The sequence below is a fragment of the Macaca nemestrina genome, chromosome 4, assembly GCF_043159975.1.
Source record: "Macaca nemestrina isolate mMacNem1 chromosome 4, mMacNem.hap1, whole genome shotgun sequence".
NCBI lineage: Eukaryota > Metazoa > Chordata > Mammalia > Primates > Cercopithecidae > Macaca > Macaca nemestrina.
This window is the reverse complement of record NC_092128.1, coordinates 106,167,486-106,311,664: the sequence shown is the minus strand read 5'-3', so window position 1 is coordinate 106,311,664 and position 144,179 is coordinate 106,167,486. Positions and strand designations below refer to the sequence as shown.

The 144,179-nt window shown below is 40.2% G+C and overlaps 1 protein-coding gene, 1 long non-coding RNA gene and 1 pseudogene across 8 annotated transcripts; 1 reads left to right on the top strand and 2 right to left on the bottom strand.

Moving 5' to 3' along the window:
* Positions 1–2,204: 2,204 nt before the first annotated feature.
* On the bottom strand, positions 2,205–6,483 carry LOC105475864 (uncharacterized). Its single transcript, XR_983701.3, has 2 exons — positions 5,121–6,483; positions 2,205–2,896 (listed from the first exon to the last, which is right to left on the bottom strand). It is a non-coding gene; the product is annotated as an uncharacterized lncRNA (long non-coding RNA).
* A 20,959-nt stretch (positions 6,484–27,442) lies between these two features.
* Positions 27,443–125,057, top strand: LOC105475862 (HERPUD family member 2). Of its 7 annotated transcripts, none has more exons than XR_011622286.1 (15): positions 27,443–27,876; positions 28,050–28,493; positions 31,059–31,091; positions 49,551–49,628; positions 52,347–52,460; positions 55,066–55,220; positions 78,666–78,788; positions 81,728–82,051; positions 82,750–82,867; positions 83,330–99,050; positions 105,221–105,308; positions 119,708–119,868; positions 120,946–121,100; positions 121,561–124,162; positions 124,940–125,057. XR_011622286.1 is itself a non-coding variant. In XM_011731412.2 (9 exons), exons 2-9 carry the CDS (start codon positions 28,347–28,349, stop codon positions 83,489–83,491), a joined length of 1,221 nt encoding a protein of 406 aa, XP_011729714.2. In that variant the 5' UTR covers positions 27,451–27,876; positions 28,050–28,346; the 3' UTR covers positions 83,492–84,527. The 7 variants fall into 7 exon arrangements, 2 of the variants coding, with proteins under 2 accessions (XP_011729714.2, XP_024646685.2); XR_011622285.1 differs by having other exon boundaries at positions 119,708–121,100; positions 121,561–121,612; positions 123,300–124,162; XR_011622288.1 differs by having other exon boundaries at positions 119,708–121,100; positions 123,300–124,162.
* Positions 102,356–102,572, bottom strand: LOC112425537 (guanine nucleotide-binding protein G(I)/G(S)/G(O) subunit gamma-5 pseudogene; annotated as a pseudogene).
* Positions 125,058–144,179: the final 19,122 nt, after the last annotated feature.

Below are 144,179 nucleotides of genomic sequence, written 5' to 3'. Positions count from 1 at the left end.
CACCTTAAAGGGGGAAGAGGAAGAAAAGCTCGACAAGCAGGAAGAAAGAGGGAGAAACGTAAAGAAAGAGAAAGAAAAAGAAAGGGAGAAAAGAAATAGAAAAAGAAGAGAAAAGAGGAAATAGAAGCAAGGGAATAAAAAGAACGTTGTAATAAAATTTGGTTCTATAGGTTTTGAGAGGTTTTTGTCAAGGTCATTTGTAAGGTTCCTCCAGGGGAAAGGAACAACAATTTTCTGCACCTTTAAAAAATGTAGATGAACTAATTGGTCAGTGTTTATACGGCTTCCACTGTCCACACCCTTGGAAGAACAATTTTTGGCCTGCCTGTGTGACAGATATCTTGGCCCTCCAGGTTTGGAGATGTAGCACTCGGTCGAATTTTAGCAGTAAGATTTAGACTGGTGAATGACTGTCCCACTTTCTCCTTCCTCAAATACATGGATGGGGAAGACCTTCCCTGTGCTGGGGGATTCCATCTGGCCCACCCGTTGCTTGCCTGGGATTGAGACTCTGCAAGCTGCTGTCTCTACAGGGCTTGGGTCCTGATAGAAGCCAACTGAGAGACAGTGGCATTTAGGACTATACATGTGGGCATATGAAGGACACAGAGAATGACTGAGAGAGATATCTTTAACTCCCTTCCTGTCTTCTTTAGGTTCCCATCCAGCAAGAATATACCCTTCCAGGTTTTTATAGTTTGGGAGTAGAGAATGAAATTTTTTAATTAGTTCAATCCGTATTTATTGAGCATATACTATGTTACAGGCAATGTGGATACAGATAGGCATTGCAGAAAATATCAAAGTTCCTGCCTCCTTGAGTCTGCAGTCAGGAAGGCAATAAATATCCCTTATTTGGACAGTTTTGTACTCCTCCAATATGTGACCAAATATGGGCACATCTTCCAAAACACAGACTGACCCCTGTCCCCTTTGTGTAAATAAAGAGAGAAATCTGTGATGACCAGGAAATAAATAATCTGAAAGGCAACTGTTCATGTTCTTATTTGTAAGAAGACTTTTAAGGGGTTGGGTGTGGTGGCACATGCCTGTGATGCCAGCCCTTTGGGAGGCTGAGGCAGGAGGATTGGGAGCCCAGGTGTTCAAAACCAGCCTGGGCAACACAGTGAGACCCTGTCTCTACCGATCAGGAAAAAACAAACAAACAAACTTAAAATATCTTATTTAAAAAATAACCCTTAAACATTATTTCGCCTTAACTCAACCCTCATGCAGTCAAAGCAAAACAAAACAGAAAATTTGCTAACCTTTAAACCCAGGAAAGGATCTTTTACAAGGACAGCCCTTGCAACCTCCTGGGAGAAAGTTCATTCTCTGGGTTTCGGCTATAGCAGCCTCTCTCCCTTGTTTCTTACTTAGTTCTAAGTTCCCGCACCAGTGTGGCATGCTGGACCCATTGACCTCGTGGTGTGGAATCAGAAGCAAGTTCTAAAAGTGTGTTCCTTCTGGTCGTTCTGGTTGCTGTGGAGCCTTTCCATCTTCATCACCTTCTGAGCTGGCCTGAAGCTTCACCATGGCTCCTTGGGGAGGAGTTGCCTATTAATCACCCCATCTCTGCTCTTACTCACCAGCAGAGCACTGATTATGTTCAGGCATAACAACCCCCACCCCCATTCTCCTCCATCTAAGAATAATGGCAATCTCTCCCTCCTGGCCAAGTGATCCACTTAAAGAGGTGTTTGTGACTTGTTCTACAATTAAGTAAGTGGGTCAAGAGACTGGCAGAAAGGCCTGCAGGTGTTTCCTTCCCCTTAAAATGACACTTATGAAAAGAGATACGTTTTGTGTCTGCATACTTTTTGCATTTGCATTTTGCATGGCATGATAGCAGCCACCTTGCAGCTACCTTTGAGCCAGCTGGAGGACGAAACTGATAGGCTGAGGATGGCAGGGTAGAAAGTGGGAAAGAATTTGGGCCTTTGATTATGAATCAAGCTGCTGAATTAACTGACTCTAGGACTACCCTACTCAAGATGTCTCATTATATAATACTCTGTATTTTCCTTTGCTTATATCAGTTGAGTCAGTATCTTCCATTATGCATAACTGGAGGCCTCCTGATTCACCTGCCTATGTCCACTAATATGGGCACCAAAGAGTCTCAGATGATGGTCATGGGTAGGTTTCTGTTTGGCTATTCTGCAATTTCAGGAAGAAAATGACAGGATAAGAAATTCATGCTGTTACTTGTTAATTAATTGTTAATTAAATTTTTATTTTGAGATAACTGTAGATTCACATGCAGTTGTAAGAAATAAGACAGAGATATCCTGTGTGTGCTTCAAGCATTTTCCCCCAGTGGTAACATCTTGCAAAGCTATAGTACAGTATCACAATGTTGATTTCTACCCCTCTACCTCACTTCAGAGCATATCCATGTATATACATTTTATATTTTAGGCTTCATAAGTTCCTAGTTTAAAAACAAACAAAAAAGAGCAGAACTGGTAACCTATAGTAAATACATCTTTGATATTCAAGTTATGTTACTTGGATTGAGCTTTGTACCTTTCCAAGGCACTTTCTAGTCCACTATCTCTCTTAAGGCTTAAGACAGCTCTGATTAAGTGAACAAACAGATGAACAAATGAAACAAACATCTATACAATCAGAAGTTAAGGGAGGTTCAAAATAGGCACTGCCACAGAGTAACTGTTAGAGAAGGAGTTCCATGGTAAAAACTCTGCACTCTCCATCTGGGAATGGTGGCAGAGTCCTTGAAGTGTTTTCCCTCTCCAGCCGGTCCCCACCAGAATTAAATTCTTCTTGTCAAAGGACAGGATTGGTTCTGGAACAGGTGATTTCAGCATTGTGGTGAGTAGTATTGTGGAAGATGGCAAGCACTGTATAAGATGGATCCTTTTATGATCATCACCTGTCACGCAAAAAGGTTTGTTATTTTGTGATGATTTCCATGAAATCTCATGGACTCTATTGGGGGAAAATGACAAAGCAAGAATTAACAAATAAAGATAAGAGATGGGCCAAAGTTATCTGTTGGACACACCATGGGTGGACATTCCTTGTCCCCTTGCTGCTCTCCTTCTTATAGGGCAAGAGTGAGAACAACCTAGTGAGTGGGAGGATAATCAGACTTCTTGAGTAACATCGGTGTGGGGTTAGACACTGGCTCTCTGAGTTGCCTGGGAAAGTCAACTGTTCAGCACCTGAAGGCACTGGGATCCGTGGAAGGGAGAAACTGGTCTCATGAGCAGTTTAGGCGAACCCCTCCTGTGGGGACAAGGTTGGGGGCCTCAGGTGCCAATGGGCTTATTATGCAGGCAATGCAGGTGAGCCACCTAGGTCAGTTGTTGCCAATCCTAGGTCAGTTGTTGCCAATCCTGATTGTGGCAGTGTACGTTTTATTCATCTTCAGATCCCCAGCTCTTAGCACACAGCCTGGCATACGATAGGTACATGAGCAATGTCTGATAATGTAATGATTGAATGTGCTTTTGTGCCAATTAAAAATAAGTAATTTTGGTTTTGCTCATGGAAGGACAGGAGGGCTAATAATAGACATTGGTGCCTATGTTTCTTGAATCCCTGAAAGACAGTATGCACATTCTGCCCCTACTTTGGTAAAACCTCTCTGAAGAGTCCACAACTCTACGAAGAGGCTTCCTGGTTCAAGCAATATTTTTATTGAATGTTTACTATTTCCTCGCACCACTGGCCAATAAAGTCAGTGTCTGGGATTTGTTATACTGGCACTGAGACACTCTGTAAAGGAAGGCTCTGCTGGTGACAGCAACTGTGGAATTTCCCACAACCACTCTAACAATCTTTTTGAATCTTCAGTACTTTTATTGAATTAGATATATAGTACAGTGGGACACTAGCCACTGTTTGTAAATTTTTCATAAAAACAATTTGGAAAATGACACCCCTTAAACAATTTAATTTATTTATTTATTTATTTATTTATTTATTTATCTTTGAGATGCAGTTTTGCTTCTGTTGCCCAGGCTGGAGTGCAATGGTGTGATCTTGGCTCACTGCAACCTCTGCCTCCCGGGTTCAAGTGATTCTCCTGCCTCAGCCTCCCAAGTAGCCGGGATTACAGGCATGCACCATCATGCCCGGCTAATTTTTTTTTCTTTTTTTGTATTTAGTAAACACAGGGTTTCACCATGTTGGCCAAGCTGGTCTCGAACTCCTGACCTCAGGTGATCCACCCTCCTCGGCCTCCCAGAGTGCTGGGATTACAGACATGAGCCACTGAGCCCAGCCAACAATTTTCTTTAGAGCAGTGTTTCTTATCACTGCTGAAAAGTCCTTTTAAGACTATTTCCTCCACAGAATCCTGTTCTGAAAGATTTTGTTTATAAATACATATTACATATTTTTGTTAAATAATAATCTTCCCAAGAGGAAATCAAGGAGTCAAGAATTTTTTTTTTAACTAAAAGTATCCTTGAGGTTGTATTTTAAGTAAACAAACAATTATCTTTAAGTTTCCTAAAACTTAAAGTTTCAGTTTCAGTAAAAACTGAAAATAACTAGAAGAATTCTCATCCTCTTTCTACCCTTGCTTCCCTCCCCACCCTCGCCCCCAGACACTGGTTATTACTTTCCTCAGCTGTTGGGATTCTGGGTATTCTAAGTTTGAAACTAGAGTTCCAGAAACACCAGGCAGATAGGGTAAAATTAACAAAGGCCTGTGGATTCTCCTAGGTTTTTTGCTATCCATTTACCCTCCTTACTGTTAATGGGTCTTTTACTGTGGCAGTTATCCCTGCCTCAAAGTCTCCCAAACTAGGGAAGATTCACCCCAGCTTTTTGCTAAGATAACATCAAAAGAGGCCATAAGCAAGCTGGCATAGCCAACACCTCTCACCTTAAGGAACTGTCTCCTGAGATGTAGAATAAGTCACTTGTCCTCTTTAAATCTCTTCACCATGGTTTTGCTTGATTCCCCCATCCTGAAGTTGCTGCTTTAAGATGGGGGGAAATGTTCTCGAGCAAAAGTATAACAAAACAGCAAGTAACAGCAATTTTTTTTTTTTAACAGAAAAAGGATTATTTTTATTACTTTCATACATTGCCACAGCACTGTTTGGGAAAGATTAGAATCAATAGGAGTTTGGAAATCTGACCTTGGCTGGTGGAAGAATAGAAAGAATCTGGTTCTTCTTAATTTCCCATTCAGGTTCTCAGTGTTCCAGGAAGCAGTTTGCTCAAGTTTTTTTTCTCCATTTAGCTCTCCTGAATGCCCGGCTTCAGTGCCTGGGCATTGCTGCCAAGGATCCCGCTGGTGCATTCAGTTGCCATTCAAGGAAACAGTCCTCCACACTGCCTCGCACTTGGAAGTTTGTCTTACAGCATAAAACAGGTGGAAGGACATTCTGCCTTTAGAGTTCTGCTGGCATGTCTTACCACTTCTGCTGTCCAATGCCAAGAATGACAAAAATCTTTTGTGTATGTTTGGGGGTGGGAAAGACCAGATATAACTGGGAACAGCAGTTAACTTGTTGTTCAGACAAGATTCCCAGGGCAGCTGTTATAACTCAGGCAGCAATAACTCTAACACTTGGCTCTGCTGCTAGGATGGATTGATGGAAACTTTGGACAAATCATCAACAGAAATTATGTTCTCATGAGACTATTGAATATACTATGGATCAATTTAAAGATAATCACATATTCACTAGACTTACAACAAGGAAATACAATAAGCATATTAATCAACCGGGGTTGTGTTTACACTTTCATTTCTAAACATCTGCTTTCAGTGAAGTAATTAGTATCTGTTGGCAAAAATTTGAATTGACACAGGACTTGCAATCTGTAGCTACAATTGAGACAGGATTACCTTTTTATGTGCTGACACTCACAATCTTCTTTAAACTAACAATTTAGTCAACTTCATGATGGAATTCTAAGTTCTAATTTGTGAACTTGCCAACTGTTTGTCCTTTGCCAAAGACCTTTACCCCGTGCTTAATTTTTAGTCTTGACACGTATGTGTACACACACATAAACAATCTTTTTGTATTTTTTATACAAAGAAAAAGATTATGTTACTATTCAAATGGTAGTTATTTACACTAAATTAAGTTTACACTTCAGTAGAAGATAAAAATGTAACTAATTGAAATAAATAATTCCTGGAAAGAGAATTCTCAACATAAAGTTACATGAATCTCAACACTGTTAAATCGCAAGACTTTCTAAATCTTATTAATGTGCATCGATTTAAAAAAGTAGTTCCAGCTGGGCGTGGTGGCTCACGCCTATAATTCCAACACTTTGGGATGCCGAGGCAGGCGGATCACCTGAGGTCAGGAGATCAAGACCATCTTGGCCAACATGATAAAACCCCATCTCTACTAAAAATACAAAAATTAGCAGGACGTGGCAGCACGTACCTGTAATCCCAGCTACTCGGGAGGCTGAGGCAGAAGAATTGCTTGAACCCAGGAGGTGGAGGCTGCAGTGAGCCGAGATCTCACCACTGTACTCCAGCCTGGGCGACAGAGTGAGACTCCATCAAAAAAAAAAAAAAAAAAAAAAAAAAAAAAAAAAAGTTCCTTGGTTGTGCCTTCTTCCTTTCCATTTTGTTAAACATAACCAGACCAAAATTACAATTGCCCCCATTGTAGAATGAGTTGAATGTGGGCATTATTGATACAGTTAATGATTCTGTGTCACCAGCAAAGCATAGGATTAAAATTGACCTTGGCTTAAGTTGACTTAAACATTTTAATTTGGCCATTAAATTGATGCTGGAAAGTCGGGACACACCGCATGGTTAACAGCCATCTGGCCTGCCTGTCTCCTATCCTGACAACTACCTTGGCTTACCTACTGGTCTCATCTTTTCTCTCTCATCATTGCCTCCACCAGGATTCCTAAGTCAAAGCCCAGCATGGCCCTCTGCTGTTGTACTGGCCAATCTGGTCTATGCTCTACAGCTGCCAGTCTTCTTTGTCACTCCTGGTGCCTCAACAGGCCCAGCAGCCTCTGCCAGTTCTGCAGTTCACTTCCTAACTGACGCCTCAGCAACTCTTGTGGTGTCTTCTGCCATCATATTTCACTTCCATTAAGGCCCTAAATCTCTGACACATCTGCTTTCTGCCTCTCTTGACAGTTCTCAGCTCAGCTGCTAGCACTTCCATATACCCACATAAAGCCAAACCACAAGGTAAACTCATGGCCCTACCACACTGACTTTGGTTATTTCTCTGACCCCTTGGACATGGCACTGATACTTGATCTTGCTGGGACTCTTCCTTAGAGAATTTTCCCCCTTGCTACCTTGAGGTAGGGAGCACCCACCTCATTTCTGCTCTCGGAATGGACAGTGATGGGGCTGCCTCCTGCCTCCTGTTGCCTTCTCTTACCACCTCTGAGTCAGGCCAGCCCAGCAGGTTCCCTGGTTCAGATTCACTAGAATGCTTTTATTACCACCTGCTTATCTGTCCTCCACAATCGCAGCACTTTTTTTTTTTTTTTTTTTGACAGGTTGACAATGTTTCCTTTGCTGGGTTTTAGGTGAAAAATGCCCACAGATCAGAGTAGATGTGATTAATGTAAGTGGGGAAATAAAACTTACTGTGGAGCAAGAGGTATGGGAAAGATCAGATGAGAGAATCTAAATGGAGATATTAGTAGGAGTAAGTAAGAATGAATAGAAGTGAAATGAAAGACTTCGGGGGGATGGGAATATGTAAGAATGAGATTGTGAATATTAAGAGATTATCCTTGATCGTGAAATCCAACCTACTCAGAACCTTGACATTTGACTGGTTACATGCCTTACACACTTAACATAATTTAACAACCCATTTTATTTAATAGATAAATGTCCTAGAAAAATTAATGAGAATAAAATTAAGGAAGGAAGTTTTCTAATTCCTTAAATATAATTAGTGAAGTCCATGGAGGTAAGGCTGATATGTAGATCAGAAAAGAAAAAAAAACCTATAGCTTTAACATGAATTTTAAACATAATTTTATCACATCCCAAAGACATGATACAATTGGTGTCTATGAGTGCAAACATCTTGAGTAACAGTGTGCTAAAATGTTACATGCTAGGATGGTTTTTCACAAAAGTAGATTGTTTCTTTTTGAAATAAGACAGTATACCACAACTCCCCCAGCAATAAATTAGGATTATTCCCTCCATGACAAAGAAGGGGAAATGGGTTATTCACAGGCAAATCATTATAAATAATCCATTATTCATATAAATTTATGTTTTTAGAAAGGGAATATTGGTTAAAAAAAGATATTAAATGACTGGGCAATCACCAAAATTTATTTTATAGCTCTAGCACATGTGTTGTCTATATCCCTGATCACACTTTTAAATTGGCTTCAATGTAAATGATGGCTTAAAAAGAATTTTAGGCCGTCTCTTTTGAAATTGTGGACCAGGGTTGGTAATAGTGGGAGGATGAGGGAGGTGGGTTGGGTGTGGCATCCTTTGTGCTACTATAAAGCTCTCAATGTTATAAGGGACATTATATTTTTTATTACACTTAACTACTTTCCAGACCACTAATTATTTGTATCTGTGATCAGGAATTTAAAAAACCTCTACAATTCAATTGTTGTTGTTGTTTTTCTGACGAAGATTGAGGAGGTTCCCATTCCAGCAGGAGTAGCTTAAAAAAATAAAAGCTAAAAAAATTAAAAGATTGAGGAGGATTCTGCAGCTTGCAGCTTTAGTAAAGGGCCCTATCCTTATAACAGAAGGATCCAGGAATAATTTTTAAAACTGCCAAATAATCTGCAGGTGATTCTAACACAGTATGCCTACATCAGTAGTCCTTATCGTTCACCTACATAGAGAAGTTTCTACAATGTGCTCCTGAATCTCCATGGCACAGATCATGGAAGTGGATCCTATTTCACCCCAAAAGCAATATCATAATCAGGGGAGGGGCCTATCAGCAAGGACTCAGAAGTAAATAAATTATAGATGTGAACAAAGTGTGCAATGTAGGCAAAATTACATGGCTATATAAGCTAAATAGTTAAATATACTCTATGTCCTGAGAAATGGGTACTCATACACGATGTACTTTTTTCACCAACATATCATAGTGAAAATTTGTTTCATACAGAAAATGAAAGCATGTGAGCTAGAATAAATTTTTGGTCTTTATAGTTTTTATTGTATGAGGTCACAGATCGTTGAAAATTAGCATCAAGGACATCTGGTCCAACCGATTTATTTTATTTTATTTTATTTATTGAGACAGATTCTCACTCTGTTGCCAGGCTGGAGTGCAGTGGCGTGATCCTGGCTCACTGCAACTTCCGCTTCCTACGTTCGAGCGATTCTCCTGTCTCAGCCTCCTGAGTAGCTGGGATTACAGGCGCATGCCACCACGCCCGGCTAATTTTTGTAGTTTTGGTTGAGATGGGGTTTCACCATGTTGGCCAGGCTGGTCTTGATCTCCTGACCTTAGGTGATCCACCTCCCGCTCGGACTCCCAAAGTGCTGGGATTAAAGACGTTAGCCACTGAGCCCGGCCAACTGATTAATGTTATAGATGAGAAAATTGAGAGCCCAAAGAAGTTAAATAAACTGTGACAGCAGAGTCAGGACTAGACTACAGGACCACTAAATCCTAGCAACAAACCTCTCTCTCTCTCACCCTTATCTCAGCCTAACTGCTTAGTAATGCATTTACTGGTCTTCATAACATATGGAAGAACTTTTGGGTCATTACTTGAATAGCTTAGATTATTTCTATTTTGCTTTTTTTTTAAACTTATATTTTAGGTTCAGGGATACATGTGCAAGTTTGTTGTCTAGGTAGACTGTATGTCACGGGGGGTTTTTGTACAAATAATTTTGTCACTTGGGTAATAAACATAGTACCTGATCAGTATTCTTTTGTGATTCTCTCCCTCCTCCCCACTTCCCCGTCAAGTAGGCCCCAGTGTCTGTTGTTCCCTTCCTAGTATCCATGTGTTCTTATTGTTTAGCTCCCACTTATAAGTGGGAACACTGTGTATTTGGCGTTTTGTTCTGTGTTAGTTTACTTAAGATAATGGCCTCCAGCTCCATCCATATCCTTGCAAAAGATATGATCTCATTCTTTTTTATGGCTGCATAGGATTCCATAGTGTATATGTACCACATTTTATTTATCGAGTCTACTGTTGATGGGCATTTAGGTTGATTCCGTGTCTTTGCTATTGTGAATAGTGTTGCGATGAACATAAACATACATATGTCTTTATTTTTCAAAACTATATAATACATTCTGAAAATATGCCTTTTTTCGTAATCTGTTTCTTCATGCTAAACAGATGAGATTAAAATCATAGCTGCATTTCAAGAAATTGTCTGCAATCCTTCATTTTCTCCAGTAGATGTAAATTTTTATGTGGCCAGACTGTCCAGTGAACAAGCAAAAGTAGGGAAAACTGAGCTTCGGGTCTAAATTAAAGCGAATGAAAACTGATGGTAAATGTAGCATTACTAGATTTTAAAAAATAAATGTAGCATTTAATCTTAAAAACAAAATGTTAGGTAAAAATAGCAAATTGCAGAAGGCTATGTAGGGTTTTGTGTGGATCTGTATTCACTTGGTAGAAGATAGCTGAGATCCACTCTCTTCCTGATCACCTAGGGGATTCCTTAATCCTTTCCCCTTCTGCAGAGAACTCTGCGAATTAAGTACGTGATATGAAATTAATGTCAAATCTCGGATCCATAATCTTATATTACTTATTCCTTCTCATTTATTTGACTATTTAAAACAGTGTATTCTTTAACTCATGACTATATGTTTTCCTGATAAGGTGAACTTGATATTTAAATTCTACTTTCCGACTTGAAGTTCTGTCACCTACACCAAGTTCTGTGTTTAGTTACTCTATTTGTAGTTTGTAGAATCAAAAATATGTCCTCTCTAATTTCGCTGCTGTTTGAATTCAAAGTTTTTTCTTCTGATTCCACCTTTCATTAGTTTCCTTAAGCAGATAAGTAAATCAGTTATATAGCTAATTTATTATATCACAGTGAATACTAGCTGAAGTATGCAATTGTATTTGTGTTTAGGGAGCATCTTAAACTTTGAACAATTTATATTAAATTTCTAGAATTCCTCTCTTCTGATGGAATGATTTGGGGCTAAGGTAGGATTTTTTAAAAACAATGACTTTCATTCAAAAGAGTTATCTACTCAACCAAGCAAACGAAAAGGGGCAGCAAAGAAAAGATAAAAGTGAGAATGGTAGATGGCAGAAGAAACTGAGAACACAGAAGAAAGCAGTAGGTTTGGAGTGGAAAAATTAAACTAAAAGAAGTCAAGATGAAGAAAAAAATATACCCTAAATGAACAAATTGCAAATTTAATGGCATCTAGAAATATAAACTAAGGTTAAGTTTCTAAATTATAGTCAGTCCCAAGGTTTAGATCTGCAATCCCAGGAAGGGTTAGCTTTTTTTTTTTTTTTTTTTTGAGACAAGCTTTGTCGCTCAGGCTGGTGTGCAGTGGCATGATCACTGCAACTTCAACCTCTTGGGCTCAAGCAATTCTCCCACCTCAGCCTCTTGAATAGCTGGGACTATAGGTGTGCACCACCGCACCTGGCTCATTTTTGTATTTTTAGTAGAGATGGGGTTTCACATGTTGCCCAGGCTGGTCTGGAACTCCTGAGCTCAAGTTATCTGCACACCTCAGCCTCCCAAAATGTTGGGATTACAGGCATGAGTCACCCTGCCTGGTGGAGAGTTAACTTTAAAGATTACCTACCCAGAGGCCAGTTCTACTACTCTGTAGCTGATTCCTGTCTTTTTCTTCTATTCGCTAGCCCTTTTGGGACACAGTGACATTTCTCAGAGGTAGAAAGCTACCAGCAATGTAGTTTCCTACTTTTCCAAAAGGAAAACATACCATATTCCTGTCTAGTGGTAAATTTTCTTGGTTTTACTGAAGTTATTTCATTACAGAACTCTGAAAATGGTAGCTATGAAAATAGCCAAGATGTCACAAATGAAGAATTTTTGTTTCCTTTAATTTTTAAAGGAAAAATTGGAATAGGAAATGATAGGATCTTAAGAAAAATAATAAATGTTTCCCTTCCTCTCCTTGGCAAATCAAATGCTCAGTTATCAAAGAACGCAAGAAAATATTGCCTACACGAGCAGAAATGTTTCTAAATAAAATGTCTGGCATGTAAATGCTGCATCAGTTCCTAATTAAGAATTCTGTAAATAAAGCTTTGCTCTTCATCTCCTGTTTTCGTTGGAAACTTCCATCAGAGATAGTGACTGGTGTGAAGCAGTGGAGACACCCAGTGGCTACTGTGGTTAATCACAGCAATGGTACATTTCACGCTGCGTTTCCTCCGTTTCCTGTTTTAGATGTATCTATTTCCTTTTGAAAATATGGCGCTAAGTACCTCTAAATAGAAATTTAATAATGTAATAGTAATTGTGAAATTAATGACTTGAATATTACTCACAAATTAGGCCTTAATCTAAAGGATGGAAGGATTTGTGAATAAGCAACATTTAAAAATACAATAAAAGAAAAATATTCAATCTTGCCTAACTTATTTTTAAAAATCATAATTTTTCAAAACATAAAGGTAGATCCCTTTTATTGAAGAACAAATTTTGATTTAGGAAAGGATTTTATATAGAAATTAACACTTGAAACTTGAAATTTAAACTTGAAAATGTTTCCCTGACTTCACCCAAGACTTGCTACTGAATGAAGGAATAAATGAACTTAAAATTTCTTTTAAATCGCTTTTTTCTTATCAAAATAGCAAAATGAGTTCACTTAGAAAAAGTAGAAAATATAAACAAAAGGAAATAAAATGCCCACTACAATTCACTCCATACTTTGGTTTATAGTTCTAGAAATTTATAGTTATATAGTTCTAGAAATTCTTCTTAATGCACGCAAAATACATATATATATATATATATATGTATTTTTTTTTTTTTGAGATGGAGTTTTGCTCTTGTTGCCCAGGCTGGAGTGCAATGGTGTGATCATGGCTCACCGCAACCTCCACCTCCTGGCTTCAAGTGATTCTCCTGCCTCGGCCTCCTGAGTAGCTGGGATTACAGGCATGCACCACCATGCCCGGCTAATTTTGTATTTTTAGTAGAGACAGGGTTTCTCCATGTTGGTCAGGCTGGTCTTGAACTCCCGACCTCAGGTGATCCACCCACCTCGGCCTTCCAAAGCCGTGGGATTACAGGCGTAAGCCACAGTGCATGGCCGATTGTATAATTTTTTAAGTAAAATATCTTACTGAACAGAGTTTGTGCAATTTGTTTTTCCCCTTTGTGCTATGAACAGCCTGTATCTCAGCATATATTTATCTATATGTCATTTAAAAAAAGATGCATAGTATTCTATCATCTGGATATGCTATGGTTTATTTAACCAAACCCTTGCTGTTGTATTTGCTATTATAATCAATGCTTTGAAATAGCCACTTACACTCTTTTTAAATGTAGGAAGAATTATTTAAAGTGAATAACCATATGTACATTTTAAAATAATTCTTGAATTGTGAAATACAACATAACATACAGAAAAGTACATAGAACTTACATATATGCTTTTTAACAGTTATAACGCGAAAAACCATGTAGCCACCATGTCAAGAAACAGAACATTATTGGTACTCCAGAATGCATCCCATCCCTTCTTATTACAGTCCTCTTTTAGGAGTTTGATATGTCTATCAAATTATTCCCCAGAAATGTATTCATTTACATTCCTGCAAGCACTACATAGCTGACTTTATTTTATTTCTTATTTATTTATTTATTTATTTATTTGAGATGGAGTTTTGCTCTTGTTGCCCAGGCTGGAGTGCCATGGCATGATCTCAGCTCACTGCAACCTCCGCCTCCTGGGTTCAAGTGATTCTCCTTCCTCAGCCTCTCAAGCAGCTGGGATTACATGCATGTGCCACCACAACTGGCTAATTTTGTATTTTTAGTAGAGATGGGGTTTCTCCATGTTGGTTAGGCTGGACTCAAACTCCCAACCTCAGGTGATCCGCTGGCCTTGGCCTCCCAAAGTGCTGGGATTACAAGTGTGAGCCACTGCACCCGGCCCATAGCTGATTTTTAAAAGCCTATAAAACAGTCATCTAAAAATGGTTTTTGTTTTTGTTCATGATAAGTAAAAATGAGATTATGTATAAAAAATGGAGATTTCTAAAGGAAATATGAAAAGACCGGAAACTAGGCTGGGTGTGGTGGCTTATGCCTATAACCCAGCATTTTGTGGTCTGAGGTGGGTGGATGGCTTGAGCCCAGGAGTTCAAGACCAGCCTTGGCAACAGGACAAAACCCCATCTCTACAAAAAATTCAAAAAATACAAAAAAATTAGCTGGGCGTGGGGGCATGTGCCTGTAGTCCCAGCTACTCAGGAGGCTGAGGTGGGAGGATCACTTGAGCCCAGAAGGATGAGGCTGCAGTAAGCTGTGATCACGACACTGCACTCCAGCCTGGGTGACAGAATGAGACTCCATCTCACAAAAGAAACAAAACAAAACAAAATGAGAAGAGTGAAAGGGAAAAAGAAACTAATATATATAAATGGTGGGAATCAAAAAGTGTCATCTCTCAGATAAATCTGAGCAAAATTGAGTCTCAAGTTAAGCTGAGACTTTTTTTCTTTCTTTAAGCTTATTTACCACCATTGATTCCCTGGCATCCTTAGAAATTTAGGTGGTTTATAAAGAGGATGCCTCAACATTTTCCCTTCCTGAAGTATGCTATGAACTGTAATTTTGGGTGAAAGTGAATAAAAGATGGTTATGTTAACCAAAGAATGACTTTCATAGACACAAGAGAAAAGCTACAAATATATAATAATTATAGGAGATTTTAGTCATATGTGCAACAACAACTAATACATTAAAATACTTAGTTTGGCGGAAAAGGAGTTAGCAGGAAAATGGCCTCTGGTACGGCCAATCATTAAATGAGAGAGGAATGTGTACAAGAGATAAGACAGGTACAATGCTGAAATTCCTATGGGTTTTCTCTGTTTTGCTGAGTAGATAACAAACAAGTTTATCAGGGATGCTGCTTTTAGCTGCATGAGATTCCTAACAGATGTGTAAAGACCGATGTCCCCCCCATCACTTCTAAACTTTGTATCCATGATGCTTCTGTGGCTTTTTCCTTAACTCTTTTTGCCAAATCTCCTCAATGTGGCTCAGACTCTCCCAGACTTACTACTATTATTGCTCACAAGATAGAGGATGTGACCGCACAAAATCCTACAGAACTGCAGCTAGGATGGTGTTAAATAGAAACACTGCCAATAAAAGTCAAGGGCAGCCGGGTGCGGTAGCTTATACGTCTGTAATCCCAGCACTTCGGGAGGCCAAGGCAGGTGGACTGCTTGAGGCCAGGAGTTTGAGACCAGCTGGCCAAATGGTGAAACCCCATCTCTACTAAAATTACAAAAAAAAAAAAAAAAAAAGCCAGGCGTGGTGGTGCACAGCTGTGATGGGAGGCTGAGACACAAGAATTGCTTGAACCCGGGAGGCGGAGTTGAAATGAGCTGAGATCGCGCCACTGCACTCCAGCCTGGGTGAGAGAGGGAGACCTTGTCTCAAAAAAAAAAAAAAAAAAAAAAAAAAAAAGAAAAAAGAAAAAAAAAAGAAAGAAAAAGTCAAGGGCTTTTGTATCAACAGCTCTATCGATTACTAACTGGAGAACTTAGGCAGATAACTTCCCTATAGCTTATTTCCCTCTGCAAAATAAGTATTATAATTTAGTCCATAATATTTACTGTTACTCTGCAAAAAGGATTGTGCTAGGCAACAATGATGTTGAAATGGCTGAGGCACAATATCTAGCCTCAGGGAGCACATAGTCTAGTGAGGGAGACAGATTTAAGTCATTACAAGCCAGGTGTGGTGGCTCACCCCTGTAATCCCAGCACTTTGGGAGGCCAAGGCAGGCAGATCACCTGAGATCAGGGGTTTGAGACTAGCCTGGCCAAAATGGCAAAACCGTATCTCTAAAAAAAATACAAAAAGTAGCTGGGTGTGGTGGCACATGCCTATAGTCCCAGCTACTTGGGAGACTGAGGCAGGAGAATCGCTTGAACCCGGGAGGTGGAGGTTGCAGTGAGCCGAGATCATGCCACTGCACTCCAACCTGGGCAAGAGAGCAAGACTCAATCTCGAAAAAAAAAAAAGTCATTAAAATATAGTAAATGCATTATTAGATTTCACACGGAAGCACAGAGACAGTGTCTAAGGACAGAATAGGACAAGTTTGAAAGTGGTGGCTCAGAGCTTATCTTAAAGGAATTCAAAGAGATCATCATAAAACACCTAGCACACTCCACATCTGTAATAGGAACTCCACTAATGTTAAGTTGTTTTATCCTAATTACACATTCTTGCAACAGAACTGAGCATTTTTACTACTGGACAATATCAAAGTTGTAAAACATAAATCCCTTCAGGGAGATAAACTCCTGCATTCTTTAAAAATGAATGTTACCAACATTATACTCAGGAAGCTGTCCCATTACTTTCTAAAGCCTGAAATTTAACAAGTTTTCTTAGTCAAAGCTAGCTTGCTTTTTCAAAGATTCAACCTACTTTACAAACCCTAGGGAGTCATGAAGGGAAATACACAAAAAAACTAAGATGGAGAAAAAATGCGAACTCAGCCAAGATTTTTCTCAAGAACTTTGACCTTTTCTCTTGACCAGTTATGTAACTATTTAAAATGTGTTATGCATGTTTTTGGAAATTTTTCAAGATAAGACAGGAAGTATAAAAGTTTGTAACTCTGGAGTGCTAAATCCTTAGAATGAATGAATGAAACGGGTTTCTAGCATGTAGTATTTGAAGTACTTGACTTAGCTGTCATTCCCTATTCCTTACCCTTGTCAGTCAAATTAACCAGTTATTCTGCTGATCCTAGATCTGGTCTCAGAACTTTAACAAAATTAATTAGGAAGGCACTACCAACTTAAAGAAGTTGCTGTAGATACTGGAAGTGACATGGGAGGAGACAGTGCAGAGTGTGATGAAAAAGAATGAGCTTGTTGTTAATAATGGCAGTGGGGACACAGACATTGATATGGGGGAGGTAGATATGTACGCCTGGTCATATGGGGTCCATCTTATTTCCTGGGGCACAGCTGGGTCTCTTTTCCCAGTGGCCAAACTGAAGGAGTCTCAGCTGGGCCTGAGGAAGGGCAGTAGATGAGGTTTTGGCCAGGTGTGGTGGCTCACGCCTGTAATCCCAGCACTTTTGGGGGCCAAGGCAGGCGGATCATGAGGTCAGGAGTTCAAGACCAGCCTGACCAACATAGTGAAACCCTGTCTTTACTAAAAATACAAAAAAAAAAAAAAAAAAATTAGCCAGGTGTGGTGGCGGGCACCTGTAATCCAAGCTACTTGGGAGGCTGAGGGAAGGAGACACTTGAACCTGGGAGGCAGAGGTTACAGTGAGCCGAGATAGCGCCACTGCACTCCAGCCTGGGCAACAGTGCAAGATTCCATCTCAAAAAAAAAAAAAAAAAAAGTAGATGAGGTTTTTAAGGAAGGCATACTCTGGGAAAATGTGAGGAAAAGTTGGAAAAGACTGAGGAAAGGAAGAATCTTGTACACCCTTTCCTTACTTCCCTCTTCCACTTTTGGCTGAGACATAAGGTGGCTGATGTACACAAGGGCCTGGGATACCTCCTTTACTCTATTTTGTTTTATAGTCACTTGCATGTGTGTCTTATTTTCTCCTACTAGATTGCAAACTCGTTGAAGGCAAGTATATCTCGCTATCCTTCGTGTCCTCTATAATAGTGACTGAGACAAATATTAATGTAAATAATGGACATTAAAAATTTTTGCAGTCGAGCTTGAATCTGCACGCCTCTCTGTATACAATGGTCTTGAATTCAAAGAATATACTTCATCCTGTAAAACATATCCCCAGCCTTCCATAAAGCTGTCTCTCAAGTGGCACAACTAGGAGGTTCATTTAAATGGCATCCCTATACCCCACCTGGTCTACAAAGGGCAACCACAGAGCTTTACAAAAATTCAGGTGCTCCCCCTTACTAATGGCCCTCTCAATACCTTAGTGAAGAGAGTGTCTTATGGGCCTTCTCATGGAATGGTGGAGGGGGAAGGGTGTGCTGGTAGCACATGATACAGTTTAACATTCCTATCTCCCTAAGTCCTTGGATTGCTTTCTCCACATGATGCCAGGAAAGCTCTGGCATCTCAGCTGTATTAAATGTAGGCTGTCTTTGAGTCCAAGTTTCAGTCAATACACCAATAAATTGTAAGAGCCACCTTCAGCTGCATGAGCTAACACATGAAATCTGGAATCTCTAGCAAGTACAAGCATAGGAAGCTGGCTCTATATTTTACCCTCCTTGGTCTAACACCCTTAGGATACACTCTCACACATATTCCCCGGATTTCTGCCAATATATATTAGCAAAGTCTTACAATTCTTTTGGAGTGTCAGCTAGTTCTTCCTGGGTCAGAGTGTGTACCTGTCCCTGTGGGGCATGCTGAGATGTAGCTGTAGTTATAGGTCTAGCGGCGATAGCGAGTGGTTATGATAGGTCTTGAGAAGGAACATCCTCTTTTAAGGACTCTGCCCCAAGTGAGGTTATCACAGAGTTTTCAGGTAAAGAAAGGTTAGTCTCCAGAGGGCAAGCTACTTTCACGAATAGGCAAAGCTTAGAGTGACTTGGAGTTTCAAGATTGTTAGCATCATCTGGGCCTAAGGAGATAGCCCCATTCCAATTTTCAGGTCTCCATTCTTTTCCAATCAGTGACTTATAATATATATACACATATGTGTATACGTGTATATTACATATACATATACACATACATAGTGATGTGACTGTGAATTTAACTGTTACTATAATTCAGCAACCCTTAAAATGAAATTCGGTGCTTGATTTTCAACAGTATCACCCCTATGCTTGCAAGAACTAAAAGGTTCTTTGTAGTGCTGGTCGTAGTCTGTGACTTGAGCTGAGAGTTGAAAGACATTTCATTTTCTATCTACAAGTGCTTAAGGGCACTCAGAAGGATCTATCCCATATCACTGTCCTTATTATCATCTTCATTGCCCTAATTGTGAAATGCATCAACTGCTGAGGCAGTCACTTGCTTCAGTTGGCATGTCATCACAATCAACCACAGATGGTAGTCTGATCAATTGTAATGCCCCTGCATGCCATGGATTTCTAGCATCTAATTTCCCTCTGAGGAAGAGCTCAGCCAAAGGGAATGACCAAACCAATTCTTAAATTTTATCTTCATTGTCCATCTCCTGGGACCACCTCTGATACCAATGCTGTATCAACCAGGGTCCAACTAAGAGAGAGAAAAGAGAAACCACACCACGTTTTGAACATGGAAGGTTAAGTATAAAGAATTATCACTTACAGGCTGGGCGCAGTGGCTTATGCTTGTAATCCCAGCGCTTTGGGATGCTGAGGCAGGTGGATCACTTGAGGTCAGGAGTTTGAGACAGCCTGGCCAACATGGTGAAACCACGTCTCTATTAAAAAATACAAAAGTTAGCCAGGCATGGTGGCATGTGCCTATAATCCCAGCTACCCGGAGGCTGAGGCAGGAGAATCGCTGGAGCCTGGAAGGCAGAGGCTGCAGTGAGCCGAGATCATGCCACTGCACTCCAGCCTGGGGGTGACAGGACTCCGTCTCAAAAAAAAAAAAAAAAAAAAAAAGAATTATCACATAACAGAGAACACAGTAATAAGGAGGAGATGGCTAGTGAGAAGGAAAGCAAATTCTAAAGAACATAGGAATAGCAGATATAGGGATCAGCCACTGCCCTTAGGGATGAGAGGCTGTCATTGGCAAAGTTCAGTGATTCAGGCTCATTGAATGTCAGAGAATTTGCTGAGGATGCAAAGCTGGCCAAGGAGTGTGAGGGGAAGCCATTCAATGGAGGGTGTTATACCAGTGGTACTAGTGGTACTAGTGGAACTCCACTGCAAAGCCACTTGAAGGGTGCCAAGGGAAAGCTCTTCATAGCAGTTGCCTGAAAAGTTACCTGAGAGGGTTCCTGGAGCAGTTGTTCATGGGAGGTGCTACACACTGTTGGCCACTGGTCTCTGCTGGAACTGGGTGCTACAGAAGCCACATGCACTGTAAGAACCTGCCTAAAGAAGCACACTACACTGTACAGATAGAGAAATTCCTTTTTCTAGCGTCCCCTCAAATGTTCTCTACTAACAAAGCTTAATGTCATGCCTGCCAGAAAAGAATTTTTTATGACTTATCTATATTATCACAAAGCAGACAATGATGGGTATATTTGGAGCCTTGAGGGCATAATCTGGTAATTGGCTCATGTAATACATTTCCTTTAACTGGAAAAACCTCACAGTGAGGACTGAATTTCATTGGGGTTCTGAAAGGCATTACGAATGGCCTCTTTGAGAAGCTGATAAAAGCTATGGGCTCTCCTTTAGATCAATGCCATGTGTACACATGCACACAGTACTATAGACAGTACAGGGGTATACACATGTTGGCCATCTATCTCTGAACCCAGATGAAGAACCCCTGGGGTAGGCCAATGACTCTTCTCCAGGTTCATTTCAATTTAGTGATATTTTCTTAACTTTATTTGAATGTAGTAGGAAATGTTTTTCCAAACTGTTAAACTATATTTCCTTTTTAGCAATAACAACAAACATGTGAGAAATATGGAATAATGTTAAGATAGTTCTAAATTTGGAGGAGGAAATTGGTGAAACGCCTTTAGAAAGAGAGAGGCTGAATGCCAGTGGATGGGCCAGCAGATGGGAAACAATCGCAACACTGGTATTGGGATTTGGAATTGGATAGTAGTATATAGAAGGAAAGAGATATCTATTAGACCTGCCATGCTTTGATAAAGTACATTTGGTTAGTTGGCCTCCAATATGAGACTAATAGTCCTTATCTCCAAGTATTCATGCCCATATTTACTCTCCTCCCACACTGACTCAGGGCTGGTCTATGTGACTAAAGAACACAATGCAGGTGACAGTATTCATGTAATTTCCAAGATTAAGTCATGAAAAGCATTGGTCTTTTGGCTCTCTCATTCTGGGGGAATCCAGCTGCCATGTTTTGAGGATGCTCAGGCAGTTCTACAGAGAGGCCCACATGGGGAGGAACTGAGACTTCACACTAGTAACCAGCACCAGCATGCCAGCCTTATGAGTGAGACATCTGGAAAGTAGATCTTCCAGTCCCAATCAAGTCTTCAGATGACTGAATGCCACCTGAAATCTTGACTGCAATGCCATGAGAGCCTCAAACCAGAACTCCCAGTTAAGCTGCTCCCAAATTTCTGACCCACAGTTTTGGAGGCAATTTGTTTTACAGCAATAGACAACTAACACATACACTTAGGTAAAAATTCTCAAAGGGTGAACAATGTAAATGATTTTCCCTCTTTCCCCTACTACTTCTCTGGTCACCTAAAAGAGCCTCAGTGAGATGGTATTTAGCTACAATATTCTCCAATTTTTATCCTAAATAAGTCATTAGACTGAATCATCAGAGAAACAAGAGGTTTCTCCCTTAGCCAAATGTTCACTGTAAATACTGACTAGACATAGAGTTCCTGAAAAGCAGGAAACTCAACTGCTAAACCAGATTAGGTAGATTTCTATTAACAAACTAATAGAAATATAGATGTGTCTTTATGAAGACTATTACAGAGAAATCACAATATGTATGAACTACTGTGCTTACTGTGTTCATAATTTATGGGGGAATTTACAAACTAGTATGTTCAAAGGTGAGTCACTATTCTGAGAGATCTGGAAACTAAAGAATTGTTGAAGGATCTAAGGCTATTTAGTCTGCAGAAGATATAAAGAGCATTTTATGGTTGTCTATTTGAAGGGCTGGTATGTGGAATAAGAGTAAACACATTTTGGATTGATCATTGTAGGCCCAATGACAAATTATAGGAATGCCAATTTCAATTCAGTTATAATTACCATGGCTGTTTAAAACCTGTCATGTTGCAGTAAAAACTATGGTGATCCATCTCTCTAGAAAGAGCTAAGTCAATTGGCTAATCACCCTTCAGAGATGTGGTAAGACTGATTCATTCTGGAGGTACCTAGAAGACTGATCTAGGTAACCTCTAAGATGTTCCTGAAAGCCTTTTCCTCCTGAATATGTCTTGTTACCCATGATTATCTTTAAGTAATAAAGTTCAGTGTAGTGGAAAGCGTGTGCATTACAGTGGAGACAGAACTCTATTTGGAACTTACTGTGTGATTTTGGGCAGGATACTTACCCTTTCTGAGCTTCAGTGTCCTCACTATCTCTCAAGACTGTTCTAAGAATTCATTAGATGACATATAATTCAAAACACCCATTTGGCATTTAATGAATGGTTTTGTTTCATTTCCTACAAGATGGCTTGTGATCAAACATCTGGGACCATTTATGATTTTTAAAGTGGAGTGTTGAAATGAGCTAATTTTCTTAGGCTTCCAGTGTAGGTTTTCATTTTTTAAAAACAATAAACTTGATTAAGATTTGATTAGATGCTTTGTGACACAGTCTTTTTAAAATATGACAAGTATGGTGAAAGTAGAAATGAATGGAATCAGAAGCCAGATGGCCAACATCATCTCTGAAACTTGAAACTGCAAGATCATCACTTGAAGTCTTTCCTTCCAAGAGAGCTATCAAACAAACTCAAACTATGCTACTCAACATCATAAAAGTATTTTAGCTTCCTGGAAGGCTCTCCAAATTTCAGTAAGAAAAGCTCAGTGACAAGCACTTTCTTTGAATTTTTAAAGGAACCTGTAATCTCACTGAATGAATCAATGTGTGTGTGTTTTTTATTCCCCCCAAGACGGAGGTGTCACTCTGTCACTCAAGCTGGAGTACAGTGGTGTGATCTTGGCTCACTGCCACATCTGCCTCTTGGGTTCAAGCGATTCTCCTGCCTCAGCCTCCTGAATAGCTGGGACTACAGGTGCGTGCCACCATGCCCAGCTAACTTTTGTATTTTTAGTAGTGATGGGGTTTCATCATGTTGGCCAGGCTGGTCTCGAACTCCTGACCTCAGGTGATCTGCTCACCTCAGCCTCCCAAAGTGCTAGGATTACAGGTGTGAGCCACCATGCCCAGCCACAATATGTGTTTTCTAGCTGTTCTCTTTTACACCTCAAAGAAGTGGAAGTAAACAAACATCCCATTAATTCACAGAAATCCATTATTATTATTTACAAATAACTTTCTTCAAATTTATATTTTATTTGTTAACAAAGAGAGCTACCCAACAGTCAGAAATCACTGAATTGCTAAGCTTACTTACGTGTGCTGAATAGTTAATATGGCTAAAGCAGAGAAGTACTATACTTATTTTTTAATTTTTAATTTCCATAGTTTTTTGGGGAACAGGTGGTATTTAGTTACATAAGTTCTTCGGTGATTTGTAAGATTTTGGTGCACCCATCACCTGAGGAGTATACACTGAACCCAATTTGTAGTCTTTTATCCCTTACACCCTTCTCACCCTTTCCCTGCAAGTCCCCAAAGTCCATTGTATCATTCTTATGCCTTTGCATCCTCATAGCTTAGGGACGTATGAGAACGTATGATGTTTAGTTTTCCATTCCTCAGTTGAAGTAGAAGTATTCTATTTATTATTAAGGATCATGACTGTTTTATTATCTATTACCATATTATATTACCATGGTACTCTTGAGAGTTCTCATTACGGGCTTTTTTTTTTTTTTTTTTTTTTTTTTTTTTTTGAGGCTGAGTCTTGCTTTGTCGACCAGGCTGGAGTGCAGTGGCACAATCTCAGCTCACTGCAACCTCTGCCTCCCGGGTTCAAGCAATTCTCCTGCCTCAGTCTCCCTAGTGGCTGGGATTACAGGAATGCACCACCACACCTAGCTCAGTTTTTGTATTTTTAGTAGAGACGGGGTTTCACCATGTTGGCCAGGCTGGTCTCAAATTTCTGACCTCAGGTGATCCACTCGCCTCAGCCTCCCAAAGGGTTGGGATTACAGGTGTGAGCCATCGCACCTGGCTGGGGCTATCTTTAGTAACAGATGGTAACTGAGCTGGCAATTATTCTTTGACATTTCCAGTTCTTATCTGCTAAAATGGACAGTGATTTAAATCAGCAGCTCCATGGACGGCCTCTCCCTAACTGCTGCTATCTTGTATCTCCTCATTGGTAATTATTTTTCCTAGCCCAAATTCCACATTAAACACTATCAATATTCTGGGAACCACCCTTTCATACACTGCTCTGGACACATACCTGTTTATACATATTTTAACAACAGTGGGATATTTACATACTGTTATCATGGCCAAGCTCAACAGCATCAAAAGCATTTTTAGCAACTTAATTCAAGTGGCTATAAAGTTAAAAAAAAAGTCATTTTTTCTGATACTATAACATCTTTGTACCCATATATTTCAATTTCTTCAATGTTCATTACAATTTTATTTTTACTTTTTATTCTTTTTTGAGACAAGAGTCTCACTCTATGACCCAGGCTGGATGCAGTCTCAGCTCACTGCAACCTCTGCCTTCTGGGTTCAAGCAATCCTCCCACCTCAGCCTTCAGAGTAGCTGGGAACACAGGCGTGCACCACCACACCCGGCTGATTTTTGAATTTTTTGTAGAGATGGGGTTTCTCCATGTTGCTCAGGCTGGTCCTGAAGTCCTGAGCTCAAGCAATCTACCTGCCTTGGCCTCCCGAAGTTCTGGGATTAGAGGCAAGCCATTGCGCCCAGCCTTTATTACAATTTTAAATGTTTTTCTCTGTGTTAGCAAACCGCTGATGGACTCTGTTTTAGAGTGTTAAAGAGTATTTGAATCACTGTGAAATGCACATTCTGTCTTAATATTTATTAGGGTAGCTTCATTAATAATGTACATTGCATAATGCCAAACGAGATCACCACATCACTTCTAAAGGATTCCTGGAAGTCTGAGTCACAAGCATGAGACAACAGCTGCAGGAATGGGTGGTGAAGGTTGTGAAAACTTTCTGGCTTAAACAGGAATTTGACCCAAAACAAGAAGTCTTAGGGAAGATAGCCTAGGGCTTGTCTGGTGGCACAACAATGGCATTAAATGCCCAGCCTCTTTACACTTTTCCGCTCTGCCATCCTTGGCATGCAGGCCATTGTTTGTTGTTTCATGAGTGAACTATCAGTGCTGTAGCTCTTCAAGACAGGTATAGGGCAAAGATGAGCTCTGATTCGCAGAGCCCTTCCATCTAAGCGCTTTCCTAGAAGCCTCAGCAGTAAGTTCAACATTCAACTCACTGGCTAGAAGTGTGTCAAATGGCTGCGCCTTGCTTCAAGAGAGTCTGAGAAAATAACTTTAGCTAGAATTAAAGTTCCATTAGAGTGCCTGGGTAGATAAAGAAGAGTCTGCTACAGAAGGCCAGTATCATAGCAAGTTGTTGCTCCATGACTGGAAACAAAGGAGACTTCACTATTTACTTCAGATGTGCAATTGATAGAGTACAGCTAAGATACGGTATGTGTTCTACCGTGAAGAGCAAGGTGAGGGAGTGTAGGGTGTAAGAGATCCTGGTGCATTAGCTGTTGAGAGGAAGAATCTCCCCCTGGTCACTGTGTTACTGGGAGGTCCTTGCTCCCCGAGTTCCCAAGATGGTGGTGGGCCTCTTCCAAGATGGCCACAGGCCACTTCCAAGGTGGCAAGTCTTGTGTTCTCTGACCTGGAGCTCTTGGCCTCACAGATTCCAAGGAATGGAATCTTCGACCATGTGGTGAGAGTTATAGCTCTATTAGAAGCTGTGAGTCATGGAAGAGAACCATGGAACCCAGTGACTAGTGTTTAGCTCAATTAGGACGAACCTGGGCACTTAGCTGTGCAGGAACAATGGCAAGCCTTTAGCCTGATCAGGAGCGGCAATGGGTGCCTTGCTGTATCAGGAGCACAGTGGACGCCCTGCTGGATCCAGAGGGATGGCAGTCAGCTGCTGGTCTGCGACAGCAGCAAACAGCAGTGGTGGAGGGCGAGCGAAAGCTCAGCTTGAGCGGTAACAAACACTGACCAGAAGTGTGTGCAGTTGCAAGATTTAAGAATGAAAACAGAGCTCCCTTACAAAGGGAGGGGACCCAAAGAGGGTAGCTGTTGCTCGTTCGAATGCCTATAGGTTTATATCCTGATCATTGTCCCTCCTGTTGTGCTCTCAGGCGACAGATGATTGGCTATTTCTTTACCTCCTGTTTTTGCCTAATTAGCATTTTAGTGAGCTCTCTTTACTACCTGATTGGTCGGGTGTAAGCTAAGTTGCAAGCTCCGTGTTTAAAGGTGGATGCGCTCATCTTCCCGGCTAGGCTTAGGCATTCTTAGTCAGCCTAGGAAATCCAACTAGTCCTGGCTCTCAGTCCCCTCTCTCAACAGGAAAACCCAAGTGCTGTTAGGGAGGTTTGACCACTGGTCTAACTGCTTCCTGCTCAGTTGGGGCATAGTAGGGGTTGTGCAATTGAGATTTCCTCAGGAGGGGTACCTTGTCTCTCAACTAATTCAGTGGTGGCTACCTCGAAGCCCTTCTGAAAGTGAGAGGGAAAGAAGCCAGCTCGCAAAGTCCCCTGTATTATCTATTCTTAAGTGGAAGTCGGGAGCTGTGAAAATGCACTTCCAACAACCCTTAACTTACTATACCGACTCCTAAACCACAGCAGAAAATGAAGACAAGGTTGGCTATGGGCAATAGACTCAACTTTTTGTTCCTATGTCTAACGTATAAAAATAGAAAAATAATACAGTCATCCCTCATCTCCCACCATACTGAACACGCATTAGGTGCTCAATGAATACTTGTGGATTTTAGTGAAGATTAAGAGGAACGAGACGGAAACTGACGCTTGAGAGGCTGGCACACGCTAGAATTGCACCACAGTTTGCTCTCATAGCTCAGTTACTCAGCTTGCGGTCAGGTAGGCATTACCGTCCCCATTAGAGAAGTCAAGGGAGGCCCAGCAAGGACGGCCAGGGTCCCCCAGAAAGTAGAGGAGAACTTCGGGTTTTACCAAAAGCCTGTACTCTTTATGCATGTACCCCACGGCTTCTCCGCCAAAGCTCCTGGCACCTTGCTTTGCAGACAGACGGCGCTCAACAGATTTTGAGCAGAAGTGTGGTTCAGCACCAGGAAGGACATTAGCTTTTGCAGAGACGACTCTTGGGATGGAGAAAGACTTCCTAAATCTTCAGGGTGCGGTCAAGACAGGGTAGGCTAGCGCCAGCCGAGTTAGTGGGTAGGCCTCAGAGCAGCTGGGGCCGAGTCCGAGCAAAGGGCCAGGAGGGAGAGGCTCCGAGGAGCCTGACCTGCCGCTCGGCGACGCGAAACCTGGCAGCTAGAATCCCGGGCAGCCCGAGCGCGGCCAGCGGGCGACAGCGGGACGGTTGGCAGGGCGGGCGGCGACGGAGGAGGGCCATGTGCAGGGGCGTGCCGCCGGTGACGCACTTCCTCCCTGCCTGTTCCGGCTTAAAGGGGCCCCAGACTATCCTCACAATAACAACAAAACCAGCGCGCCTGAGGCCGGCCCAACGGCTCTTGTCCCCGCCCTCCTGCCACCTGCAGTCGCCTGGGCCGTCCGCGGCCCTGCCCTGCCTTGCGCCACCCTGAGCTGTCCAGACTGAAGGGTCAGGCGGAAAGCCGGGCCGCGCCCTTGGGTCAACTTCTCTCCCTGCCACCCGCGCCTCCTCGCGAGACCCGGGGCTGGGCCGTGCCCGCCGCCGCGCAGCAGGAAGGGAGCGGCTGCCGCGGAGAACGCCCCGCCGGACGGTGTGGCTGGCGGCCCTGTCTGGGCGCGGAGGGCGGCGGTGGCGGGCCCCGCGGCCTTCTCTCAGGTACCCCATTCCCGGCTGACCGCCCTGAGCGGCCCAGCCCCTTCCCCAACCCGCACCGCGGGGCCGTGGCGTAGGGGCCTTGTTGCGTTTCAGCTTGGGGGTCGCGGTGGGGCGGGGCAGTGACACCTGGCCGGCCGTCGTGCCCTCATCCCTCCCACCCTTCCTTCTTATAGCTTCCTCTCTCCTCGCGACTGCCTTCACAGTCTGGAGCCCGGCGGAGCCCGGACCTGGCGGGGAGAGGTGCATCCACGGCCCAGCACCCAGACCCCACCGTCGCCGTCGCCACCACCTCAGTCCATCCTTGGTACCGGCAATGGCCTTCGTATCGCCCAGTGCACTTGTAACTAACTTGGACACGGAATATTAAGAACTCACTTCTGGCCGCATCCCAGTCGCGCCGGCGGTGACCACCTCGGCTCTTTTGGGGTTAACTGCTGCTCCTCTTGACTTTGTCTGACTTTGGGGGCACCATGGACCAAAGTGGGATGGAGATTCCTGTGACCCTCATCATTAAAGCACCGAATCAGAAATACAGTGACCAGACTATTAGCTGCTTCTTGAACTGGACCGTGGGGAAACTAAAAACGCATCTATCTAACGTTTACCCTAGCAAACCAGTAAGTGTGTAAAAGCTGGGGGCAGCTGCTCTGACCAGCAGCTTTTCGTGCCGTGTACCCTCCTTTTCCTGCTCCTCCCCTCCAGTCTTGAATCAAATAGGTCTCTTTTGGTAGACCGCGAGATATTTTGAGTTCTGAGGTTGTGTCTCCTGAGTGTTCGAACCATCATTAATATTTTCCTGATTAGATTCAGTTAATTAGTAAGAGAAAGCAGAAATGTCAAGGGACTTAAGAATTGGAAGGCAAGGCCGGGCGCGGTGGCTCACGCCTGTAATGCCAGCACTTTGGGAGGCCGAGGCTGGCGGATCACGAGGTCAGGATCACGAGACCAGACTTACCAACATGGTGAAACCCCATCTCTACTAAAAATTAAAAAATTAGCCGGGTGTGGTGGCTTGCACCTGTCATCCCAGCTTTTCAGGAGGCTGAGGCAGGAGAATCGCTTGAACCCGGGAGGCAGAGGTTGCAGTGAGCCAAGATCGGGCCACTGCACTCCAGCCTGAGTGACAGAGTGAGACTCTGTCTCAAAAAAAAAAAAGAAAAAAAAAAAAAAAAAAAAGACTTGGCACACCTGGAAAAGGGACCTCTTTCTTTGGACTTAGAGTCATCAACCTAATATGGGAGTGAGAGATAGATCCTTTCTTAAAAAAAAAAAAAAAAAGATAAAAGCACTACAACCCGTATCAGAGCTTTTATTGCTTCTTAGACTAACATTCCTTTTTACTTTCAACACTTGACCCAGAAATTTAAACAGAAATTGAAGATTTTTTTTTTCTTAGAAATAAGTGGCCGGGCGCGGTGGCTCACGCCTGTAATCCCAGCACTTTGGGAGGCCGAGGCGGGCGGATCACGAGGTCAGGAGATCGAGACCATCCTGGCTAACACGGTGAAACCCCGTCTCTACTAAAAAAAAAAAAAATGCAAAAAATTAGCCGGGCGAGGCGGCGGGCGCCTGTAGTCCCAGCTACTCGGGAGGCTGAGGCAGGAGAATGGCGTGAACCCGGGAGGCGGAGCTTGCAGTGAGCCGAGATCGCGCTATTGCACTCCAGCCTGGGCGACTAAGCGAGACTCTGTCTCAAAAAAAAAAAAAAAAAAAAAAAAGAAATAAGTATATGACCCCTATGAAAATTATACTTTCAAGTTTACTATATATATTTCAAGGACCAAAGAATTATAAGTAGATTCATTTTCACCACCACCCCTTTCAACATTTTTCTCCTGTAGAGGATACATGGACATTAATTTTAAAGAGAACTGCCCTCCACCCCACCACCATTTGGTGCATTCTTCTCATATGACTTTTCTGTTCTGTGTTCCATTCTGAATCATGTCTGGATATTGCAAAGATAATAAATAAAATACAGTACAGCTCCATCTGTCCCCAAAGTCAGTTTTGAAAGGACGTAGTTGGTAATCAAGGAGTCTTGGAATAGTTTAGAAAAGAAGTGAGTGTACTGTCATGTAGAGTACTGTATATGAAAGTGAGGCTTTCACATTCTCCATTGTATACATTTTTTAATTCTTGAATAAGTAGTGTTTATTAAAACTTTTGTTTAATGAAAAGGATTGGATTTTAGGGTGGGAAATACTTTTGGAATCAGGCACGTTTAAGCATGGATCCGTTGAAAGGCGACTATGCTTTCTATGCTTAACACTTGTTTTATGCACCTAAGTTAAGGAAGACACTTGATCTATATTATATTAATGAATTATGACCGTTTCAGTGTTGTATTAAGTTTAGTTAGGCTTTTAGGCTTGCAGAAGAACCACAGAAATGGGGCGGTTACTGCAAAAACAGGAGGTTTAGAAAAACAACTCTTAGTTGGCGTTAGCTGTGTTTATCAGTACTTTGTGATACAAATATTTTTAGCAGGAGGAGAAAAAAAACCCTGAGGAATTTAAGTACTTGAAACAAACTAGTTAGAGCCCCTGTTTATTCACATCTTTTGTTTGAAAGTTAAGATTTACACAGGGAGTAACAATTTGTTTGAAAATATCTTGATTACAAAAGATTTCCTGTTGCATATGATTAGTTTTACACATTTTTGAAGTGGAAAATAGGTTTTTAGGATAGTCAATTGAAAGTCATAGACTTCCACAATACTGTTCATAACAAATATATGCTCTGGTATGTACTTAGGCAAGATCTTTATTTACATTGTACTATTAAACCAAAGGAGACTTAGTCTGCAGTTTATAGACCAATTTATCACTTTTCTAAAACTTTGTTTTTTAAAAAAGTACCTGAGGCGGGAGTGGGACGCCTGTCTGCCTTATCTACCCCTGAAGAGGTCTGCTTTTGGTAGGAGGTGTGTCTGTGCAGCACTGATCACTAGTGGAGGATGTCAGTGCCGCTGTGCATTAGTTAGCTGTCTGAGGATGAGATCTGTTGCAGAACTTCTCTTCTCCTTCACAACCTGCCTGCCTCTTATAGCCACACTGGAGGCACTTTTGGAGGCTAAACCAAATACTATGCAGCCTATTAATGATTAACATGGCAAACCTTTTTTTCTCCTTTGACAAGTTTTCTTTAAGTGAATTGTAATGGCTAACTTTCATTTCTAGGTTGAGAGTGGGTGGAGCTCTGGAGCAGCGCGGGTATGTGTGCTTATCGTCATAGAATTTCACTGAAAACTTTGTATAGTTACTAGATGTAGTAAGTTTACATTCTTATCACAAGAGAATTGATTTGAAGCATCACAGTTATTGAGCAGCAGTTTAATGGTATCGCAAAGCCATAGGTAGTCCTCAACATAGGAGTTGGAGTCCTAAAAGTTTACTTTGTAAGGTCATTTTTTAGAATTCAGAACAGTTTGCTGTTAAGTAATATTATAAAGGAAGTTTAGGTTTTTCTGACCACCTGCCATGACTAAACATTGATTCTGTGTTTTAAGTGCTGTTATGTTTAACAGAGATAATTTCTTGTGCATCTTCCTTGCAAATATGCCTACTTTCGTTATCAGTGTGTGGACTTAGCGGAGTAGAGCTGCAGTGTTTTGTAGGAACAGGAGTGTGCCAGTAAGTAAAAAGTTGATGGCTGTCATTAACATTGCTCTAATTGGATCTGATGGGTCAGGGGTAGGTGGAGGGCCTTTGTGCCTGTGGGCAGTGGCTTCTAGGAAAATAAATTGGTGCTGCTAGAGGGGAAAGAATGAAAATTTGAGATTGTCCTTTTAGGATCCTGCAAGGATAGGTCATATGTCTATATGCTGTTAATGGAATTCTGGCTGAACTCTGTGAAGTCGTAAAATCCTAGGATCCTAGTTTCATGGTCAGATACTGATTTGACTAATCACAGTCTCCATATGGATATGTTAAATGCGCTTCTTCCTCCCCTAGTAAACTTAGAACAAATGTACCCCTCCCCCTCAAAGCACATTTTTTTTGTCTTCATTTATTTATTTAACTAGGATTTTATTGGCCTAGCATTTGAATATTTATGCTAAGTGTGAAGATGATGGTAAGAGTCCTTTGCTTTTATGAAGCTCAGATCCAGTGACATGTAAGTAAATAACCATAATAGCATGTGACTAGTGTTATACAGGAGGGGTGTTCTGTGTGCTGCATAGGAGCACAGGAAGGGAATGGTTGTGTCTGGAGTAGGGGTTAGGGGAATGTGTAGCTGTTTCAAGAAAAGATTCACAGGGACATTTACATTTTCTTCAAGAGTTGCTTACAGTTTTAAGCAGACAAGAATCACACTCTGATAGCTTCGTTTTTTAAACTATTCTTTTTTTTTTTTTTTGAGACGGAGTTTCGCTTTTGTTGCCCAGGCTGGAGTGCAATGGCGCCATCTCGGCTCGCTGCAAGTTCTGCCTCCCGCGTTCAAGCAGTTCTCCTGCCTCAGCCTCCCCAGTCGCTGGGATTACAGGCATGTGACACCACGCCCGGCTAATTTTGTATTTTTAGTAGAGATGGGGTTTCACCATGTTGGTCAGGCTGGTATGAAACTCCTGACCTCAGATGATCCACCTACCTCGGCCTCACAAAGTGCTGGGATTACAGGCATGAGCCACCACTCCTGGCCTTAACTATTCTTTTGGAGTTAATGTTTGCACTGATGACTTTGTTTTATATTAGTATGTTACTTAGTAATACAGTATTAGGTAAAAAGATTATAGATCCTTAATGATCTATGAAGGGAAAGGTGTTTTCTAGTTAGGAATTTAGGCAGTTGCCATACAAAGTCATAATTAAAAACCTCGGATGTGGAGTTTTCAGCTCTTTTGGAGTTAACTTTGAATGATATTGATAATTGCTTTAGGACTTGGTTTAGGAAATGGGAAGTGCACTAGTTTATATTAATAGAATATATAGATAATTGTGAGTTGTATTGTAATATGACATTTGACATCACTTCATGACTAGCTTTTCAGATCCTGAAATTGGCCTGCACTGTGAAATAATTCTAAAATTTAGGTAATTGCTGTTTGGTGATAAAGATACTTGGCAAGAAGACCACTTTTACTTGAATTTCAGACTTAAATCTGAGTTTAGACTTAGTTGTTAGAGATGTAAATATCAAAATGGTTGATAATAGATGGATCATCCTAGAGAAAATTTTAAAAATATCAATCTCTAAGTCCCATTAGGTACCTTTCTCGTTCTCTTACTGTATCTGTTCTTGTGAACAAGCAGTCACCAAGGTGGACCTAATTCACTCTGAATTCAATTTTGAAGGCAAACCTTTTTGGGGCTTGCATGACTTGGCTCTCCATTTTTCAGTCTTGGGGTCAAAATACCTCTTGATTGTGTCCCTCAGTTCTGGATAGTTTTCCTCTGTCTTTGCCATTCATGCTGTTAAACTAAGCAGTCATTTTCTTATCTACCTCTCCTGATCAGCTAGGCAGGTTTGTGCTGTTTTTTCAAACTGTTCCTTTACTCTCAGATTCTATTAGAATTAAAGAAGCAAGAATAGAACCAATTGTATATATAGGTTCTATTGTGAGATTATAACACTCCATAACCAAATTGCCTGCAATCAGAAGTCTTACTTTTATTATAGGTAGAAATAGCTTATATCATTTGAAATTTTATCTTTCTTAGTTTTGTAATTTCCTATTACCTTACTTAGGTCATTTAAAAAAGTCTACTTGTTTAACCACTTTGGAATTGTTGATTTAATCCATAAACAAAACAATCCATAAACAAAACAATTTTTGTTTTATAAAACTATTGTCTTAGAAGATTTTAATACATTTAAGAGGGTTTCATGTCACCGGGAAATATGGTTCAAGATTTTAAAACCTCTTTTGAACAAAGGGTACTATCAAATTGAATGTTAAAGTTGATGAAAACCAGACTAAAAGTTTTGAATGACTGCTCACTAAAATTTTACTGCTTAATGTTATTTGTAGCCTTATGTCTTTTTGGAAAATATAATAACATTATTATCAAGGTAATGTTTAATCATTTATCAATACTTTCCAGATAGGATTTTTGTAGAACTTTTAGCTTAAGTTACTTTTTTTAACATAATAAATTCTGCTTTGATTGTCTAGAATGCTTTTATTTAACTGCTCTGACTTTACCATTTACTAAGTGTTTGCCATGTGTGCCAGGCATTATAATAAGCATTTGATATGCTTTATTACATAGACTTCTTATGATGTAAGGTTTATAATTAGCTCTACTTTATAGATGAAGAAACCGAGGCTTGGTGATTTTTTTTTTTGCTTAGGTCAGACTCTAAGGAGTAGAATTAGAATTGAACTCAGGTTGGACTTACTGTACACATTATATATGATGGTTGTATATAATAAAATGAAGAAAGGCATTAGGGACTCGGCCATCTCAGGTATATACTTGTAAACTAAAAAGAACCAGTTGAGCTATAAAAAGAGATGTATATGTTTGGCAGGTTTGTTGTCTAAAGGCTGCAGATAAATGGATAACAGCCTTACTGTTGTGCTAACACTTAGCTTAATGTGTGGTTATTTCTCTTTATTCTGAGAAATTATAGGAAAGATTGGATGCATAATATCTGAAGACTGCAGTGCACGTATCTTTGTCCTATCTTCACAGTCTACCAGTTTGTGTGATCCATAGTCATATACTTTGACATGCTCTATTGTACATCAGAGGTGTACATCACTTGCTGTGTGAATATCATATATCTCCACCCATGAGTGGAAGCAGTTAAACTGGGAATGTCTCTTTGGAGTTCCAGAGAACATTACTCTGTAATATTCTGTATGTACAGTTTTGCTTACTGTTACTGCGAGGAGATAAGGGGTAGAGGCAGTTTGGGTGACTGTGCCTCTATTTATAGTGTTTCTGAATTTTCAGGGGTTTTAGATTGGATGCTTTTAGTGGAAAATGGGAAGGAGATGTGTTCTAGTACAATTTTACAGAATTCATTTCCCACAGAAATGATATTTTGTGCACTTCCTGGGACCCAGCTCTTTAAAGCTATTTGATATTTGTGACTGAACTCTATGTAAGTACTTAATAGTTATTGCTTTTAAAGGACTAGATTATAGTTCATTGAACTAACCTGTAAGTTGAAGATTGATTTACTGAACTATTAAGATGATAGGTATTTAAAAAATTTTTAATTAATATTTTTAAATTAGCATATGAAGTTTGATTATGCTGAAGTTGGATATACTAGGAACATGATTTTTAAGCCATACACAATTGAAAGACCCATTTAATCCTTGACATAAAAAATTTAATCATTTGATACTAAGTGACGTTCTTGAAATATAGAATTGTTGGCTTTAAACTCATTTATCAGACTGCAGGAGATAATTTAAATGTGTTAGAGATGTATGATATTTGATCTGTTTCTGATATTTAGTTAAACATTAAAGGGTCAGACACTTTCAATAATGGCATATACACGAACCTTTTAGAAACAACAAAAAAGTCCAGGTTAGGACTTATTTTCACCTGTTATACCAGCAAGTGAGCTTTCCTCACCTTGGTTTTTAGCAATGTCTGTTAAGTGGGTAGCAGAGGTTTTTTTGGCCAGTTGTTAAGCAGCTGGTTATTTGGAGTGGGTTATTTCTGTTTCTGGGCCAGATATATCAGGATGTTTCCAGCTTGTTCTTTGTCTTATTATTTGGCTGATTCTGCACTGCCATATGTGACTAGGCTTCATCTAGGGTGAAGTATTGGTGGTGAAAGTAGTGAACCTGATAGAATTTGCTGACTGTCGGATGTAGGGGTGAGTACCAAGAAGAATAGTGGTGGTGTTAATGGAGAGGCCAATTATATTTATATATTACTCTGTGGAGCCAGTATCTTATCAGTAGAATCTTTAAATTGACAATTTAACTAGTACTTTTAGATTTGTCAATGCTGAGCCTTCTGAATTCTTATTTTAAAAGGGTACCATGCAATGTTTTTTAAATTGAGAAACGAAGTTTTATTGTGTTAAGCTACTGAGATCTTGGGATTTGTCGTAGCAACTATCATTACCCTAACTAATATAGAAACGGGTTTGTTTTGGTTTGTTTTTTTTGAGACAGAGTCTCACACTGTCTTCCGGGCTGGAGTGCAGTGGGGCGATCTCAGCTTACTGCAACCTCTGCCTTCTGTATTCAAGCGATTGTCCTGCCTCAGCCTCCTGAGTAGCTGGGATTACAGGCGCCTGCCACCATGCCCAGCTAATTTTTTGTATTTTCAGTGGAGATGGGGGTTTCAGCATGTTAGCCAGGCTCGTCTTGAACTCCTGACCTTGTGATTCGCCCCCCTTGGCCTCCCAAAGTGCTGAAATTACAGGCGTGAGCCACCGCCCCAGCCCAGAAATGGGTTTTTGATCAAGCCAAAAGATAATGTTTTTAGCAGGGCTGGGTAAATAATATTATATTACTTTTTACAAGTCAAATTGAATTGACATCTCAAAATCTGTGCTTTTCCTAATGCTGTAGCTTACAATACCAAAATAACTAGTTGAAAATTCAGTTGATTATTGTCATTTGTTATTAGGTCTAACACATGATTTTCCTGATATTTAAATTATTTATTTATTTATTATTTATTTATTTATTTATTTTGAGACAGAGTCTCGCTCTGTTGTCCAGGCTGGAGTGCAGTGGTGCAATCTTGCCTCACTGCAACCTCCGCCTCCCAGGTTCAAGTGATTCTCCAGCCTCAGCCTTCCACACCTGCCACCACACCTGCTGCTGCCACGTATTTTTAGTGGAGATGAGATTTCCACCATGTTGGCCAGACTGGTCTCGAACTCCTGACCTCAAGTGATCCGCCTGCCTGGGCCTCCCAAAGTGCTGGGATTACAGGCATGAGCCACCGCTCCTCCCAGCCCTGATATTTAAATTAAATTCATTGGTATTTAAACTGAAGAGGCAGTTTTTTTTTAATGGCATAAAAAATATCCGGCCAGGCACAGGGGCTCATACCAGTTATCCCAGCACTTTGGGAGGCTGAGGCAGGCAGATCACCTGAGGTCAGGAGTTCGAGACCAGCCTGGTCAACATGGTGAAACCCTGTCTCTACTAAAAATACAAAAAAATTTGCTGGGTGTAGTGTAATCGCAGCTACTCAGGAGGCTGAGGCACGAGAATTGCTTAAGCCTGGGAGATGGAGGTTGCTGTGAGCCGAGATCATGCTGTACTCCAGCCTGGGTGACAGAGCAAGATTCTCAAAAAAAAAAAAAAAAAAAATTCCAAGTGTTACTTTTTACCTAGTTTAGGCACATGAAAAAATTAGTAAGTTAATCTTTCTGTTTTCTTTTCTTTGTTGTTGTTGTTTTTTTTTTTTTTTGAGACAGTCTCTCCCTCTGTTGCCAGGTTGGAGGACAGTGGAATGACCTTGGCTCACCTCTTTGCCTCTTGGGCTAAAGTGATCCTCCTACCCCAGCCTACTAAGTAGCTGGGACTACAGGCATGCACAACCATGCCCAACTAACTTTAGTATATTTTGTAGAGACAGGGTCTCACTATGTTGCCCAGGCTGGTCTTGAACTCCTGGGCTCTAGCAATTCATCTGCCTTGGCCTCCCAAAGTGCTGGGATTATAGGTGTGAGAAACCATGCCTGGCCAGTTTTTCTGTTTTCAATTACTGTAAAATTAAAGAATACCTTTCCTTTCCTTTTACTTTACTTTATTTTTATTTCCATAGGTTATTGGGTAACAGGTGGTGTTTGGTTACATGAATAAGTTCTTTAGTGGTGATTTGTGAGATTTTGGTGCACCCATCACCCGGGCAGTAAACACTGCACCCTATTTGTGATCTTTTATCCCTCACCCCCTTCCCACCCTTTCTCCCTGAGTCCTAAAGTCCATCGTGTCATTCTAATGCCTTTGTATCCTCATAGCTTTAGCTCCTACTTATGAGTGAGAACATACAATGTTTGGTTTTCCATTTCTGAGTACTTCACTTAGAATAATAGTCTCCAGTCTCATCCAGGTTGCTGCAAATGCCATTAATTCATTCTTGTTTATGGCTGAGTAGTATTCCATCATAGAGATAGATAGATAGATATAGATATATAGATAGATACAGATATCTCACAGTTTCTTTATCTATTTGTTGATTGATAGGCATTTGGGTTGATTCCACGTTTTTGCAGTTGCAAATTGTGCTGCTATAAACGTGTGTGCAAGTATCTTTTTATTTTATTTTTTTTGAGATGGAGTCTCGCTCCATCGCCCAGGCTGGAGTGCAGTGGCATGATCTCGGCTCATTGCAAGCTCTGCCTCCTGGGTTCACGCCATTCTCCTGCCTCAGGCCTCCCGAGTAGCTGGGACTACAGGTGCCCACCACCAAGCCCAGCTAATTTTGTTTTTGTATTTTTAGTAGAGACAGGGTTTCACCGTGTTAGCCAGGATGGTCTTGATCTCCTGACCTCATGATCCACCCACTTTGGCCTCCCAAAATGCTGGGATTACAGGCGTGAGCCACTACACCTGGCCGCAAGTATCTTTTTTCGTATAATGACTTCTTTTCATCTGGGTAGATACCCAGTAGTGGGATTGCTGGATCAAATGGTAGTTTTACTTTTAGTTCTTTAAGGAATCTCCACACTATTTTCCATAGTGGTTGTACTAGTTTATATTCCCACCAGCAGTGTACAAGTGTTCCCTGCTCACCGCAGCCACACCAACATCTACTATTTTTTGATTTTTTTGATTATGGCCATTCATGCAGGAGTAAGGTGGTATTGCATTGTAGTTTTGATTTGCATTTCCTTGATCATTAGTAATGTTGAGCATCTTTTCATATGTTTATTGGCCATTTGTATATCTTCTTTTGAGAACTGTCATGTCCTTAGCCCACTTTTTGATGGGATTTTTTGTTTTTTTTCTTGCTGATTTGAGTTCCTTGTAGGTACTGGTTATTAGTCCTTTGTCAGATGATTAGATTATGAAGATTTTTTCCCACTCTGTGGGTTGTCTGTTTACTCTGCTGACTGTTCCTTTTGCCTTGCAGAAGTTCTTTAGTTTAATTAAGTCCCAACAATTGATCTTTGCTTTTATTGCATTTGCTTTTGGGTTCTTGGTCGTGAAATCCTTGCCTAAGACAGTATCTAGAAGGGTTTTTCCAATATTATCATCTATAATTTTTATAGCTTCAGGTCTTAGATTTAAGTCCTTAATCCATCTTGAGTTGATTTTTGTATAAGGTGAAATATGAGGATCCAGTTTCATTCTTCCACATGTGTCTAGCCAATTATCTCAGCACCATTTGTGTAAAAGGATATCCTTTCCCCATTTCTTGTTTTTGTTTGCTTTGTCAAAGGTCAGTTGGCTGTAAGTATTTGGGTTTATTTTTGGGTTCTCTATTCCTTCCATTGGTCTGTGTGCCTGTGTTTATATCAGTACCATGCTGTTTTGGTGACTATGGCCTTACAGTATGGTTTGAAACCAGGTAATGTGATGCCTCCAGATTTGTTCTTTTTGCTTAGTCTTCCTTTGACTCTGTGGGCTCTTTTTTGGTTCCATATGCATTTTAGAATTTTTTTTTCTAAATCTGTGAAGAATGATAGTGGTATTTTGATGGGAATTACGTTGAATTTGTAGATTGCTTTTGGTAGTAGGGTCATTTTTACAATATTGATTCTACTCATCCATGAGCATGGGATGTGTTTCTATTTGTTTGTGTTGTCTGTGATTTATTTCAGCAGTGCTTTGTAGTTTTCCTTATAGAGGTCTTTTGCCTCCGTGGTTAGGTATATTCCTAAGTATTTTATTTTTTTTGCAGCTATTGTAAAAGGGGTTGAGTTCTTATTTTGATTCTCTGCTTGGTTGCTGTTGGTATATAAAAGTGCTACTGATTTGTGTACATTAATTTTGTATCCGGAAATTTTCTGAATTCTTTTATTAGTTCTAGGAACTTTCTTTCTGGAGGAGTCTTTTGGATTTTCTAGGTAAATGATCATATAATCATCAAACAGCGACAGTTTGACTTCCTGTTTACCAATTTGGATGCCCTTTATTTCTTTCTCTTGTCTGATTCGTCTGGCTAGGATTTCGAGTACTATGTTGAAAAGGAGTGGTGAGAATGGACATCCTTGTCTTGTTCCAGTTCTCAGAGGGAGTGTTTTCAACTTTTCCCCATTCAGGATTATGTTGGCTGTGGATTTGTCATGGATGGCTTTTGTTACATTGAGGTATGTCCCTTGTATGCTGATTTTGCTGAGAGTTTTAATCATAAAGCGATGCTGGATTTTGTCAAATGATTTTTCTGCATCTATTAAGATGATCATGTGATCATCTTATTTTTAATTCGGTTTATGTGGTGTATCAGATTTATTAATTTGGGTTTGTTAAACCACGCCTGCATCCCTGGTATGAAACCTACTTGATCATGGTAGATTATCTTTTTGATATATTATTGGATTTGGTTAGCTAGTATTTTGTTAAGAATATCTTTCCTTTTAAAACTTCATTGTGGTTGGTCATGGTGACTCATACCTGTAATCCTAGTACTTTGGGAGGCTGAGACTAGTGGATCACTGGAGCCGGGGAGTTTTAGACCAACTGGGGCAGCATGGCAAAACCCTGTCTTTACCAAAAAAAAATATATATATATATATATATACACACACACACATACACACACACACACACGTATATATACACATATATACATACACACATATGTATATATACATACACATGCAAAAATTAGCCAGGTGTGATAGCACATGCCTGTAGTCCCAGCTACTCAGGAGGCTGGGGTAAGAGGATCACTTGAGCCTCAGGAGGCAGAGGTTGCAGTGAGCTGATACCATGCCACTGTACTCCAGCCTGGGCTACAAAAAACCAAAAACTTCAGATTATTTGAAGGCATTTGAATATTCAGTTGAAAGTAACAGTTTTTCTTAATGCAGATATAATTCACATACTGCAAAATTTGCCCTTTTAAAGTATATGACCCAATGGTTTTTAGTACTTCACAAAGTTGTGCTGTCATAATCACTATCTAATTCTAGAATATTTTCATCACCCCAGAAACTCCATACCTATTGGCAGTCACTCCCCATTGTTTTTTCTTCCATCTGCTAATCTACTTTCTGTTTCTTTTTTTTTCTACTCTGTTTCTATGAATTTGCATAGTCTAGACATTTCATATAAATAGAATCATAGTTATATGGATTTTTGTGCCTGCTATCTTTAACTTGGCATAATGTTTACAAGGCTCATCTACATTATAGCATGTGTCAGTATTTCATTCCTTTTTGTGGCTGAATAATATTCCGTGTGTGCATATATTTATATACACCATATTTTGTTTATCCATTTGTCAGCTGATAGACATTTGGGTTGTTTCTACTTTTTTTTGACTATTATGAATAATGATGCTATGAACATTCTTGTACAAGTTTTTATGTGCACATATGTTTTCCATCATTTTTGGTACGTACCTAGCAATGGAACTGGGCATATATTGTGTCATAGGGCAACTGTATGTTTAACTCTCTGAGACACTGCCAAACTTTTTTCCACAGTGGCTGCACCCTTTTACATTCCTACCAGCAACATATGAAGGGTCTAGTTTCTCTGCATCCTTGCCCATATTTGTTTTTGCTTTATGTATTTTGGGGGATACTATGTAATTTTGTTACATTTTTATGTTCTACATTTCTGAAAATTGATGTGACCTTGCTGTGGAAAGATAAAACCATTTTTTCAAAGTTGACTACTAATTTAAAGAAAAAAATACTACAATACTAATATATGATTGCTTCTTTATCATAATTTGCTAATATCAGTATCATTTGTAGAAATGAATCAGATGAATTTAGCACCAGCAAGTGTTTTAAGTTAGTGTTGTAATTCATAGACTGAATATTTCATTTCTGTTTTTCCTGATTACATGTAAAATAACTTATTTAACAAACTTCAGATTAGGTGGTTTCTCCAAGTCTGTGTAAGCAGTTTTGGACTCATGACACCTCATAAATCTACACTTAGCATGTACTCTGTGAGGCACAGTAGTGGGCTATGGGAACACAGTGACAGCAAGATGGCTATGGACCCTTTGTTCTTGGCACTTTTATTTAAGGGAAAAAAAAACACATGTTGGCATAATTAGAGGTTGTGGTTTGTGTTACGAAGGATATAAACAGGATGTGTGAGAGGGAATACTATACTGTAGATTTATAAGTCAAGGAAGACCTCGCTGAGGGAGTGATTTTAAAACTAAAATCTAAAAGGTGATTAAGAGTCAGGTATGTAAGAGCTAGGGGAGAATACAGCAGGCAGGGTGTCTGAATTGGAAAAGAGCTTGGGATCTAAGTGAATGTCAATTTGGCTCATAAGGAGGAAAGAATACTACTGGGGAGTTTGGAGAGAGACAGAAGCCAGATCTGGCCATGGAAAGGAATTTGAATTAAATCCATTGTAGTGGGACTCCATCAGAGAGTGACAGGATTGATCTAAGTTTTTTTGTTTTGTTTTGTTTTGTTTTTGTTTTTTTGAGACAGGGTCTTCCTCTGTCACCCAGGCTGGAGTGCAGTGGGAGTGATCATAGCTCACTGTAGCCTTGAACTACTGGGCTCAAGTGATCCTCTCACCTCATCCTCCCAAGCAGCTGGAACTACAAGCATGCCCTACCACACCTGGCTACATGTAAAAATTTTTTTGAGGAGATGGAGTCTTACTATGTTGCTCAGGCTGGTCTTGAACTCCTGGGCTCCAGCAGTCCTTCTGCCTCAGCCTCCCAAAGTGCTGGGATTACAGATGTGAACCACCATGCCTGGCTGATTTAAGTTGTTAAAAGATCACTAGAGCTGCTGACTGTAGAATGGAAGCAAGAAAACCAATTAAAAGGTTATTGCAGATGACCAGGCAAGAAATGATGGTTTAGATTAGGGTAATGGCAGTGTAGGTGGAAAGAAGTAGACTGATCTGAGAGGGACTTACGGAGATAGAGTCTATAGGATTTGACAGTGGTTAGATATGGGAGGCAAGGCAAGAGAAAGAAAAGTTGAGGATGATGCCCAGGTTTTTGGCTTAAACAGTTGGTCACAGGTTGTTACAGGACAGGGAAGAAATAAGAGGAAAGATTTGGGGAATTGGGAATTGAAGTGCATTGTAGAATTTGAGTTGCCTATTAAAATATATGAAGATGTCAAATCTCTTAACAGTTGGGTATATGAATCTGGGTCTGAGAGGGTGAGGCCTTGGACAGAGAGACAAATTTGCGACTTGTCTGAAGAACCCTAACGTTTAGAATTGGATGAGAAATTTAGCAAAGACTCTGGCAGGGCAAAAACCAGTGATATGAATGAAATGTACATATGCCTACTAATGGTTTTTCTAAACCTTGATTCCTTTTCTAGAGAAGCAAATGATAAAGACTGTGGTGTCTTTCTTTCTCCTTGCAAAAGTCAGAAACTTTTGCTGGGTGCTATTGCATCTTTTCCTCCTACTGCTGACGGACTTGCTTAGCTATTGCCTAACCTTTCTGTTTAGTAGGTGTAGGTGGTTTTAAAAAAGAAGGACTTGGAGATAAGGGATTACCAGTCTCTTTCTGGGATACTAGTCATACTACTTTAGTTAGCTATATTTTGGGTTAAATACAATATGTGCCTAGCTTTTAAATTTAATAATTATTTGTATGTGTGCGACCCATAGTTCCAGGACTAGGAATTCTCAAAATCTTTTGAGTTTTTATCTTGATAAAAAATTAATATTATCAATAATCTGGATAATCACTTTATAGCTATCATGAGATTTCAGTACCTCTACTTTTAACTAAATGGTTTTCCTAAATTTATTTAACTTGTATTGCATTGCAAAGTTTTCCAAGCTTTGGCTTTTGAAGTCTCTGACTGAAAATGACCTATTGTTTCTGTGAAAAATTTGTTTTAAACCTGTCTACTAACAAATTATGGGAGTAAACATTTTAAGTAGGACTGTCAGTGTGCGCCATTTATGTATATTTTGTTCAGTAGTCCCAAATACTGAGTTTTCCAGAATATTTTTTCCCTATCTTGCTTAGAAGTGATGCTTGTGATAAAATATCTGACAAATTCCATTACTATTACAGTTTAATAGGAAAATGGAGATTATCCATGTAGAAAGCAGATAATATATTAACATCTTGAAGTAGTTGGTAAATACTACATTCTTTCACTAAAAATAAAAAAGCGTAAGTTAGATAACTTATGTTTTGGACATGGACTTCTTTTGACTAATATGAAAGTATTTTTTCTCGTAGAGAAGGTAAAATTAATTAAAAGATTTCCTTTTGTTGTTTATAGATGTCATTTTAAACTGAGACTTTAGGCTGGGCATGGTGGCTCACGCCTGTAATCCCAGCACTTTAGAATACTGAGGTGGGCGGATTACTTGAGGCCAGGAGTTTGAGACCAGCCTGGCCAACATGGTGAAACCCTGTCTCTACTAAAAATACAAAAATTAGCAGGGTGTGGTGGTGCATGCTTGTAATCCCAGCTCCTCGGAAGGCTGAGGCAGGAGAATTGTTTGAACCTGGGAGGTGGAGGTTGCAGTGAGCCAAGATCGTGCCACTGCGCTCCAGCCTGGGTGACAGAGCGAGACTCTGTCTCAAAACAAAAAAACAAAAACAAAAAAAACAACAAAAAAACTGAGACTTCAAAGTTCTAATGTGAATTGGGACTTTGTTTTTTTTTTTAAATCACATGAAGTGACAGTCATTGCAACTTTAACCCAACCTGTTTTAGCAGCATCCAAATCATGTTCTTATGCATAATGAACATACACAGCCTGCTGTTAGTCATTCAACTTTTCGGTACTTTTCCATAATCTCATTAGAGCCTCATGAAACTGCATGATGTGGGAGGAGCAGGTACTAGAAATTAGCACCTAATGTTAATTGAATACTCAGTAGGCATTGTGTTCTGTTCTAGTTTATGTGCATTTCCATTGTTACGAAAATTAAGCCCTGTGAGATACAAACTATTATTGCCCTTATATTACAGACAAGGAAATCGAGGCACAGAGTGCTGGTGATGGGATATTGTATAAGTTTCTTATCATCTCTTTACCTACATCTGTCATATTGTGCTGTAAGTCCAACTCCTCTGCACAAGACCCCCATCCCTTATTAGCTACTGAAGGACATTGCTCTTGAAACTGTTTTTCTCTCTTGCATCATCAGTTTTTTCCTTTCTACTGAATTACTCCTATTGGCATACAAACACGTTATTTCTCTCTTGAATAAACAAAAGCACAAAAGAATAAAACAAACCAAAAGCAAGACCCTCTCTTGATCCCATTTCCCTTCTAGCTGTTGTCCTGTTTCTTCCTTTAAGTGCAAAACTGTTTATAAGTTGTATATATTTGCTGTCTTTATGTGTCTCTCCTTTTCTCTTGAATCAATTCCAGTTAGGTTTTTATTCTGCTACACCACCAAGATTACCTTTATCAATGTCATTAATGATCTCCTTGTTGCAGGATGCTGTGGGAAGATATAGAGATAAATAGAATAATATGAAGGGAGGACACTGTGCATAATAACGAAAGCCTAGAAACGCTCAAATATCCATTAACAAACTATAGTCCTTTCATATAATGGAGCATTGTGCGTTTGTTAAAAAGAACGGGGAAATATTTTTATGCTGCTAAGCAGTAATCTCCCTGGCTTATTAAGTGAGAAAACAAGATGCAATAGAGTAAGTGTATTGTACTACTTTTTATGTAAGAAAAGGAGGAAAATAGGAGTATGTGTGTATTCAGCTTTGTTGTTAAGTGTTGTAAGGGCAATCCAAAATCATAGAGGGGACAAGGACAGAACTAAAGCCTCTTTGAATGCACCTTGTTTATAGTTTTTACCTTATTGCCATTTTTTGTTATATATAATTATAAAAAAATAGAGAAATCTCTAAATGAAAACACAAGAATTAAAAAACGTCAGGATGGTGACACAGTTACAAGAATTATTATTTCAAGTAACTTTGAAACACTGTATTTTGCCTAGTGATCTATATCCTAAGGACAGAGAAGATCAATAAGAAATCTTAAACTTTGTTCAATATTGTTAGTAACAATCTTGTTATTGTTATTTTGAGATTACATATAGTAGGATAAAACAAATAAGTACATTTGCTAATGGCATGTATTTATTAATGTCATTAGCAAGAAAGATTTTCAGGGTGAGAAGATACAAATAAAATGAGTGAATACTATTTAATTGGAAATGTCGGTGAACTCAGGATTTAAGTTTCTCTTTATAAAAATACATTATTTTCTAGCTCTGCTTACTGAAGAAGTAATGACAAGTAAAAATCAGTATTCGTAGCTCCTAGATTTTGGTCTTTAGATACCATTTCCCATTAAAATGAATCATGAATCCTGGAGCAATGGCTGATTCCAGGTCTGGGGCATGGAATGTGTAAGATGAACTTCTGGGGCATTTTGTGCCTGAGAGCAAGGAAACTACTATTAGAGATGACAGAGGTCATGTTAAAATGCAGGAGCCACCTTGTAGGGACTCCTACTGGTAAAAAATGGTGCAATTTGAGGTCCCCCTTGTCAAAAGTCCTCTTGTCATACAAAAAGGAATTGGAATCTGATCAGCCCTCTAGATCTAACTACATTGTACAGGAACTACAGGAACATGCTGAGCAATACCAGGAGGATACAGTTTGCCTAATCAGACTGGAAAGTTCTATGAGACGAACAATTTCTTCAACACGTAAATAGCCTGGGAAAAATTTTTTAAAAATAGAAACTGTTAAAAGATTAAAAGAGGCATAACAGCCAAATTTTGTGTGTGAACCTTATTTGGATTCCGATTCAAATCATCTTTAAAAAACATTTTTCGGCAAGTGGGAAGAGTTGAACTGCACTGGATATTACATATTAAGGAATTATTTGTTGAATGTAGTAACATTATGGTTATTATAAAACTTACTGAATTTGTACAGGTGAAAAGAAATGATGTGTCGTATTGCTTTAAAATACAGTACTCAGCTGGGTACAGTGGCATATATCTGGAGTCCCAGCTATTCCAGAAGCTGAGGTGGGAGGATTACTTGAGCCCAGGAGTTCGGGGCTGTAGTGTGTACCATGATCGCACCTGTGAATAGCCACTGCACTTCAGCCTGGAAAACAGAGTGAGGCCCTGTCTCTCTCTCTCTCTTTTTTTTTTTTTTTTTTTTTTTAAAAGATTAAAATGCAGTATTCTCTTTGAAGAAAAAAAAAAGAAATGAGGGATGGATGAGACAAGAATAGCAGAATTTGGTAATTGTTGAAGCTGGGTACTTGAGAGTTCTTGAAGATGGTACCTGGGGGTTCATTTTATTCCCTCAACTGTATGTATGTTTGAGAATTTTTATAAAAAAAAAAAAATTCACAAAAAGACACCGATGTCCTTTATGCAGAGTGATGATATGACATAAAAGTATCTATCTATTAAATGTTTGGTCTGGTAAAAAAGTGATAGTTTATGATGACTGTAATACTTATTGAAGAAACTTCTTTAGGTTCCAATTGTAATAAGTACATTATAAAGATTTATAAAGCATTGCATAATTCATTTTGGGCAGGAATTAAATCATTGAGTGTATATTTAGCATTCAACTTATGGTCATATAGTTGGCCATTCAGTGCCTATAAGGATATAGGAAAAAACAAACTCAGTTTCTCTTATGCTCTCACAACACTCAATACAGAATTCTTCTGTAATGTCTGGTCACCAAAATGTGTGGGGATTTCTCTCCAACAATAAGGAGTTCTGCAGAAAATTCTCCGGAGGACACCAGCTGAATGTCCTTTAATTCAGTTTACTTCTGACACTATCTACCTGGAGATAGATTCCACAGGTTGAGGGCTCAATCCCACAAGACTGCCCCCCTTCATATGTGGTCCCAAGCACAGGTTGTGGCCTGTGTTTTTGACCAGCTGTTTATAAATAGGGGTTCCCATGACCCCCTCCTGGGGTTCAATTAATTTGTTAGTGCAGCTCACGGAACTCAAGGAAACATGTTACTTACATTTGCTCACTTATAAAGGATATTATTACAAAGGATACAAATGGAAGAGAGATGCATAGCACAAGGTCTGGGAGAAAGGGCTCAGAGCTTTCATGCCCTTTCTGGGCCCATCCACTCTTGAGGAACTTCGACTCATTCTCCTATGCTGGAGCTCTCAGAACTCTCCTTTTGGGTTTTTATGGAAGCTTCGTTAGGTAGGCATGATTGATTAAATCATTGGCCGTTGGTTTATCAACTCAACCTTAAGCCACTCTCCCTTTCTGGAGGTTGGGGGTGGGGGTGGGAAAAAGTTTGAAAGATTTGAAAGTTGCAAACTTCTAATCACTTGGTTGTTCCCCTGGCAACCAGCCCCCATCCTGAGGCAGTGTGGGGTCCCCCAGCCACCAGTTGTCTTATTAGCACACTAAAGATACTCATCTTTCTGAAGATTCCAAGGATTTTAGGAGCTATTTGGCAGAAAACAGCATGAAAACCAAATATATTTTACAATACCACAGTGCTCCTCTCTCTCTCTCTGTCTCTCTCTATATAAACAGAAACCTTTATATATAAATAATAAACCTTTATATATATATAAAGGTTGTAAGACTTATGATTTTAAAACCTGTGCATTGTATTTGATTGTTTATATATAGGAGTTTGTACATGTGCATTTGAGGAATGGTACGCTCCAAAATGCTTCCAGGAGAAACTGGAATATGTGTAATGGTTAAGTATCTTGGAAGGATAGCTATACCTTTGGTGTGTAAGGATGCCTGAACCACAGATCTTAGTATGATAATTTCTATTATGGCTAGTTTTAATATAAGAAGACCCTTTTGTAGTAGCTATGTTGAATACATAATCTTAAAAATTGTTATAGTTGTGGCTTGGATTTGGCATATTTAAGAATTACTGATATGGCTAGTATTTGTTTTGATAAAATGCAAAGAACATTCACCTGTTTTGCAGTTATTAAATAGGCCTTATGTGGAGTATATACAGATGCTTTAATTTTACATAATTTCATATTTTGGTTGCATATAGAGATGGCAACTGACTCTCCATGCACTTGTGTTGATTTTTCTTTAGTCTTGTGTTTTTGAAAAGCTTAACAAAGGTATTTGTGAGAGTGGTAGGAATAATAATTAGAATAGTAAGTAAATTTATAACTAAATCTAAATGGCTCTTGAATTAAAACCAATAAATTGTTCTGCACAATATTAGTAAGGAAGAAAATAAGTCATATATTATCTTAGATGAAAAATTGACAAAATAAGGCAAAATGATTCTGGTGACCTCGAAATTTTATCCTACTGTTGACTATTAATATAAGGCCAACCCCTTTCTCATTTATATAGTCTTGAAGATTTTTTAATGATAGTCATATATGCATTGCATTATAGTTGAAAAGACAGACTTCCAATTTACCTACCCCCTACCCCGCCAGGATAGTATTATCTGTACTTTATTATAGCTGCAATAGATAAATTACCATTTGCTGAACTCTTAAATGTTTTTTCTTAAGTAGAATTTGGAAAAACAAAAGTTCTTAAATTGTGTCAGTTTTCTGCTTACTTGTGCCTAAAGGGAGTTTTATTTTACCCATAATTAGGCATGTTATTCCCAGCCTTCAATTTGCATAATTAGAAAAGTTGAATTCTTTTCTTTGTCCCATTTCTTAGTTGACGAAGGATCAGAGATTGGTGTATTCGGGCAGACTGCTTCCCGATCATCTGCAGCTGAAAGACATTCTCAGAAAAGTAAGCTTTTCTATCACTATTTGATACCAGATACATTCAGAATGTGAGAGGAGATATGTTCTGAAATTGTATTCAACCAGTTCAGTTTTTAGATACTTAAAATCAATCCCTTTGGGTAGCATAACAAGTAAAGATAAATTAGAAAGTAACATGATAGTTTCTTGCTAGTTTAGGTAACGGTTCTGTATATTCATCTGATAGTTAAATCTAAAGTAGGATTATGTATTTGTGTTCAGGTATTTGTCATTTTTTGTAAGAAAATGCTATTGACGTCAGTAGTGCAGAAGTAGAATGTTCAGTAGTGGTGACGGATTTTCATTGATAACAATCTTTCCTCTAAATCTCCTTTTTGCCAGCTGCATGATATTTTTATACAAATTGCTTGAGTTGGGAGTTTAATTTCAGGAGGAAGTTAACTGGTCCATCAGTTAGCAAACTTTGTGGGTGCTCAGAGCTAAAATATATTTCAATACATTTTTATATTTCAATATTTTCAATAAAGTCAGCTTGAAGGCTAGTTATTTTAGTAGTAGCTTTTAGCTCATGTTCTTTTGTGGAATTTATACTTATAGAGTTTTTCAGCATTTGAAATGTTGCTTTTTGTTGGTGAGTATAGCAAAATTGAATTTCTTCTATGTTTTGCCTTAGCTCTTTGACTTAAACTGTTGTTGTAGATATTGCTTATCTAATTTAGAAGATCTGTGTCTTCTCCTGTATGTTTATGATCACCTGTGGGAAACTTTAAAAAAAAAATTAGTATATTCCTTCTGCTTAGACAGTTGACATTTTAGCTTTGCCAGTGTGACTTCTTGCTGTTATTGGAATTATGTAGTTTCAAATTGCTAACATGGTGCAATACCCACTCCCTCAAAAATAGCGGATTTTGCAGCAGGTTTTTTGTCTTTTTTCTTTCTTTCTTCTTTTTTTTTTAAAGACATACATTATTACCCAAAGCCTGTAGTTTATGTTTAGGGTGCACTCTTGTGTTGCACATTCTATGAGTTTTGGCAAATATATAATGACTCCACCAGTATAGTATCATTTAGAATAGCCCTGAAAACCTCTGTGTTCTGGCTGTCCTTTTTTTTTTTTTTTTTTTTTTTCTTGTTTTTATGCTGGTACTCAGAAATAAAATATATTTCAATATAGTCCTTTCTGCCATCTGCTCTTTGAAATACAGATATATTAATTATTTTACCCCAAGGATAGCTTAAATCTGCACATGAAGACTTTTTAAAACATTTTTGCTGCCAGAAATGGTTTCAGGCCAGACAACTTAAAATAAAAACTGCTTCAGTCAAAGAACTCTTGTGCCCCTATATAAAACATGTTGAGTAATATGTTTGTATTTTAAATAGTTCTTTCAACTGTTTTTGTTAAAGTCAATGTACCCCTTTACTTTTTTCAGTTTAAATGCTGCCATTAGCTTTACCTATTTAGTCACAAAATGTTTTATGGAAACATTCCCGAGATAAATAAATTCTGTGAATTAATTGTGATTAATAATGACCTTTTGGAACTATGTTTCTAAGAATCAACATCTTATACTTGTATGCTTGTTAATATTCTGTATTAAGAAGCTAAGGGGGGCATTGAAAATTAGGAGTGTCTTCAACCTCCTTTGCCAGGCATACCTTCTGTCGTGCTGTCTCTGAAGCCTTTCTTTAGCATTCTAACCCTTAGTAACTTCTTCCTCCAAACTCCTAAAGTAATTAAGGTTGGACTTCTCAGTTTCATGCAAAAAAGACTGTTCTCTGTTTCTGTAATTGTGCTGTAGTGCACAAGTCTACTCTCTTAATAATGTCATGAGCCTCTTTAAGGAAGGGCCTGTTATACCCTTTCTTGGATTTGCCTCCAAATTAAGCACAATTATAGGTTCGTGGTAGGCAAGTGATACATTCTTAGTTTCTAGTAACTTTGTTTCCCTTTCTCATCATTTGGGTATCTTTCTTTCTGCTCCTTTTTCTTTGTCATTCTGTTCTTTTCTTTTTTAAAAACTTGCTGACTCATCCCTCATTGTTCTCTGTCCTCCTTTATTCCTTCTTTCCTTTCCCCATCTTATTTGCTAGCTTTATGTCTAAGTATAAATAAATATGCTCATGATCTCACTAAGCTAAAATGCCAACCGTAATCGTTATTTGTAACATTTTTCTTCAGTCATATTTGTAGGTTTATGGAAAAACATGGGATATTTTCAGAATATAGTTTAAATGTATGCTTTATATCTGCGTATAGGTGTTATAGATGAAAATAGTTTTTGACTCCAAAAAGAGTAAGAAAATCACCTTGCTAAAATTAAGGCAAACGTGATTATGATGAAGTTATTTGAGTTTCTTTTATGGTTGCTAAGCCTCAAGTGATGGAAATATATAAACTGTAAAAAGTTTAAGGTGCTAGATGTTTTCATGCTGAAATGATAGATTGTGCTGATACAACTTTCACAACATTGTTTGCTTTAAGACTGCTTTGTATGCAAAATAATTTTTTAATACAGCAATTAGAGTATTTAGATCATTTTCCAAGTATGGAGAAGATACTGAATTCAAAAGGATCCCAAATAAAATGACAGATTTACCTTCAAATGATAACAGTTTATCAGTAATAGAATGGCTAGGCGGTAAAGGGATCTAAGTTTTAAGTATTTCAGTTTAGCTACTGACTTTTTGAACTGTACATTTTGTAGTACTACCCTTTAAATGTAATCTTCTTTAATTTTAGCAAGATGAGTATCATATGGTTCATCTAGTATGTACTTCTCGGACTCCTCCCAGTTCTCCAAAATCCAGCACCAATAGAGAAAGTCGTGAAGCATTGGCATCCAGCAGCAATTCTGTGAGTTGTTTTGGGAGGAGTAAACATTGAACTTTTCTTCTTCTTCATCTTCTTCTTATTTTTTGCCTCTAAAAACTAAATGAAAAACAACAATTGGAGCTTGTGGATTTTGAGATTGCGTTTTGAACTAAAGTTAGACATTTTGTAAAGTTTACGATTTTGAAAGGTCTAATATGCAGTGTTATCCCTTGAAGTCTATTCACCATGAGTTATAATTTGCTGTATGGCAGGTCAGTAATAGGTTTCATCTTCAAAGGTTTAATTATTGGAATACTTAGAAAACGGAATTATGTTATGGTTATATAATATAAATTCTTAGGCCAATGATGTTTCAGAATATGCCAGGTATTTAAAATAGTATATTTGATTCAAGGTAGATTAAATTGTTTAAAATTTAAGTACCCTAAATCTTCTTGAAGTAGATGACTTGGTCAAGGATTTTGTTTTTTAAAAATGACTGGATTTGGGTGTACCTTCCACCTGCTTGGGGAGGTAATACTTAATGTGCTAATTTTTTTCAGACTTGGGTATTCATTCCTCCATCCTTATTTTTCCATCTGCCTGAAATTGTTTTGGAAATGTTTTGTAATAGTTGACTTTCTCAATTTAGACATTTTCTATAAATTTCAAAGACATTGTCTCCAGTCCTCTTATGTTATTTTTGATTTCCCATAAAGGCTTTCTATGACACCTTTGCAGGTAAGAGGACTGGATGAGTGGAAGCTTGCTTTCAACTTCTTGAGCAGGCAGGGAACTTGTATACTGCTAAGTATGCTTTCCTTGTCAAGAATCCAGCCAAAGCTCGAAAGAGAGCGCAAATGACAGGGGTGGGAACTAGTTGAAAGCTCTCTCAATAGATACTAGTTAACTGCTGCTTTAAGAAACTAGCTTCTCCAGTTGCTGTATTTAATTAGTATTCTCTTAATGGTAAGTATTTCCTAGTACCAGCCATGGGAATTTAGCTTACATTAAACTAAATATAATATGCCTTGTCAAAACACCCAAGGGTCTTTATATGTTTCCTGCCTTGGCATGGAAAGGCACAGACATTGGCATTGGCATAGAGTTTTTTTTTGTAGTTGTCGGACGCAGTTGCATTGCTCCAATTTTTGTTCAGAAACAACCCTCTGACTTTGACTTGTCCAGTGGGTTGCTCAGCCATGATTTTGTATCTTTAGTGTGTATATTTGTTTTTTTCAGAGTGTTATGAAAGCCTGAAAAGTATCAAAGGAATGTTAAGTTGAATTCACCTTAATTTTTCATGGTTCAGAAATTTCAAGGGAGTTGAAAATGTTTTAAAGATCTAATCATAAAATAATTACCTAATAAGGTCAGAAATCATTAGTTCTAGAGAAATTAGGTTGTGCTGCCAAATGACTAGGCTTTTCTTCTAATAATTGTATTAATGAACACCATATTATGATGGCCCATTTAATGAGAAATCTTACTGAGAAAGCAGCCTTTCCCAGTTTATGTTCCTAAGAATCCAGACTCCTTAGTAAGATATTTGATATCTAATGTGTGTGAAGTAACATTTTAAAGTAAGTTTTTGTTAGTCTTGCAAAAGACTGGTGTGGGCTGTTTTGCAAAAGACTGCTTTGGACCTTTCACATGGCAGGACTTAGCATGGGAGTCATGCAAAAAGACATCCTGTCAATAGGAAGGCAGTACGTGTAAAATACAATTTAATAAACTTGTTAAAGGAAGGATGTTAAAGTAATACTGTACCTAGCTTTTTAAAGTGGAAGAACTGTAATTTATGTAAAATGTAATTGTGTTTTAAATGTACATGAAACACTTGACAAACTATTTTTAAACAAATTGGGATGGTCTTCAGGGAGTTATATTGTTTATGGTTACTGAATCCATGAGCACGAGAATAAAAAAATTTGAGCATGAGAATAAAAAAATCCCGATTAACATTTTGATCCTCATAGTTCATTTTGTAAAAAAGTAATATTTGTTGGTGATTTCTATAAACTAATAGAATTTTAGAACTGAAAGGAATCTTGAAAATTTAGTCCAATCTCATTTTCTGTAGGAAAGTGGAGACTCTGAGAGGTTAAGTGAACCTTTAAGGTTATACTTCTTGTTAATGTCAGAGATAACACTAGATTTTAGATCTTTTGATTTCTAGCCTGTTTCTCATTACTTTAAACCAATGTGTTACCAATAGGATGTTGTACAGTACTTGGCACATAGTAACTATTTAAATGACTCAGTAATTAGTACCATTTATTGAACACTTTATATGTGTTAGGCATCATGAAAGGAGCTTTGCATTAATTTAATCATGTGAAAAGAGCTTTTTAATGCATTAACTTAATCTTCAGAATTTAATATGCTGATTTTGTGTATTATTCTGCTCCTCAGCCATTTCTAGTTGAAAAAATGGAATATTTTAATTTAATTAAGCAGTTTTGATAAGTTTTGACTTATCAAAATTAAAGTACTTATACTGGACACAAGATTTAAAACAGTAAATTTCTGAAATTTCGTTGTTTTGTGGAGGGATTTCATGAATGCATTTTTAGTAATGTGCGTGTAATTTTATGATTGTAAAGAACTAAATCTCCTTTTAAAGATTACACATTTTTGTTTGTAGAGTTCAGATCATTCAGGATCAACAACTCCATCATCTAGTCAAGAAATGTTGTCTTTAGCTGCGGGTTCTTCCTCGGAAGGATTGAGGCAGCGTACCCTTCCACAAGCACAAACTGACCAAACACAGAGTCACCAGTTTCCATATGTAATGCAAGGGTAAGTGAAATTGTGGTAGCTGTGGAGAGTGATTGGGGCCCCCTAAAAATGAATTCCTTTTGATTTTTACCATAGCCTCTTTGCAGCAATTAAAGTACATTTTAAATTTATTCATATACTTGATTTTATATTTTGAGAACTAGAGGGTTAAGAAGAGCACTGCTTTTGAAACCTGACTGCACATCAGAATCATGTAGGGCAGCGCTTTCAATCTTGAATGTTTGTCCTAATCACTGGGAGACCTTGCTGAGCTTCAGGTTTATATTCAATAGGTATGATGGGGCCTGAGAATCTGCATTTCTGACAAGCTCCCAGATGATGCTGATGCTTCTGATGTTTAGACCACACTTTGAATAGCAAGGATCTATGTAACTAATTTTTTTTTTTACTCAGTCTCATTATAGATCTACTCAATTTAGTCTTCAGGGGAATGTGGTTGAGTGAAGGTATATTTGGAAGAGTACAGATCCCAGCAATCTGTTTTTAAAAGTTTTTAAAAGTTCCACAAGTGTTTCTGATCAACTTGGTAACAGCTGTGCTAGAGTAAAACCATGATGTATTACAGGGATATGCTAACCGCTGCATGTTTTCCAGGATCTTTGTTGTATTGATAGTTTTATAAAGCAGTTTTCTTAAGAAGCTTGCCACAGTCACCCTATATTTAGCAATTACAGCAGGCCCTTTGGGTTAGGCACTTCTAGAGGAAATGCAGCCACAGGTAAAGCAGATCAGAGAGTAGGATCTTGGAGAACATGGTTTGGACCAGGGTTGTGTCGAAAGCAGACTGTTTTACTGGGGTATTATTGTTTGTCATTTTTGAGCTAAAGGAAGCTTGAGTAACAGGTAGTGATAATTTCTGTGTTGCATATCAATCCATGGGGCTGCAGTGTGTGTCACTGGTCTGGATCCATGATGATGGAGCAGGAAATGAGAATATGGCTAGGACCTCAGAATTGTAATGTAGGTGATGTAGCCAAGGAGTAGCTATTGACTGCTGTGCTAATAAACAGGATAGCATAAACACTCAGGTACTTTTTAGTTAGAACTTTTAACTTAATTCAGTTATTAATATAGAAAAACAAAGCTGAATATATAGCAAATAGAAGAGAACTAATTTGTCTAAGATTTCTTGAATGTGAAGCCTTTTCTTTCAAAATAAGTGTTTAGATGAGGCTGGTTGTAGACTTTCATAAAGTACCTGTGAAACTATTTTTGTTTTCAGAAAGTAATTACTATTAATATAAACCAAGATTTATTTGTAAAAAGCAGTGTTCTCAGGGTTTATATTATGGAACAGTAGCTTAAAATACTTCCTATCTTATGACAGTAATTCATTTCCTTTCTTTTTTACAGAGTAAGTTCCTCTCAGTTTTTATAGAGTGATTTTACTTACTTTATTTGGTGGTAGTGGTGGAAGGTGGGATTATAAATAAGCCTGGAAGAGTATATAGTGCCACGTTAATAGTGGTTATCTCTGGATAAAATTTTTAACTCTTTCTCATACTTGTAGTGAATATATTTTGTAATAAACAAATCAAGCTTATAAGATTACAGGTCTTCAGAATAAGACCATAGATACATTGGTAAAAGATTAATAATTTCTCTAAACTAGGCTATTGAGAAAATTAATAAACATAAAAGACAAAAGCATTCAGCTCTTCGAAATATATTAAGCAGATTAGAAAAATCTGAAATAGTGTTTATTTTGCCAAAAGTGAATGTTAAAGTACTGAACAACAAAGATATTTGAGGTTTACTTAGGGAATCTATTACTAGATGAATAATATTTTATTTTAAATAATGAAGGCAGTATCGCTTAATGATTGTACAGATTCTCAAGCCAGCCTGTCTGGGTTTGAATCTTGTGAATCTGGGTCTGAATTTAGTGACTAGTTTGGACAAGTCTCTTCTCTACTGTGCTTCAGTTTTCTCATTATTTGAGGGATAATGGAACTCTTACAGGATTTCTATGTGGTTTAAAAGAGTTAGTGTATATAAAGTGATTAAAACAGTAACTGGCACATAGTGATGTATTAGCAATTACTTATAAATTCTTTCATCCTCATAAGTGAATGTTATACATTCAGCAGACAAATTTATAAGCATATCTGTGTATGGTACACTAAAACAGTCGAATGAATGCTTGTGTTAGGTGCCAGAAAATAAGGCTTTATATTTGGAGAGAGTATTTTGTGATTTATGAAGCAATTGATGTGACAGTTCAGTAATTAGGTTATTCAGTTCAACAATGAACATGATTTAACTTATTCTCATAGTTGTCATTTTGTACTAATGAAGACTTTATACTTGTCTTTAAGTAAATTTTATTTAACATAGTCTTAGCCTTAAAATGTGCAAGAGCAGTAATTGAGTGACCTTGAAGAATTCGCTATCAAAATAAAAAAGCTCTGCTCTTTATTTTCAAACTTCAGTATAGCTTATATTTAGCTAGTCTGCATGTGTTGTTTACCACCATGTAGGTTAGTATTCTCAATATTTAGTGAGTGTATTAAAACTGAAAATTGCTCATTTCTGGTCCCTGCTTCCTGAGGTTTTGAATCACTAGTTTTGAGATGGCGTTCAGAAGTCTGCCAATCTAACAATATCCTGGGAACCTCACTTTGGGAAATCCTGATGTAGTTGATTGTTTGCCTACCTAGCTCTTGAGAAAACATGAGAAGGACAAAGCAATACATCACCTACCACACTGTCTGTTCATTTACAAAGTTCCATTTATAAGTCTTGACGGTTTTTAGACTCAGTCTGTTGTGCTGTTTATTTACTCTAACAATTACTGGCTGGTTTATAAAACACCCAGTTTTGTACATTCAGTTTTTCCTGCTGAAATATTAACAGCCTTGTTTTATAACAAATCTGAAAAGTTACTTATTGTACCCATCTATATTGTCTGTTTTGTTAGAATTTATTTTTTAAATTGTTATTCGCACATATTTATGGAGTTCATGTGATGATCATTACACATGCATAGAATGTGTAATGATTAAGTCAGGGCATTTATGGTATCCATCATCTGGAGTATTTATCATTTCTGTGTGTTGGTAACATTTCAAATCTGCCCTTCTAGCTGTTTTGAAATTTACAACATTGTTGCTAACTGTAGTCAGCCTACTCTGCTATATTTATACCCATTAACCAACTTCTCATCTTCCCTTCATCACCTCACCCCCACCACTCCCAGCACCCTTCCTAGCCCCTTGTGTCTATCAGTCTACTCTCTACCTCCAGGAGATGAATTTATTTAGCTTCCATATATGAGTGAGAATATGAAATATTTGTTTTTCTGGCCTAGGTTATTTCACATAACATAATGACCTCCAGTGCCATTTGTGTTGCTGCAAATGACAGGATTTCATTCTCTTTTATGGTGAAATAGTATTCTATTGTGTATATGTAGCACATTTTATTTATCCATTTGCCCATTAACGAACACTTAGATTGATTCCATCTTTGCTATTCTAAACAGTGCTGTAGTAAACATGGGAGTGCAGGTATCTTTGACATACTTTTCCTTTGGATAAATAGCCAGCCAGTAGTGGGATTGCTGGATCATATGGCAGTTTTATGTGTAGTATGTTTTTTTTTTTTTTTTTTTTGAGAGAAAGTCTTGCTCTGTTGCCCAGGCTGTAGTGCAGCAGTATGATCATACTCCTGGGCTCAAGCAGTTCTCCCACTTCGGCCTCCCAAAGTACTGGAATTACAGGTATGAGCTACCACACCCAAACTGTGTTTAGTTTTTTGATAAATCTCCATACTGTTTTTCCATAGTGGCTGTACTAATTTACATTCCCACCAACAGTGTATGAGGTCCTTTTTCTCCCCATCCTAGCCAGCATCTATTGTTTTTTGTCTTTTTAATAATAGCCATTCTAACAGGGGTAAAATTAAATTTCATTGTGGTTTTGATTTGCGTTTCCCTACTGAGTCATGTTGAGCATTTTTTTTCAGATACCTGTTGGCCATTGTATGTCTTCCTTGAGAAAGAGCTATTCATGTCCTTTGCCTACTTTTTAATGGGATTATTTGTTTTATTAACTGTAAGAAAAGTTGTATGAGTTCTTTATATATTCTACATATTAGTTCCTTGTCAGCTGAATAGTTTGCAGGTATTTTCACCCATTCAGCAGTTGCCTCTTCACTCTGTTGATTGCTTCCTTTGCTATGCTTTTATGCTTTTTAGTTTAATACAGTTTCATTTGTCTAGTTTTGTTTCTGTCATCTGTGTTCTAGATGTCTTAGCCATAAAATCTTTGATGAGACCTATATCCTGAAGTGTTTCCCCTGTTTTCTTTCAGTAGTTTCATATTTCAGGTCTTAAGTTTAAGTCTTTAATCTGTCTTGAGTTGAATTTTTTATATGGTGAGAGAAAGTAGTTCAGTTTTATTCTTTCACATATGGCTAGCCAATTTTTCCAGCACCATTTATCAAAGGGAGGGTGTTCTTTCCCCACTGTATGTTCTTGACACCTTTGTTGAAAATTGGTTGGCTTTTTGAGAAACATTTAGAAAAAAGAAAAAAGGAACTACATGGATTTATTTCTGGCTTCTCTGTTATGTTCCTTTGGTCTTCTGTGTCTATTTTTATACCAATACCATGCTATTTTGGTTACTATAGCCTTGTAATATATTTTCAAGCCGAATAGTGTGGTGCCTCCAGCTTTGTTCTTTTGTTCAGGATTACTTTCACTGTTCAGGCTCCTTTTTTGTTCTTTATGAATTTTAGGATTTTTTTTCTAATTCTGTGAAAAATGACATTGGTATTTTCATTGAATTTATAGATTGCTTTGAGCAATATGGTAATTTTAGTGATAGGAGCTCTTCTGATTCATGAGCATAGGGTGTCTTTCCATTTGCTTATATCCTCTTCAATTTCTTTCATTAGTGTTTTATAGTTTTCCTTATAGATGTCTTTAACCTACTTGGTTAAATTTATTCCTAAGTATTTTATTATTATTATTATTATTATTTTTTGTAGCTATTGTAAGTGGGATTGTCTTCTCGATTTTTTTTCTTTCTTTCTTTTTTTATTTTTATTTTTTCGAGATGAAGTTTTGCTCTTGTTGCCCAGTCTGGAGTGCAGTGGCACAATCTCAGCTCACTGCAACCTCTCTCTCTCTGGTTCAAGCAATTCTTCTGCCTCAGCCTCCTAAGTAAGTGGGATTACAGGTGTCTGCCATCGTGCTGGGCTAATTTTTTGTATTTTTAGTAGAGATGGAGTTTCACCATTATGACCAGGCTGGTCTCGATCTCCTGACTTCAGGTGATCTGCCTGCCTTGGCCTCCCAAAGTGCCAGGATTTACAGGCGTGAACCACCACACCCGGCTCGATTTCTTTCTTAACTAGTTTGTTTTTGGTGTGTAGAAATGTTACTGATTTTTGTATTTTGATTTTGTGTCCTGTAACTTTCCAAATCTAAGAGTTTATTGGTGGAGTCTTTATCTACAAAGAGGGATGGTTTGACTTCCTCTTTTCCAATTGGGCTGCGTTTTCTTACTTTCTCTGGCCTGATGGCTCTGGCTAGGACTCCCAGTACTGTGTTGAAAAAGACTGGTGAAAGTGGGGATCTTTGTCTTTTTCCAGCTCTTAGAGAAAAGGCTTTCAGATTTACTTATTCAGTATGATGTTAGCTGTGGGTTTGTTATATATGGCCTTTTTTATGTTGAGATGTTCTGTCTATGCCTAGGTTTGTTGAGAGCTTTTATTATGAAGGGATGTTGAGATGATCATATGGTTTTAGTCCTTCATTCTGTTAATGTGATGTATCATGTTTGTTGATTTGCATATATTGAATCATTCTTGCATCCCTGGGGTAAATCCCATTTGATTATGATGTATTCCCTTTTTGATGTGCTGTTGGATTTGGTTTGCTGTATTTTGTTGAGAATTTTTGTGTCTGTGTTCATGGCTGACCTGTAGTTTTTTGTTGTTTTTGTTGTGTTCTTCTCTGGTTTTGGTATCAGGGTAATGCCTTGTAGAATTCCCTCCTCTTCAGTGTTATGGAATGGTTTGAGGAGAATTGGTGTTCTTCTTTATAAGATTGGTCAAGGCTGGGCACAGTGGCTTATGCCTGTAATCTCAGCACATTGGGAGGCTGAGGTGGGTGGATCGCTTGAGGCCAGAAGTTTTGAGACCAGCCTTGCCAACATTGTGAAACCCTGTCTCTACTAATGCAAAAATTAGCTGGGCGTCATGGTGCATGCCTATAATCCCAGCTACTCGGGAGGCTGAGGCAGGAGAATCGCTTGAACCCAGGAGGTGGAGATTGCAGTGAGCTGAGATTGTGTCACTGCACTTCAGCCTGGGCAACAGAATGAGACTCTGTCTCAAATAAATAAATACATAAATAAATAAATAAATAAATAATAACCACAAAAATTAGCTGGGCATGGTGGTGTATGCCTGTAATCCCAGCTGTTCAGGTAGCTGAAGCATGAGAATCACTTGGACCCAGGAGGTGGAGGTTGCAGTCAGCCAAGATTGCGCCACTGCACTCCAGCCTGGGCAACAGAGCATGACTCTGTCTTAAAACAAAAAACAAACAAACAAAAAAACAGTTTTGCTCAAATTTGGCAGTGAAGCCATCCAATCCTGGGCTTTTCTTTGTTGGGAGATTTTCTTTTTATTATTACTGATTCAATCTCATTACTCATTATTGGTCTGTTCAGGTTTTTCTGTTTCTTCCTGATTCAGTCTTGGCAGGCTGTGTGTGTCTAAGAATTTATCCATTTTCTCTAGATTTTCTAGTGTATTAGTGTGCAGTTGTGCATAATAGCTTGATTATTTCTCTTTTGTATTTCTGTGGTATCAATTGTAATATTTCATTTTTCGTATCTGACTTTATTTATATGGGTCTTTTTGTTTTCTTGGTTACCTAGATAGTGGTTTATTGATTTTATCTTTTAAAAAAACCAAGTTTTTATTTTGTTGATCTTTTGTATTTTTTTTTCAGTCTATCCTGATTTTTATTATTTCTTTCCCTCTACTAATTTTGGGTTAGGTTGTTCTTGCTTTTCTAGTTCTTTGAGGTGTATTGTTGGATTGTTTATTTGAAATCTTTCTACTTTTTTGGTGTGAGCATTTATTACTATAAACATCTCTCTTTGTCGTATTCCATAGGTTTTGGTATATTGTTTTTAGACTTTCATTTGTTTCAAGAACTTTTTGTTGTTTTAGAGATGGTCTCACTTTGTTGACCAGGCTGGAGTGTGGTGGTGTGATCCTAGCTCACTGCAGAACTCCTGGGCTGAAACAATCCTTCTGCCTCAGCTTCCTGAGTAGCTGGGATTACAGGCACATGCCACTACACACCACAAACATTTTTTATCTCCTCCTTAATTTCTTCCTTGGCCCAATGATCATTTAGGAGCATATTGTTTAATTTTAATGTATTTCGTACAGTTTCCAAAGTTTCTCTTGTTACTGATTTCTAGTGTTATTCCATTGTGGTCATAAGAGATACTTGATATGATTTTGATTTTTAAAAATTTGTTGAGACTTGTTTTGTGGCCTAACATACGGTCTGTTCTAGAGAATGGTCCATGGGCTGATGAGAAGAGTGTATTCTGTACCTGTTGGATGAAATGTTCTGTAAATGTCTGTTATACCCATTTGGTCTAAAGTGCAGTTTGAATCCAGTGTTTCTTTGTTAATTTTCTGTCTAGATGATCTGTGTAATGCTGAGAGTCAGGTGTTGATGTCCTTAGCACTTATTGTATTGGATTCTGTCCCTCCCTTTAGGTCTGATCATGTTTTCTTGATAGAGCTGAGTGCTCTGTTGTTGGGTTCATATATGTTTAGAATCGTTACATCTTTTTGTTGAATTGATCCCTTTATCATTATACAATGACCTTCTTTGTTGTTACTGTTTTTAAATTAAAGTCTGTTTTATCTGTTATAAAGATAGATGTTCTTGTTTTTGATTTTTGTTCACTTAGAATATCTTTTTGCATCCCTTACTTTCAGTCTGTGTCTTTACAGATGAGATGAATTTCTTGTAGGCAGCATATGGTTGGATCATTTTAAAAAATTCTTCAGCCCCTCTGTATCTTTTAAGTGGAAAGTTTAATTCATTTATATTCAGAATTATTATTGATATGACAGGGCTTATTCCTGTCATTTTAGTAATTGATTTCTGGTTTTTGTGTAGCATTTATTCCTTTCTTTCTCTAATATTGTTTTTCATTGTAGTTGGTGGTTTTCTGTAGTGATGACATTTAAATTATTTCTCTTTTTTATTTGTGTATTTGCTCTACCAGTCGGTTTTATATTTTGATGTATTTCCTTCCAGGTATAGGGCTCCCTTGGTTATTTCTTGGAGGGCCGGCGTAGTGGTGATGGGTTCCTTCAGCTTTTACTTGTCTGGGAAAGACTTTATTTCTCCTTCATTTATGAATGATAACTTTGCTGGGAATAGTATCCTTGGCAGAGAGGTTCCTTCTTTTCCTTCCTTTTCTCCCTTCTCTGCTTTCCCTTCCCCTCCCTCCTTCTCTTCCCTCTCTTCCTCCCTCCCTCTGCTTCCTTTTCTTTCTTTCCTTCCTTTCTTTCCTTCCTGCCTTTCTTTCCTTTTTTCCTTTCTTTTTCTCTCTTTCTTTCTTCACTTCAAATATATCTGCTTATTCTCTCCTGGCCTGTAAGGTTACTGCTGAGAAATCTGCTGGTAGTCTGCTGGGGGTTCTAAGTATTAAGTGACTGGATGCTTTTCTCTTGCTATTTTCAGAATTCTCTCTTTGACTTTGACAGTTTTACTATAATGTGCTGTGGAGAAGACCTTTTTGAATTGTATCTATTTGAGGATTGTTGGGTGAGGTGTCAGAGCCCTGGCACCAGGAAGTGGTCAACTCACAGGTTGGTTAAAAGAATTTACTGACAACAGTACAGGTTTGAAAAAGGAAACTTTATTAGAAAGGAAGGATGCTGCAAAATGGTGCAGCGGGGTGCCTCAGTGAGAGGACTGAGCGCACCGTGGTGGATTTTCCTTAGGAGCATTTATAGACTTTAAGACAGTAGCTTAGGGTTGTAAAATTAGTTTCAGCATGGCATTCCAGAGATGTATAGAAATTTTAGTTACTTATAAAAATTGAAAGAAGCCTGGAATCAGATGCTGACTTTAGATACTAGGGAGGTTTGATTACCTCTAAATTCCCCAGATAAGGAGTCTTGCCTCTGGATGGCCTGTTTAATGGTCACCAGGTAGTCTTTGCTCCCTTCTAAATTGCTCAGATAAGAAGTTTTTATCTCCGGGCCTGTTCAGTGGTCACCAGGTGATTTTCACTCCTCAGGTACTTTTTAATGATATCAGTGTCTTTGCTAAATTTCTCATTTATATCCTGAATTATTTTTCAGATTAAATATTATTTATCTGAATTCTCTTGTATTGTGCTTCTTTAATATCATTATTCTGAATTCATTTTCTGGATTTCACAATTTTATTTTCACTGGAATCAATTGCTGGAGAATTACGTTCTTTTGGAAGTGTCATATCTCCTTGCTTTTTCATGTTTCTTCTATCCTTATGTTGATATTTGTGCATGTGGTATAACAGTCCCTTCTTCAGTTTTTTGAATTTGCTTTTGTAGGGGGGACACATTTTCCTAAAGATGTGTCTATGCTGTTGTTTGGTAGGCCACTTTGGCTTTGATTCTGTATATATACCATAGTATAGTCTCTGTATGAATTTTGTCAGGAACAGTCAGTAGTGTCTGATTTCCTCAGTGTCTCAGGGTGCAGTTTTTAGTGGAGGCTGTGGTGAAGTTTTGCTGGGGACAGGGGTGTCAGGTGGGCCAATCTTTAGGTCCTAGCGATGGCAGTGGTAGGCTGAGTATGCCTGTCCTTAGGCCCCAGTGTGGCATACGCTGACACCAGTGTGAGATGGTCCAGGTGGGCCAATTCTTGGGGGGCCTCCAGCCAGTTTGTTTGGATGCCATCAGTGACAGTGGTGAGCTGGGCAGTTTGGCATGTCGTCAGGCCCCTAGGCAGTGGATATGCCATGGATTATGGCAGTAGTAGTGGTGGGACAAACCTCTGGCTCCCAAGCGGTCTATAGTGGTGTTGGTGATGATTGCAATGGGTTGGATGGGCCAGTTCCCAAGCCCACAGATAGTGCATGCATATGGGTGTCTGCTGTGGTAATAGTGGCAGGTTGGGTCCTCAGGCCTCTGGGAGGAGTACTCAGGTGCCAACAGTTGCGGATGGGGTAATCCACAGGCCCCTGGATGGCACGCTTAGTCACTGGAGGTGGGTGGAACTGGGCCAAGCTGGCTTGACTTCAGGCCCCCTGTTGGTTTGTGCAGCTGCTGGTTCTGGTAGGCGAGGATGGCATGATCCCCAGACTTCCAGCACAGTGCTCGGGAGATGTACTGTAGCCTGTTACTGGGAGGGCTGGCTTGCTTTCAGTGACAACAGTCATAAATTGGTGGGGGGTACACTTTGGTCTCAGATGGCAGCTGCAAGCTTGTAGCCTGTCCTCAGGGTACATGTAAATGCTCAGTAGCACCATTCACGGGTATGGGGTTGCTGACAATGTCTTGCACTTTGGCCCAAGATACATCAGTTAGCAGCACCACCTGGGAGTGCACAGGGGATCTCAGTGAGGCTCCAGGGATGTGAGATTCAGGGGTTCTTGGGCCCCAGGGCAGGATGCAGCCCGATGGGGGTTGGACTCTGAAAATGATACCTTGCTGTAGCTATTTAGGACTTAGGAGGTGTGTGGGACCCATTGTGAACTCCTCTTGAGCAGCGCCTTCGCGTGGTCTCCTGTTAGTCTCGGGGCCGTGTGTGTTAAGGGTCTCTCTTGTGGCTAGGATTACAGGAGTCTGCAGTGGGAATGTAGACTGCTGGGGGTCCCCACTTAACCTTTCCCTGCCCTGGGGAGCCTTTCCAGCCTCCCAGCCCATCCAGTGCAGCAGGCTGCCTTGCTTCTCTCTCCTTCCTTGCCTTAGGTGTTTCCTGTCACTTCTCTATTGAATTCCAGCTTTCTGGTGATCTACTGGAAGTGTAATTATCTACTCAGTATTTTTGTTCTTTTTTGTGGAGGAAGTGAGTATCAGATGCCTCTAGTTAGCCATCTTGAAGCCCCTCTTAGAATCCCTATTGTCTGAAATTTTAAAAGTAAAAATTTCTTATAGCCTAACACTCAGAAATAACCGTATAGACCCAAAATAAAATTCTCAAGTCCCCCAGCCATCTGAGTGGATCTCTCCTCTTAGCCCAGGCACTCCAGAGTGAACCTGAAAAACTGGTTCAGGCCATGATGGGAAGGGAGGGTTGGACATCCCTCATTATACCCTCTTCCTTTTTGGAATTCAGGAAAAGCTGACCAACATTTAACATCAACACAGACCTTAAGTCTAATAAGAAACATTTACAATCTATTCTCTCTGAAGACTGCTACCTGGAGCTTCATCTATATGATAAAACTTTGGTCTCTACAACCCCTTATCATAACTCAGACATTCCTTTCTATTGATAATAATTTTTTCACCCAATTGCCAATAATATTTTTAAAAAATCTACCTATAACCTAGAAGCCCCTGCTTTGAGTTATCCTGCCTTTCTGGACCAAACCAATGTATATTTCACATGTATTTGATGTGTCATGTCACCCTAAAATGTATAAAACTAGGGTATCCCCTGACCACCTTGGGCACGTGTTCTCAGGATCTCCTGAGGGCTATGTCACAGACCATCAGTCACTCCTATTTGGCTCAGAATAAATCTCTTCAAATATTTCACACCATTTGACACTTTTTGTTGACAACCATTACTAACATTTTAGTAACTATCCTTCTAAACACTTTTCTACGTATACTTTTAAAATAGAAACATCATACTGTTTATTTTGTTTTGTAAACTTAAAAAAAAAAAGTAATATAGCTTGGACATATTTCCAGGTCAAATATAAATCCACAACTTTTTTTTTTTTTTTTTCTGGGATGGAGTCTCGCTCTGTCACCCAGGCTGGAGTGCAGTGACAAGATCTCAGCTCACTGCAAGCTCCACCTCCCGGGTTCATGCCATTCTCCTGCCTCAGCCTCCTGAGTAGCTGGGACTACAGGCACCCGCCACCACGCCCGATTAATTTTTTGTGTTTTTAGTAGAGATGGCGTTTCACCGTGTTAGCCAGGATGGTCTTGATCTCCTGACCTCGTGATCCGCCCATCTCGGCCTCCCAAAGTGCTGGGATTACAGGCATGAGCCACTGCACCTGGCCGTAAATCTACAACATTTAAAGTCTGTATGATTTTTCTTTATGTAGATTTACTAATTTGTTCACACATATATTGATGGAGAATGTATTAGTTTTGCTGCATGATAACCTCAGAATCTCAGTGGCTTACAATACATTTTATTTTTCTTGCTCACAGATCTTTTAGTCACTGGTACAGCTCTTCCTTGGGTTGTAGATTGAGTTCAGATCTGTTTCAAGTTTCTCATTCTCTGTAGATCAGTCATTTCCTAGCACACATTCTTCTCATGGCAAATGACAGGAAAACAAGAGGGCAAGCTAATGTCTGAGCACATTTGAAGTCTTCTGCCTGTCACATTTACTAATACTACATTGGCCAAAGCAATCACGTGACCACTCTCAACAGCTCAGCTGCGTTTAGAGGGGGAAGTATTGCAAAATTACATCCGGTGCTGTGCTGGTAAATGCTTACCAGCTGGCTTTGGGGGGTGAGGGAAATAAAGCACTAGATTTGTAGCATTTGCTGATTTCTATGGTGTAAATACTCCCATCATGGCTCAGCAGTGTGCTGTTATGAGCTAGATGAGCCAGCGTAAACCAGTTTTGCCACTGTGTGGCAGATAGTATGCATGTATAATCCTGTTATAGAAGACTGAAGAATTGGGGCAATCTTTTACCATAAACATTTGGGTCAGTCTTTTTTCCCACGAAATATTACCATAATCAGCATTCTTAAATATGTGTGCTTACATATTAGCAGTTATTATTTTAGGATAAATTGTGAGAAGGGGAATTCCTGAGTGTTCTGCTACTGTGAACTTAGGCAAGCTGCATAACCTTTAAGTCTTCTTAAGTGTTCAAAGTGTTCTTAAGACTTTTTGAGGCCCTTAAAGACTTTTGCAAAATTGCAGTAAAGTTGTACTAGTTTACTTTCTCAGTAATGTTAAAGATCCTGAGTATCTTTACTTGTACAGATACGTACTTGCTAAAGTGATAAGTTGGAATGTCCATGTTTTAATTTGAGACATGATAAAGAGGCATTCTTTATGTTTTATTTGTGAGTTTCTTATTTGTTGGTGTGGTGGTATCTTTAAAAATTCATTTACCACACTTTATCCAAAAGGATATTAATAACTAATACTTATTGAGCATTAGCAGAAGTTAGGCATTGTATTAAGCACCTATATGTGCCTTACTTCACCATATTTTATACAAACTCTGGTCTCAGCACTGTTATCTGCTGCTTATGGATGAGGAGAATGAGACTTAAAGGTTATGCAGCTTGCCTAAGTTCACAGTAGCAGAACTAGAATTCAAATCCATTTTTAACTTGGAGGCCTATATTCTTAACAGCATTGCCGAAGTGACTATTTTGTCTATCATTTGTTTCACTATTTTTTCCTAGGTTATCATTTGTATTTTAACTTTATTCGTAATGGTGGTGTCCCACCTCCAACCACAATTCAAAACTTTTTTCTTGTCAGATCTACCAGTCAGATTTTAAGTATTAGTGACTGTGTGAGCAAATCTATTTGCATGAAGACCCTGTGACTTCATTCAGTAAATATTTACTTTAGAATCTGCTTTGTGCTAGGCACTCAGGAGAGGAAAATGAATTCTGTACTTTCTCACTGGAAGTAGGTCAGATAGGCAAATGAATTACCATCTGCTGATGGGCTGTCATGGCCTTGAAAAAAATGCTGGGGGAGCCTGGAGGAGGGAGGGACTATCTCTGCTTGGAGGAGTTGGAAGGGCTTCAGAGGTGATAACGTTTGAGCTGTCTTTAAGGGTGTTAATAGGGAGAACAAAGCAAGTGCAGAGTCTTGAAAAGGAGGCTTCTGGGAACACAGTGGGATTCCATGAGGTTGCTGCTTGGTCGCTTGTATGGAGTGGTGGGGGAAGCAAGGATAATTTGATGAGTTTCCTATGAAAGTTTGTTCCTGAAGTTTCCAGTTCCTTTAATCTCCTCTCCTCTGTAATTTTAACTTTTTAAAACCTACAAAGAGTGTCTTTTGGTATAGCTTTCAAGTATATAATTGCGAATAACAGTCTTTCCACTTCTTGTTTATTCTTTATAATTTCTATAGTACTCCACCAGTTTTATGGGTTTCAGTGAATTTGCCTTGCTCCTTTTTTTGTGTTTAGTTATTATCCTACAGTGCTAACTAGTATAGCCTATCTGAAAAGAAAAAAAAAAGCTGTCAGAACTTCTGGCACCAGCTGTGATTTCCTCCAGCTTGTTTATTTCAGCTATTTCCTCACTGTGACTTTCCTAGGGGCAGAGGGAGAAACCAGGTTATCATCTTACTTTTCCTTGCATAAAGAATATGACATTTTCTATGGGGACAGGCATATTACACATTCCAAATAGTTATTTTCCCCATGTTTCTGCTATTTTATTTTGCTTTTTGCCAAAAAAAGAAGACAATTAATTTAACATTTTGTGTTTTCTTCCAGTATCCTTTCTTTGTTTCTTTCTTTTTCTTTTCTTAAATAGATGGGGTTTCGCTCTGTCGCCTAGGCTGGAGTGTGGTGGTGCCATCATAGCTCACTGCAGCCTTGAGCTTCTGGGCTCAAGTGATCCTCCCGCGTCAGCTTCCTGAGTAGCTGGGACTACAGACATGTGTCACCATGCCCAGCTAATTGAAATTTTTTTTTTTTAGAGATAGGGTCTTGTTATGTTGCTTAGGCTGGTCTCAAACTCCTGGCTTCAAGCAGTCCTCCCATCTCAGCCTCCCAAGTAGCTAGGATTATAGGCTTGAACCACTATGCCCAGCTCAGTATCCTTTACTTTGTAAATGTTTTTATTTAATATAGTTGAAATTTTTACTGTGTTGGTAACCTTACATGTTTTCATTTAATGTTGAATAATTAAGTTGAATTTACAAATTACTAGATTAAATAGTTGCTTATAATCAGTATTTTATTTTCAATATTTTCGTAATGCTCATATGAAGTTGTTCAATACATATTTATTGTGGTAGATGCTAGAGATATAGTAATAATGTATAAAGCCCATTCCCTGTTCTTAGGAACACAGAGACTGGTCAGAGAGACAGTAGATTATTTTTTAAATAGTAGGTAATTTATTTTTAAAATTATTTTCTAAGAGGTAATATATGTGATGAGTAGTACCATCTTCAAAACAAAATGAAACAAAAGTATGTAAGAGTTTCATTTCTATGTCTTATACCACTTGCCCTCCTTAGAGGCAACCATTATTAGCTGTTTCCCCTGTATTATTCTAGAGATAAAATGTGCTTACACAAGTATATGTGTATGTGCGTGCATGTGTACGTGTGTTTAACACATAATAGCATACTTTCTATATAAGAAGTCCTCACTTAACATCATGATAGGGTCTTGGAAACTGCAACTTTAAGTGAAACAATATTAGCAAAACCAACTTTTTTTTCATTAATGTTATAACAAAATGACATTATTCAAGGACCTGTTATACATCGTTTTGTTTAAAGTCACAGTTTCTCAGAACCTACTGACAATGAAAGTGAGGACTTACTGTACACACTAGCCAATATCTTGTTTTTTCACTAAGTATATTAACAACTGCACCACATTAATACACAAGAGCTGTACCATTCTTTGTTTATATAATATATATTTTTTAGTTTTTATTTTAATTTTGTTAGAGATGGGGTCTCACTGTGTTGCCCAGACTTCCATGAACTCCCGGGCTCAAGCAGTCCTCCTGCCTCAGCCTCCTGAGTAGCTGTGACCACAGGGTAGCCCAGCTGTCTCATTCTTTATTAATTGCACAGCATTCTATTATACAGATTACTATACTTTAATGAACCAGTCCTTGCTGATGGATATTTAAGTTAAACAGTCAGTATTTTTATATACTGCTTTTTTATTTTTAAAGACTTTATTATACTTTTTAAACATTCAGAAAGTACAGAAGATACTGTAATGAACCCCAGTGTACCTAATACCTAACTTCAACAATCAACAAACCACCATTGTTCATCTAGTTCCTCTTCTGTTTCCTTTTTTATCCTTGGGCTGGAGTTTAAAACAAAACCTAGACCTTATAATTGTATCTTTAAACAGTGTGTATTTGTAACAGATATGGTAGCTATGGGCTTTAAAAAAATCTTAATCACAATACCATTAGAAAACTCAACAAAATAAATCTTCAATATCATCTAGTATTCAGTTTGTGTTCAGATTGAATCAATATTTGAAGAGAGTGGCATGGTGTATTTGGTTGATGTTTCCTTTTTTGTTGTTGTTGTTGAGACAGAGCCTCGCTGTGTCCCCCAGGTTAGAGTGCAGGCGTGCGATCTTGGCTCACTGGAACCTCTGCCTCCTGGATTCAAGTGATTCTCCTATCTCAGCCTCCTGAGTAGCTGGGACTACAGGCACACATCTCCACGCTGGCTAATTTTTGTATTTTTAGTAGAAATGGGATTTCACCATGTTGGCCAGGCTGGTCTCAAACTCCTGACCTCAAGCGATCCACCTGCCTCAGGCTCCCAAAGTTCTGGGATTACAGGCATGAGCCACTGCGCCTGGCAGGTTGATGTTTCTTAAAGCTTTTCTAATCTAATTCCCTTTCCTTCCTTTTCTTACTTCATACTCTTTCTGTAGTTGTTCTGTGTTATTTTCCACAGTGGTCTAAATATAGCTGACTAAGTTCTCATGGTGTCATTTAGCATTTTTCTTTATCCTATATTGCCTGTAAACTGGTAGTTAGATCTAGGGCCTGATTAAATTCAATTAAGGTTCATCTTTTTTGTTCTTTTTTTTTTTAAAAGGAATTCTCCCATGGGTGGGTGGTGCTATGTATGTTTTAGAAAAAAGGAAAAAAAAAATCTTGAGTTCATACCGATATTTCAAATTTAGGTTAAAAGTTAAAAGAGTTTTCTTTTTTCTTTTTTTTTTTTTGGAGACGGAGTCTCGCTCTGTCGCCCAGGCTGGAGTGCAGTGGCCGGATCTCGGCTCACTGCAAGCTCCGCCTCCCGGGTTTACGCCATTCTCCTGCCTCAGCCTCCCGAGTAGCTGGGACTACAGGCGCCCGCCACCTCGCCCGGCTAGTTTTTTGTATTTTTTAGTAGAGACGGGGTTTCACTGTGTTAGCCAGGATGGTCTGGATCTCCTGACCTCGTGATCCGCCCATCTCGGCCTCCCAAAGTGCTGGGATTACAGGCTTGAGCCACCGCCCCCGGCCAAAAGTTAAAGAGTTTTCACAAATCATCTTGGGTATGTGTATTTATATATCTTCTGTGCTAAAACATCCTAGTCCCTAATGAATTAGCATAATTACTTATTTGCTTTATCTGTATGTATATATGCATATGTTTTTCAAATAGTTTTAAAATAGCAATACTATTTCCACTTTTGTAAGATCACTGAGTGTGATTTAAAACTTTTATTGTTCTTTTTGTATTTAGTATTTACCTTACTAGGGATAGTTAAAATATTATTTTGAAGTCAGTAGAATAATTATCTGTATGGTTGTACTATTAAACTTGAAACTTCTTTAGTTTTTTTTTTTCCAGCTTTCTATTTTTTTCTTTTTAGTTTTGTTTTTTTTTAATTACATAAAACATTATTAATGTTCCAGTGTCAAAACAAGATACATTCAGAGAGACTTATTTTCATTTTCTTCACTCCTCTTTTTCTCTTCCTTTCCATAATAATTATTTTATTTTTATTATATATATTTTTTCCATTGGTTTCTTTGTGGAAAATTCATGAAAATGTGTGTGTGTGTTTGTGTGTGTACACACACATGTATATATACACACATAAAAATATATCCTCATTCTTATACAAATATTATACATATTCTTCTTAACATTGTTTTTCAACAAAATTTCATGTAAATGTCTAAGAAGTCACTCCATAGGAGTAGAGAGAGATCTTCATTCCTTTTTATAGCTGCATACTAATTCATTCAGTGCGTAAACTGTGACATCCAACCTCATATTGACAAATATTTGAGTTATTTACAATCTTTGCTGTTATAAATAGTGTTGTGATGAATAGTTTTGTGGAAACATCCCTTCATGTTTTTGTTATGTTTTGGCCTTACTGTATTTAGGGTAGATTTCTGTCTTAAAGTAGGAATGGGCCAAAGTGGATAGGTCAGAGAGTAAATGCCTACATAGGTATGCAGTTAAAAAGGCAACTTCAATGTGGTGGTAAGTGCTATAACATTCTCTATTTTTTAAAAAATTAATGAACTATTGTCCCTGTCTCCAGTTTCTCTCTATTACTAGAGGACAGCGGGCTGGAAGTGGGAGTATGTATAAAGGTTTTATTAAAGGGCAGAGATGTGAAGTTTTTTTCCTTATTTCATAGTTCTATATAAGCTAATTTTCAAAAGCAGAATTATTTGGGCAGTTGGGCATAAGAGCAAAGCTTTTTAAAAAACTTTTAGGTTCATGGATACATGTTCAGGTTTGTTACATAGGTAAACTTGTGTCATGGAGGTTTGTTTTACAGATTATTTTGTCACCCAGGTACTAAGCCTGGTACCCAGTAATTTTTTTTGATTCTCTCCCTCTTCCCACCCGCCACTCTCAGTAGGCCCAAGTGTCTGTTGTTCTCCTTTTTGTGTCCATGTGTTCTCATCGTTTAGCTCCCACTAATAAGTGAGAACATGCGGTATTTGGTTTTCTGTTCGTGTGTTAGTTTCCTGAGGATAATGGCCTCCAGCTCCACCCATGTTCCCGCAGAAGACATGATCTCATTCTCTTTTATGGCGGTGTAGTGTTCCATGGTGCATATGTACTTTTTCTTTATCCAGTCTGTCATTGATGAGCATTTAGGTTGATTCTATGTCTTTGCTATTGTGAATCGTGCTGCATGAACATTCACGTGCATATGTCTTTATGGTAGAATGATTTATATGTCTTTGGGTGTATACCCAGTAATGGAATTGCTGGGTCATATTGTAGTTCTGTTTTTAGCTCTTTGAGGAATCACCACTCTGCTTTCCACAATGGTTGAACTAATTTACACTCCCGCCAACAGTGTAGAAGTGTTCCCTTTTCTCTGCAACCTTGCCAGCATCTGTTATTTTTTAACTTTTTTATCGTAGTCATTCTGACTGGTGTGATATGGTATCTCATTATGGTTTTGATTTGCATTTCTGTAATGATCAGTGTTGTTGAGCTTTTTTCCATTTACTTGTTGGCCACATGTATATCTTCTTTTGAAAAGTGTGTGTTTGTGTCCTTTGTCCACTTTTTAAATGTTTTTCTTGTCTTTTAAAATTGTTTAAGTTCTTTATAGATGCTAGATATTAGACCTTTGTGTGATGTATAGTTTGCAAATATTTTCTTCCATTCTGTAGGGTGTTTGTTTAAATGCAGAAGCTCTTAAGTTTAATTAGATCCCACTTGTCAGTTTTTGCTTTTGTTGCAATTGCTTTTGGCATCTTTGTCATGAAATCTTTGCCCATTGCCTAGGTTGTCTTACAGGATTTTTATAGTTTTCAGTTTTACATGTAAGTCTTTAAACCACCTTGAGTTGATTTTTGTCTATGATGTAAGGAAGGTGGGTCCAGTTTCAGTCTTCTGCATATGGCTAGCCAGTTATCCTAGCACCATTTATTGAATAGTTTTCCCATTGCTTATTTTTGTCAGCTTTATAAAAGATCAAACAGTTGTAGGTGTGCAGCCTTATTTCTGGGCTCTCTATTTTGTTCCATTGGTCTGTGTGTCTGTTTTTGTACCAGTTACAGTGCTGGTTTGGTAGCCGTGCAGTAGTTGGAAGTCGGGTAACATCATGCCTCCATCTTTGTTCCTTTTGTCTGGGATTGCCTTGGCTCTTCAGGCTCTTTTTTGGTTCCACATGGATTTTAAAATAGTTTTTCCTAGTTCTGTGAAAAATGTCAATGGTAGTTTCATTGGGATTGCATTGAATCTACAAATTACTTTGGATAGTATGGCCGTTTTAATGATATTGATTCTTCTTATCCATGAGCTAGAATTTTTTTTTTCCATAGAGCAAAAGATTTTTAAAGGTCTTTAATTTTGTAATTGTGTTTTAAAGGCTTATTCCAATTTATACTGCCACTAGCAATCAAAGAGTTAGGTTTTACTTGTACCTCTTGCCAATAATGGATATTTTTATTTAATCGTTTCTACCTTGGCAAATAAACTTAAAAATGCTATCTTTGCTTTAATTAGTATTTGATATCCTAATGATTATTCTGTTTCTATCAGTTCTTTATATAGAAAAGATATTAACTACAATTTATTGGCCATTTCTTAGCCATTTCTCTCTAAATTTTGTTGTCAAATAGATTGATTTTTTTTCTCTCTAAGAAATGTAAAACTACATTTCTTAGCCATTTCTCTCTAAATTTTGTTGTCAAATAGGTTGATTTTTTTTTTTTTCTGCTTTCTTCTATTACTTAAGTTAGGAAAATCCTTCCTCCAAAGGGTTGGTAAATAATTCTAGTTTCTTCTAGGCTATCTGTGGTTATACTCTTAATACTTTATTTCATCTCTCTTATTTGAATATATAGAATGAGATGAAGCTTTTTAAACTCCCTTCTCCCACAAATTTGGTAATCTTTTTTCCTAGCACTAAATAACAATTCTCTTTAACTTGTTGTTTAATGATGCATCCTCTAAAATATATTAAATTCTTAAGTAATGTGTTTCATTGTATCTATTCCTATATATTTTATTAATAACTTTATAATTTAGCATCAGATCTTTTATTCCTTGTTTCTGGAGCATACCATCTTGTCTGAGGGTAATGAACACAACTGAAAATTATAATGTGTCATCTTGGGTCTGGGATGTATTTGGCAATTATATTGTCCAGTGGTTTTCTAACTTATTAGGGAAAACAGGAAGAATACTTTGGGCAGGTTGTTTATTTTGGCAACGTATTTTCAGTAATCACCTTATATTCTCCATATGTTTTGGGCAGCATGCAGGAGGGTGAGGTGGGAAACTATGACTTTTTAAAAAAGTAATTGTTAGTGTCTTCTTTTTCTTCCTTGAGCTTTAAAAACAGTGACAAAGTCCGGCCTTCCCATTTTACAGTTGAAGTAACAGACTTGTTTGACATTCTTACTAATGATAGTGATTGGTGGAGATTTACTTTCAAGGGGATGGATTTTTTCATAATGGGGAATACTAATAAAATTTAAAATATACACCTAGATACAGCATATTGCTGTAATACTTGATTTGGGTAGTTTTATAGATTTGCACAGAGATGCATCAGCTCCCTGGTGTAAATGCTGAATTGTATAAAACGAATGTTTTTATAATACTTCTCTGCCTCAGTGGTATGGTTTTCTCTCCAGAGTTGATCACTAACTGACATCTTTTTAAAGGAATAGCTGGGTTGAGATTTGCTTTTTTTTAGGTGGGGAGGTGCTGTGTCGTCTGTTGTCCTGTGTCCAAGAGAGCTGAAGTTTTTTCCCCCTTATACAGGACCCTATATGAAGGTATATATAATATATATATAATATTAGGAGATTGAAGGGTCTTTTGAGGATGGGACCCTCTGTGGCTGCCACAGCTCCATCAAGAATAAGGAAAGTTCAGGTAATATGTGGGGAAGGTGATGCCTTACCTAGCACCAGGTTTCCTTAAGTATAGCCTATTCAGGCTTAGCTCCCCAAGCTCTTCTAAAGTTAGGTTTCTATAATCAATTATTACCAATTGTATGTGTAAACAGTCTTTAGAATATAAAATTACAGCTAATGAATTTAATTATTCTTGTCTCACTCCAGATAGACCAAACTAGTATTAGCTAAAGATAAAAATCAAGTAATGTGAAGAAGACTTAGCAAATTCATAAAGAATTCTGCATTTACTTACCTGTTTATCTCTGTAGTTGTTTTGATATATGTGATTTTCTACAAACCTCACATTATACACTTTGGCATCGTGTTCGGTGTTGGAATGGGAAAGAATAAAAATAAAGCTAGCTAACATTTCATGAATACAGGGTGAGAATCCTGTGAGGAAGAGTCTATTATTAGATCCATTTTAGAAGTGAGGAAACTGTAGAGAAGTTAAATGTGACCTTCTACAATTTTACTGAATTAATAGAATTTGGCCAGGTGCAGTGGCTCATGTCTGTAATCTTACCACTCTGGGAGGCCAAGGCGGGAGGATCACCTGAGGTCAGGAGTTCGAGACCAGCCTGGCCAACACAGTGAAACCCTGTCTCTACTAAAAATACAAAAAAAATTAGCCGGGCGTGGTGGCGCATTCCTGTAGTCCCAGCTACTTGGGAGACTGAGGCAGGAGAATTGCTTGAATCCAGGAGGCAGAGATTTCAGTGAGCTAAGATAACGCCACTACACTCCAGCCTGGGTGAAAGAGCAAGATTCTGTCTCAAAAAAAAAAAAAAGAAAAAAGAAAATTTTAGCCTACTTTAAGAATGTATATGTAAATATGTTCTGCTAATCTTGTCTCTTTACAGAATATTTTACAGGTTTTTGTAATGTTCATTTTTTATTTTACAGCTCATAACTGCTGTATTTTAATAACATTTTATTACTAATATAAAATATCATTTGTCTATTTCACCATTCCCCAAAATATTTTGTCATGAAATTTATCTTAGGGCTTTGTTTCTTAAGGAAAATGTACTTAAAATGAAGGTATTTTTGGCTTCATGTGATGAAGTGAAAAGATAATAAATGTTCAGATTGGCTCTATATTTTGTGGTGTTTCTCTTTGTTTTCCCTTTAAAACTGGGCTAAAATGTTAGTTATTCTCTATAGTTGGGCCCTGGGTCAACCTATGTAAGACATATTATCTTATTTGAAGAATAGTTGAAAATAAGTATTTTTCAGGCCGGGCGCGGTGGCTCACGCCTGTAATCCCAGCACTTTGGGAGGCCGAGATGGGCGGATCACGAGGTCAGGAGATCGAGACCATCCTGGCTAACACGGTGAAACCCCGTCTCTACTAAAAAAATACAAAAAACTAGCCGGGCGAGGTGGCGGGCGCCTATAGTCCCAGCTACTCGGGAGGCTGAGGCAGGAGAATGGCGTAAACCCGGGAGGCGGAGCTTGCAGTGAGCTGAGATCCGGCCACCGCACTCCAGCCTGGGTGACAGAGCAAGACTCCGTCTCAAAAAAAAAAAAAAAAAAAAAAAAAAAAAGTATTTTTCTTTTCAGTGAGATTTAAATATATTCTGTCAATGGTTGACTTGGGGTTCAGAAATGAAAATTTAGAATAATACTTTTAACTGCTAGAGCATTAAAAGAGCTCATTATTTATTTCTTGCAGAAATGTAGACAACCAGTTTCCTGGGCAAGTTGCTCCACCTGGATTCCCAGTGTATCCCGCGTTTAGCCCACTGCAGATGCTGTGGTGGCAACAGATGTATGCTCATCAGTATTATATGCAGTAGTAAGTTAATCTGAGTTCATTTTTTAAGTTACTCACTGTGTTACTTGCTTTATTTTCTTTTTATCCTAAGTAAGTTGATTTGGGATTTCATTTTTTTATGTATTTAATGTTGTTTTGACTAAAGGAAAAAGGGTTCACCTCCAGTTCACATGAGCTAACCCTGCCCTTGGCTCCTCCCTATCTTCCCTAATTACATTTAGCAGTATTCAGATTCTTTAATACAACATTTTATAAATTCAAGAGGAGAAAACTTAGGAATGTTTCACTGGAAGGCAGCAAATGTACATGAAGAGTTAGTCAAATAAAAAAAGGGATAGAATCATGTCAGGAGGCCATAGCTTATGTAGGGCTCAAATGTGGCTAATATGCTTACTGGACTCTCAGTATTTAGTCCGTTTTGATTCTGGTCAGCATGGAACAGTCCTAGCATTGAGGACAGTTTCTCAGCCTTCATTCTCCCCAACTCATTCTGCATTCATTTAACATTGATTAGCTTCTCTTTACCATTCTCGTCTCCTTGTTTCTGTGATTCTTTTGTCTTCCGTATCTTTTTATCTTTCTGTGTCCTTTAATAGCTCATTTTATCAACATATCTTTCTCAGTTCATCATGTGTTTGTTACTACGTGCTTCTCAGCACTCATAGTCGGTAGAGAGGATGGGATTTAGTTGTGGGGTAGTTCTCTTGGATTTCTTTTTTGTATGGCCTTAGTTGTTAGCTCTCTGTGAATGAATCCTGGTTCTTCATCTCCTGTGCTTCATCCTGTGTCTCTGCTTTATTGTTGGAAGATTTCCATAGGGGAATGAGCCTTTACCTCAAATTCAGTGCATCTAAAATTCGATTCCTCTGTTCTTTAAGTGCCTTCTCCTTTCTCACTTCTTTGTCAGTGATACTAGCTCTCTTCTTATTACCCAAGCTCTTAACCGTAAACAGCTTTGATTCTGGCTTCTGTTACTCCTGAAAGCAGTATTTTATGAAGATGAGTTAATAGAGCTTTTGTCCTTCCCCATATGCTACCTCCAATGTTTCACCAGGTCTTTTCTCATAGGTTTCTCCTTTTAGTCTTTTCACTATATTTCCTTATACTACTGCTGGGTTACTTTTTTTTTTTTTTTTTCCTTCCTTCCTTCCTTCCTTCCTTCCTTCCTTCCTTCCTTCCTTCCTTCCTTCCTTCCTTCCTTCCTTCCTTCCTTCCTTCCTTCCTTCCTTCCTTCCTTCCTTCCTTCCTCCCTCCCTCCCTCCCTCCCTCCCTCCCTCCCCCCCCCCCCTTTTTTTTTTGACAGAGTCTCACTCTGTTGCCTAGGCTGGAGTGCAGTAGCATAATCTTGGCTCACTGCAACCTCCGCCTCCCGGGTTCAAGCGATTCTCATGCCTCAGCCTCCCAGGAGCTGAGATTACAGATGTATGCCACCACACCTGGGTAACTTTTGTATTTTTAGTAGAGACAGGGGTTTGCCACACTGGCCAGGCTGATCTTGAACTCCTGGCCTCAAGTGATCCATCCGCCCGCCTCGACCACCCAAAGTGCCAGGATTACAGGCATGAGCCACCATGCCCGGTTTGCCAGGTTACATTTCTTAACACATAATTAAGTCAGTCATTCCCGCAGCCACCCAGATATCCTCTGATTCTCTTGCCCACTGTGAAGTCTACATCCTCAGACTTTTCCCCATAAAGCTAAGCTGCTTTATGAACCTTGTATCCTAAGGCTCTCTTTCATAAGCCCTTGGCTCCAGGCAGGATATTCGTACCTTACATGTTGCCATGGTAATGGTTATCATTTGAGTGACTGCTTTGTGCTCAGTACTTTGCTGGATGCTGTACCCCACCTTGTCTCGTTTGTGAACCTTACGAGAACTATGTGAGATAAGGGGAGCTTATTATGCTTGCTGCTAAATCATATACTCTTATACACATCATTTAACTTCAGAGCCTTAGTTTCTCCCCTTTAAAATAAAGTAACTCACCTGTGTATCAGAATATTCATGAAGTAGGAAGTGTTTTCTAAACTAAAAAGCCCTATACAGATACACGATATTAGCATACTGGCTTAAATAGGATTTTGTAGCCTAGAAACCATTTATTTAACTTTCCTGTGCTCCCTTGATTGTTAACTTCTTATTGTAGAAAAATTTAAAAACATAACAAGGTAGAGTAGTAAAAGGAATCTGTGTGTACCTATCACCCATCTTTGACATTTATCAATTCATGTTAGTCTTATTTTACAACTTTCTTCCTTCTGTTGGATAATTTAAAGCAAATCCAAGATATATTATCACTTTTCTGGGAAATTTATTCTTTACTGGGAAATTTTAAGCAATCAAATTATAAGCAAACCTCAGAATCACAATTCTTTCTAACTTGACAAGGACCAGCGGTCCCCAGTTGGAGTTCTTCCAAATCAGTATTGGGGTGAAAGGGTTGTTACCTGAGATGTATTTAGGATTTTAGGGTACTAGTACAAATCATTTATCACTGGCAGTAGACACACAATGTAATAATAGCATGTATTTTTAGACAAGCCTTTCAAAACATGGGTCTGAGGGAGAGGTAGGTGGTGAGCTTGGGAGTATTCATCCCATGTAGAATAACAAAAGGGGGCATTCATGAAAAGGTTTGGACATCTCATTAGCTTATAAGGTAATTGATTGAAAGAGAGAGTAGTGGTTAACATGGCTGCTCTCACATCTTTTGCCTTTCCCCTGTCATCTTACACTACCAGGCTAAGAGAACATCCTTTCCTGTGTGACATCTACCATCAACCTTGGCTCCACTTTTCCATTGGAATTTGTGCTTACCTAAGAAATGTGGTACAGGAGTTGGGATATTCCATATTAGGTTTATGAAAAATACATATAGCTCCCCAAGAAGTTTAAAAAAATATGGTATGGTAAAGTTTTTTTTTTTTCTTTTTAATATTTATTTTGGTGACTATTTCAGTCAAGCTGCAGTTTCAGCTCAGGCCACATCAAATGTCAACCCAACCCAGCCTACTACTTCACAGCCTCTAAATTTGGCACATGTTCCTGGAGAAGAACCCCCACCAGCTCCAAACCTAGTGGCCCAAGAAAATCGACCCATGAATGAGAATGTTCAAATGAATGCACAGGGAGGTCCAGTACTAAATGAAGAAGACTTCAATCGAGACTGGCTAGACTGGATGTACACGTTCTCACGAGCTGCGATTCTCCTTAGCATTGTATACTTCTATTCTTCTTTTAGTCGGTTTATCATGGTAATGGGAGCCATGCTGCTGGTTTATTTGTGAGTGATGTTCATTAACTTTTTGTGGTTTAATGTCTGAAACTATTCAGCAGAGAATCTGGTGTAGGGTAGTCTGTTGTGAATGTTGAGTGAAGGAATTTGAATGCTGGACTTTAGATATCTGGCATGTTTTTGATGCAAGGGCAGGTTTTGTTGAGTGAGAATGTTTATCAGAATTATTTAGAAGCAGATTTTTTGTTTACTGTATTTTATAAAAATTGTTCATTCAGTGAGATATACTCTATCCGTTATTTAGAACTTAAGAAGTGTATGATGCACTCCTGCATAAGGTTGTCCTCTTTCATTAGACTTACCAATAGTAAGTCCTATAGGTATAAGCCAGATTTTATTCATAAGTAGACTGTTTTTCCCCTGCTCCCTTCTCTCCAAGGGGCAAACAGATATCTAAGTTGTATTTCATTTTGAAAAATACCAAAAGAGATTTATGATTCCTGATATGTTTTAATAACTAACATAGAGCCAGTGAAGTCCATGATAGACTTAGAGATTTGAGTTGGTTTTGTTTTGCTGTCATTGCTTTGAGAAGGGTGGTTCCCTGTCCTGAAGTGGGAGATTTGGTCTTTTTATTTATTGTAGTTCTAATCATTTTTCTCTTATAGGACACTAATAACATTTTATAGTGTTACAAATAAAAACAACTGTGACTTATTTTATTTTCTCTTTATTTTACTGAACAGACACCAAGCTGGATGGTTTCCTTTTAGGCAAGAAGGAGGTCATCAACAGGCTCCCAACAATAATGCTGAAGTTAACAATGATGGGCAAAATGCAAACAACTTGGAACTTGAAGAAATGGTATGTGATTGAAGCTTTTGTATACTTAAGTTATTGAGATTTTCCCAGCACTGTACGGGACCAGTGTGATGAAAGAAGATTAGATGTTCCATAAGTATTTGTGAAATGGTACGTGAAAGAAAGCTAACATATAAATTGTGATGGTTTCATTTGGGAGAGCTTAGAATATAATACCAAATCAGTCATATATTATAACTAAATGGGAAGAAGTAACTTTTTTTTCTTGAAAATAGTCAATAAATAAAATTATACACATGGTAAGAATTTATTGTATTGCATTGGCAGTTGTCCCCTTTAAACTAGAACACTGAGGAATTTACCAATTTTGGCCTTAAAGATTTCTAATGACCACATATGTACCACTTCATATTCCATTGTTCTACAAAGAATTTAACTGTCTTCTATTATGAGCTAATGCTCGTTCACATCACTCAGGAGTATGTTTCTTGTTTTGCTTGAAAGGAGCGTCTTATGGATGATGGGCTTGAAGATGAGAGTGGAGAAGATGCAGGTGAAGATGCCAGTGCAGTTCAAAGGCCTGGATTAATGGCTTCAGCTTGGTCTTTCATCACCACCTTCTTTACTTCACTAATACCAGAGGGGCCTCCCCAGGTTGCCAATTGACCTGAAAAACTGTGCCAGCTACAAGGAGGGTCTGACTTTAGGAAAGTGGTTTAAATAACAGTGCAATTTCAAAAAAATTTATAACTTTCTTTTGATCATCATGTACAGAGGTGTTTTTTTTTCTTTAGGCTTCTCATGCATATGAATATTTTAAGCACAAATGGACTACTAAATGTCTGAATTTTTTTTTTAAGATCCTAACAGAACATAGCGTAACAATATTGGTCTTCCAGGTGTTATTCATTTCAATTATGTGTAGTATACCAGGACAGACCTATTTTCATGTCTTATTTCTTTAAAGAGCTGCTTCATTGGCCGGGCGCCATGGCTCACGTCTGTAATCCCAGCACTTTGGGAGGCCGAGGCGGGTGGATTACTTGAGGTCAGGAGTTCGAGACCAGCCTGGCAAACATGGCGAAACCCCGTCTCTACTAAAAATACAAAAAAATTAGCCGGGTGTTGTGGCACGTGCCTGTAATCCCAGCTACTCGGGAGGCTGAGGCAGGAGGATTGCTTGAACTCAGGAGGCGGAGGGTGCAGTGAGCTGAGATTGGCTCACTGCACTCCAGCCTGGGTGACAGAGTGAGACTCAGTCTCAAAAAAAAAAAAAAAAAAAAAAAAAAAAGAGCTGCTTCACATATAAATGTCTATAGCTAGTAGCCTGGCCCTCTAATGTTTAATTTGAATAAATATATCTATTTTCTGTGAATTATCTTGAAAGTTTTAAACAGAATGACCTCATAGTTTTTAATAAAGAATATTATTTACCTAAAATGTACTAGTAGCATCTTGCCCAGCCATAAAGCAATAAACTTCTCAATAATCTTAATTTTGACATTTGAATAAATAATGGAAACTTTCTATTTTAAGGGCATATATCCCATCAATTGGAATCAGTACCTTAACAGAAAAAGGCAGCTCTTCAATGGAATTAACGTGATATAAAATGTTTGATATAGGCAGTACTTTTATAAAAAAAAGATATGCTGGAAATTGCTCAGTGTAATTTTTTAAATAAAAAGTCAATTATGGTAAACAGTTTTAAGGGGTATTTGTTCAAACTCTTCACCTATTACATGCAAAAATTATATAAATTTTAGTAGTTGTTTGGAAGGGTTGCTGAAGTCTTAAAAGTCATTTACACCTGTTTCTATCCCAGATGGATATCTCCTAGTTAGATTGTCTGAAACCTCATTAGTTTGTTTAAAAATCCCTGTGAAAGCCAAGTTAATGTATCATGAGAAGGCAGTAAGTTTCTTACGGGATAGCTAAATAAAAGAAATACGGGCAGGAGAACTTTATCTCACATGAAATGCATTATAAAATTATGAGTGTGGTACTGGCCCAGGAAAAAAAAAATTATGTATATGATTAGATAACAGAGAAGATTAAGAAAACATCAATAAATTATTTTCTGATTTGTTTACTTATAATGATAAAAGTGAATTATCAGGGATGACTAGTTAACCATTTGAAAAGTAAAGTTAGGCCGGGCGCGGTGGCTCAAGCCTGTAATCCCAGCACTTTGGGAGGCCGAGATGGGCGGATCACGAGGTCAGGAGATCGAGACCATCCTGGCTGACATGGTGAAACCCCGTTTCTACTTTAAAAAATACAAAAAACTAGCCGGGCGAGGTGGCGGCGCCTGTAGTCCCAGCTACTCGGGAGGCTGAGGCAGGAGAATGGCGTGAACCCGGGAGGCGGAGCTTGCAGTGAGCTGAGATCCGGCCACTGCACTCCAGCCTGCGCGGCAGAGCGAGACTCCGTCTCAAAAAAAAAAAAAAAAAGAAAAGTAAAGTTAGATTTCTATTTATAAATGTCAAGACATCATGATTGAATATGAACAACCAAATCATGAGAATACTAAGAATATATAGGTGAATATATAACATTGGAGTCAGAGGACACTTTTATAGCAGAATCTTTAAAGATTGCTAAGAATATAATGTTTTGACATAAGTAATTTAAAGGCAAATAATTAGAGCGAAAAAGATAGAAAAGGTAATAAATGAAGTCTTAAATTCAGTCCAGTAAAAAAAAATTTGTATCCAGTAAAAGAAGAAAAAAAAGCACTCCAATAGGAAATGGGTAATAAAGATGAAAAAAAGTATCTAGTAGTTAAAACTACCAAATTCATAAGATGATATTCAGTGTTGGTGAAACTGTAGGGGAATTTAAAATAGAATATAGCCATTCCAGCAAGTATCAGATTTTCAAAATGTGCACAGAATCATTCATTGTCATCCTGTTATTCCTAGAATACAAATCAGACTAATAATGAACATGGCTTACAAAATCCTGAAAGGTTGTGCCCTCGCTTCCTGTAAGTTTGAGCTGCCCCTTAATTCCTGTTTGAGCTAGGCTGCTCTAACTCCAGCACCTTCCAGCCCCGGACTTTTTAAATTGCTGTTCTTTTTGCTGCAAACACACAGTTTCTTCCTTCTCTGCCTCACTAGCACTACTGACTCATCAGATCTCAGCATAATTGTCAGTTCTTTGGGAGGCTTTTCCCTGGAAGCACAGTTTATTACTTTGCCGTTAACACTGTTGCAGTTTACATTTATTTCCTTATTTCTCTCACCATATAGAAGGGATGAAGTTGGGGAGAATCTGGTATTTAGTTCAGTCCTGGATGAGTGCCAGCAGAAGTTTGAAAGGATGTCATGCATGTGTGAGATTTAGCTTTCCAGATATTCATTGCATTGTTGGTAATTAGAAAAAAATCAGAATTAGCAGATGTTCAGCAGAGTGAGCTATGGCCACATTTGAACACTGTTTGGGTCCATAATTAGGGATGGCTTATTTCAAGACTGATGTAATTATTGCATCCAGAAGAAAGGTCTGGATTTTAACCTGGAAGCTAAGTAGATAAACTACCAAAGCTGGCAGAAATGCTCCATGGGTCAGAGCCTAAAGCGGGTACAGGGTGGGGAGAGAATTCTGAGTTAATTATGAGACTGATCAGTTTCATTTCTCTTGGGAGCTGGAGAGAAGAGAATTGGAGCTGTAGAACTCATTGAGGGTGGGCAGCATTGTGGGGACACCCCTCTGGAGGAAATGAGCAAGTCCCTGCCTCCTACCAGCAGGCTGGGGCCTAAGGAGAATGATCCTGGTTATAAACTCCTGTGAAGGGATGTTGTCACAGGTTCTAAGAACACGGAATTTGTGACCCACTGTTATTTTCTCTACATTGTTAATTCCCTTGTGTTAGCCTCACATTCATTAAGTCTTTGTCAAAAACTACAGCCCAATGTCAGCTGTGTTTTGGATGATTCAGGGAGGAACTGTGTCCATTCTGGGGCCAGATGGTACCTAGGTGGCTGGGGTAATCCAAACACTGGTCTTAAGGCCAGATTGTGACTAGTAACAACCTGTTTCTGGAATATAAACACTTGCTAGGACTTATTACATTATTATACATTACCATAAAGACTAGACCTTCTACAGTGAGAGGGTCAGATTATGTTAGGTGGGTAAAAGAAAAGAGTGATCTGTAGGGCTGGAGAATTGGAGACATTCGCATCATATTTTGTTAACATAATTAGATGCCACAGCTCACCAGTATTGTAACTGGTTTCTCTGGCTCTTTCTACCATCGCTATTGAAATTAGGCTTTTCAAATTTGTGGGAGGAAAGACCATATTTGGAGTTTCAAATATACAGTCCCAGTGGAAGTTTTTGCCTCACTGTTTTGTTGTTGTTGTTGTTTGCTTGTTTGTTTTGAGACGGAGTCTCACTCTATCACCCAGGCTGGAGTGCAGTGGCACTATTTCGGCTCACTGCAACCTCTGCCTCCTGGGTTCAAGCAATTCTCTGCCTCACACTCCCAAGTAGCTGGGATTACAGGCACCTGCCAACACGCCCAGCTAATTTTTGTATTTTTAGTACAGATGGGGTTTCACCATTTTGGCCAGGCTGGTCCTGAACTCCTGACCTCATGATCCACCTGCCTTGGCTTCCCAAAGTACTGGGATTACAGTTGTGAGCCACTGCGTCCGGCCTTGCCTCACTGTTAAAAGACTATAATGTGATGTGATATACCAGCTTTTTCGAAGTCCGGTGTACGTCAGACCCTAAGGCGTGCAGTATCCGGAATGGTGTTGCTGGATGTGCAAAACTGCCAGGCTCTGGCATGTGGTGTTCTCATCTACCAGATCATTCCTTGGGCTCACTTCTGCGGGTGGTATTGCTAGCACTGCACATTGGAACTGCAACTTGGGAAAGTGATAGAAACCGACTGCATGATAGGTACAAAGTAAGTTTGTTGTATTTTATACACATTAATATTTTGGATGTTTCAATATTTAAACATTTCACAAAGGAAAATCAATGATAATGCTTCTTGAATGTGTTGTGAACAATGCAAGTCTTATTAAAAATTATGGAATATTCGAAAGAAATGTTTTTCTTACAGAGAGCAGAGAATAATTACTCAGGGTTCCTGTGTCAAGGCCTCTAGGGCCCCTTTACTGTCTAGAATTCTTAGTAAGTGGAAAACCTTTCCCAAGCACACAACCTAGATCCCTCACATGCACAGTTCACAGTAGGATTAGCACTCCTATGAGAATCTAGTACCACTGTTAATCTGAGAGGAGGTGGAGCTCAGGTGGTAATGCTTGCCGGCTTGCCACTCACCTGCTGCTGTGTGGCCCAGTTCCTAACAGGCTACTGACCAGTACTTGTTCACAGCCTGGGGACTGGGGACCCCTGAGTAAATGGAATTAAAGTATTCTGAAGTCCTTGAATTGTCTTGAAAGTGAAGATGGTGGAGGCACTGATTTATATTAGAAATGAATAAATCAGGGGTACATGTTTCAGTTTCTACAGTATTTTCTAAAAGAATAAGAGAATATAAAACTAACAAGATAACAGAAGGAGAATATGAAATAAAATAATCCCAAGGAAGCAAAAAAAAAAAAAAAAAAAAAAACAACACAGAACAGATGGGAACAAATAGAAAACAAACGCCCACATGCATCAATCTCTACATCAAGCATATGTGGACTAAATATTCCATTTCAAAGGCAATATTACCACCCCTGGATAAAGAACAAATATAATTATCTGAGACTTCAAAACAGCATACCTTAAACAAGGATACAGAAAGACTGAAATTAAAAGGATGGAAAAAGAACTATCATGCAAGTATTAACCAAAAGGAAGCTGGTGTATTTAGTACACGAAGTAAACTTTCAGGCATTACTAGAGTATGAAGGATATTTCATAATGATAAAGGGCTCACTTTACCAGGACTATACCAATGGCTGAGGTATTTGGGCTGTCTGTGAAGCTCAGATGGGCTGCTCGTGGCCCAGCCTCACCTTGGTGATGGCCCAGGAAGCTAACTGAGACTTGGTTGAAGAGAAGCCAGATTCAAAATAAGTATTTGAAGTGTGTGTGTGTGTGTGTGTGTGTGTGTGTGTGTGTGTGTGTGTGTGTGTGTGTATGTGTTTAGGGGAAAACATGAGAGGTAGAGTACTATTCAAAAGGACAAAAAGTGGAACATTTTCTTTTATAAATTAAATAAATGGTGGCTCCGAGCCTTCCCCCGCCTCCTGCCTTTTTTGGGTCCAGATTGCTAAGAAATGTTATTAATGATAGTTCACGCTTACGAAATTCTTACCTTCTAAGTGCTTTGCAGGTATTAATTTAATCCTCACAACAACCTTAGGAGATAGGCATCATCACTACCATCGCTATTTTACAGATGGAAAAACCAGCAACCGTCAGAGCTGGTATTCAAAATAAGCCAATTCAGATTCCGAGTCCCGGCTCCTAACCATGGAGGGGCCTCAGGGTTTTATAGATTGTCCGGCTCTTTGGATGAACAATACACCTCATGGAGAAGAGTCCCTTCCATTTTAACGGCTCCAGGTTGTCATGGAAATCCTCTGTATACAGAGGGTAGGGAGGAGGATGAGAAGCAATACATGTTTATTGGGACTTTCTATCACCCCAGGACTTATCCACGTACATTATAACAATATTGAATACAGTGTTTAGTCCCATTTTAACTATGAGGAAAATAAGGTTTGGACCGGCAGAGACAGAGCAAGGCACATTGGTAAGGGCAGACAAAGGATTCATCTGACTCCAATGCCTCTTCCCTGCTAAACCACACTGGCTTGTCACACCGTGAAATTAGAGTCAACTTGTTAAATCTTGGCACGTTGCTAAATTGTTAATTACACCCCCAGGAGCTGTGACTGGAGCGGCAGGGATGCTATGGCTGCACTGTACTATTTTTAGCACTAGATGGTGCTGTAACACTGCACATCTCTACTGCGGTGGTCCTTGGAGGAAGGTTACTTCAGGGCTTGGAGACGCTGGAGGGAAGGATGCTACACTACCACACACGAAGAAAACATGGAAGACAGGACACTCTCGGGCCCTGATATTCTGGTTCCTGATGGCGAACTTTGGGAAAGCTGGAGACTGTAGCCTCCAGGTGACTCCAGGATGTGCAGTACTGGCATCTGGGTTTTGCTCACACAACGGTGAACTCCTGGTCCCCCCAAGCCCTAGCGAGTGGATTGGAGCACACACCCACCCACCTCCTCAGATGCTCCTACGAGTGGGGGAGGTATCTAGGCACGTAGGAGCTTGGCGCCGTGTTAGGTGCTCAGGATACTGGTTGTCTGTCCGGAATCCCAGTGAAGTGCAGTCCCGCCTTTGTTGTGCCACTTTCCCATGCGCCTCCTGCCACCCTGAGGGTTGCAGAGGCTGCAGAGTCGTCCAGCTTGAGAAACTGCATCAAGTTGCTCCCTGACGGCCTGGCAGCTCGCTGAAGAGCTGTCTTCAGTTCAAAACAGTTTTAGGGAGATTGTCATAAACTCAATGGGTTTAAATGATTTTACACTGACTCTTCAAAAGTGTCAAGGTCATGAAAAACAAAGAAAGGCCGAGGAAATGCTCCAGACTGGAGGAGAAGGGCGACATGGCAGCTGTGCATGCACCGTGGGTCCTGAACCAGAAAAAGGAGCTCAGTGGGACGATTGGTAGCTTTTGGATACAATCTGTAGGTGAGCTAATACTATTGCTTCGATGTTAATTTCTTGGTTTTGATCACTGTACTATAACTATACGGAAAGTTAACATTTGGGGAAGCTGGGTAAAGGGTATGTGGGAATTCTTTGTGCTATTTTTGCAACTTTTCTCATCAAGTTTGAAATTATTTCAAAATTGAAAGCTAATAAAAATTATAAAAATGTTCTTAACATTATTATGGAATATTTCAAACATATAGAAAAATATAGAGAATAAACCTGGCCACTTTTACAGGTGACTCAAGGGTGCTGTTGGCACCAGACAGACGAATGAAGTTCCTGTAGGAGTTAAGCATTGAGCGCTGTTGTCTCGCTCTCTGTGTCCAGAGGTGGCTCCTGGTAGTTGAATTAGACCATTATATTTTGGGCAAGAGCTATTTAAATTTTTGACAGCCTCCACTTTAGAACAAATCAGCAGACAATCCACCTCTATGGCCATAGTATTTGCTTAGTGAGATAGCACCTTATTCCCATGCCCTACTTAGTAATTCTCTTGGGAGACATTTTTTTTTTTCCAGACCTTGTCTTTTATTACAGGGATCTAAATCATTACTGTCGAAAACAAAAACATATAAAGATGGCCCCAATTGCTTAATGATGCTTTTGAAATTTTTCTTTAACTTCTTTAACTTTCAAAAATGAACTTTTAATTTTAGAACAGTTTTAGAGTTTCAGAAAAATTGCAAAGATGATACAGAGTTACCATATTCTCTGCACCCAGTTCCCCCTGTATTATCAGGTTACCTTAGTAGGGTACATTTGTTGCAATTAATGAACCAATATTGATACATTATGATTAACTAAAGTCCATACTTTATTTAGATTTCCTTAGTCTATCTAATGTCTCTTTTCTGTTCCAGAATCCCCTCCAAGATTCCAAGATATCACATTAAATTTAGATGTTATGTCTATTTATGCTACTCTAGGGTGTGACAATTTCTCAGACTTCTTTGTTTTTGATGGCCTTAATATTTTTGAGTAGTATGGGTGGAGTATTTTTATAGGATGTCTCTTGACTTGGGATTTGTCTGATATTTTTCTCATGATTAAACTGGGGTTATGTATTTTTAGGAGGAAGACACCGGGGGTAATGTGCCAAATATTTTCATCACATCATATCAAGAATACATAGTATCTCTGGGCATGGTGGCGGGCCGTTAAAATTAGCTGGGCATGGTGGCAGGCTGCTCAGGAGAATTCCTTGAACCCAGGAGGCGGAGGCTGCAGTGGAACAAGATTGTGCCACTCACTCCAGCCTGGGTGACACAGTGAGACTCCATCTCAAAAAAGAAATACATGATATTGACCTTCACCACCTGGTGAAGGTCACCTGGCCACCTGGTAGTGTTTGTCAGGCTTTCCCACTGTAAAGTAATTCCCACCTGCCTTCCACACTGAGCTCTTTGGAAGAAAGTCACTGTGTGCAGCCAAGAAGGAGCAGGGCGTTATGCCTCACAGATTCGAGGACGGAGTATCTACGTAAGTTATTTGGAATTCTTCTCTATGGCGAGATTTATCTCTTGCCTCTCAATTATTTATTTATTCAATCTATTTATTTGTGTTAGTGTGGACTCATGGATATTTATTTTATACATTGGGTTTTAATCCAATATGACTTTGTTTTATTGCTAAAATTGTTTAAGCTTTGGCCACTGGGAGCTCTTTCAGGTGGCTCTTGTGTTCCTATTTAATTGCTACATAATAATTGTACATATTAATAGGGTACATGTGTCATTTTGATACGAACATACAATGTGTACTAAAATCAGGGTAACTGGGATATCCATCACCTCAAATTTATCATTTCTTTGTGTCGGGAACATTCCAAATCTTCCTTTCTTGCTATTTTGAAATATACAGTAAGTTCTTGTTAATTATAGTCATTCTACTGTGCTATCAAACACTAGAACTTATTTCTTTTATCTACCTGTATTTTTGTATCCATTAACCAACTTCTCTTCCTGCCTCCACCTCACCATTTCCTGGACTCTGGTAACCACCAGTCTACTGTCTTCTTGAGATCCACTTTTTAGCTCTCCCATGAGAGTGAGAACATGTGATATTTGTGTTTCTGTGCCTGACTTATTTCATTTAACATAATGTCTTCCTGTTTCATTCGTGTTGCTGCAAATGACAAGATTTCGTTCCTTTTCATGGCTGAGTAGTACTTTATTGTGTCTATATGCCACATTTTTTAATCCATTCATCTGTTGATGGATACTTAGGTTGATTCTACATTTTTGCTATTGTGAATAGTGCTATAATAAATATGGGAGTGCAGATATCTCTGGTATACTGGTTTCCTTTCTTTTGGATAGATAGCCAGTAGCAAGATTCCTGGATCATATGGTGGCTCTATTTTTAGCTTTCTGAGGAACCTCCACACTGTTTTCCATAGTGGCTATACTAATTTACATTTTCACCTGTTTGTGCAAGCTTGCCCTTTCTCCAAGGCCTCAAGCATGTTATTTTCTGTCTTTTTGATCATAGCCATTTTAACTGGGGTGAGATGATAGCTCATTGTGGTTTTGATTTGCATTTCCATGTGAATTAGTGATGTTGTGTTCCTTTGATATATCCCCATCATTGAGACTTTTCTTTTGAGCACTTGCTTATTTCCTGGCATAATAAGATGTTCCAAGCTCATCTTGTATATTTTCTGCTCCGGTGCTAGAATCAGCCATTTTTCCAAAGAGCTTTTGGAAGATATTTGCTTTCTTGATTACAGTTAGGATTTTCTCATGAGGGAAGTTTGTTGATGGCCTGCAAACAAATAGTAAAATACTACGTGATGTCATGAAAATTAATTGCATCTTTCCTTCTAGATTTTGCATATAGAAGACGGTAATTGTAAAAACAGTGAAAGAAGAAATGTATCTGAGAATTCAGTCAATAGACTTTAGAGTGAATATGATTTTTGTGTGCTCAAAGGCATCTTTTCAGTTTGGCTTTGTAAGGTTTCATTCTTTTTTTTGATAGGAAAATATAAATAAAAGGAAGGAGCAGGGAAAGTGGAGAGTCACCTGCGGGACCAGCTATACCCCCTGTGGCTGCCCTCAAGGCCTAAGCTGTCTATAATAGCATCAGTTTTCTCTTTCTTTTCCCTTTTGTTTTTAGATGGTGTCTTTCTGTGTTGCCCAGGCTGGAGTGCAGTGGCACGATCTCGGCTCACTGCAACCTCCACCTCCTGGGTTCAAGTAAGTCTCCTGCCTTGGGCTCCTGAGTAGCTGGGATTACAGGTATACACCACGACGCCCAGGGAATTTTTGTATTTTTAGTAGAGACGGGGTTTCACCATGTTGGCCAGGCTGGTCTCGAACTCCTGACCTCAGGTAATCCACCTGCCTCAGCCTCCCAAAGTGCTGGGATTGCAGGCGTGAGCCACCGCGCCCAGCCAGCCTCAGTTTTCTTTGTGCATCTTTTCCACAGCCCTCTCACTGCAGATGTTTTCAGTTTTTCCTTCTGCTTGGTATACTTTTCTCCACTCATAGTTTCTTAGTAAGAGCTGCCTGCTATGACCCTTCATCCTCCCATTTCTGCCTCGTGTCTTGGTTCTCTGCATTTTTCCAGTTTCAGCCCTGTTGTTGACTGCTAGATTCCTACTGTGTTTCCCAGTTAAAATTCTCAAAAGAAGGAACCTGACTGGCTCAACACAAAGTTTCTTGCTAGACAATATCATGTGTCAAAAGTCAGCGTATCGACTGGTTGCCTGGGCTTAGTGTCAACGCAGTTCCATCACCTGCTGCCTGAGAGTGAGGTGGGATCAGTTGCAGGGCTCATTTGGTCCTGCCCCTTCAGCAGAGGCTTTAGCATTAGAAGAGGCTGTGGGTACCAAGGCTGGCCTTCTGCTTCATGGCTTGGTGGGGAGGAACACAGCAAGAGTAGTTAGAGACCCCTGAATAGGATCAGGAGTACCCAGTACTAATAAAGCCAAAATTTGTACAACACTCTAGCATTTGCTAAGCACTATAAAGTCATTATCTCATTTTGTGCATACCTGGGAAACACTTATTCTCCTATACTGTGATTGCTCTTTCCTTGGGTCTCTCTTACAAGCAGACCACAGGGACCCTGCAGGTAGGAACTATGTCCTGTTATTGTGATATCCTTAGCACCAACTCTACAGATAATATTCTGGAAATATTTATTAGATGTAAGAATTAAACAATAGCATGTCTTCAAGGTGGACAGCTGTTATTACTGTTTTACAACTGAGGAAACTGAGGTTCAGTTAAGTAATGCAAAGTAATTTGAATAAAAGACTGGGTTCCTTGTAGCCCAGTCCTTTTACAAAGTTGCATTCAGAGAGAAGCGTTTGACTCTTTTTTCCCGTCATCCTGTACTTCCCTCCATTTTTCTTTCCCATGCCAGTCACTGCTGGGGCTTCGGGGCCCTCTGGGTGCTCTGAGCCCCTCTAGAATGACTAAGAGTCTTCGCTCACTCCTGTCAAAGGGCAGTGGGTAGCAGTCCCTTGGTAATATTTTAGCCGTCTTCACTGATTTTTTTGTGAGAAACCTCCAGAGAATAAAAGTCTTCCACCTCATTAAATTGGCTAATATCTGGTAGATTTATAATGGAAATAGAATCTTCATATCCTAGGCTGGAATAAGGGTTAAAGACAGGTTTGAGGTGGATCAGGGACGCTGTGTTCAGTTCTGAATATTATGAGTTGGAGGCAAAAGGGAGGAATGGTGGAAGACATACTTCCAGGAGGAGGGGTCCAGGTTTGGATGCCAGACCGGAACCAGAGAGATGGATTGTATAATGCATGGATGTGGAGGTTTCAGAGAAGTAGCAACTAAAATTGGTGCCACAGATGAGATAACTGGTAAGTAACTTAAAATATTATTATTCAATGTCAAAACCATCATAGATAATTATAGATTAAAATGGAAAATTAGCGTGTGTAATTAAGTCACACACAAAGACCTCAGAGAACTTTAGTTTTAGCGGGAGACCATTTTGTACCCCAGACTCTTTGGAAAACATAATCACATGTTTCTCTGTTAGGCATGCATGCATGCGTGTGTGTGTGTGTGTGTGTGTGTGTGTGTGTGTGGACATATACTTGCTTCCCTTTGCTGTCATTTTCTTGTTTTGTGCCCACTAGACTGTGTCCTCAGTCTTTCTCCATAGTGCCCACCAGGTTACCTTGTCCGTGGAGGGCATCTGTATGTGGAAGGATGCTCATTGCAACATTACTAATAGTAGTGAAAAGTGGAAAACAATATAAAATATCTTTAAAAAGGGCATGGTATGGTAAAATAGGATGTATTCACTCTGTGTTAGTCCATTTTCAGATTGCTATAAGGAAATACCTGAGACTGGGTAATTTATAAAGAAAAGAGATTTAATTGACTCACAGTTCTGCATGCCTGGGGAAGCCTCAGGAGACTTACAATCATGGTGGAAGGCACCTCTTCACAGGACAGCAGGAGAGACAGTGAGAGCCAGCAGGGGAAATGCCAGACACTTATAAAACCATCAGATCTCGTGAGAACTCACTATCATGAGAAGAGCACAGGGGAAACTGCCCCCATGATTCATTTACTTCCCACTGGGTCTCTGCTACAACACATGGGGATTACAGGGATTACAATCCAAGATGAGATTTGGGTGCGGAAACAGCCAAACCATAGTACACTCGATGGAATGTCATGCTGCCATTCTATGATGGTTGTAAAAAATGTGTTGCAAACTCAAAAATGCATATATATTTTCTCAAAAAACGTATCTCTCATACACCATGTCTTAAGAAGCTGCTGGACGGTATGTTTCCGGCAGAAAGAACAGACAATGGAAAAGGCCCTCAGGACTCCAGACATTGGAGTTATGAGTTACAACTTTAAAATAACAAAAGCTCCCTATGTTCAAAGAATAACAACTGATAAAGAGTAAACCAAGGAAGAAAGAGCTGGGGGCACTGGAATCTGGAGATTCAAAGCAGGGGAGAGGTGAAGGAAACCCACAGGCTGATGATGAAGGGAGCTCCCAGGCTGGTGGCCAACAGCGGAGCTGGAAGGCAGCCTCTGTGAGTTGAGGGCCATCATCGCAAGATCCCTGCTATCTTAGTGCCGTCTGTGAGACCCGAGGAAGAATGTCTGGGGGAGGCTGGTCCTGATTCTTCTCTTGGCTCAGTGCTATTAAAGCTGCTGCTCTCCCCTTGATGCTTGGGTTAGCTCTGAACTTCTCTTGAGGGCTGACAGAGGAGCGCTGTGAAGTTAGAAGAAAATACAGAGCAGCCTCCTCCCTCCGAAGCTCTTTCTGACAGGTGTCTAGTAGGTGGTTCAAATTACAGTTCTGTCTGATGCCCCAGTTGTGTTAATTTGTGGTTTCCATGACTCAGCCATGACCTTGCCTGCAGACATGCCTAGAAAGTGCTCTCATAGATTCTCAGGGAAGCAGAAGCCAGCCTGTGACGCCCATTTTGCCACCTTCTCTTCTGTTGGGAACCCTTGTAGAATAGCGTTGATATTTTCCTTCTCTTACACAGATTTGTGCTTCCTAGGCAATTTTTACAACACTATTTAAAGAAAAGCAAGGGAGTGACTAACACAGAAGGCAGGAAGAGTTTATCTGTCGGGGATAAGGTATCTGACTGTGGCAGAGGCAATATGTGATGGGCAGTGTTGTTCAGACATAAAGGAAGGCCACATTTCCAACCCCCTTTAGAGTTAAGTCGAGGCCGTGTGGCAGCTCTTACGGAAGAAGGCAGAGATGTGTCACTCCTTGAGAAAGGCAGTTAAAAGCAGATGTAAGTTCTCTGTGTCCTCTCTTATTTATTCTACTTAACTAAAAGCAAAAATTCCAAGATGGTGAAATGATGAGTCTTAAATTACTGTTAAGACTCTTAACAGTCTTAAATTTGTTCCAGAGCTTGTGTTTCAATGGGGCCAGAGCCAGGGTCTTAAATTTCTGTTGGAGGTGGCAAAGACAGCTCCTGAGCCTGCATGGACTGTGATGTGAGAGGGACATCAGTGTATGTGTACGTGTGTTTTACATCAATGGCATTTTGAGATCTGTCTGTCGCTGCTGTGATACACTAATGCAGGCACATGAGGGGCCGCTAATGTGGTCATAATAGTCTATTTCTTAAACGAGATAGTGGGTACATGGCTGTTAATTTTATTATTATTATTATTATTATTATTATTATTATTATTATTATTGAGATAAAGTCTCGCTCTGTCGCCCAGACTGGAGTGCAGTGGCATGATCTTGGCTCACTGCAACCTCTGCCTTCTGGGTTCAAGCGATTCTCCTGCCTCAGCTCCTGAGTAGCTGAGATTATAGGCACGTGTCACCACACCTGGCTTATTTTTGTGTTTTTAGTAGAGACGGCGTTTCTCCAAGTTGGCCAGGCTGGTCTTGAATGCCTGACCTCAGGTGATCCGCCCACCCTGGGCCTCCCAAAGTGCTGGGATTGCAGGCATGAACACTGTGCCTGGCCATTATTATTCTTTAAACCACAAAATTTTTATATACTTTTCTGTATGTACTGTACATTTCATAATAAATATTTAAAGTCAGTCTCTTATGTACATTGTGACCACCTAAAATTGCAAGTTTATTGATCTTTTTCACTTTGGTCCAGCTGACAGTATATGTGGGAACGTAAAGTAGAACAGTGTTTTGGAAAAGCTGTTTCACAGTATATCTCAAAAACCTAAATACTCTCCTTTATCCAGCAGTTCCACTTTGAAGAACTGAACTAAGGAAATAGTCCTAAATATTGGAAAAGCTTTTACAGAAGGATGCTTATTGCACCATTATTAATAGTTAAAAAACGGAAAGAAAAGGCCATGGTTTATTAAAATAGAGTATATTGACTGGATGGAGTGCCATGTGATATTTCTAAATGATGTTTGTAGAAACAATGTTGTAACCTCAGAAATGCACATGACAGATGAACAAGAACAGGATACAAGATTGTGTCTCTTGGGTGATTATAGCTATGTAAAAAATGTATGAAACAAAGAACTCTGTGCCTGACATCTGCAAAGCCTATCCTATGCCTAACTGTTCTTTGAATCATTACTTTAAAATACAGTAATTTAGGCATAATCCAGTCGATATACTTTATGTCTAGGAGGAAAAATTCAAACGTGTTTGAGATTCTTTTCTTCTTCCAGATTAGGTTTTTAAATTCAAACACAGATTTAATAAATCTAACTTGGTTCAGCAATACAGTTGGAACAATTGAACACATTTGTATGTGAGGATGGAGGAGGGAAGAATGAAAAGGAGGGATTGGGAAGGGGATGGGGATGAAGTTCATAAAAGCACAGTGGCTAGACCTGTAACTCATGGCAGTGTCCAGCTATTTGTCCAATGAGCAGTAAATGGCCTCTAAAGTTTCTCCATTGTGTCTATGATCTTGCATTTCAGCATCTGAAAAGAAACCACAAGAGGTTGGGTTGGTGCAATGCTCCTTTCTTCCCAGGACTTTCTGGTCTTCAAGGCTTTCTTATGAGACGGAAGACTGATGGATGTAGAAGTTTCTAAGAGGACAGGTAAGCCTATCGTCCCTAGATCCTCCTCTTTCCCACTGAAAGACCAAACCACCATGGTCAGTTCAAGCGTTCAGTGTTTATTGTTTCCTGTCCAGTGACGCTGCCATGTTTTAAAGCAGGAAGACTTTACCACTTCTCAAAGGTCTTTAATTGCCTGACGACTGCTTCTCTTTGGAAGGCTGTCAGGGTGATGGAATCCCAGATCACAGCACAGATAAAATGGACAAAGAAAGAAAGATACAAGAAGAATGTAAAAATGTCCATAATGAACTCATGTATCTTGCGGAAACCTCTAATCTAATGAGAATGGATTTTGTTGAGAAGATTGTACACCAACAATTAATTATTCATGGCAGAGACATCATTAAGATTTCATTTTGTTTAAAGGCCTCTAAGTGACTTAGGAAATTGGGTTAAGCTAGAGAAGAATTTCAAGAAAGAGACAAGGGAAAGCTTTTCGTTATATTGACTTTTTGTAATATTTTCCAGATAGATATTTTGACTTGGCACATAAATTATACTCTGACTAAAAATCTCCAATGATCTGTCTGAGTAAGAGTCTCCACATGGGTGGGTAGTACACCAGTGTGGTCAGATGGTAGCAGATTGACAGAGATTTGTGAAAGGATTAGGAGATTTATTCCAGAATTCTATAATAATTCAATTTGGCTTTTTGGTTAGGAATGCAGTGAGGAGTCTCCTTGAAATAACAATGGGATTTGTACAACCTGTGACATTTTGCACTCAAGGATACTTTTCCCAGTGCACTATGGGATGTGAGCACCTGTTCACTTATAGTACATGTAAGATAAGACACTTTTAATAAAAACTCTGGAGACCTGGAGTAGTATAGACCCTATGCCTGCTTATCTTAAAGACAAACACCAGAAACTGGTGTCAGGTTGCGAGTTCAATGTAAGATTGATTCAAAGCATAAAGCTAGAGATCTAGTGTAAATTTTCAGAGGGATATCGATTACAGGGTCAATTTCTATGGGCAATTAATGCAGGGATTTGGTTTATGTTTGAATTCCAAGCACCCAGTGGTATTCAAAAGTAGCACCCAATTTTATGTAAAATGTAAAATTACATTTTGTGTTTGATTTGGGCACCCCGTAATGATTTACAATAAAGGGTTGGGCTTTCGTTTTCTTGTTCCTTCATTAGAAAGGTTAGGACTTGCCTTTCCTCCTTGATCACTATCCCAGTGTCCTGGGTGCTTGGGATTCAAAACTAAACTAAAATTTATTAGCGGTTGAGAAATGTTAAGGTTGAAATAGTAGATCAGGGCATGTCTGCGTGGAGAACATCACAGCAACTGAGAACCGCAATAGAAGAGGCTTGGTAAAGGGAGAGTCTCTTCCCTGTTTGTGAGTTAAAGAGTCCTGTAACACCTTTAGGGTGATAAAGAATTAGGGTTGGCGCCCTACGCCTGCACAGCTAGAGTTGGGGAGAAAATAGAGCTCCAGATGTGGAGCCAGGAAGACCTGGGTTGAGTTTTCAGCTGTGTCCCGGGCCAACAACCACAGCAGCAGCAACACCTACCACATGCACCGATCTCCATCTGCCTCAAAGAACTACACATTGTACACATTGTAGTAGAGGGAAAGAGTCAATAATCAATAAATGCACCAAATAGGTAAATTACGTAAATTTATATAAAACAGTCAATAAATAGTAAGTGCAAAAAATAAGTAAATAAGTACATCTATTGTGGTAAAAAGTGATAATTGCTATAGAAAAAAATAGGTGTGTGCCTGATAGTTTGTTTATGAAAATCTGCTTTAACGTTTTTCAGAAAGCTGTCTCCTGGAAAAACAAGTAGTCTCTTAACTTTATACATTTCCAGGGACAAAATGTTATAACCACTGCCTAACTGATGGTGATATCAAGTCAAAATGTATGCAGCTTTTATACGGTGGCAGCTCTAATTTCCAGCAGCACGGAAATTCTCCCAGTGGTTCCCTTGTTTTACTATCGCAGCTAACCACCTATTTATGTGTTTCTTTATCTCAGCCTCTCTGTACCTCTGTGTTACATGGAGAGACAAGATGGCATGTTGTTTTCGTAGCTTGATACATACCACAGCGAGAATTCCAGAACACTACATACTTTACAGTTAAATGTTTAGGCCTCAAAAACAGGAATCAAATACTTTGCTTTCAATGCTGCTTCCTTCATGAGAAGGAGAAATCTCACCCCTGAGGCTGGCTCCAGGGCCGTGGCCCCCCCCCCCCCCCCCCCCCCCCCGGTAAAACGCAAGCCCTGGAACAAAGCAGAGGCCTGGCTAAAAGGAATTGTTTGCTTGGTTAGCTTAGCTTGAGGCCGAATACAGGGAATTTGTTTTCAAGCCAGACAGGTGCACTTGAGGGTGCAGGAAGGGAGACTGGCATTTGGGATTGAGCCTCAGGGTGGGTCCATCTTGACCTGTTTTTATTTTAACTGATTAGTCAATCATGGCTTGTTGCTTCTTAAGTCCTAAGAATTTTAGAATTCAGGCAGCCAGTCATGGTTTACAATAAAGGCTTGGCACTTTGGGAGGCTGAAGGAGGTGTATCACCTGAGGTCAGGAGTTTGAGACCAGCCTGGTCAAGATGGGGAAACCCCATCTCTACTAAAAATACAAAAATTAGCTGGGCGTGGTGGCAGGCATCTGTAATCTCAGCTACTCGGGAGGCAGAAGCAGGAGAATCATTTGAACCCAGGACGAGAGGTTGCAGTGAACTGAGATTGCACCACTGCTCTCCAGCCTGGGCAACAGAGCAAGACTCTCTCAAAAGAAAAAAAAAAAAGACTTGGACTTGTGATTTCCTTATTCCTTCATTGGAAATGTTAGGACGTGCCTTTCCTCCTGGATCTCAATATATTCCATCCAGCCCTTCCCACCTCCCTCACCCCCTCTCCAGCAGGGTCTCCCTCCTGCTGGTCACACAGCTAGCGACTGTAATTAGTCCTCAGGGCTGCAAGGAGAGTCTCAGCAATCCCTTAATGAATCACCCCGAATCTAATAGATAAGAATTGCACAGGAATATTCAGGATGCAAGAAATGTTCCAGTTCTTTTTTTTTTTTCATACTAAGTTTTATTGTATGCTGCTGCCAGTGTTTATAAAACAATTACTCTTGTGAAATAGAAATTCATGAAAATTCAGAGAGGTAGATGTTAAGGACTGACAAAAGCAGAATTTTGTATATTATGGCCCATGTGTTACAGGGATAAGCTTTTGTGCAGGTTTCAAATTTAGCTCTCTTGAATATTCACTGGATCATAAGAAGCGATTTGGAAAACCTTTGAAAGATTCATTTTACTACAAAAAGGAACAGACTTTCTGGGGTCTGAAGGGATTTGTACCTGAAGATACTCCAGTCAGCAGAGGGTCATGTTGAGCATTCTGCAGACCGAATTGTTTTAAGTCTGCAGCTGCCTAGGAAACTTGTAGGCGTTTGAGCGTGGTTGAGCCCGGCTTCCAGCGGGAGCTGCTGAACCACTTTCTTCATAGCGGCGATGCGGGAGGAGCCAGGCATGCTGCACATGAGGGCCAGGCCGATTCGTGGGTTGGTGAAATGTTCCAGTTCTGTATTAAAGAATCACAGGCTGGGCGCGGTGGCTCAAGCCTGTAATCCCAGCACTTTGGGAGGCCAAGACGGGCGGATCACAAGGTCAGGAGATCGAGACCATCCTGGCTAACACGGTGAAACCCCGTCTCTACTAAAAATTACAAAAAGCTAGCCGGGCGAGGTGGCGGGCGCCTGGCGGGAGGCTGAGGCAGGAGAATGGCGTAAACCTGGGAGGCAGAGCTTGCAGTGAGCTGAGATCTCGCCACTGCACTCCAGCCTGGGCGACAGAGCGAGAATCCGTCTCAAAAAAAAAAAAAAAAGAATCACAAATGGTGAAAATTCCAATGTCAAACATGAAACTCCCAAAACCTTGAAGTCAGGGTTTATCTCTCACCCCTCTTGACACTTGTCAAAACAGCATGCTGGCTTTGACCTCCTAATGCATCCAAACCTGCCCACTTATCAACAATTCCTGTGCCACCACTTGGGGCTCAGTCCCTGTTCTCTCTTCCCTCAGGTTACTTCAGTAACGTCCTACCTGATTTTCCCACTTCCACTAAACCATTAGTGCTCAGTCTTGAGATGGAACAGGGCTCCCTTTGAGGGTCTGTCGAGGCCCTCAAGCGTAGAAATAAAGAAAAATCCTAGTTCCTTTAAGGGAAATTCCAGGTACCTAGGTCACCTTGAGAAGTAAATGAGCAACCTGATAAGTAAACAGGTAAATAGTAGCTTTTTTTTTTTTTTGAGACAGAGTTTCGCTCTTGTTGCCCAGGCTGGAGTGCAATGGCACGATCTCAGCTCACCGCAACCTCTGCCTCCCGGGTTCAAGCAATTCTCCTGCCTCAGCCTCCTGAGTAGCTGGGATTACAGGGATGCGCCACCACCCCTGGCTAATGTTGTGTTTTTAGTAGAGATGGGGTTTCTCCTTGTTGGTCAGGCTGGTCTCGAACTCCCAACCTTAGGTGATCTGCCCACTCTGGCCTCCCAAAGTGCTGGGATTATAGGCATGAGCCACTGTGCCTGGCCAATAGTAGTTTTAAACAACAGCCAAGGAAACTAGAGCCACAAACTCTTTGGTTCCCTATAGAAACTAAAGATAACATCTTCACATATGTCTTTGAGTTGTTTTTTATAAACCCGAATCCCCAGCAAATGCAAAATGCCATCTGCTGGCCTGTAGATCTCAGATAAGGGGAACGAGGACTGAACTCTGCCTGCCAGTTATTCTAAACTTCTTCCTGAGGTGCCCAGAGGAAGTCATGCCCACAGGCCAGAGCTCAACATTCCTTTTGACTGACCCCAAGTTTTTAAACAAAGCTTAATCAATCACAAGTCAGGAAATCTTTGAATTCACCTATGACCTTTGGTCCTCCCAACCCCATTTCAAGATGTCCTGCCTTTTTTAGGCCAAGCCAATGTATAGCTTCATTGTGTTGATTTATGAGTTTGCCTGTAACCTCTGCCTTCCTGCCTATATTAGGCAGTTCTTGCATTGCTATAAAGAAATACCTGTGACTGGTAATTTATAAAGAAAAGAGGTTGAATTGGTTCACAGTTCTGCAGGCTGTGCAGGAAGCATGATGCTGGCATCTGCTTGGCTTCTCAGGTGGCCTCAGGAAGCTTACAGTCATGGTGGAATGCAAAAGGGGGGCAGTTACCTCACATGGCAAAAGCAGGAGAGAGAGAGAGAGATTGAGAGAGAGGGATCGGGAGGGTGGGGGGTAGGTGCCACACAACATTAAAGAACCAGATCTCATGTGAACTCAGGGCGAGAGCTCGCTCAGCACCAAGGGGATGGCCCAAGCCATTCATGAGAAATCCACCCCCACAATCCAGTCACCTCCCACGAGGCCCCACCTCCAATACCGGGGATTATAATTCAACATGAGATTTGGGCAGGGAGAAAATATACAAACCATATCACTGCCTTAGAAAAACCCTTATCTGTCAGCCAGTGGGGAGTTCTGGTCTTAAGCATGAACTGCCCAATTCTCCTTGCTTGGCGCTTTGCAATAAATGCCTCACTTTTTCTTGCCGTAAATCCTGATGTCAGTGTTTGGCTTTGCTGTGCCGGGTAGGTGGGCCCAAGTTCTGTTTGGCAATATTCTCATCTGGTTCCTCTTGTGCTCAACACCTCGCAGTGGCTTCCATTCCACGTGGAGTAAAAGTCAAAGCTCCCCTATGCACCTCTCTGAGACTTACCCCCAATGATGCCCTCTCCTCGGCCCCTCCTCTCTAGCCACCCTACCCTCCTGCTGGTTCCTGAACACCTCTGGCAGTCTCCCACTTGAGTAGGAAGAGTAGGTCAGGGGTCAGGACCTACTCTTATTCCCCTGAGCTTACCTCCCCACACACCCACCCCTACATGTCTCTATTTACCCCTGAGTCCCCATCACCATCTAGCAGACTGTATGTTTTACTTGCAGATTACATTTAATGATTTAATGCTTAATCTGTGGCTCTGCCTGCTAGTGATGTAGCTGTGGTCTTTTATTTGCTGATATATCTCCAGTGTTTAGATCAGTGCCTGGTACATAGTAGATGCTCAATAAATATTTGCTGAGTGTATGAGTGACTTTTCTGTGACTTCATCAATTATCTTTGAATTAATCTAGGACCTGGAGCTCAAGAACGTGGCTGGGAGAGGCCTGGGATCATGAACATTCTCTAGGCACCACCTCCACTACTGCGGGTGGAGCCCAGGTACTAGGTTTATTTTTTGGCACCGTTGTCTAAATAAGCTCACAGCAAGCTAATTGTAGGGACATTCCTTGTCAACTGCTGGCCTGGCCACTGGACTCCTCATGGCTGTTCTCAAGGTAGGGGCCTTAGGTTCCAGCCTTTTTTAGGTCCCATGCAGCTGTGTCCATTTAGGGTCTGGTCACCTCCGGGAGGCTCCTGTCAGAAACCTGCAATGTGCAGAAGGGAGGAGCCCCGTTTCCCTGGAGGAGGAGGGGCCCCCAGGCCTGTCCCTCTTAGCCTAGCTGCTGAAAATCCCCCAGAGACTTAAAAAAATACCCTGTCTGGGCCCCACCCTAGGCCAAATGAAATTGGAATCTCTGGAGATAGAACCTGGTAATACATACATTTTTCACATTTCTAGATTATTTTAAATGCAGCCAGGATTCACATCAAGTGTCCTAGGACAAAGGCCTCCTGGGAGAAAAAAATACGCATGTCCTTCCCTTCCTCCCAAAGGCAGCCAGAAAGGATAAAGAAATGAGCAAACAAGGCACTAATTCCCCAATGTCTAAGCCTGTTGTTGAAAAGATGAAGAAGATACCATTTGCTTACTTCCTTAATTAAATCCTTAGGTTAAAATTTTAGATGTGAAGTTACAGGATATTTTTGACACTTAAAAAAAAAACCATAATTTCACTAGAAGTGAAAAAGGTGTGATTATTTGGGCCCTTCCAATTCTGGAAATTTTCAGTTTAAAAATCTTTGTCCATTTGGTAGATGAAAAATAGTTTCGCATGTGTGCAACACATATTTCTTGAATGTTTTCTATATGCCATTACTCCATTGGACAGTGTTACTTTAATTTCAAAGTGTGTCGATCTTCATTGAGATTCAGCATATTTTCATATACTTGGTAGCTAATTATAATTCTTTTTTTTTTTTTTTTTGAGACGGAGTCTCGCTTTGTTGCCCAGGCTGAGATGCAGTGGCGTGATCTCAGCTCACTGCAACCTCCACCTCCCAGGTTCAAGCGATTTTCCTGCCTCAGCCTCCCAAGTAGTTGGGACTACAGATGTGTGCCACCACACCCGGCTAATTTTTTGTATTTTTAGTAGAGATGGGGTTTCACCATGTTAGCCAGGATGGCCTCGATCTCCTGACCTCAAGTGATCCACCCGCCTCGGCCTCTCCGTTCTTTTGTGTATAGCTCACTCTAGCTGAGGTGAGAGTGGATGGTTGGAGGGGGAGGGAGCCAGAATGGCAGACAGAGATATGTCCAGAGGCCATTGCAGTGGTGCAAGTGTGAGAAGTGGGTACCGTGAGAAGGGGTCAGGTTTGGGAGGTATTGCATAGGCTGGGCTAATAGCATTTGCCGATGGATTGTGTGTGAGCTATGAAGGGAATCAAGGATGACTTGGAGGTTTTCAGGCTGAGCAACTGAGTGGGCAGTGGCCTCACTTTCTGAGCTGGAGAAGGCAGGAGCCTGAGGTATAGTGGCTGGGAAGAGGAGGTGGTGGCTGGTCTTGCTCAGCTGGAAGCTCAGGAATGCTGGGCCAGGTTTCCAGGCCTGCTGGTCTTTGGGCCTGGGAGAGATGTACTGTGTTGTGGAAGCTGGTTCAGGGGATCAGTCTCTCTCTGCAGGTAAGGAAGGACACACAGCAGCAGAAGCCTATTCTTTCCACAGCCCAAGACACTCTCTTTCATATATATATTTTGTGAAGATTTTCGTCCCTGCTTCTCTATTTTCTGATTTTTAAAAGTGAATCTTACAAGCATTTTTCTTTATTTAAATACATACATATTATACATTTAAAATAGAACATGGCATGACGGGAAAGTATAAAGATTTGCTCATTTATGTCTATACTGTTGGACTTGTATGATGTTTCCAAATCTTTATAAATATATGTTGCAATGGACATTTTTGGGTATATGTGTGTGCTTATGTATTTGCTAAATTATCCTTTAGGATAGATACATTTCCAGGATTTCAATTGCTGCATCAGAATATAAAAGGTGCAAAGCCATTTCATTGATTCTTTTGTTTCAGTCCCTGATGCCTCATCGAATCCGGGGCCAAGTTCAATCCTCCTTCTACTGCTCCAGACGGCTCCCCTTTCTCCCTCTCCCACCAGGACCCCTAATCTCCCCCGTTTCCCCAACGCTCCTTCTCAGAGCCAGGCTTCCTCTCACTACCAGCCAACCCCTACCCTTCTGGAAGTCCACCAGTAATCTGAACACATCTCTTGTATCTGCGCTAAAGCCACCATTGAGGATATTCAGAATTTTGCTGTGGAATCTGCTTGGAAAACTAACAGAGTATTAATAATATTTAGAAGAATTATGTAATAGAGGAAAAGTTATGGGGGATCAGAGAGATTTAAGTGTGTATTTTTGTCTTACCCCTTACTAGCTAAAATGTAAATGAATTTGAAGCCTGTAGGCATGTGCTTAAAAAATCACCGTGGGCAAGTCATGTATACTCTGTGTGAGCCTCAAGTGCTCAGTTAAAATGGGAAGAATAATCACTATATCCTAGGATTAGCGTGAGGGGTGCACGAAAAAGCACGTGAAACACACAGCCTCATATCTGGTGTACAATACCTTGTATTTATTTGGGTTTGCTTTCCTTCCATTCAATTTTCCCTTGGTTGCATCATCTTAGAAATTATGGCTAAATATTAGAGCTCTTTGTATCCTCAATAAAAAAGACATGGACTTAGATAACACTTTACCACGAAATCAGCTGAGGTTTGTGTTGCTTCTCAAATCTAGGAAGCACGTTAGTCAGAGGCTGAATGCTAACCCTCTTTTCTCTGAGCCACAGTGGAAAAAAAGGAGATTTTCCTGTATCACTCTGATAGTATTCTGTTTCCTTCACCAATGTAAGTCTGTTATTGCAGCGAAGAAAATGCACTGATACCTGGATGAAAGGGGACTCCATGGAATATGAAGTTGTTTGAAAAGATATGAGTGGCATGCATTAAGATGCCAGGTTTTTATTTTATTTCTCTTCAGCTTGTAAACACTTCGGTAACCTGCAAAGATGCTGGAGCCGCTGGGGAAGAAAGTCCAGCCAGGATGTCCAAATGCCACTGCCACATCAGGATTACTAATGGGCATGGTCATCTTCTAACCAGTGAGCTTCTTTAATTTTGGGGAGACAACAAAAATGAATCAAAAGAATAATGTGGTTCTAATGTCATCTCTGAGAAAAATGATATCAGCCAAACCCTGTATCCTTAAGCCAGGCTGATCTGCCCGACACCATAAGGGCAGTTGGCAAATAGGCACACAGCAGTGCATTAGCTCAGTGGGCTTAGTTTTGGATGCTAAATTCCAGTTTCACTCTCATTGCCCTTGGCTTCTGCCAGGGACTTGGTCTCAGTGTCAGCCCTACTTTTGCCACATAGATTTTGTGTTTGAACTGTTTTTCCGACTTTGATGCTCAGATCGCCTCACAACTCAAGCTCTGGCCTCCTCCTTCCTGACTGCTTTGAGTAGACACAGACCTACTTTTTCTCCAAGGACAAAATACTTATCTGGGCTCTGATCATGCTACCTTAGTCACCTAAATATCATCAGTGCTGATTCCTAACCACTCTGACTATTGTCACCAGAAAGTGGCCTGATAGTGTTGGGAAGTCTTGCTCCTTGTCTGGGGCCCGAGGCCCTCTTTTGAAGTTTGAAGGCTCTTCTGTAGGTAGGTAGGTAGGTGGGGTTATCATTTGCTTAGCAGCCAAACCAAAATGTTGTATACTACCTGTGGTAGGTAGAATGATGACCCTCCAACAATGTCCACATCCTAATCCCCTGAACCTGTGAGTATATCGTGTGACATGGCAAGGGGGAATGAAGGTCGCAGAAAGAATTAAGTTGCTAATCAACTGATCTTATGATTGGGAAATTATTTTGGATTACTGAAGCAAGTCTAATGTAATTATTAGGGTCTTTAAGGTGGGAGAGGGAAGCAGAAGAGGAGGTCAAAAGGAGAGAGAGATTTGAAGATGCTCCACCCCTGGCTTTGAAAATGGGGAAAGGGACCACAAGGAGCTGGAAAAAGCAGAGAAAGATTCTTTCCTAGAGCCTCCAGGAGGACACAGTCCTGCTGACGCCTTGATTTTAGCCCAGGATGATCAATGTCTGACTTCTGGCCTCTAGAATTGTAAGACAATGCACTTATGTCCTTCAAAGCCTCCAAGTGGGGGCTAATGTTATAGCAGTAACAGGACATTAATATACCCTTCAAATAACAAAGAGCTTCTTTCTATTCAATAATGAATTTTTATAAATGAAACAAAAAAAATCCATCCTTGAACATGGAAAGTTAAATTGTCACCTCAAATGCCTGGATTACTGAATATAAATTGGTGTTTTTCTAGCCAAAATACCGATGTTTGAGAAGCAGAGAGGATGAGCTGCTCCTTCTCTTACTGAGATAGATGGGATCAGTAAGAGGAAGTCCCCTTTGATTTTAAACAGAGGCTCTAGGAAGGTCCAACATCTGTTCTGCCTTGATCTTGTCTCTGGTCATCTGATGGCAAGGAAAGGTGAACCCAGAGTCAGCAATTGGTTCAAAAGATAGTGTGCCCCAGTGCCTGGGCAGCCTGGCCTGTCTGCCACCCCAGGTCTCTGTAGAGCCCAGAAGAGCCCACCTGAAGCTCTCTCCAGATCCCTCTCAGCAGCCTGAGGGAGAGCAAAGGACCACAGGCAAAGATGTTTGTTCTAATTCACAGTGTCCATGTTTTTCCTGCCAACGAGTCACCCTGCTCTTGTAATTGACCCCTGCATGTCCTTGGGGGAGAAGTGGTAATGGTGGGAGAGGCCAGGGGAAGATCCAAAGGAGGAGCTGACTCGGGATCCCCATCCTGCCATTCATCCAGCAACATCTGCAGGCTGTGCAAAGCCCTGCCTTGCATCTCTGCAGGCAAGCTCAGGCTGCAAAATGAATGCAAGGCAGGTGTGGCAGTGGGGAAAAGAAGGCAAGGGGAGGAGTAACTGTGTAGCTTGATTTCATACTCTTAACCTTTTAAGAATTCTAACCTGAAAAATGTTGCCAGCTAAGGATAAGGTACTTTGCAATTTGTTATCCCATTTTACTCTCCACCCATTTTATAGTAGAGTAAAGTGAACTTTTACAATGTATCTTAGTCCATTCAGGCTGCTATAACAAATATACCACAAACTGGAGGTCCTAAAGAGAAATATGTATTTATCACAGTTCTGGAGGCTGGGAAGTCCAAGATCAAGGTTCCAGCGGATTCGTTGCCTTCTTTCTGGTTTTCATATGACCATCTTCTCACTGTGTCCTCACATGGTGAAAACAGATCAAGAGAGCTGTAAGGGCACGAATCCCATTTGTGAGGGCTCCAGGTTCATGATCTAATTACCTTTCAAAGAGAGTCATCTCTACCAACACATTAGGGGTGAGGATTTCAACATGTGAATGTTGGGGGTACAGATTCAGTTCATAATACCATGTGACAGGCAATATTCTAAAATATTCACAGAAAATCTAACTAATTTAGGTACTAGATTTTGGATGGCAATTTGGATGGAGTCTGAAAAAACTTCCCCTTTACAATATTGCTTTATGGAAAAGAGGCTTGTTCTATAAGTGAAGAGTGGATGAGGCTTTTCCCTCATGACAGATTATCTGAACCAGGATTCTTAGTTGCTCCTGTCAAGTCAGAGGGGCTTAGGATGTAGCCCCTTCAGTTCCTACACAGCCATGCCCATCGCAGGCAAAGTCACTTGGGGGGCTCCTCTCAGAAAACTGCAGTGTGGGGAACAACCCTTCTTGCTGTGGGTGAGGAAAACCCAGGTCAATCCTTCTCAGTAGACTACTCTGAGAACTCTGTAAGGAGCTTTAAAAATATCCTGCCTAGGCCCCACCCCGAACTAGTGAACTCAAGTCAGGGTTGTGAAACATTGGCCTCTTTTAGGACAAAGGCCTGGAAAACGTTTCTGTGTCACATGACAAAAATCCTTTTTCTTAACCCCCGACCCATCTGGAGAGACAGACAAAACGAGCAAATGGACACACCAAGACACCAACTGGTTTCTGAAGGTTTCACCTGGTTACATCAAAGATGCAGAGGCTACAACTTTGTGCACATCCTTAGTCAAATTCTTAAATTGAAAATTTAGATATGAAAGTAATTGATCAAAATATATGGGCACTTTGGAGACTTTTGAGACAAATTTCCTGATAAAAAACAGAGTCTCTCCAGAAGTGTGAAGAGTGCCATTTCTCTGAGCCCTTGCTAACACTGTGCTTTATACTTAAAAAGTTTTGCCAGTTTGTAAATGAAAAATTGTTTTTCATGTATACAATAAATATTCATTGAGAAGTCACTTTGTGCCAAGCACTACATTGAGCAATGTGTTATTTTAATTTCTTTTTTTTGAGACGGAGTCTCGCTGTGTCGCCCAGGCTGGAGTGCAGTGGCCGGATCTCAGCTCACTGCAAGCTCTGCCTCCCGGGTTTTTATGCCATTCTCCGGCCTCAGCCTCCCAAGTAGCCGGGACTACAGGCGCCCGCCACCTCACCCGGCTAGTTTTTTGTATTTTTTAGTAGAGACGGGGTTTCACCGTGTTAGCCAGGATGGTCTCGAACTCCTGACCTCGTGATCCGCCCGTCTCGGCCTCCCAAAGTGCTGGGATTACAGGCTTGAGCCACCGCGCCCGGCCGTGTTATTTTAATTTCAAAATGTTTAGTTGCTTGCTGAGATTGAACATCTTTTCAGAAATTCAATATTATACATATATATTTTCTATTTGTAAAGCTCACTCTAGCTGTGACAAGATGATAACTGCACAGTGGGAGGGGACTGGGGGGCCAGGATGGAGATAGCGAGACACATCCAGAGGCCATTGCTGTACTGCAGGTGGCATCCAAGGGTGGCTGGGCTGAGTGTGAGAAGTGGAGGTGGTGAGAAGGGGTCACAGTTGGGACATGTATTGTAGGGGGAGAGCTAATAGTGTGTGTTGATGGACATGGACTATAAGGCGAAGTGGGGAAAAAAAGATGACTTGGAGGTTTTCAGGCTGAGCAACTGAGTAGTTGGTGGCCTCATTTCCTTAGGTGGGGAAGACAGGATGGAATAGGTTAGAGTGGGGAAGGGTGGACCAAGATTTCTTTTATGTGCAAGATGTCTATTAGACAAGTGGAGATGCTGAGCCAACAGTTGGATTTACAAGCTTGGAAATCAGGAGGGATTAGTTTGGAGATATAGATTTGAGAGCCAGAGTACAGATAGTTTCTAAAGCAGTGAGAATGGGTGAGATTTCTTAGAGAGAGAGAGAAGAGATAGATAAATGAAGACCAAGAACTGGGGAATGTAATAATTTAAAGTTCTGGGAGAGAAGCAGAGTCTAGAGAAGGAGAGAAAATGAACAACTGGTGAGACAAAATATCTAGTGAGTTTTCTATGAAAGAAACCTAAGGAAGAAATATTCCAAAAGTGTCAGCCGGGCGGGGTGGCTTGCACTTTGGGAGGTGCTAGGTGGGCGGATCACCTGAGGTCAGGAGTTTGAGACCAGCCTGGCCAATGTGGTGAAACCCCATCTCTACTAAAAATACAAAAATTAACCAGGCTTGGTGGTGTGTGCTTGTAATCCCAGCTACTTGGGAAGCTGAGGTGGGAGAATCGCTTGAACCTGGGAGGCAGAGGTTGCAGTGAGCCGAGATCATGCCATTGCACTCCAGCCTGGGCGACAGAGTGAGACTCTGTCTCAAACATCTCAAAAAAAAAAAAAAAAAAAAGTGTCAACTGCAGTCAGTGAGATGGGGACAAGAAATTGATATTAACTTTGACCATATGTTTGATAAGAGTTGCTTTCGTGGTGCAGTGGGGACAGAATCATGATTACAATGGTTAAAGAGGAAGAAGAGATGGTGACAAATCTCTTGAGGAATTTTGTGTTGAAGGGAACAGAGAAATAAAATAAAATTTGTATCTGTTCTTGGAATCTAGGAAAGATTTAAAAACAATATGTTTGTAGGCTCATGGGAATATTCTTCTCTGTGGGAGAAATGGATGATGCCAGAAGGAGAGGGAATAATGGCAGAACCTTTTACTTATCAATGAGAAGTCAAGAGAGAATGGGGTGCAGACTGCAAGGGGAAGGATTATCTTTGGTTTGCTCAGGGATATTTGTTAGACAGTGAAAATGGAATATGGGGTACAAATGCAGACCAGTTCATGGATTTAGTGGGACTGAGATGTGGGCATTCACTTTGCACTCACATATGTTGACTGCTTTGTCTGCAACAACCTAGGTACCTCAAGACATGGAGATCAACTTGTTCCTCAATGCCACATTCCAAGCTATTTCATCTTCAAAAACCTCAGACTGAAGAATCAAGCCTTTTCTCTTATCCACTGCAGCCATCTACTCAACACCTTCCAATACCCCACACCCTGCTTCTTGAATCGGTGTATTTAGCATTTGGATCACTGGCTTTCTGTACATGGTTGCTCATGTAGAACTTTGGGCAACTCACTGTGCCCACAAATTATGAGTCCAATAACCTGTTGCTCCAGATGCTTGATTTCCTCAACTCCAGTGACCTTGAAGTGAGGTCCACCTCACTCTTCTGATAGTGGCAGGAGGCAGTCAAATGCCTAGGCAGATGGGGTGGGTCCCCAGTGAAACTCCCCTTCAAACCAAAGACAGTTCAAAGCCTGAAAGCCAAGCTACAAGTCTTGGATAAATCCATGGACCAGACTGAGAACCTCTCTTCTCATTTGGCATGCTTTCCTCTGATTGATCCCCACCTTTCACCTATTTTGCATATAGCTACCCTTTCCTAAGTGGTTTCTTGCACTGTGTTTCTTACCCATCTTTGATTGGTGCCTTTGTTTTAGCCTTTCTTGCATACTCATAAACCAATCAGCATGCACTCCCCCATTCTGAGCCCATAAAAGCCCTGGACTCTGCCACAGTTGGTGGGGACTGCCTGCCTTCAGGTGGGGGGAGCTACCCAACTTCAGGTAGGGGGCTGCCTTCTCTTGATCCCCTCTCTGCTGGGAGCTGTTACTCAGTAAAACTCTCTGCCCTGCTCACCCTTTGACTGTCAGCATATTCTCATTCTTCTTGGACATGGGACAAGAACTTGAGACCTGCTGAATGTGGGTATGAAAAAGGCTATAACATCCCCTTTGGGGCTTCAGGGTCACTGGCATCCCTGTTCAAGCACCACCACATTCCCCTTGTTGGAATGCTGGTGCACAGGGCGGAGGCAGGTCAAGGCACCCCCAGCCTGGCCCAGCTGTGGGCTGAGTGTGGATCCTGTGGTGAACACGGGATCCAGCCAGAGTACAAACCAGGTGTGGCCTGGCTCGTCGAGTGACCAGGGTGCCTCCTGTTGTGAGCCCAGGGCTGAGTGAGGCTCAGGTGTGGGTTTTGCCGGCTGTGGATATCTCCAGCTGGCCAAGCAGCACTGAAAAATTCCTGCATCACTGGTACTTGCTTGTAGGGTCATAATGAAAATCAGGGAGTGCATCTTTTAAGGGGGCCCAGGTAAAGCGTGTCCTCCAGTGCCAGCCACGTTTCACTCAGAAGAAAAAAGGGAAAACAGACTGGGAGTAGTGGCTCGTACCTGTAATCCCAGCACTTTGGGATCTTGAGATGGGCAGATCACCTGAGGTCAGGAGTTTGAGACCAGCCTGGCCAACATGGTGGAAACCTGTCTCTACTAAAAATGCAAAAATTAGCTGGGCGTGGTGGCACATGCCTGTAATCCCAGCACTTGGGGAGGCCAAGGAGGGCATATCACCTGAGCTCAGGAGTTTGAGATCAGCCTGGCAACATGGCGAAATCCCATCTCTACTAAAAATACAGAAATTTGCCAGGAATGGTGGTGCATGCCTGTAATCCCAGCTACTTGGGAGGCTAGGCAGAAGAATTGCTTGGACCCGAGAGGCAGAGGTTGCAGTGAGCCAAGATCACACCACTGCACTCCAGCCTGGGTGAACAGAAGGAGACCTCTCAAAGATAATAATAATAATAACTTTTAGGATATGGCTGGAGATTAAAAGTGATTTTGCTGATGAGAGGTGGTTAATTTGGGACGATGAAGAGAGGAAGTGATTAGGTCCAGTTGGGGCATTACAGATCAGAGTGGGGTAAGCACGTCTCTGATTATGCTGAGGACTGAAGCAAATGGGATGTGTGGTATAGTGGAATTGGTCCTTCCTTTGAGGAAGGAGGGCCATCAAAGGAAAGCTGTAGATTATTTAGCTGTTGAGCATGTAAGGTGTGGGACCTTCTCAGTAGCAACTGAGGCAACTCCCAGAGCCCTGGCAACCTCAGGGAAGGACCAGGGTGGCTGATCTTTCTTTCAGATGCCCTCAGGCAAAGTTCTTGGGGCTGGTTCCAGGTGTCCTCTTGTGGCGGCTAAGCATCTAGTCCAGGTGACTGATGTCTCCCTTGAGGGTAGGGAATGACTTCTTAGAGCAGATGGAAGGTTTCTCCAGCAGCTTTGTGTGTGACTCTCATATATGTTTTATTTTTTCCTGCTTATTTGTTTTCTGATTTGTGTGTAACTGAACCTTAGGCATTAAGCATTTTTCTATTCATATATTATTCACAATTATATTTTTATGTTGTATAATATTGCATGGTATAAAGCATAAAATGTGCTATTTTATTTCCTTATTGTTGGAAATGTATGCTATTTCCAAATCTTTGCAAATATATGTTACAATGAACATTTCTACATATATATGTATATTTTATTTGCTAAATTATTACTTAAGATAAATTTCCAGGGTCAGGATTATTGGATTGAAATATAGGAAAGGGACCAGGCGCAGTGGCTCACACCTGTAATCCCAGCACTTTGGAAGGCCAAGGCAAACGGATCAACTGAGGTCAGGAGTTCAAGACCAGGCTGGTCAACATGGTGAAACCTCGTCTCTACTAAAAATACAAAAATTAGCCAGGTGTGGTGGCAGGCACCTGTAATCCCAGCTACTTGAGAAGCTGAGGCATGAGAATCACTTCAACTTGGGGGTGGAGGTTGCAGTGAGCCAACATCACACCACTGCACTCCAGCCTGGGCCACAGAGCAAGACTCGATCTCCAAAAAAAAAAAAAAAAAAAAGAAAAAAATATGTGAATGGTTTACGGCCATTTCCATGACCCATTAGTTTTAATCCTAAATACATCATCTAATGCAGAAGGAAGTTTAGTTCTCCTTTCATGGCTCCAGGCTGCTCCTCCTTCCTTTATCCACCTCCTAATATAGTTCCTCAATTTCCTCTGACCCCCAAACATGTCTCTTTAGCACCGTATTTCCTGTTACCAACAGCTGTCACTCTTAGCCTCCAGAATTCCACCAGTAAATTTAACAGATCTCTTGGATTTTTGTTGAAGCTGCCACGAAGATAGTCAGAAGAATTTGTTCTTGAATCTGATTAAAGCAGTGTAATAGTATTTGGAGGTATCAGGTTATAGAGGGAAAGATTTGAGAGCTGGAGAAACCTAAAATTGAATTTTAGCGTTAGCATTTCCTAGCTAAAAATGCTATAAAACATATGCAAATGTAGACATGTTATGAAAATTACCTTAAGCAAGTCTTTTATACTCTCTGAGCTTAATGTGTTGAACTATAAAATTACTCTAATGAGAATGCTTTCATATAATTGATGCATGAGATAAAGGCAAATGTGAAAATACCTTCTGGCACATGTCTGGTGTGTGAAAATTATTATTGCTGTTTCTCATTTTTTTTCTGTATTGACTGGCTTTTGGTCATTCTTGGATCAGATGACTCAGTGTTTGAGTCATTGGTGGTATCATTGCCTGTCAGTCAAAACTCCCAAGGAATACATCTGCAGTGGAACATATTTGCCTGTGTTACTTGCTGCAACAAAGGAGACCACACACCATGAGGAAATCAGGAAGCATTTCAGGATTTAAACCTGTTAGGTGGTTTTGGGGGGTGTCTGAAGAAGCAGGGTACTCTCCTGGGTTGGATACTGTCAGGAAGTAAAATTAAATCTATGCATGGACAACTTAATGTTTTACCTTGGAAGTGGGAGAAATGGAATGGAACTGAAGATGTAATTGGCGAAAAGGCAATGGCCACTCGTGAGCTGAGAGAGGAAGAAATTGGATTGTTTTTATAGTATTTCCAGTATTCTCGTGTTTGTATTCAGACATAACTTCAGAGGGATTTGACATTTTTCCTACTCTATCATGGTCACACGTTGAATTGATCTGATGTAGGTGTTCTGTGAAATTTGTTTATCTTCAGTAGAACATCATGGTCGTGCTGTTAGTGCAAGCTGACAGCTTTTGGATACGTTTTTCTTGTAATTCTTACTTTTGGTCAACAGCAGATGAAGTTAGGCCACAGGTAATTAATCTATGATATTGAGGTTTTTCACCATTACTGAGATTCTGCCTGTTGGGAGACTGTCTAGAGAACATTCTTTGTATTTGGACAAATTAGTACCTCTTACTCCATTTGTTATCAGATGAGTTGTTGAGTGATCTCACATGACAATGGTGATGTATTTTAGACTCAGTACAAGATGCATCAGTCAAGTGGTTTCTAGGCAATTATGAAAGACAAAATGACTATTCATTGGTTTTCCAAGGCCAGGGGCCCAGGTGACTAACCCCAGGCCATGAAAACATGAGTCAAAGTCCAAGTGGGTCTGCTGTAGGGATCTAAGCCATGACCCTTTCTTTCAGTCCAATCACAGACTATTCCATCTCTCCAATTGTACATATGTTGATGACACAGGGAGTGTTGACTATAGCATGAATTCCCTATTAACTAGTCCATTTAACTAGTTTATTTTGGGCCTTCACAGTAGAGGTAGTTTGTACTTAAGAGTAATACTGTATGGAGCACAGACCTTATTGAATGACAGTCACTTTAAAAAAAAAAAAAAAAAGGAAAACCAAACCCTCTACTTCTAATTTTACTAATTTTATATATTATTTATGTAACAATTTGCAGGGAAAGATAAATAAACCTTCATGGCTGTATTTACATATATGCATATAAATTAGCATAAAATTAAATGATAAATGTAAATATTTTAACTATAACTTCAAAATATAATTGACCTGTTGATATTTGTTAAAACAATATATATATAAAATACTATCTTAATACACTGTAATGCTTTTAACAATCAAATCACATCAATTATCTTATATACATATTCCTTTTTTCTGTAATTATTGCACTAGTCTACTCAACCATTTATATTATTATATGTAGCCAAATTAACCTGCTTTTATCCCCAAACAAAAAAGCAAACTAGAAAACTGTTGAATTGTTTTAAAATTTTGCCATTTTTAGCAAATTTAAGATAGCAAAACAAATGTAGGTAATCATAAAAGTCATTTGCATACCCTGTTAATTTGTAGCCATCTCAAGAAATAAGGGTAAATTAAAATTATATTTAGTCTTTTGAATCTTGTTCTTAGGAATTGTCTAGGTATCAAAAATTATTTCTTGATTCAATTTAATATTTGTCTTAGGTCTTAAAGTTGCTAAGGTTATGATTTTAATTAATACATTAGTTCTTTCTGTTTTGTTTATAATATTAAAAGAAGTTTTATAAGATTAAATGCTTTAAAATAGCATCTATTTTTACGATTCTATTTAATTATACAATGACTCTCTTGATGAGAGGTTCCCATTACTAGTTCCTTTTCACAGATAAGTAAACTATCGACTAAGTATTTATAAACTATTTAGTATTGTTAGAAATCATTCTGAAGACTTTACAACTTAATTTCATTTTGATATTGTGTTTTATACATTGTGGCTATTTGGTCCGGATCTGGACAAAGATTCCCTTTTGTAATTTCATTTTATGGATAAATTTTGCACATATGCTAAGAGTGTAAGCGAGCTGCTTTGAGTAATATTAGAAAGGTATGTTTTGAAGAAAATAATTCACGTGTCTGTTTTTTAAAGCCAATCAATATTTATATAGGTATGAAACAATTTTTACACTTGCCTTTTAACTATAATATAGCATTTGGGCAAACAAAGACAACATTTAAAGTGAAAAATATTTTCTCTCACTGATACTCATACTACTCACATTATTGTTGAGGTTATAATGGACACATAATTAAAATTAAAATACAGTTTTTATACTCTCGAAAGGGCAAAATAAAAAGTAATTATATGTATAATCATTTTGTAAATGATATACTTATCATTTATAAATCTCTGGATATTATAGCTTCATCTAGCAAAAAATATAATCTCTTAAGCAGGAGCAGCTGCATAAACTAATAAGGAGAGAGGCACGATTAAATTTTTTTCTAAGCAAGACAAAGGAAAGCTCCAAGTTTCCTGGCGTAGTTTTGGAAGTGCAATAGTTGATTTGTTTGAAGACTGAATTAATTTTGCAGGCACACATTTCTATTTTCAGGCTGTGAAGTTTGGGGGAGGTCTTGACGGTGGTGGCAGTGGTGGGATCCATGCACGGCGTGTGGAAGAAGGAGAGAAAGGAAGAGAAAGAGGCAAGGAGGGAGGAGGAAAATGAGGCCTTGAAATATCATACACAGTTCCTTGGACGGAAGGAGGAGCGAGGTGAGCATAACCTGGCAGCTTAAGCGGAAGCTGAGCAGAGGGGAGGGGAGCTCTGTTTTCCAATTAGGGAGGCCCCCTTGCTGTGAGGGACCAGCTGTGCACCAGCGGCTCTGTTTGGAAGAGCTACTTGCTGTGGGATGACTCATAATTCCTCTTCTAGAAACTGGACCTTTCCCCTGACTTCAGCTGTCTCCTCTTGTTCTGGGCCTGGACTTCTCTTCCTACAGGTCCTCCTAAGGAACTAAGTTGACCCTCTTCAGTTCTCAGGGTTTTCTGGCAGGCTCCAAGTTCCTGCTGACATCCTAAAGGCTAATGCTCTATAAGGAAGATTCTAGCTCCACAGCCTCCTTTTTGTCGGAGCTGAGATTATCCGTGGTTTTGCATTTCTCCTGAATCAGTGGGACATGTTTTTCTTCCAGCTGTGTCTCTCTTTTAACGAAAGGTTGGATTTCAGCTGATTAATGTATCTGAAAAAAGAAAAAAAGGTATGAAAAGTCTACATATGGCTGCACATGTCCCAGACTCTCACAAGAGGGGGAGGAAGTCAAGGTCAGGCTCAGGTTGGGTGGGGTCATGGCAACCTCCCTACTCACTTTCCTAAGGACATTCTCCAAGGGGTGCTGCACAGAGGGCACCCTGAGCACCATCCTGTAGCCACGGCTTCACAAGGTCACACTCCACACGTACCACAGAGCCACCCCAAGGGTTCAGCCCGGAGTCCTCCTCAGCACCTGGGAAGCAGTGCAGAACCATAGAACCTTGGGAGATGGCCGGACAGATTCAGCGAAGAGTACCTATGCTCTGGGACTGGCCAGCACATCCAGCTCCCTCCTTCCTCTCTCTCATAATTGCATACATGGGTACATAAGGAAACGCTGAAAGACTAGTACAATGGACATCCCTATATGTACCTGCTAGATAGAACAGTTGACATTTTCCTATATTTACTTCTATCTCTGTCTCTTTTTTTCTCTGAAACATTTCAAAGTAATAGATGACTTGACATTTCAGCGTGCGTTTGAAAATCGTGTGCACATTGTACTCCATTTCCATATGTCACTGTGGTCCTTTGTTAAGCTCATTTTCCAGATGAGGAAAGGAACTGAAGCACAGAGAAAGAAGTTACACAGGAAATTGCAGACCTGAAATTTATATCCAGCTCTCACTAGCTCTGAAGGTTGTGAGAAGCTTTTACAGTGATCTCTCCGACTGCGTGGAGGAGAAGGCCTCAGGTCAGTGCCTATCCTTTCTCACGTCTCCCTGGCACTCCCTTGTCTCCCTTTTCAGCACAGAGGGCACTTCTCAGGTGTAGAATGATTGCAGGCACAAGATCTCTCTCAAATTGAATCATGTATTTTAAAATTTATATTTAATTTTATACTTATCTATCATTTATGGCTATATTTTTGCATATGCCCATGTTTTATATTTTAAAAATGCATGGCAGTGGATATAAAGAAACTTTTTATACACATCTACTTAAATAAAAGTGTTATAATATTGGTAGTACATGGCAGAAATTATAGCAAAAATTGTCCCTTTGATAGGTGAATTATTCAAGCTTTAGCAATAATGTTGCAAACTCTGTGAAAGGGTTGCTGTGGGTATACACCACCCTTCCTCTGGCGGGGTCTGAACTTTAGGGGGCATTTCTGATTCCTAGTCCTGTCCTTGGCTGTCTTGGCTGTCTAGGGGAAGAGGAGAACCAGTCATTGGTGTGGCCTAAGTCGAAGGAGGAACTGTGGTGAGTCTTCTCCCTGACCCCCTTTTCCCACCCATCCTGACATATTTCTTCTGTTTTGCATTCCCAGTGCCAGGGACTGTTTGTGTGTCAAACATGACATAAAATGGATATCTTTCCCATGAGCAAAGGAAGAGGTGGGGGTGCTTACCCATCCCTAAGCCTTGGTTGCTTTCTCAGACACATTCTAAATAGCAAAGCAGTCTCCTCCAGGGGACCTTTAGAGGATGGGCTTCAGTGGCCCTCTGTGCAGCTCTCCTTGGTGGTGGTCCTTGGGAAGGTGAGCAGGGAGGGACTATGACATCTAAAGTCCAGGCTCTGACTACTTCTGTCCCTGGGAATCAGTGACATGTGAAGCTATGGCTAGATTTTTCATAGATCTCTTATTTGTATTCAAAAAGCATTCAGAAGTTTTTATTTAGCTAAAAGTTGGCTTTATGTTAAGCGGGAGGCAGTTGGCACAGAACTTGTCTATTGATTAAGGAAATATGTAAATCCTTGACAACCTCATGTCTGATAAAAGGGAATATGAGACACTGGAGTCTCCTCTAGGGGGCGCTAACCTCCAGAATCAGCTGTGGGGAGCCACGTGCAGGAAAGCCACCCTGAGTTGAAGAGGACTCACTGAGTGGTGCGCCCCCTGCCCCTGGCCATCTCTCCAAGGCAAAATGAACAGGCACGGTACTCACAGTCCTGCGCACTGGGAGGGTTTCCTTTCACTACTGCCTTTCAGAGCTGTCTCAAAGTGGGGTGGTAGTGCTGCCGCCCACTCCCAGATGGTGTCTAGATATCAGGCCGAACTGCCTGTCCAACAAGCCTGTCAAGTGATCATAGAGGAATCCTCATGAGGCCATACACATGGGTTGAGGGAGAGGATGCAGTGTAGCAAGGGAAGGGGGCCGGGGTTTCTGAGGGCCAGTGTAGCCGGGACAAGGGCAAAGGCACCTGCTGGAGCTCAGTCCATATATAACACTTCTGCTTGACGATGGAGCACTGCTTCATATTCTTAACTTTATGGCTTGGGGGGTTAGAAAGCACCCAACACGTGACATGGAGCTTAAGGCACATGGTGATGGGTGGCCCATGGGCAGTTTTGTCTCTACTAAGGCCCAACAGAAATCTAAAAGCTGTTTCTCTAAAGGAGAGTAGTTACCAGCAGAGAGCCACAGAGCTTCCGCCAAATCCTGTGAGTCTTCACTGTGATTTAGCCTAGAGAGGTCTGCCAAACACTCCACGCAGAATCCCTATTTGCCATTGACCCTTCAAGCAGCGTCAGTTCTTATGGGTTCTATGTCCCAAGTGAGAAGCCTGTACATCAGCCTGGACCTGTTGCAGAACTCTCTCTTGTGGGTCTCACTCAACACTGGAAGCTTTGTGGCTCACTAGGTAGATGAGTTGGAATAATATGCCTGAATGAGGAATATATTGCCTGCCAAACCCAGAGAGGTTCACCAGGGGTCGTGCCTCTTTCTTAGTGGTAGGAGGGGCCAGATACAGCAACACGCTCTTCAATATGGAAGGAATATGTCTCAGATCATTAAATCCTTCAATTTTTCACAAAGATAGAAAGCTTCTTTTTTTTTGTAGCATAATAGTATGATTTTTTGTTGTATGCTGTTGTATGCTATTTGTGGATTTTTTGGTGATATCTTACCAATGCAGCTAGAAGTCATTTCTTCCTTTTCATCAGATCCAGTCAACATAACATCATCAATGCAATTGACCAGAATAATGTTCTGCAGCATGAAAAATGTGATCAACATCCTATACACTAGGGCTGGAGAGTTGATATATCCCTGCAATAGGACGGTGAAGGAAAATTGCTGGCCTTCTCAGCTGAAAGCAAATTACTTTTGATGATGTCTACTAACAGTAGAGAAACAAAGAGTATTTGCCAGACCAATAGCAGCATGGCAGGTGCTAAGGGATGTGTTGAAACTATGTTTGGAATATGCAATTGAAACTATGTTTGGCATAACAGCAATTGTGTCACCATCTGATTAAATTTCTGATAATTGGAGTCACCATCTGATTAAATTTCTGATTATTCACTGCCATTCTGTTTACTGCACAGGTCAAATCAGTGAGTCAAACGGGGATTGGTAAGAATCATCACCTCTGATCTTTCAGAGGTCCTATGGTGGCACTAATCTCTACAGCCCCTCCAGGAATGAGACATTGCTTTTGGTTTGCTTAAATTCTTATGGGTAGAATCTGTTTAGTGGCTTTTACTTGGATTTTTCTATTATAATAACCTGAGCATACAAATCAAAATGGCTGCCACTTCACTTTCACCCTCCAAATCTCATGTAAAACATCTCTTGAGGCCCACCTGAACCAGAAAGGAATTCTGGGAAGCATGGCTCAGCCTAGCCAAGTTGATATTTTAAACCGTTTCAAACTATGGTCATCTTTACACTTTACACTTCAGCATGCTTTTGCAAATGATGACATTCTACTGTGTAATTGTATGCCGTTGTGGTACTGCGTTATTTTATTTCACAGATAAGGAAACTGAAGCGCAGAGATAAGAGAACTTGTCCAGGTTACACAGTAAGTGGGGGAGCTAGAGTTTATATCCAACTCTGTCTAGCTTCAAAATCTGTGCTTTCTTTTCCTTCTTTCTTTCTCTCTTTCTTCCTTTCTTTCTTCCCTCCATCCCTCCCTCCCTCCCTCCCTCCCTGCCTCCCTCCCTGCCTCCCTCCCTCCCTCCCTCCCTCCCTCCCTCCCTTCCTTCCTTCCTTCCTTCCTTCCTTCCTTCCTTCCTTCCTTCCTTCCTTCCTTCCTTCCTTCCTTCCTTCCTTCCTTCCTTCCTTCTTCAGAATCTCGCTCTGTCACCCAGGCTGGAGTGCAATGGCGCCATCTCAGCTCACTACAACCTCCGCCTCCTAGGTTCAAGTGATTCTCCTGCCTCAGCCTCCCGAATAGCTGGGATTATACGTGCGCACCACAACACCCAGCTAATTTTTGTATTTTTTAGTAGAAATGGGGTTTCATCATATTGGCCAGGCTGATCTTGAACTCCTGACCTTGTGATCCACCCACCTTGACCTCCCAAAGTGCTGGGATTACAGACATTAGCCACTGCACCAGGCCAACCTGTGCTCTTTCTACTGCACTCATGCCTTAGGGTGTGCACATCTAATGGTATTTACAGGGACTTCATAGTACAATGGTATGCTACATGGACACAATGTTCAATCATATAATGAAAAAACATAAGTTATTTTTATTATTGTGTCAATGAAAAAGTCTCAAGTTAGAACCAGTATGTTTCTAATACCTGTCACCTCACTAACCTTTTCTTTGTTCTTTTTTTTTCTGAGACAGAGTCTCACTCTCTCACCCAGGCTGGAGTGCAGTGGTGTGATCTTGGCTTACCACAACCTCTACCTCCCAGGTTCAAGTGATTCTCATGCCTCAGCCTCCCAAGTCGCTGGGATTACAGGTACACACCACCGCACCTGGCTATTTTATTTTATTTTATTTTATTTTATTTTTTTAGTAGATGGGGTTTTGCCATGTTGGCCAGGCTGGTCTCAAACGCCTTACTTCAGGTGATCTGCCCACCTGGGTCTCCCGGAGTGCTGGGATTACAGGCGTGAGCCACCGCACCCAGCCAACTAACACTTTAGTATCTCACTTTAAAAAAAGAAGGATCAGACCCTAGTCTTGGCAGTAACATACATATGCGTGCGTGCACACACACACACACACACACACACCCATACACACACACACACACATACACACACACACACACACAAAAACACTTAGTTAATTTTGTGGTAGGAGGTTTGCAATTCCTTTTGAAGTAAATTTATTTGAAGAGAAAAGGAAAAAAGAAAAGTAACTTTCTAAAAGAAGAGCAACCAGTTCATGTACTGGCAAAAGTTGTATCCAAAGTTGTGAATTCTATATGTGAATTACATTCAGAATGTTTTTCTCAACCATGCATCTTTTCCTGGGCAGGAGCACTTTACTTGAGAAAGAAAACATGTTTTATCCATAGTTTCAGTAATGAGGCCACTAAAATATTAATTTTCTGAGCATTCTTAAACATAACTGAATCAGCTTCAATTTGCCTGGATAGATAGACATTTTAGTGGTTTATAGCAAAATGTAATAAACTGAATAACTGTAGGCTTTAATGTAATCTCACACAATCCTATTACATCCCAATTACTTATTTGACATTTTAAGGATAGTTCCTGCCTAAATACACACAATCCTGCAATTCCGAATGTCTTCTTCCTGTGTTGTTCCAAGGCAATCAATAGATCAGAAAGAATTAGTATCTTGCTGTGTCCTCCATTTGTAATATACACTGTCCCAGGAAGGCCTAATGCATCCCTCCCAGGCATAATAAATGTTTAGTGAGCACTGTTTGTGATAAGCTCTCCACTTTTCATTCCCACGAGTTTCAGGGCCATCATAACATCTTTTATTTCCCTTAAAGTAATGAACAAACCCAGGATCAATCCTACTGCTGCTTACAATGCATCAGAAAGGTGGGAGGGTGGCTGAGTTCAGCATAGCTTTTACACTGTAAAGAAGCTCCTTTTGAAAGTTAAACTTCAGGGACTTGGGGAGAAGGGTGAGAGAGGGGGTGAGGGATAAAAGATAAAATAGGGTGCAGTGAATACTGCTCGGTGGTGGGTGCACCAAACTCTCACAAATCACCACTAAAGAACTTACTCATTTAACCCAACACCACCTGTACACCCATAACCTATAGAAAAAAAAAATAAATGAAAAAAAAGTTAAGTGTATAATGTATTTAGAGGTAGATGACAGGAGCAGTGAGTCTATATAGAATTATGCAGATTGAGATCTGTGGATAGAACAATCAACATGAGGTTCAGTTGTCCCCAGTCACTTCCACATAAGTGATGAGTTTGCTAAATGATTATGATATTATATGATTATGAGTCAGTGAATGTACTTATCCAAAATTAAATAAACTACCATTTATTGAACATCTATTATGTAACAGGTTCAGAGCTGTATTTGTGGTAAACAAAGCAACATAAAATGTATCTGTCCCTGGAGACTCTTGGTTTAGATAGGATGAAAAGTAGACTAAATAAATCATAGTATAATGCGATGGGGACAAAAATAAAGGTGAGTGCCAGTTGTGAAAGTGGCACCAAAGAGGTTGTGATGGGCTCTACTTGGAGGAGTCAGGGCAGAGGGGCATAAGTGGGGTCTTGAACACTGAGTGGGAGTTATACAAGCTTGAAACAAAGGTGAAGGGAAATGGAAACTGATTCCAAGCAGTAGGATTCATTTTAAAATGTAATGAAGTCTTTCTAAAATTGGTACTATCCTGGAAAAATAACTGTGTTTGAGGTTTGTTAGGGCTGCACTCATTTGCAGCTTGCAGGAAGCCCAATTAACAGCGCTTTCAAAAGGTAGATAGTTATTTGTTTCAGGCAACAAGAATAGTGATTGTAGGCCAGCTGGGTCTGGGATGATGGTTTAGTGGTGCATTTGTAAAGTAGGCTCTTTTCATATTTGCCCTCCACACACAGTAGAGTCCAGCCTTAGCCCTCGCATTTGTGTTTCTTGGTCAAAGATTGCTGCTGAGGCTTTGGGCTCATGTTCACATCACAATCAGGAAGATGGAAGAAGAAATGAAAGGGAGAAGGGATGTCACACCAGGTCTTTTCTTTTTTTTTTTTTTTACAAAAAGAAAAAAAAAAAGCTTTCCTGAAAGTTTCTTCAAGAGATTTCAACTGATGTCGCTGGCTAGAAAGAACTTGGCCATCCCACTTAAGCACAAGGGAGTCTGAAAACCAAGAATGTTAGCTTTCCAGCCCATCACTGAGGAAGGAGAGAGAAAGAGAAAGAGAGAGAGAGAGAGAGAGAGAGAGAGAGAGAGAGAGAGAGAGAGAAAGAGAGGAAGAAGAAGAAGAAGAAGAGGAAGAAGAAGAAGCAGAAGCAGAAGAAGAAGAAGAAGAAGAAGGAGGAGGAGGAGGAGGAGGAGGAGAGAGGAGAGGAGAGGAGAGGAGAGGAGAGGAGAGGAGAGGAGAGGAGAGGAGAAGAGAGGAGAGAAGAGAAGAGGAGAGAGAGAGAGAGAAGTTGTGGGGGGACCTGTGGCTTGTTTGTGAATAGCTCGTTCACAAAGTATAGCAAAAGGTCTTGTGAGACAGTTTTAAGCCAAAATCAATAATTTTAGCACTAAATGTTTAGGTCTTATATTAGTCAAGGTTCTCGAGAGGGACAGAACTAGTGGTATATATGTATATATGAAAGGAAGTTTATTAAGGAAAATCAGCTCACATGATCTCAAGGCAAAGTCCCACCATAGGCCATCTGCAAGCTGAGGAAGAAAGAAGTTGGTAGTGGATCAGTCTGAGTCCAAAAGCCTCAAAAGTAGGGAAGCCGACAGTGCAGCCTTCAGTCTGGCCAAAGGACCTAGATCTCCCAGCAAACCACTGGTGTAACTCCAAGAGTCCAAAGGCCAAAGAACCTGGAGTTTGATGTCCAAGGGCAGGAGGAATGGGAGGAAGCATCCAGCATGGGAGAAAGATGAAAGCCAGAACTCAGCAAGCCAGCTCATCCCACCTTCTTCCACCTGCTTTGTTCTAGCCTGGCTGGCAAACAAGTGGATGGTGCCCACTCACACTGAGGGTGGGGCTTCCTCTCCCAGTCCACTGAATCAAATGTTAATCTCCTCTGGCAACGTCCTCACAGGTACACCCAGAAACAATACTTTACTAGCCATCTATGCATCCTTCAAGTCAATCAAGTTGACATCCAATGTTAACCATCACAGGTCTAAACATCTAAAGGAGGTAAAAACATCTTCTGAGTTCTTCATTTTGTAGATGAAATAACTCACTTGCTCAGGATCACACAGGTAGCTAGTGATACGGCTGGAACTTGAATTCAGGTCATCTGGTTTCCAGTCCTGGTTTTTTTCTCATTGTATGACTCCGTTCTCACACTGCTAGAAAGAGCTACCTGAGACTGGGTAATCTGTGAAGAAAAGAGGTTTAATTGTCTCATAGTTCCACAGGCTTACCAGAAAGCATGATTGGGAAATCTTAGGGAACTTACAGTCATGGCGGAAGGTGAAGAAGCAGCAAACACCTTCTTCCCATGGCAGCAGGAGAGAGAGAAAGAGTGAGGGGAGAAGTGCCACACACTTTAAACCATCACATCTCATGACAGTGCACTCACTATCGGGAGAACAGCATGGGGGAACCGCCCCCGTGATCTAATCACCTCCCACCAGGTCCCCTCCCCCAACACTGGGGATTACAATTCAACATGAGATTTGAGTGGGGACACAGAGCCAAACCGTATCACTCCTGTACACTAAACTGCTGTGTTGAACTTAGATTGTGGTTTACATTGATCTCAAATCAAATTGTTAGTTACAAAATATTAAAAGTTTCTATAATTATTATAATCTGCATAGAAAAACAATAGCTATAAGAAATAAAAAAACTCTGGAAGAACCAGAGAAGACACCTGAGCAAATATTGGTAAAATAGCTCAATGCACTGCAGGTATCTGGTTACTTACTTATCCCTGGAAGGGAGATAAAAAAATACCAGGCAAGAATAAAGCTTCCCATCTTTTGAGGCACAAAGATTGAAAACAAAGTTGGTTCTTCAAGTGGAATTCAACTAGCCTAGAAAGTGATTGTCAATTCTTTCTCCTAACCCTTCTTCAGATCTTCAAAAACAAGGTAATATTCCTCCACAAGAAAGCTACTTTTCAGACCTGTGGAGCCTGTTCCTGAGGAAGCGCTCCTGCTTATCACAGAATGTCTAAGTGTTTGTCAAATGATAGTTTGCAGAAAGGAAGAAAATAGATGGGAAAAAAAGTCCACAAAGACACTTCTTCCCTTTGCAGTAACAAAACCTGTTGCCAAATTATTGCCTCTTATAATAATAAGGGAAGGCCACTGAACATTCACACTGCAATTTAAACGATGGAGAATGCAGGTTATTTTATTAAAATGCATGTAAATATTGATTTGGAAAGAAAATTATGTGAAAATGTTGCAGTGACTCAATAAGGAAGCAAGTGTGCCAAATATAACCTTCCACTTCTAAGCATTTTGAGAAAGAAACATAATAGAAACAGATACACAATTCCTGTATACATTTCTGCACATTCTATCCATCATCACACATTCATGCAAATGGTTAACCAGATAGTCTGTCTGAAGTCTGTCACCTTCATGAGTCAAGTGTGTTGGTGGCTTATTCTTAAATTTATCTTTAATGTCTTTGTACCCCAGTAGCATTTTGCACTTTCAAGTAATATTTTAAAATTTGTGTAAATTACTGTAATGTCCTCTCTGAATTCCAACATTTTGAATCTCTACTCTTGAATCAATGTGGCAATTCATGGTTCCTGTGACATACCACTGATGCAGGTAGAACTTTATTATAATTCCATAGTAAAATAATCATATTTTATTTACTTGTGCTTGGCATATTGTAAGCACCCAGAGATTGATGGGTTCAATCAATTTATGCATGTCTTTTCAGCATTCAAATGGTATGCCTTGCAGTGAAACAGAATGATTCGTTTTACTGAAACACTGTGTGGAACTCTAGGTAGACTTTGAGTGTGACTGCATTCCTCTCATTTCGTTGAGGTGAAGCCACTGAATGAATTTAAAGTGTAAATAAATTGTGTATAGTATATGTATTATATGCACATCAGCAAGCATGAATCACTGCATTGATCACAATCATGGGAATTTTACACCTATTGTCAGTTCTTAGACTTTGTTTAAGTCTCTGGTTTCTGGTACAGTCTTCAGTGCACTGAATGAAATGAAATACTTGTTTTGAGTCTGTTCATCAGGTTGGAAGGGGATGGAGTTGAGGATGTGATAGAACAGAAGCTGCAAAGTGACATGGTCCACACTGCCTACAAAAAAGACTGGGGTGCCTATGGCTTTTGGAAAATGAAAAATTCCAAACATATACATATAGAAACAGAATAATAAAATCCCAGGTACCCATCTCCAGCTGTGACTAATATCCACTCACAGCCAATGTTTTTGCATTGATATTTCTCCTCACCTCATGTTTTGATGCAAGTCTATATTTACATTCATAGCTTTTCAGAATGTAATTCTAAAAGACTCTTTATGAACATAATCACAGTACCAATATAAAATCTGTCAAAATCAACAGTCCCTTACCATAATTAAACGATTATCCAATCTGTGTTCCAATTTTCCTGATTTCTCAAATTATATTTTGTGGTTTCTTAAAATCAGGATATGAGTAGTATTGCAATCCGTTGCTGTGCCTCTTAAGAGTCATTTTATCTAGAGTCTTCTCTTCTATTCTTTTCCTACAATGTATTTGTTGGAGAAGATGGGCTGTCTGTCCTGTCCCAGTCTGTATTTTGCGGAGTGCACCTGTGGCATTGTTCCCTTCTCCTCCACATTTACTATAATCTAGTAGTCAGATCTGATGCTTTGATCAGTTTCAGGTTTGATTTTTGCTTGACAAAACCACTGTGCAGGTGCCACTGTGTTCTTCTATCAGGGGCACGGAAGATCTGGTGGTCTGTCTTTTTGTGATGGTGCCATGACTCCTTCTGACAAGTTCCCATGGTACATCATGGGGATGAGGGTTTGATGGACAATTAGTAGCTATTAGTAAGTTATAATATACCTGAATATCACAGATTGTGTGTAAGTTTCAGTCCTGCAAATAATTGGTATGCATTTAAAAAAGTTTATAATATTAATCACTGTTATATCTTTATTATTTTTTCTGTGTGATTTTCTAAGGTGTCCCGCCAGTCCTGCTAAGCAGAAAGCACAGTTTCTCTGTGTCAAAGCCTCTTCCATGTTGCTGTGCAGGGGCCATCTCTATCTTACAGCCTTTAAGCCAGCCCAGACTCCCCTCTGCTGTCCATGGACCTTGGCTGGGTCTGTATCAGGCCTTTTGGACCTCTAGATGGAAAGTCAGGGCTCCATCTCTTACTGTCTCAGGTGGCTTCTTGGCACTTAGACAAAGAGACACACTTTCCCTGCAAACCAGCTCTGTACACCAGAGAGAATCTCAGCCCTCCAGGCCAGAGGTCTTGAACTCTTTTCTCCCAACAGGAGGCCTCAGCTCTTTATGTTTACATACGGATAAGAGACTCCTCAAGTACTCAAAGTTGCTAAATGAATATCTGTTCCAAGGTGACTTTCTGTTCTTCTAGCCTGAGAAGCTGCTGCCAGCTTTTTTTTTTTAAACAAACTAAAACAAATAAATGAACAAAAATTCAATTTCTAAGAATTTTGACTTTAACCATTTAATCCATACTTACAGAACGCTATGACACACAGAATACTGTTCCATAGCATACATTCCAAACCTTTTTAATGAAGAAAAATATTTTACATCGAGATCCATTTTACCTACCTACCTACCTACACACACACACACACACACACCCCTTTGTTTCATTTAGCGAAACAAAATATTGCTAAATGAAACTCATTCTCTCTGTTTTCTTTTCTTTTCTTTCTTTTCTTTTTTTCTTTTTCTTTTTTCTTTCATTTTTTTTTTTTTTTTTTTAAGATGGCCTTACTTTGTTGCCCAGGCTGGAGTGCAGTAGCATGAGCAGAGCTCACTGCAGCCTCAACCTCCTGGGTGCAAGCATTCTTCTTGCCTCAACCTCCCTCCTGAGTAGCTGGGACGATAGGCACATGCCACCGTATCCAGCTAATTTCTTAATTTTTTGTGGAGGCAGGGTCCCACTATATTGCCCAGGCTGGTCTTGAACTCCTGGGCTCAAGCATTCTTCCTGCCTTAGGCTCCCAAAGTGTTGGGATTATAGGCATGAGCCACAACACCCAGTCAAAACTCATTCTCACTATGCGAGAAGCAGGCTGCTACTTGCTGCTCCTTCCTATTTGCTTCCATTTTATACTATGTCATTAACAAAAAAGGTGGTTAGGCCACTAAGTTGATTTTACCACTGAATAACAACTTGTAAACTGCAAATTGAATAATACAGCTGTGGGAAAACTTTCTGGGCTAATATAGATCCAGGCACATAGCAGATGCTCAATAAATATTCGTTGATATACATGATCCTTTCTCTTACAGGTCTTTGTGAGATAAGACACATGTACATTAAAAATAAAGATACTATACAAGAATAAATTATATAAAGAGGCTACATGCATTAAATCACAAGGCAGTAGCCTAAGATTAAAAAAATCAAAAAGTGATGCAGATGGTTATTTTGTGAGTTAAGCTAATAAATGCTTATCCTTTACAATTGAAATCTAAGCAATTTATTTTTCGTGATTAAATATCTGATATTTGGTATCAATTCGTATTTGATCTTTAATTGTGAAACATTTATGTCATAACTAGAGAAGTCAGCTAACTACAGTAAAGGGAGAAAGAGGAGCCCATTTATAAACCATAAAGTATACTTTTGTTTAGGCTCCAAGTCCAAAGGGTAATAATTCACTGAAAAATTTATTGAAGAATATGTTCTGATGTGTTCTGTTTTAATTTTAAAACTTAGGAAAGAAGGAGACATTTAGATTTCTCAAGTGCCTTACAGTGTAACACAGTCTATTCCAGTAAATAAACTTTTATTTGCAAATATCTCAAATCTGAGTGGATATTTTTTTCTTAAAACAGCTTAGGGATGTAGAAAATTGTTTCTTACAGATCTGTAAAGATTTAGCAATAAAGAGTTAAGACAGTAGTTTCTAAACTTTGTGGTATGTAGGCATCACCTGGGAAACTTTTACAAATTCAATAAAATTCACAAATGCCTGTCTTGTGCTGCTGGTGATTCTGATTAAACTATATGAGGTGCAACCTGGTGAAGGAACGTTTATTAGCTTCCCAGGTAATCTCTAGGTGTGATAAAATGTGGGAATTGTGTTAAGGGAACTGCTGCCATCCTCTACCCCTAGAAGTCTTCAATATCATACGGTGATGGTCTGTCCTTGCCTTGGCTAAGGTGTACAGATGAAAATGTTTCTGTTGGAAATACCACCCTTTTAAAAAACGGAACGCTTATACACTGTTGGTAGGAGTGTAAATTAGTTCAGCCATTGTGGAAGACAGTGTGGTGATTCCTCAAAGACCTAAAGACAGAAATTCCATTCAACTTAACAATCTCATTACTGAGTATATACCCAAAGGGATGTAAATCATTCTGTTATAAAGACACCTGCACATGTATGTTCATTGCAGCATTATTCACAATAGCAGTGACATGGAATCAACCTAAATGTCCATCAATGACAGACTGGATAAAGAAAATGTGGCACATATAGACCATGGAATACTATGCTGCCATAAAAAGAATGGGTTTATGTCCTTTGCACAGACATGGATGGAGCTGCAGGCCATTATCTTTAGCGAACTAACCCAGGAACAGAAAACCAAATACCACAGGCTCTCACTTATAAGTGGGAGCTTAATGATGCGAGCACATGGACCCATAGAGGGAAACAACACACACTGGGGTCTTTCAGAGGGTGGAGGGTGGGAGGAGGGAGAGGATCAGAAAAATAACTAATGGGTACTAGGCTTAATACCTGGATGAGGAGATAGTCTGTACAACAAACTCCCATGACACATGTTTATTTATGTAACAAACCTGCCTATGTACCCCTGGCTTAATAATACAAGTTAAAAAAAACTTAAGATGTTTTTATGTATGATTTCAAGAGAAGTTAAAAGATATGAACAACAACAATAGCAATAACAAAACAACAGTAAAACTTTTTTTTCACATTAAAAAATCTCCCTTTTAGGGCAGATGTGATATTTGAAAGAGGAGTGGCATTTTGATATTTAGGTTATCGAGCTAATTTAAAAATTCCTAGCTATTAACCTAGGAAAGTAAGTGTTTACTACGTAGGTATGAGAGGACTGTTTACTGAAAAACTATTATAAACTCCCAGATCAGCAGAATTTTACGTTTGCTTCAGGGTGATCTTATGTTTTTGTGGACCTGAGATGAATTATAGAGGGATATGAACATTGTGTGAAACAGAGGTAGTTCTGAAGGTGATTCTGAAAAGAGTGTGTCAAAGTCTCATAAATGCACAAAACAATTGGGTTTTTATTGAATCAGATGGGTTGGTGCATTTAATGGAGATGGGAAAAACTACTGAGGAAGGATAATCCAAAGTCGAATTGAGATTGACATTTTGAAAAAGAGCAGTAAGTGTTGGATATAGCCTGGGGGTTCATCACTCTCTAAGTTCTATTAATATGCTCATTTAACCAACTACAAGGTGGCAGAGTTTAATGAATGCGCAGAGAATCACCTATTTGGCAATGAAAATGAGGTGCTAAGTCAGTTGTTCTCAGACTGGCTGAACATTAGAATCACCTGGGGAGCCTTGAGAAGTCCCCGGGCCTCATATCAGTTACATCGGAGTCTCCAGGATGGGGACCAGGCCAGTGTGCACCTGTGGGTGGCAAACACTATATCAAGTTAAGAAAATAGCAGATGCCACCCGCAGGCCTCTCTTCCTGTCATTACAGGCGTAAATGACATTTCTGGGGTGGGGTGAGAGTGCATAATTACGGTGGAGTTCTGGAATTGAGAAGACCTTCTAAAAGTTAGAACGTGAGGTTTGCTAAAGCATTTTCCTTTTTAGAGAATTTTTGGGAAAGGGGTTTATTATTACAAATCTTGTTTTATAGAGTGTCTCAGAGGCGATCCATAAGATTAGGGGCTCTAAGATACTGAAACCTAACGTACCTGTGAGTTTTTCTCGATAGCTGTGGTATGGGCAGGATGCACTACATTTCTACTTGTGTGCCAGCTCCATCTGATGGGCGGTGACTTCCATGGGGACAGTGTGAGAGAGATTCTGAGGCCAGGTCCAGCTGCGGCCGAATGAGTTCTGGGGTTGCTCATGACATCTGCTATGGAGGTGGAGGTGAACTGTGGAAATGGCGATGCCACATTTTTCCTGCCTTGGGTATCAAGAAAAGAGTTGGAGTTCTAAGTTAGAAAGGGAGAAATGAAAATTCCAGTTCTGCCTCTGTGGTGATTTAAACATATGTCATAAATTCTCTGATGTACTTCCCCCCAAAAAATGGAGTCTACTTCTTCCATTGAGAGTGGGCTGGACTTAATGATTTGTTCCTAAACCATAGAATGTGATTGAGGTGACACTATGTGGCTTCCAAGGCTGAGTTCTAAAAAGGATAAACTTCTATTGAGCTCTCTGAATTTTGGATTGCTCACTCTGAGGGAAGCCAGCTGCCATGATATGAGGATACTCAAGCAGCCTGTGGAGTGGCCCATATGGAGTATGACTGAGGCCTCCCACCAACAGCCAGTGTCAGCACGCCAGCCATGTGACTGAGCCACTTTGGAAGCAGATCCTTCATCCCCAGTCAAGCCTTCCAATGACTGTGGTCCCAGTCGACGTCCTGACTGCAACCTCATGAGAAGTCCTAAGCTAGAACCACCCACCCAAGGCATTTTCAAACTCCTGATTCACAGAGACTGTGTGATGCAATAAATGTTTATTATTGATTTAAGCTATGAAGTTTTGGAGTAATTTGTAATACAGCAATACATAATGAATTCAGCTATTTAGTAGCTTTGTTCTCTAAGTTTTGGGTTCCCCTTCTGTAAAATGGAGATAAGTATCTCATAATGTAGTTTTGAAGATAAAATGAGTGAATAGTAAAGCCTATCATTGATTGAGTTCATGTGAATACTATTACACGATCTTGTACTGTGCTAGCTTGTGAATTAACTGAGGGTGTTACAGACAAAAGCCTTTGGAACACGGGCCAACCTACACAAGCAATCCCTAGGCAGCGGGAAAGATGGTGTTTTCAGTGATGGTTGTGGTCTTCTTGCATTGTATAAAGTCTGTTTCTGCCAATGTGGTCTTTCTTAATATCATAGGTGTAGACAAGTCAGACCTAGGCATTAAATTTGAATGTTATCTTCCACATGTGTAGAAATTACTTAATTGTGAGAATTCAGAGGGGTGGCATTTAGGGCAGGTTGATCCCCTTCATTATGAAAATAAGGAACCATCATGGGATGACTCAGGATCTGGGAAGCAGTGTTGTCTACAGCCTTGGTTTATTTTTTATTTTTTATTTTTTTTTATTTGGGAAGACCAGGATTCAAATACCAGCCTTTCCCTTTGTCTATGTTGTTTTGGTCAAATTACCAACCTCTCTGAGCTTCTAGTATTTTGTGTATGAAATGTGACTAGTAATACCTACTTTATAAGGCTGTTGTGAGTTGTATTGAATCTCAGTATGAAAGAGTATCTAGTACAGTCTCGGTATTTAATAAATGGTCAGTAGAGGTGATTAATATTTCTTTTTGAGCCTCAAGTTGAGTTCATTCCACACAACATTCCTATGAGGTAGGTGCTACTTTTATCCTTATTTTACAAATGAGGAAACTGAGGCCAGAGGCATTAGTCCAAGGTCATACACTGATTTAGGGGGAGAACAGAATGTGAATCCAGGCTGTCTTGCTCCTAAATCAAACATCTTTCCTTCTCACTATTCCTTCCATGGAAAGATTATGCATGTATGTGTATATGTCTTAAATCTCTTTATTGGAAGAAGGTGAGATCTAAATATATAGGCAAATAGTAGTTAAAAAAATATATATACACACATATATTTTGAGTCAAGGTTTCACTCTCTTGCCCAAGCTGGAGTGCAGTGGCACAATCGTGGTTCACTGCAGCCTCAACTTCCTGGGCCCAAGCATCCACCCATCTCAGCCTCCCAAGTAGCTGGGACCCCAGGCATGTATCACCATGCCCGACTAATTTTTTTTAGTTTTGTAGAGATGGGGTCTCCCTATGTTGCCCAGGCTGGTCTCAAACTCTTGGGCTCAAGCAGTCCTCCCACCTTGGCTTCCAAAACTGTTGGGATTATAGGCATGAACCATTGCACCCAGCCAAAAAATATTATTTTTCTTTTTTTTTTTTTTTTTTTTTTTGAGATCGAGTTTCATTCTTGTCACCCAGGCTGGAGTGCAGCGGCATGATCTCGGCTCACTGCAACCTCCGCCTCCTGAGTTCAAGCAATTCTCCTGCCTCAGCCTCCCAAGCAGCTAGGATTACAGGCACCTGCCATCACGCCTGGCTAATTTTTTGTATTTTTAGTAGATATGGGGTTTCACCATGTTGGGCAGGCTGGTCTTGAACTCCTGACCTCAGGTGATCCACCCGCCTCGGCCTCCCAAAGTGCTGGAATTACAAGCGTGAACCACTGCACCTGGCCATTATTTCTAATATTTGTAGTTTCTGAGTAGTTGGTTCCTGACCATGCTTTGGATTTTCTCATGCTTGACTCTTTTCTTCATTCTGCCCACTTGAAACTTCTAAGGGAATCTGCTTTGAAATTAGACCAGTGAATGAAGGCTTGGGAACTATTTCACAGCAGTTAGAGGGAATTAGGTGTAAGAAGAAATGCATCCATCAGTCACATTCCATGAATGCTCTCCAGACCTTGAACTCATACTTGCAACAAGGCACCAGGCATGAGTTCAGTGAACTAACAGCTTGGCCACATGCTTTGGCTTTTGTGAAACACTTTTCTCTTAGACTATTCCCTGTGGGGTTAAGTGGACAATTGTAGATCACAGGGTCTTTTGTCCAGATTTCCAGCTTCTCTCTGAGGGGTGGGCCCATATTTCTTGTGCAGGTGCAGAAATGGCTTCTTGGTTAGGGGAAAGCTGTGTTGTTGAAACTGGTGGTGTTGATGGTTAACAAAGAGGCATAGGTGCCATCTTGGGCTGCTGCTGGCCACTCAGGTAAGCCTCCTCCCACTAAGGTGGGGTCAAGGTTTGTAAATCTAGAAACTTCAATCTCTAGACACACTAAAAAAGATTTGTGTACATATGTTCTCATTCATAAGTGGGAGTTGAACGATGAGGACACATGGACACACAGAGGGGAACATCATACACCAGGGCCTGTCGAGGGGTAGGGGGCAAGGGGAGGGAGAGCATTAGGACAAATACTAATGCATGTTGGGCTGAAAACCTAGATGACGGATTGATAGGTGCAGCAAACCACCATGGCACATGTATACCTGTGTAACAAACCTGCACGTTCTGCACATATATCCCAGAACTTTAAGTAAAAAAAAAAAAAAATTGCGTATTCATATACTTCAACAAATATTTACTGAGAGCCTACCACATGCCAGACATAGCACTAAGCACTGGGTAGAAACCAGCACAGCAAATTAATAATTTAGAGTGGAAAATATGATCTCAACAGATTAGAGTGTGCCAGTGCTCGACTCCTTTACAGCAGCAGGGACTCTCTGCCCCTCCCTTTCCTCCTCTTCTTCTCTGTTGTCATTCCTCTGTTTTCTCTTTAAAGCATCAATGCATATGCAGTATGGATTTGGAAGGAGTACCTTACTCCAGATAATGTGGGTAGGGTGGGCAACCAGTGTCTACCATGTGGTAAATGCCCAATGACATAAAGAAGATTCTATTGTAAAGTCCTTAGATTTTCGATGCATACAAAAATAAGGAGTTGATTGCTTTTCAACTGCGTCCTCCTTCTCTGGTCAAAGTGACTATTCTCTCCTTTTCTCTCTCTCTCTCTCTCTCTCTCTCTCTCTCTCTCTCTCTCTCTCTGTGTCTTTCTCATCTTCAATCTCTTTAACAATGTTTAACACTTTCTTCCAGACCTTTTCAAATCTACCCTTTCATTTCAAGTCTAAACTGGACCCAGCACCTCTCATGTTGGGTTACAAGTCCCAGCAAGGAAAGGGGGTCAAGGAAAGGGACATGCGACCCTGAGCAAGAGGGACCCCCTGTCACTCCCTGGGCTGTAGGAACAGAGACCATTGGGCCTGTTGCTGTTGTGAAGAGGCCTGGCTTCTTCCAGGGAGCGTCTGGTGATCACCATGGCTGGGCCAGGGCACAGATGCACCACCTGAATTGGCTGATTCACCCTGATATCTCTGTCTTCCACCTTTCAGCAGCATCACATGCTAGCCAGAATTTAGTAAGTGAGGACAAAATGAAATCAGGGCAACCTAGGGACCTCTATGCGAGCTTCTAAAGGTATTGCACTGAAACCATTGGGCTGTGTCCCTACCTAAATCTCACCTTGAATTGTAATAATCCCCATGTGTCAAGGGCAGGGTCAGGTGGAGATAATTGAATCATAGGGGCGGTTTCCCCCATAGTGTTCTTGTGGTAGTTAATATGTCTCAAGAGATCTGATGGTTTTATAAATGGTAGCTCCCCTGCACAAGCTCTTTTGCCTGCTGCCATGTAAGATGTGACTTTGCTCCTTGTTCACCTTCAGCCATGATTGTGAGGCCTCCCTGGCCACGTGGAACTGTGAGTCAATTAAACCTCTTTCCTTTATAAATTGCCCAGTCTCGGGTATGTCTTTATTAGGTGAGATGGAAAAGTCAACACCACCAAAGGGGCTTCTTTTTTTTTTTTTTTTTGAGATGGGGTCTTTCTCTGTCACCCAGGCTAGAGTGCAGTGGTGTGATCTCGGCTCACTGCAACCTCCACCTCCCTGGTTCAAACAATTCCCCTGCCTCAGCCTCCTGAGTAGCTGGGAATACAGGCGTGTACCACCATACCTGGCTAATTCAAAGGGGCTACTTTTCTAATCTGCAAGAAAAATTATATTTTTGAACAGACAAAGAGAGAAAATAAGAGGCACTGGCATTCTACAGTCTGTCTGTTCTTTGGCCATCTGGCAAAAAAGGGGTATCTTAAATTGATCAGCAGAGCGGGGTGTCCTGGAAACGGCATGGGCATGGTAAACAGCCAGGCTGAGTCTGGACCCAGTTCTGTGGCTTGCCACCTGTGTGTCTGTAGCAGGCCGCCCAGCCTCTCCAAGCTTCTCTTCCTCATCTACAATAAAATGACCATGACATCTTTCCTACCAAGGCTGCTGTGAGAAGGAAGGAGAGGAATGTGAACATGCCCAGCTTTGTGTCTGATACACAGTTGGTGTTGAAATACCAATTTCTGTTCCCTAAACCCCATCAGAACCCATATTTCTTCTTTCCAGACACCATGCCAGCATAGATTTAGAAAACAAAATCACTGGGCTTGACTTTCGAAAAATATTTACTTTTTCCAGACTCAGCCAGTTTAACCAAGGGAAAATGTTTAGCTAAGTGGGGGGAATTCAACACGACCCCCATTCCTGCTCGGCTGGCTCTGGAACTGCTCTTCTCTGATCAGTTCTGGGGAAAATCAAAACCCAGCAGCCCACAGTGCTCTCCACAACCCACGGAGGGCGCCTGGCTATTTCTGGAATGAAGGACATGGAAAGTGGGACAAGTTCTGTTTTTGCAGGTAGGTGGGGGCCAGAGCTCCCTTCCCCTTGAGGCTCTACTGTGTACCTGGGGTGTCGCTGGCCAATGCCTGAACCCCTTAGGGTGAACCCCTTAGGTAAGGCCCCGGTGTCACTGGGCCTTTCTAGGCTGCAGTGGGAGGCAGTGGCATGGTTAGAAATCACTTCCCTCATTCTCATTTTGTGGGTTTCAGGACCATCATGATGGGAGCGGTAACAATAATCCCTTATATTTGACATGACATTTTAATTTCCAGAATATGTTAGTCTGCATGGTCTTATGATCATCTTCCCAAATCCTCATAATTTCCACTGGTAGGAAAGTGTTAGTCCCATTTTACAAATAAGCAAACAGAGTCCCAGCAGTGGGAGGTTTGCCTGAAGTGAGGTTTTACCGCAGGTTATTGCCAGTGCTCCTGGCACATTTGCATCTGAGCATGGTGGGTGAGCGAGGAGCTGGGCCCCTGACAGAGCCTGGTAGACCCGCATTCCTGCCCAGCCCTGCTGCCCCTTGCTGTGTGCCCTGGGCCGGGTGGTTAGCTTTGCCAAGGCCCTGGCTCCTGGCTTCCTGGAGGCCGGTGCTGTGCTAAGGGGCTCTCCTTGGCAATTTGAGAGCAGGCGTGTGCAGGCCTGCAGGATGGCCACATTTACACAATTCCCACTCTTCCCCCAACACCCACCGTGAGCTTCCCACAGATGTGTGGAAGCCAGGAAGAGGTGGACCTCCAAGAACCACAACGCTGCTGGCAGCTTGGCTATAGCAGGGCAGAGATGCGAGGGGGCAAGAGCCCTGGAGAGTGGGTCACAGGGCCCACCTGTGCCTTGTTATGGTTCCTGTTAGATCTGCAGGTGGAGGGAGGATGGGAGGCCTGGACTTGGCCTCAGACCTCCAGGACCAATGGATCAATTGAAAAAAAAATGGCAGGGAGTGTGTCGCAGGGGAGTGTGACCTGGAGGCTGAGGGCAGGCAGGTGGCATCTGCGATCCCACCAGCTTTGGCCTGGCTGGAGGCTTTGGGCAGGGATAGAGTGTTTCTGCTGACTCTGTGTTTCCTTCCAGACTCTGCCTTTCTCTCCCTGTACCCTGGAAAGGAGGAATGACAATGTGATTGGTGAGACACAGCCCAGCCAAGACCCCCCTCCCCTTTCTCTGGAGAGTGAACAGGAAGGACACATTTCTTTCAATTCCTCCAACTAGAAGGCATTGACTCTGCAGGGGAACCCCTGTCCAGGCCAGTCCTGCTCCTGAATGCATCTGTTTAATTGTAAGACTCAGTATTCAGAACCCACCTACCCATGGGGGAGGCTGTGTTCTCCAGTATCGGGTTTTTTTTTTTTTTTTTTTGGTTTGAGTGTTGTTGTTGTTGTTGTTGTTTTGAGATGGAGTCTCACTCTGTCTCCCAGGCTCGAGTGCAATGGCACAATTTCAGTTTACTGCAACCTCCACCTCCCAGGTTCAAGTGATCCTCCCGCCTCAGCCTCCCAAGTAGCTGGGATTATGTATGAGCATGTGCCACCACGCCCAGCTAATTTTTGTATTTTTAGTTGAGATGGGATTTCACCAAGTTGGTCAGGCTGGTTTCAAACTCCTGAGGTCAAGAGATCCACCCACCTCGGCCTCCTAAAGTGCTGGGATTATAGGTGTGAGCCACCTTGCTCAGCCTCCAGTATCAGCTGTACCAGAAATAAAGCAACATTGCACCCTTTTTAGGCAGTAACTTTCTTTCTTTCTTTCTCTCTTTCTCTCTTTCTTTTTTCTTTCTTTCTTTCTTTCTTTCTTTCTTTCTTTCTTTCTTTCTTTCTTTCTTTCTTTCTTTCTTTCTTTCTTTCCCTTTCTTTCTTCTTTCTCTCTCTTTCTTTCTTTCTTTCTTTCTTTCTTTCTTTCTTTCTTTCTTTCTTTCTTTCTTTCTTTCTTTCTTTCTTTCTTTCTTTCTCTTCCTTCTTTCCTTTCTTTCCCTTCCTTCCCTCCTTCCTTCCTTCTTTCCTTTCTTTCCTTTCTTTCCTTCCCTTCCTTCTCTCCCTTCCCTCCCTCCCTCCCTCCCTCCCTCCCTCCCTCCCTTCCTTCCTTCCTTCCTTCCTTCCTTCCTTCCTTCCTTCCTTCCTTCCTTCCTTCCTTCCTTCTTTTTTTTTTTTTTTTTGACAGAGTCTCGCTCTGTCATCCAGGCTAGAGTGCAATGGCACGATCTCGCTCACTGCAACCTCTGCCTCCCAGGTTCAAGCGATTCTCCTGCCTTAGCCTTCCAAATAGCTGGGACTACAGGTGTGCACCCCTACGCTCAGCTAATTTTTGTGTTTTTAGTAGAGACGGGGTTTCACCATGTTGGCCAGGATGGTCTCGATCTCTTGACCTCGTGATCCACCCGCCTTGGCCTCCCAAAGTGCTGGGATTACAGGTGTGAGCCACCATGCCCAGCCAGTATGGTATGTAATAAGTACATGGCATATGCACTATTTTGCCTTTCTAGCATCAGGGGAAAAAATTGGTAAGCCAAAGAATGTCTGGCTTCAAAGATTTCACGCCCTGTGTATGAAGAAATTTTAATATTTTCTTTCTGTGCCTGAATAAGTCTTCTTGCATGCATTCATTCTGGAGGCCGTTGCTCTGCAGAAGTATGGCTCCAAGCATGGCTTGCACACCAGCTGCTGGTCTGTGATGGGGTAAGCATGGGCTGAAATGTAAATCAGATCTGTTGCTAGACCAGTTCACTTGTTTCTTAGCCAGACTATCCTAAGAAAAGGATCAGCAGGTTGCTTTTCATTTTGGTGTGTGCTCCTTGTTGTGGATGGGCACATTGAGAAGCACTGCTCTAAAGCTTGAGCCTCTTAAGGCCAGGAGCCTTGTCTTCATCATCTTTGCTTCCTCATTGTAACCCAGGGCTTGGAATATTACAAATGCTGGACACTCTCTTCTCCATGCTTGCTGTGTGGCTTCCTGCCTAGTGATGGACTGTCCCTTGCTTTTCACTCTGCCTGCCTTTGGAACTCCACCCCTTAACCCCTGGTCCCCAAGTCCCTTCTTTATGTCAGGTTTAAATGTCCTCTCCTCTGAGAGTCTCCCAGTGTCTCTTGTGCAGAAGAAATGCTCCAAACCTCTAAGGCAGCGTGTCCGTGGTTCCTTTCTTACAGGGGCATTGCTTACCTCTCAGTTAGTTTACGACTCCTCTCCCCGGCCAGCTGTAAATTTCTTGCAGACAGAGACTCTGTTCTGCTTGGTGTCTTTAGGACCCAGCCTACCTTCTTTCTCATGATGTGTGTTGAATAA

Bases quoted from the DNA above. Each gene is read 5' to 3' on its own strand.
- LOC105475862 (XM_024790917.2), top strand. From the start codon at position 28,347: ATGGACCAAAGTGGGATGGAGATTCCTGTGACCCTCATCATTAAAGCA. The intron at 78,789-81,727 runs GTAAGTTAATCT...TGACTATTTCAG, and splicing joins CATCAGTATTATATGCAGTA to TCAAGCTGCAGTTTCAGCTC. The intron at 82,868-83,329 runs GTATGTGATTGA...TTTGCTTGAAAG, and splicing joins ACTTGGAACTTGAAGAAATG to GAGCGTCTTATGGATGATGG.